Source organism: Pantherophis guttatus, chromosome 3, assembly GCF_059756535.1.
Source record: "Pantherophis guttatus breed Tessera chromosome 3, ASM5975653v1, whole genome shotgun sequence".
NCBI classification, from domain to species: Eukaryota; Metazoa; Chordata; class Lepidosauria; order Squamata; family Colubridae; genus Pantherophis; species Pantherophis guttatus.
In genome coordinates, this window is record NC_142065.1 from 127,194,762 (window position 1) to 127,338,940 (window position 144,179).

Consider the following 144,179-nt stretch of genomic DNA (forward strand, 5'->3'; position numbering starts at 1 on the left):
AGGTGCTGCAGTTTTTGTCAAATAAATATATGATCAACTACCTGTTAAGGATAATTTGGGATGCATTTAAAGCTTATGTGCAGAATAGGATTGTAGTATATTCAGCATAGAAAACAAAACAAAAAGAATCTGACTGTAGTGATTTTAAAATGAATGTGCAGAAAGCTTTGCATTTGTTTGCCAGAAATCATATTTTGAAATAATACAGTGTCTTTATTTACTTTTTAAAATTTCTATTTCCTTTAGATCTATTCTGCTTGGCACTTGATCAATTGTACCGTGTTTCCCTGAAAATAAGACCCTGTCTTATATTTTTTGAACCCTGAAATAAGCGCCTGGCCTTATTGCCATGTGCTCAAAAGCCAAATTGGGCTTATTTTCAGGGGATGTCTTATTTTGGGGGAAACAGGGTATGCTTTGTACGTGTGGAATATTTCTTAAAAAGTATCAAGCAGATATACTATGAAAAGAATAAAAACAGAAAAATCGTTGATTCTTTGGCAAAAACAACTGAGACAATACAGTACGATACCCATAATAATAGATTCCACAGGGACAATACTCAGAAGCCATTTTTGAGGAGATACCTGTGAGGTGAAGACGTGTGAAGTGAATTTATAGCTTTTTAAACAGAATAAAATCTTTCTAGTTTTCTTGAGATTATTCAAAGGATTTAGCTGCATCGTTAATTTTGAAGGAGATATTTAATACATAGCAATCCATGCAATTTGGGAAGGTACCTGGGTCAATGGATTCTCTATAGAAAGGTATCAAAAACAAAAAGTGGTGTGGGCTCCCACAGAGCTAAAGACCCTTTCTTTACTGTTATTTTATGAGATTTACACAACAGTATTTCAAAAATGGAAAAGGACCCTACAAATTGTTTTGGTTATTCTTATTAGATATGAATGCAAAGATTCTGATTGCCATTTTCGTACATAAACTGCAAAAGAGATTACCATCGATAATTAATCCTTCACAAACTGGTTTTATGAAAGGATGACAAGCTTGTGTTACTTGTTAGATCATTGATAGATATTTTAGCAGTTTACTCTGGGAATCACTAATGACTGTAGCAGTTTCAGTAGATGCGGAAAAAGCATTTGAAGTGGTACAGATTAATATTTTTTGAACAAATTATTTTAAAGGGGGAGCTCCTGCAAATTTTATTTCATGAATTAAAATATACTGTCCCAATTTTTCTGCTCAAGCAATAAATTCATGGGATTATTTTCTCTTCAATTAGGAAATAAGTGGAACCTGCCAAGGATGTATTTTCCTACATTTAATTTCAGGTTGGGGCCGTTGCTGTGTTTTATTAGGAACTTTTGTGATATTCAATTTATATACTGTAGATAGTAAAAGCTGAGCATTGTTATCATGTTGATATTCAGTTTAAATAGGGATATTTTAATAATTAAAACAGGAAAATAATGCTTGAAATGAGCTGTTTTGTTACCTGTATTAACCAGTGTATAATCACCTGTACAACATTCACTATGCACTTCTGCTAACAGAAGGACAAACTTTATAAAGTGATCACAAAAGAAATCCACAATTTGTCTCTTCAACCAGATCCAAATGATTTTTCTATCTCTTCATTTGAGTCAATCAGATGCCTGCAAAGAAAACAAATACCAATAAAGGTATTCCTTCATTTTTTTTTTGAAAAGTGGAAGTCATATTGCACCAAGTCTGGACTGCGTGGCAGATGGAATAAGATAAAGAAAGCCAATTCTGTAATTGTCTTTTGGAGGGCTCGTAAGATGTGAGGTCTAACATTGTCATATTGCAGCGAAATTTTCTTCCTGTACCTATGAACTCTGCTTTATCATTGTTTTAAAGTTTTGACCATTGAAATATAGTGCTCTTGGTTGATAGCGGTGCCACATTCAAGAAAATCCATGTGAGTAACACCATTTACTTCTCAAAAAACTGTAAGTTTTTTGTGAGTTTTCCTCCCAAAGACTGGGCTTCTATTTTTTTTCTCATAGGATATTCCATTGACTGACACTTCATTTCTGGATCATAATGATGATCACAGGCTTAAGCAGCTGTCACAAAGCTGTGAAGAAATTCCTTACCTGATTCTTGTAATTTGACAACAGTTTTTGCTAGTGTTGAATCTTGAAGCTTTCATCTCTGTCCTCAGCATGCAAGGAACCCATCTTGTACATACCTTTTGATATTGAAGAGCATCAATAATGTGACCTATATATTCCTATGAAATGCCAAGTGAAACTTGTTAGTTGCTGTTATAAGTCATCTCCATGTCATCTCATTTATCCTTGATCACAAACATCAGTTCTTTCCAGTTTACCATATTTATATTTTTTGCCGCAGTGATACACAGTACTCACATCAGCACTGACATCATCATTTACAACCTACATTTGGCAATGAATTTGAGTTGGAAGGACTCCTTGGGAAGTCACAAAATTATTCACAATGATTGAGTACTCACTGTAGGCTTCCATTTCACAAACAATAGCAGCACAGTCTCTTTTTTTTCAACAGCTTACCACCAACTGAAGGAACAAATGCTAAAGAACTCATCAGAACTTCTACACATCAGTACTGTCATCTGTAAGTGTTTTATAGCATTGGAGGCCAGTTGGTCTAACATATGTAGTTATGAAAACTTTTGAAAGGCTAATGCTGTCCCACTTGAAAACCATCACAGATCGGCTGTTAGACCCCCCGCAATTTGCATACCGAGCAAATAGATGAACAGATGATGCTGTTAATATGGCTCTGCACTACATCCTACAACATCTTGAATCTCCAAAGACTTACGCAAGGGTCCTCTTTGGAGACTTTAGTTCAGCATTCAACACCATCATTCCAGACATTCTTCTAACTAAGCTAAACCAACTAGAGGTACCTGAACACACTTGTAAGTGGATCACAAGCTTCCTAATAGACAGGAAGCAGCAGGTGAAGCTAAGCAGAATCACATCAAATACTTGTACAATTAGCACAGGGGACCCACAAGGCTGTGTGCTCTTTCCTCTTCTCTCTATATACCAATGATTGCATCTCAAATGATCCATTTGTTAAACCACTGAAGTTCACAGATGACACAACAGTAATCTGCCAATGCAAGAGAGGCTTTTAGTTCCTTAGACATGTGGTTACCCTGACATGCCTTGCTCTTGGTGTAATCTTGGTTGGTCAAGCATTAGTGTTGTTGAATTGTCTCCATTTGTATCTGACCCACCTGAGTCCAAAATCTTCATATAACACACTCATCAATAGAGGAATATTGATCATCATGCTCTGGTCAAATCAAATTTTCACATACAGGTAGTCCTGAATTTATAACTTTTCATTTAGTGACCATTCAAAGATACAATGGCACTGAAAAAAAGTGATTTATGACCATTTTTCACACTTATAACTGTTGCAGCATGGTCACGTGATCAAAATTCACAACTGGCATATATTTATCATGATTGCAGTGTCCTGGAGTCATGTGATCACCTTTTGCAAACTTCTCGGGGATGGATTTGCTGTATCTTGCTATATATTGGAGACATTCAGAAAATGAAAGAGATTAAATTCCTGGAGATTACCTTCAGAATCTTATATATGTAGTTTTCAAACTCATTGATGAGATGATCAGTGATCTTACATTAACTGCTTCCTAGAAAAAAAATGATTTGTATAATCTTAATATATTTTTAATGTTCTTTATGATGTGAATTCATAGTAAAGCATATGGGGAAGTTCCATACGAAGTGATGGAACATAGGAATCTCCCTTAGGTTGACTAATGATTGTTCTCAGCAACTGTAGAAATGAGTCATTCCCAGCTGCCTCCCAGGGCATATCTGACTAGAGCCAGATATTGCTGCGGGATGCAATGCCTGGGAAATGTCTAATATTCTAGTAATGAGCCATACAGATGAACGATGTGCTCTAGAACATGGTCCAGAAACACAGAATATGAATTACTTTACAAAGGAATCCCTAAAGAAGATATTTTTTAAAATTCTGCATTTTTGGAACTGAATCTAAAGCGTTGTGTAACCCTATTCTATATTGCTTATGTATCAAAAGCCAAGTTCTACATGAATATGCATGCATTACCCTAGATAAAATCTGACAACCAGGAAAAAATCCATTTCCTGATGAATAACAAACACAATAAATAAAAAAGTATATTCTTTGATGTAAAAAAGGAAAGGGACTCTCCCGGTGCCAATTAATAATCTGTGTATGATAAATCATCAATCAATGACTTTAAGGCATAGAAAACATTGTGAGAGAAGAGAGGAGTGGAAGAGTAGCTCTTGCTTGCCTTCCATTCAATCACAATCTGCCTGAAGAACTGCAAACCATTTTTCAGAGATAAATTCAAATTAAAAAAAAAAAAATTCCAGACTTCCCAGTCTGCAAGGCCAATCAATCACTTGTGTGCCTGATGAATCATGAAACACACTCAGTGACATGTCAGTGCACATACATACTTGATACAACTCTCATCACCCTGAGTTTGTCTTGCAGTTAAATTGACTGAAGGCAAGTTTCAGAAAATGTGTGTTTCTCTCTCTCTCTCTCTCTCTCTCTCTCCTGTTGACCTCCTCTTTCATTGCCAGCCAGTCTCAAATTTCCTTTGCCTGTCTTTTGCCTTTAAACGAGAGGTGTCTAGATGAGAGCTCAACAAGGCAGCAGAAGGCAGCAAACAGACATTTCCGATGTCAAATTGGCTGTTAAACCATCATCAAAGTTGTTAGACAAATTTAACAAGAGAATGAATTCCTGCAAGGTATGTTTTCCCTCTTCCTTTAGACTCATCTGTTCTACTTAAAACAGCATCACAATCAATGGTGAGACATTGGGATCACAAGGCCCCTGTCTCAATCTCCTTTGAACTTGCCTCTTCCTCCTGTAACAGTGTAGTCCTGATAGAACTGGAACATGGCTCTTTTTGTTTTGTTTCTCTTTTTTTTCATCAACACGCTTGTGAAAACACTTTACTATATATTCATTCATCCCATTTCAGGCAGTAAATTACACAGATTTATCCCAAATAAGAAGCTTGAGATTATGTAAAACTTTTGAGTAGCTGACAAGAGGCACTAGTAAGGAATGAGAAGAGTTTTCAAACAAGGACTATCAGAGCCTTTGAATCACAGTCTTGAATTGGTGAGCACAGAAATGGATGACAGCATATATGACAAAATCCAATTGTGTGAAGATTAACACAGGTCTCAAAACAGTGAGAACCATTACAGCACATTTAGACCAGAAAACTCTTTAACTGGCCTGGGCCCCATTGAAATATGGGAGTAGCTATGAACTTTTTTTATTTATCTCCTTTTTTATTTATCAAGATTCAAATTAAAAACCTTTGTTGGAGTCCTGACACAACTGAAGAAAGAATAAGAAATATAAGAGCATAGGCAGAAGGCAAAAGGGAAAAAAAGAACTCTGAATATAAACAGTAGCCAAAACATGTTCAGTGCAAAGGTACAATAAACAAATAACAGAAAATGTCCCACATACTGTTTTAATACACCAATTTTTTTTTTTAATTTGATTTATATGCCGCCCTTCTCCGAAGACTCAGGGTGGCTTACAATGTGCTCAGCAATGATAAAATTATCACAATATGATAAGGAACTCAGATCTGTAAAGGCAAAGAAAGTTGAAAGTAATCTAATCTGCTCATTTAGATTCAACCAGCACTGTTTTTTCTGGTTTCCCTTCAAAGTACTCCTGGATCAAACCAACCTTTTATTTAATCCAACCTTTCCATAACCTACCAAAGATTTTGCAGAAGCTTGCAAGCCCATGTCATGATGAAGCAGTATTCCACTCTCTCCTTTTTTTCAGGGTGTGGCATGGCTTATTCGTGTGCAGTTGTTCAGTTGTGGTAAAGTGATGCTGATAGATTGGGCTGAGTTTTAATTTCTCAATCTGCCATGGCTCATTCACCCAACCTTTTTTCAGGTGCTGAAAAAGTAAATTAAAACCTTATAAAAACTGTGAGAGGATTTAACTATTTCAGGCTCAGGATGAAATGTGCATGCATGAATTAAAGCAGCATGCATGGTGCTGTCCTCTAGTTTTCACCGCAACAACACCATGAGGGGGGCCTGACTGAAAGAGTGACTGATTGAAAGATTCCATGGTTGAGGATAGACAGAAGCCTGGGTACCCCCACTCATAGTCCAACACATTAACCACAATTGCCCATAATTATGCTCTCTCTAACCATCAAAAAATCTACTGTAATTCCTCTCCCCTCGCCTTCCACTCAGTTCTCTGCTCCCTGAAATTCCTTCACCTATTTTCCTTGATGAACATAGCCACTTGAGCACTTCTTTTATTTCTCTTACGTTCGTCCTCAAAATGCATTTTCTGCAGGAAAACTGGCTGACTCCATTAGCTTATTTATTGAAGTAATTGTATATTCCTCTGGTTATCCATTAGAGCTAAGCACACTTGGAAGCTCACATCATCCTTCAGATCTCATTCAAGTATACTTGTCTTCTATTAAGTAACCCAAATTTATTCAGGCTTGCCATGATTCTAAAAAAAAAAAAGTTATTGCTACTTTAAAGAAACTATTCAATAAAATGAATGCAGCTCATAAAGCAGCAGCACCAGTCACAATTGTTTTTCAGACAAATTTCAGAGTACAAAATCTTTGGTGTAGGCCATTCTTTGTAAAGTACTAAGTATGTACATGGCACCATAATATTAACATTGACTTTTTATATATATTAGACATTTCAGTTTGCACAAAAAGCAAAATGTCAGGTGAGAGATTCTAGCAGCCTAAGGATAAATGAAAAACTTTTGCATTAAGCATCATCCATAGCACATTCTTCATGATACCAAAATCAGGATTTATGCAGGGTAATGTCATCTCATAGGGGGCATGATGGCTCAGCAGTTAAACATGCTGAGCTTGTCAGCTGGAAAGCTGAGAGTCCGGGTTTGCAATGGGATGAGTTCCCATTATATACCTCAGCTCCTGCCCACCGAGCAGTTTGAAAGCATGCAAATGCAAGTAGATAAATAGGTACCATTTCACTGGGAAGGTAAAAGCATTCTATGTGCCTCAGCATATAACCATGCTGGCCATATAACCATGGAAGTATGTTCAGACAATGCTAGCACCCTCGACTAAGAAACGGAGATGAGCACCACCACCCCACTCCAGAGTCTGATATGACTGCCCAGGGGAAATCTTTACCTTTAATATCATCTCATAAATGTCACCATTATATACTTCAACATCTGTTTAGCAAATCTGACTAGAAGGAAAATCTTTTAAAAGTTAGATTTTGAAAACTTTGACCAAGAGTGTGAGAATGGCTTTGTTTAGGTTAATTCTGTAATTTTTGCAAATTAAAATCAAAATAATTTAAGAAATTATTAAGATTCCTTCTGTCAAGACTCCCGTTAAAGCAAATCATTTATAATCTTAACATGCAGACTAACAATGCCTTTCAAAAGCATGGTGTTTGATAATATATTAAAGGCATGTTAACATTGAATAAAGGTTCCATCTTTTAATCTTGTATTCAGTTCAGTTGAATCCCTTAGGATACATGAAGTAGTTCTCAAAAGAATGTCCTTGGTTTTAGGCTTTCAACACCAAAATTGCTTCACCTGGAACTTCTTCTAAACCTCATTGGGTGTACAGAAAAAGTTGGCAAGAGAAAAGAAACATTCTTCCTTAATGGGAAGCAACAATACAACAGTTCTTTGAACAACATCCAACTCCATAGCAGAGATCTTTCCAAGTAAAATTACAGCCATGCAATCCTTCTACCAAAGTGGCAAACTGGAGCTTGCTGCCAGTCAGTGCCCAGATATCAGGTCCTTCATGAGTGATATGTGAAGCAGAGGAAGAAAAGTGGAGGTTAATGACAAGAAAAGAAAACTATAATGAATATGTTAATGGAAGTAAGTTGCTTCATCCAGAGTTCCAAGGTGATTGGTGATCCATCAAGTCAAGCACAATTCAATAGCTTTAGATTGGTGTGTGTGTTTTTTCTAGGCATCTGACAGCTTCACAATTTTCCAGACCTGGACAAATAACAGAAGAAAAACATTTATCAAAGGAAGCTGCTTTTTACTAGGCAGATCATGTGTCTCTTCAACCATTGATAAGATACCTCACGACTTGCAGGTAATGTGTGGCCCTCAATAGCCATCACTGTGACCTCTTATAGGAACCGCCACCCTGTTCTTGGCAGCTTGTCAATCACTTGATTGACAGGTTGCCAGGAAGCAGAAGGGCTTGAAATATGGATGCAAAGATAACTATCCTTGCTATTTTTCGTGGTGGAAAATTGCATGTTTATCGCTTTAGTAGAGGACAAAATATATCAATATATTTCTGAAAAATTCAGAATGAGCAATTAGGAATTTCTGAGCTAGATTACATTCACTTTATGCAATTGAATTAGGATTGTTACTAGAAAATGAACCCAATATTGCATACTACACCCTGTTTTTATTGGATAGGTGCCCATATTAAAAAGTAAGCCAAATGACACTAGGTGGAGGAAAGACCTACCATGGGGAAAAAATGAACCCAAGAAGAAAATAGTCCAATGACGACTGAGCATGGTCAGTGGCTACTTGGAAAACTAAAAATGTCTGAAGTTCTTAAGGTAAGGAGGGCAAGACTTTGTTGTATCTTCCGCTTTTCTAAACTAGAATGCAAACTGATGTTTCCTTGCAGTCTTAATTATCTCAGGAAAAGAGGTGCCATTTGATTCTGCTGAAGATAATCTTTTAAGCTAACACTTGCAGTCCCTGTTTTCTGTGCTATCATGCCTATATTCTTTTTGCTTGCCTGAGATTTGCCTTGGCAGTCTAGTTCTTCTGACCTGAACTCCACCTGCATCTTTTCACCCAAGAATAACTGCATTGCTAACACAAATGACAAGGACAAAATGATTGCCTTTTTCGGTCATTACATACAGTGGTCCTGAAGAGTACTCAGCAAGAGATGCTACAATGCTGTGTTCATACTATGGATGAATCCAGCATCATGTCAGTAACAGCAGCGAAGGGCATACTGAATGATCTTTTTGCCATTACATGCGATTAATGCGGAATCTTTGTCCTTTTACAACACTGGCTAGGCGGATGCATCCAGGAAGTCTCCCAGTGAGGCATAAAGGCAATGGTCATCCTTACTGTTTTGCAGGACGGAAGGCAGAGAAAGGAAAGGTGGAGGAAAGCAGACAAAAGAAAAAAATAATCATTATATGCAATCTGTCTTTTCATATCCTCATATTTTGTAGCTCAGATGATTTTTTTTAAAAAAGTAGCCCAGTCCTTACCTGTTACAAATGAAAGAGGATTGGGAGGAAAGAGGAAGAAAGCAAAGATTTTCCACAGACTTATCATGTCTGGGCTGCAAGAATCCAGATGACCACCAAAGAGCAGTGAGATGGTATGCTCTGCTACCATCTAGTAATTGTCCAGATTGTGTAAACCAGATATGGTAAACCTAATGAACAGTTAGTAAATAGAGAACAAAATGAGCAAGCAAACAGACTTTCCCACTTTGGTGAAAGTCACATTTTGCTTAAACTGAAGGGATTATTTCAAAATTGACCTCTACACAAATTATAAACTTGAGAAAATAGCATACACAGTTGTTATGCAAATACAACACGCCGTTTTTCGAAGAGATGGTCTTTCCTTTTTCTTTTCTTTTTAGTGATCTGAAAGTGGTTACCGTAGTTGCAAATTGGGAGGAAGATTTTCTCAATTGAATGAAAGAGAAAGCTTTCTTGGAAAATGAAGGTTAGTTGGCCGCAGGCCAGTTGGAATGAACTTAAATATGCCAGGATCCCTTTGATCTTTCTGTATATATTTAAAAAAAAAAAAAGACATGAGGTAATCTCCCCTCCATACACACACAGACACACACACAGTGGGAGAGGAATAGAATATTCAGCCAAGAGTTCAATCCCTATTTCCTGATTTCTGGCTGTACAATCAAATTATTAAGAAATATATGTCATGATTATGTTGGGGGAGAGGAAAGAGAAAACTGCAATGAACACAGCTGCTGGAAGACTTGCGTGTATATGCTTGTAACATGCAGCAGCAAATAAACAAAAAAATGTATGCGTTCATTTCCAGACATTTTTAAAGGCAAATATTCCTCCACATACCTGAATTAGCATGCTGTACCACACACACACACATACACACACAAATTGGGCAAGGACTTTTGCAACAAAAGACACTCAACTGAGAAACTAATTAGCACTATCAAGAAAATCTATTTTCACTCTTTAACTTGAGTAGTTCTGCTTAAAATCATTGAAATCTATAGAGTTTCCAACCCCTCTCCCATACAATTGACCCATACAAATGCCAGTTCAAAATATTATGCTTTCAATAAAAATGACATAATTAATTGCTTAATTAATTTCATAATATTCTAAATTAAAAATCAGGTTCCAAGTTTCCATTTATGGCTTCTGATTGCTAAGAATAATATTGATGATCAAAAACAAAAGGCCACTCAACCTTCAGTCATATACTGTACCTCTCCTCACTTGTGTGAAAAAATAATAACTCTTCAGTTAAATAAACCTAGAACTAGGAAATGCAGATGGAAACTGGAAAATTAAGATGCTTCAATAAATATGATTTGTGACACCTGCAACAGCATGTAAAATCGTTAGCACAGTTTGAGAAGGAAACGTTTTATGGACTTCAAAATGGATTTGATGAACTGGCTCCTGTTCTGCCCCAGCTCCGGATTCCCAAGGATTGTGACACACACCAACGGTCCTTATCAAAGTTATAACGTACCAAGGATAAACGAAGTCCAGCAAAGGTTGGCAACTAGCCCAGAAAACAAGATACGATAAGACACTCACTATCCAAACTGCTCTTTAATAATTACATGTTGTTTCTAGCAAGAAATTACTAACTGCGTGCAACTTAAGGGAGTGGCCAATTATCCTCAAACCTTATGCTCAAGGAAAATCTCCTCCTCTGGAGTAGCCACTCCTGCCTTTTGGCAGCCCTGCATGCTCGAGCATTGAGGAGAGGCTCCTCCACTTCGCTCTCTCCACTTGAAGGAGCCTCTGGAGGTTCTGAAGGTCCTGGCCGAGTCTCTGCCTCTGGCACCACATCCTCTTCAGCCTCCTCGCTGTCCGACACGAGCGCAGCTGCGCAGGCTGCTGGCGCGACCTCACACCAGCCTCCTCGTCGTCGGGATCAGCCACGATCCACGCAGGCTGCTGGTGGGCCACAACAGCTCCCCTCTATTTTACATCTTTTGCCATATACATCTTCTCTATCCCTTTCATATTATTATATTTTTATTTATTATTAAATTTATTGACTGTCCATTTTACCTCAGGGAAACCCTGAGCAGTTTACAATAATAAAAGGAAAAACTTTTACAAAACCTATACACAAATGAACTAAATTATATAAAAAGACAAATACTCAACCCTAACTAATAAATATTTTTTAAAAAAAACATTGGAAAGGACCAAGTCAAGCTGGCTGGCTGGACTTTGATCAAGCCCAAATTCCTTCCTGCAAAGAGCTTTGGCTAAACCAGCACTGCTTAACCTTGGCGGCTCCCAGATGGATAGAGCCCAACTCCTAGGATCCCTATTTACTGCTTGCATCTCTTTTCTCAACTCATACCCTCTTCAACTCCTGAAGGTTTGCCAAATTCCCTTTTTCCAAACACAAATGCTACAGTTTGACATTGCAAGGACTAATGTTCCTGTTTGATTAAGGATCAGATATGCTAAAACCCACTGACCATCATTTTATTCTGCAATGTGGAACTGTTGAAGAATTTACTAAAAGAAAAACTCCTTTACTTACAGTTTCAGCATTCTAGATCCTGCCAGCCGGAAGTACTCGTGCAAATGAGATAGGCTAAAGTAATTTTGCATGTAATGCTCAGTACTTTTATATCATGAAACCCTTTTACTCTCTTGAAGGAGAGGCATTTTAGATGCATATGCAGAGGTGTGGTAGGAGCCCTCAACACTCTTTTGAGTTGCTGAGAGATTGGTCTACAAGAAGAGATTTTAAAAAGTCACTGGAATTGCAAAGTCAGTTCCATGCGACGTAAGCAGAGAACTTTTCAGATCTTTCTTGTGATTCCAATGGTAGTCACTGAGGACACACTGAATTGGGGCGCTTTCATACGCACTAGTTCTCCATTACCTTGTGGGCACAATTCAATATGCCAGCTAAGCATGGGTGAGTCTGTCAAGTTCCATTTCACTTAGTTTCTTAATTTTCAAATGTCAAAAAGTCTATCTCAAAATGTGCATAAAACTTTACATGTGTAGGAATGTTTGTATGAACCAAATGAAACAGAAGGATACACAGAGAAAGAGGGAGGGAAGGAGAGAGGAAAAGAGAACCTCCCATTTTCTTTAAATAAATTCATTTGCCTCTGATAAGCTTTTGGTCTGCATAGCTTTCAACCTTATACATTATACATTTTTAATGGTAAACTATATTTGTCATTAAACTATATTTAAACATTTTAGCACTTTCAGGAAGGTCAACTAATTTGGAACCAATTTGATTTCAGGTGGGAAGTGGGTCCAGAAGGCAGGAGCTACAGTGGAAAAAGCATACATCCTGAGTCCCGCCAGATACCAAACTTTAATTGACCAGTCCCAAAGTGTGCCCTTCTTGCTGGATCAAATAAGCCAGGTAAAAAACTCTACAGCGGTGAGGTCCTTCAAATGTTTTGGCCCTTCGGTTGTTATTCCTTCTCTGCTCCTAGTTTTTAATAAAGAGATGAGTCCAGGTTTTCTTAGTAATCTCATAAAATGCTGATGTACATCCTTGTTAAAGCTGTAAGTGCCATCCAAATTGTTATAGTTCAATGGTACCATATGTGAGTTGCCAAAACCAAGGCTTTCTTCATAGTATGGTCACAAAAGTCAAGACAAAAAGACTTAGCCAATGCAACCAATGCTCTATCTGGGTTTTTTTTTATGTACATTGTATGGCTTTGATTGCTCCATTACAGGACCCAACTTGATTCCTTGGCCATGCCCTGTGACTATCCTTTGGCAAAAGAAACACCAGATATAATGCCTACTATAATGCCAAATAATATCCGCTCTACCCCCTTCAAAGCACTTACATAAAGAGAATGCTGTATTAAAGATAGAGCCTTTGGATAATGGGGCCCATAGTGATGGGCACCAAAATTTGACATGAAGGAGCAGCAGAGACAGTTAACCCTGGAGGAGTTTCATGTTTAGAAATCTCATACAGGTGGCCAAACTCTGAATAGATAAAGGGAAATTAATTGCTTTGATTCTGATCTTCCAATGCATACATGCCTTTGGCAGCACCAATTTAATTAAGGCTGCACTTTAACCATTAATTGATCAAATAATCAATTCAATAAATTTGCATGTGAGTAAAAACAGTGGGAGAGAACCAGACTGAAAAAGTATTCTTCAGTCCCGTTTAAATCAGTAGGACAACTATTTTCTTTGTTCATTTGTTTTTAATCATAGTACAGGATCTCCCCATACCCAGTTTCTCAGCCCAAACCCTCTCTAATGTTTCTCAGTCACCCATAGTTTCACAAACTAACTCGGCTTTGGCATAAGAAGTCTGAATAAAACTGGTGATAAGATTCCACAAATTGCCAAGAAAGAATTTGTTGAAGTGGTTAGAAAGTAAATCCATATTCTTATGTTCTATATTCTATTTGAAGGGACTGAAGATGATTGGTTTCACTATAATAATCTTTCTATCTAGGATTTCGGAAAGCTGAATTCCAAACGATTTGCAGAGTAAACAAGGAAGCAGTGATTTCTGCAAGCCACAATTTACAATAACTTGTAGCAGCATTTTTTTTCTATATAAATTACTCTCATAAAAAAACAGACACATTCCGTTTTTAAAGAAAGAAAATGTTTAATTTCCAATGACAGCATTAAGCACATTCCAATTTCCACTTGTGTTTCAAAAAGAAGCAAATTGGAAATTAAGCTCTTAATAACTCACAACATAAACTCTAAAGACTTTGTTAAGACTTGTAAGCTGTTATGGATTTAAAAGTAAGCTCACTCCAGCCACAATGTGCACTGGCATTTCAGGTCAAGCTTGAGCTGTAAGGAGATGTGCCTAGGCAGGAACTGATAACATAGAACTACCTTACTTATTTCACAGAAGTAAACCTGGTGACACCAGGCTTCATGCAAGCGTACGAGGCATGTATATTTTTTTATTATTATTTATTGAAACCTGCCTTTGTAAAATGGCTGCTCTCCAGCTGCAGAGAGCCCTAAAAGAAGTGGAGCCTTGACACAGATTTCAGGTCAGAGTACAATATGGAAACTGCACTAATTGTCCTTGAGGGTGACCTATAGAGTGACCAGTTTCAAAGAAATGCAACCCTGTTGATTCTCTATGATCTTTCAGCAACTTTCAATACCATAAACCAAGATATCATTGGCACCATCTCCAAGTGATTGGAATGGGGGAGCAGTGTCTATCAGTTATCGTCCATCTTCCTGAAGGGCCAGTTCCAGCTGATAGTGACAGAAAAGAAGAGAGATTTCCAGAGCTCTCTGCCCTGTGGAGTTCCTTAGGCTCTCGTTTTTATCATGCATGGGGAAACTAGGGGATGTTATCTGCCAGCATAGAGCTGATATTATTCATTTGCTTATGATACCCAGCTATACATCTTTTCCACAAGCTAAAATACATAGGTGATGTAATAGAAATGCTGACACAATAGCTAGAGGTTGTCAGGATCTGGGTGGGGAGGAACAGACTTCCAAAACTGTGGCATTTAGTTTATAAACCTAACAGTTTCAGGGAAATTCCACCTTTGACTCTGAATGGGAAGTTGTGCTTCCCAGCTCAAAGGTGATCCACAATTTGGGGGGGGAGGTGCTTTTGCTTTTGCTTTTTGTAGACTCCTGCTTGAAGAGAAGGAACAGCTATGCATAGGAAAGCTTTTTACCACTTTATATGCCAATTGAGACTATTTGAACCAAGAAACCCCACTCATGCCCTAGTTAGGTCCTGTTTAGCTTACTGTAACCTGCTCTATGTGGGTTGGATGTGCGACGGATGTGTCTCAAGATATTCTGATGATCCCACCAGCTTCATACTCCTAGCTCTAATCCAAGCACAACTGCTTGCCATTTTCTGAATCAGTATGAATAATTTACAGGCAAAGATTAAACTTCTGTACATACAGAAATATTGTGTGTTCTTATTGATGTGCAACAGTAAATATCTTTTGAAGCTATTATGGATCCACAACCTGAAGAATTATTCTCTGCAGAAGTAATTATAACAACAGCAACTTTTTAGAGTAGTAAGAACAAAACCCATGTAAAACAAGGAGCATTCCATCTGATGCTGTTCAAGAAAGGGATTGTGACTAGATTGTGGCTCAGTTGAATTTCTGCCCAGTTCACTTCCTACCATTTATACAAACAGAGTTTAAGAAGGTTCTGGTCTAAATTGTTTTTCTAAGCTCTCTATGTTATTAAAATTTTTCTTTGAAGTTGAGGATAGCATTCCATCTTTCCATTTTCAATGAAGGTGCAATTTCTACAGACAAAGTGAATCTTTTTATATAGAGTCTACATACACTGTGTTTGGCTAATAGGCCTCCAAATCAGCTGGGTGGTTTTTAGGGCAGTCTCATATGCTATCAATGAACAGCATATTCTGAGCCAAAGCTTGTTGACCACATTACATGTAAATGTAGTATGGAATATTTTTATTTCTATGTATTTATTTTAGAAGATTTAGAAGCTAGTCATCTCCATAGTGTATGTGGATAGCTTACATTAAAAATAGAAAACAATGAAAAGAGAAAATTTCATATATCAAGATAAATATCCACTTCAGTAGAAAATGTAGCCAATACAATGTGTACAGTGATTAAAACAATTACAGATTTGAAAGGTTTCTGTCAATTACTATAACTAAGAGTTTATTAGTGTCTGTGGAGATTCTCAGTCATCCAAATCATGGTTGTCTCAAAGGTGCTTTTTTTTTTCAAGAGGCAACTGGACTTTCTGGTTTTTCTTTGAAGACATTTCACTTCTTCAGGTTCAGTGAAAAAGCTTCTTCAGCTTCAGTGAGCTTATTCTTTTTATTTCATATCCAAAAATTAATTTTTCTCATATTATTCTTATGATCACACAGGGAACCTGAACAAACAATAACACTTATTAATTACCCCAAAGATATTAACAATAGGTTATTATTTTTTACAAAATTACCTACTATGTCCATATAAATAAATAGGCATAAATTCCATGAATTCATTAACACAGAACTATGTAGGTTCACCTCTCAATTTCATCTTAATAAATAAGCTACTAAATTTATCATGAATATGTTTTCTCTGTGGAGTTATTAAATAACATGTAATTTTGCCTCCCAGAGTTGCCCTATCAGGGAGAAGGGTGGCATACAAATTTAATAAAATAAATAAATAATGACAGATAACTAGGTTAGCATTGTTTAGGTGGAATTAAAATAATGAATTTTTCTTGGTCTTGTCCTGTAACAAGGCTTCTCACTATGTACTTATCAGGCTTTAATAAATAAAATGTAAGTCCTTTTTTTTTTACAGAGTTCTTAATATTCTATATTCAGGTCAGAGCTGTTATTGGCTGTTGGCATTTCTGTTAGGCCAAAAAAAAAACAAAACCAACAACCAGGATCCTTAATGTTAAGGAATAATGGTGATTTGTTGGCTATCTGCCTATACTTTACTGGTTATATTTGGTTTGTTATCTGTATTGCCTAGTTGTATATTCTTTTAAACTGGTATATATATATATTCTGTGATTTAAAAAAAATCATTATTATTACCACCATTCTTTTAAAATTTCTTACAATTTGAGAAGGAAAAGACAAAGAAGTTGTTATATTAGCACTAGTAAAGCATAGAATGAGGTCCACCTTTTTTTTTTTTAAAGTGGAATAATGGGGTAACAAAACAGAGATATCATAACAGAGTTACAAATGCTCTGCAATATTAATTATATATTTTACATCCTGAAGTTAGCCACAGAAATATGCAATATATTTCTGATGATACATTGCATAGGATTACAGTGTTAGAATGCTGGTAAAAGATAAGAAAAGAAACTAAGAAATTAACAAAATGTTGATATTTATTTGCTTCTGTCTACAGTTCATAAACAGAGATGTGGTGGCTCAGTGGCTAAGATGCTGAGCTTGTCAATCGAAAGGTTGGCAGTTCAGTGGTTCGAATCCCTAGTTCCGCATAATGGGGTGAGCTCTTGTAAACCTTCCCTTTTTAGATTTATTATAATTCTGAAAATTTTCATTCAGCTGGCACTGCCTGTTGAACAAGACATCCCAAAATAGAAGTGAAAGTGAGATCACATCCAAGCACTTCTTCATTTGAACAGTGCATGGGTCCAGTCCAGGGGTGAAATCCAGCAGGTTCTGACAGGTTCTGGAGAACCGGTAGCGGAAATTTTGAGTAGTTCGGAGAACCAGCAAATACCACCTCTGGCTGGCCCCAGAGTGGGGTGGGAATGGAGATTTTACGATATCCTTCCCCCAGGAGTGGGGAAGGAATGGGGATTTTGCAGTGTCCTTCCCCTGCCACGTCCACCAAGCCACGCCATGCCCACCAAGCCACGCCCACAGAACCGGTAGTAAAAAAAATTTAGATTTCACCACTGGTCCAGCCCATTTAAAAATCAAGCTTTTCCTAGACCTGCTTCTTGAGACCATTTTTAAGAAAAGGGACAGTTAAGTTGGGAGGAACTGAAATTCGAATCTTTTGCTTAAAAATCAGTCTAGCTAGATGAGATGGATTCAGGACTTTGGCTGCAAGCTAGAATAATTATTGTAAAGTGGCCATTTAGATATCACAGATAAAGAGAGAGATTTGCATGAAAATAGTATTTTTCTAATTCATATGTAGAGATCAAACTTCAAAAATAATGAGTAGGTCTTAAAATCTATCAGTCTTTTCAATAGCAACCAAGATCTGGTGACACATGTCCCAAACAGGGCAAATTCAACCCTCTTTCCTCCTTTATGACAGTTCATAATCTGTAAATCAGATCTGAACTGGGCATACCTTCAAATAGAGCAGGCCTGAAAATGCAGAACACTCCTCTTATTGTTTAGTTTTGATTTTTAAATGACAGAATGACATTTTTTCCCACTAAAAGACAGTATTAATCAGACACCTGTTGCTTTTCCTCTTTAGTCAGCTCCATTGTATTTCTAAATGACTGAAGGCAGAAAAACTAAAAAAAAAAAAGTGCACAGGTTCCAATCCATTTATTTCACCTCACAGAAGAAGCATCATTTGCTTTTGTTGCTCCACAGCCTTCCTGATTTATCTGTTAGGGGAGGCCATACATTTGCTGAATTTCCCATCCATATTGGGAACGTTGTCTGGGCTCCAATTGATTGCTTTTCCCTGTTTTTCATATTGGCTATTGAATTTACCACGATGGGCTTTTCTAGAGGCAATTTCTTCTTTCTCCGTTTGATTGTGTCTTCCGAAACAGAAAGCACAAGTCGAAAACTTGCAGTTTGGCTGGGAATTCGATTGCTTGCTTATCCCCTTGTACCTATTTCACTGCATTTTCCATTGGCGGCCATCTGCTCTTTCCACACTCAGTTACTCCATTTTTATAGTAACTCATTTAAATGGAAGACAAGTCATATTAATAACATATATCAATCCAGAGGACTTAATCTCTTGCTCATTTTTTTTACAAGTCTGCCTTATTCAGACATAAGCTGATAAGATTACAAGTGCTAAAACAATCTGTGAAATGATGCATGGACTTTTAAGCAAATTAATAAGTGCCTGGGAGCAATGATATATATAATCACTGAAACACCTGAATCTTTCACAGTAGATAGAGCCTGCGAGCTTCTTTTTTATCTGTTTAATTATAGTGAAGGGGATAAATTGTTGGCATTGCTGGGAGAGAGAAAAAGGCAGCTTAAAATGTACAGCCTTTCTTTGAGACAATACACTTCCTACCCTCTTAAATATTAAAGTTTGATGCTTTAATATTTAATCAATGGACAGTCTACCTATTTCATATCACTGGGGTCTCAGTACAACCTTCAGCTAGTTTTAATAGACATCACAATTTACAAAAAAGTGGGGGGGGATTGTGAAGTCATCGTTCAGCTAAGAGCCATGGGGCATAATATACCATATGGGTCAAAAGCACACATCCTAAAGGAACCACTGAACTAGAAATGTGTCTTTGTTATTAATCCAAAAATTGCATTTTTGAACATATATTGCTGACAGTATGAGCCTTCCATCTCCCCCACCCTGCCTTGTGATAAATTTCACTGAAAAACAAGATTTCTCCTTTTATTTACATTCTTTCCTTCCACCCAACAGTGCAGCTGTCTAACTCAGTTCCAGTTGAAGGAACACTTATATTAGGGCATTTGCTGTAATGGTCAGACTGGTCTTGAATGTTTGTGCCAGTGCTCTGATACAGTAAACACCTCCCATAATATTCCATCTCTGGATTCAGTTTGGAGCAGGGGTGAAATGCTCCCAGTTCGGACCGGATCGCCCGATCTAGTAGCAATGGCGGCGGGTGGTTCGGAGAACCGGTAGCAAAAATCCCTGCCCCCCACCCCCATGCCCAGCTGAGCTGCACAATCATCAGAGGCTTTTTTTTTACTTTTAAAAGCATTTTTTCTACCTCTTCGGCCGAAAAAATGCTTTTAAAAGTAAAAAAAAAAAAGCCTCTGATGATCGCATGGCTCAGCTGGGATCGTCAAAGGCTTTTAAAAGAAAAAAACCCTTTTTTTCTTTTAAATGCCTCTGACGACCCCAGGTGAGTTGCCTGATCAGCAGAGGCTTTTTCAAGAAGCCTCTGCCGATCAGGCAACTCAGCTGGGATCGTCAGAGCCTTTTGAAAGCATTTTTTTACAACCTCTTCGCCGAACATTTTGCATGTAACTTCATGCAAAAGCTCCACATACTGACCATTACAGACCATGCATTTTCTGAATAGTTTTTATCCCAGAGCTATAATTGCACTCAACAATGAACTAAAGGGCCACCATCAGTGAGCTGTTGGACAGCATTACTTGGTCTGTTGTGCGGATGTTTGGGTGGTTTAGGGGTGGGGAATTTGTGGTGGGTGGGGATGTGTTTGGGGATTGTTATGTGTGTTGGATCTGGTCTTTGGGTGTTAAGTGAATTTCGTTGTATGGGTATACTGTGTATACACTTACAATGACAATAAAGTTATTATTATTATTATTATTATTATTACCAGAAAAAGAAGAAAAAAAATCATAGAGAGGGGATTGAAGACAGAACAGGTTTAAAAAAGAAACATTGACACATACTAGTAATAGTACTGTATAGACAATGATGGCTATCCTTTTTGCCATTGTGTGCCAAAAGTGGGGGGAGTGTAGGAGGGTCGTGTGTGCGTGTGCCCACACGCATAATTCTATGCCACCCACCCCCCTGCGCATGTGCCCGCTCACACCACTTTTGGCACATGATGGCACAGTGGGTCGGTAGGTCTGTTTTTCGCTCTCCCCAGGCTCCAGAGCCTTTCTAGGAGTCTGGGGAGAGCAGAAAATGCCTTTCCCAACCCCCACCCCTGGATGTCCTCCAGAGGCCAGAAACAGTCTGTTTCCTGACTTCCGGTGGGCCCAGAAGGCCCGAAAATCAGCTGGCCAGCGTGCGCATGCATGCTAGAGCTGAGCTTGCATGCCCACTGATATGGCTCCATGTGCCACCTGTGGCATGCGTGCCATAGGTTCGCCATCACGGGTATAGAGCATAATATATAGGTAATTGTAGTAAAGTAAGTAGTAATATAGTAATTATCATAGTAATAGTATAGTGATTTCAATGGAATAGCACAGGCCTGTCAAACTGTGGGCCAGATACGTCACGCACACCCACCCTGGCTCTGCAAAGACAAAAAAGTCACGATACATCACGTGACGCAATCGAGTTTGACACCCATGGAATGGAATATAAGAAACACTCAAATAATTCTTTCATATGTTTGTTTTTACAAAATAAAACATCTCCCTAATGATATAAAGAAACCACCTGCCCACGGTCCAATGCTATTGTGTCATACTTGAGTTTGGGTCAATCTAATTGGGTATAACTTGCAAAAGAACCTGTGGCAATCACTAAGGTAAAATCACCATCAAATTGCATTTGATTCCTAGGGACTTCATGGTCCTGTACACATAATTCTCCATTGATATTTGAACACTGACATTTGCCATTATTTAATGATTTGCATGTGATGTGTGACATGCAATGAAATTTTAAAAAAGAGTAAAGACACATTGAAACAAAGCTCACTTTCTGATGAGAGCCTCCATGCAATTTTCTTGGCAACAGTAAGTAAGTGGCTTCCCATTGCCATTTTCCAATGTTTTTAACACATACACACACACAGACAGAGAGAGAGAGAGAGAGAGAGAGAGAGAGAGAGAGAGAGAGAGAGAGAGAGAGAGAGAGAGAGCTTCCCAATCTAGTCTGCAGGAAACCTGCAGTTGATCCCTCATACAAACAGTAACCAATCCTGATCTTGCATAGTTTTTGAAATCATCAAAGATTCAAATACAAATGGCAAAAAATAAAAATATTTACAAATTACCAGCCCTTTAAAATAAGCCTATTAAGATATTCAGGTAGTAGGTAGTATTTTGTGATGTTAATCCCCATTCGAACTAACCCCTCTATTTTCTCCCATTCACCTCTCCTCTTTGCTTTTTAAAAAAAGAGCGGTATTATCCCATCAAGTGCTCTATGAATAGAAAATCAGAATATTCATCAAAGCAATAAATAAATGATTTTGAAAGGATATTCCAAATATAAAATATTTGGAATCATTCTTTTCATATGTTCTCTAAAGAACTTTTGCTTTGAAAGGTTCAGATAAAGGCCTCCTCGAAGCTGTTCTACAAAGCAACACAGCCACCTGACAATAAAGTGAGGTGAAGTGGTCACTCTGCTTTGCTTCGTCTGCTCCACTTGTCTCTGTTAGCTTGATCAGTAACCAGAAGAGGCTCCATTGCACAGAAGAATCCGCTGAGCAGAAGCCTCCTCCAGCTTTTGCAAGTGCTAGACAAGGCTCTGAGGAGACTAAGCGGAAATGCTCAGAGACTTGTCAAGGCAAATCATGCCGCCTCGTCACCTCGGCAGGTCACATTGGACCACAGTCCTGATGGAAAACACCTCAGCTATCAAATAAGAGACAGAGAGAGAGAGAGAGGGAGAGAGAGAGAGAGAGAGAGAGAGAGATTTTCATCCATTTACCTAAACATGAAATTTCCCTAAATATAATAAATGATTTTTTTTTATTGTTATGTGCCACATTCCAGATATTCATATGAAACAAGGCACAGGTTTTGGAAGTAAATAAAAAGCTTCTTTACAGCTCTTTATTTGGACATTGTGGCCATCCCTTACAACCTCATTACAATGCTTATTTTAAGTCTTTGAGGCAGCAAAAATGTATGCCAGTGTAGTTTTCATGGCCTTCTCTGATAAATCTTATTATATCTCAAAGCAGTTGATTCCCATGGCTCCATTTCCTTCTCACAAATCATCACCAGCCAGCAGGACATTATTCACCAATCTTGCTCTTTAAAGAATAGGCCCGGGAAGTAAGCAATTTAGTAAAATGTATATGGTAGCATCAGATGTTTTCCAGAATTAGACCTCTTGCATCTATGCATATGATCAATGCTTCTCTTAAAAATAAGGCACTGATTTTCTATGTACCTTTTGCTGCAAAATGTTGGAATTTTGCACAACATTGGAAATTTATTGAAAGTTTAACAATTGACTTTTGAATTAAAAAAGCTTTTTTCTATTGCTTTATTAAACAATATATACTGACAGAATAATGAACTTTCAGAGGCAAGAATCACATTTTTATTACTTTTGGATATATTATATTAATTATGTTAATAGCAACAGTGTAATTGTCCATTCATATATTTGGAAATTATGAATAATTTTCAGACTTTTATGATACTTCTCCTTTTTACTTACCCGTATCGGTTTTTGTATTATTCCTCATAACACTGTATGTTCTGTGCTTAATTCTTTCTTTATTATGTAAATTACTATTCAAAGAAATTTAAAAGAAACATTGCATGATGTTGGCTTCTTTCAAATAATCTTTATTTGCTTGTTGACTAGCAGAGTTTTATTCAGTAGCACTATCATAGCCAATGAGGTCACCATAATTCAAAGCATGATTATTGCTCACTGAAAGTCTTGACTCCTTTCCAAATACTGTAACCCTGAGGTGTAGGATAGGATGGGATGAGATGTTATACCTACAAAGTCCATGGCAACAAACAAGGTGGAGATTTTCTAAACACTGTAAGTGACTAAAATGTAATTCCATTGTTCAGTGTAACAATATAGGACATTTTGCTTGGATTTGGCATCCCTTTAAGAATGCAATTTGAATAAAAGCCAATATTAAATTAGATCCATCTATTTTCTTGGTTCTTTTTTCTTTTTTTTTTTTGATGGGGCTAAATCAAAGAAGAATGGGAAAAAAGGCAAGACCAACAATGGTCAAGAAATCCAATAAACCAAAAAACCTCAAGACTAGTGCCAACTGGAGAATATATTAATATGGATACAAATGCCCAGAGTATTTGAACAATTATATTTTCAATAAAAGCAACATATGGTGGATGTTAGAAGAATGTGATAATCTAGTGTAGTCTACAGTATCAAGTACTTTGGCACACACTTGACCAAATGTTTATGCATGGAATTTAGTTCAATATATTCTGTTTCAACAAAGTCCTTTCACAAACGAAGTGTAGTGTGCAAACCTATACTATCTGGGCTCCAGTGGGTCTACTGATTCTTAATCTAACCATCATTTTAAAAAATTACCAATTTTATAATTATGTGAAAAACAGTTCATTTTCAAAAGTTAAAGAGGTGAGGGAAGAATCCACATTGAAATGTTATATCTTTCTTTACTTGTATATGTTCTACATATTTAAGATGTGGTAAGTGCTAAGAAGAACTGGATTTCCATTGAATCTGGTTCCCCATAAAAGTGTTATGATCCATCTCAGTTCTCCCAACTGTTGTCTAGGAAAGAGCAGTGAAATTGACATGAAATTTCAGAATGGATGTGTGAAGACTCTTGCTTGTATGAAGCATGCCAGATATGGCAAAATAAGCAAAAAGTGTTTAAAAGTAACATTAATGCAATTTCTATTGAGGCAGATGATAGATTCGGCCCCAGGCTTCTCTTATACTAAAATTAATTTGTCGGCAGTTATCTGAGAAACAATATGAGGAATTTCAAGGTAAATGAAGAGTTTTGATAAGGGCAATATAATTTCTTTGTGATCTGGAAATTCAGGTCATTCCTAGATATCCCAAATACCAAAGATTTAATAATAATATCTCTTCTTTCTCCTGTTCTCACATACTTTGTGGAATCTTCAACTCAGTATTTTAAGGATGTTACTTCTTCTAGGACTAGAGTGAGTGAACTCTTTAATTGTAAGTTATATTGACCAAATATGGCCTGACACAGTTAAGTGGCCTTTTCATTGTGATGCCTCTAAATATATTTCCTGCTCTGGAAAAAAAATATTCTTCTGCAGTTATTACACCCTTATCCCAGCTGGTAAGCATTCGAAGTAGTGAATTGGATGCATTCCAAGAATCCTGTGTGATATACTGAAAGCCCAACCTTCATGCATCACTAGCCCACGGCTGTTACAAGCCTCACTGCCTCCCACAAAGGCCCATTTTCAGTGTGACCATGCATATGTGATTCCTTCTAAAATATGTACAGCCAGGAGATCTGCATTGTGTTTCTCTGTGAAACCTTTTCTGCTTGCTTTATGGTATTTTAAGGTCACAAGAACTGATTTGATAGCCAGCTATCAATCAATTTTAAAAATTCTTGTACAGTCATTTGATAATCCTAAAGTATATTTATATTTATGCATAAATCATTGCTTCTAGTTCTTCTCATTACTATTTCTTGCTTTACAGTCTGACCCCTGTGGCAATAAACCGTCTGCCTCTCCAGGAATCTTTTCCACAGCAATTCACCTGAGGAATAGTCCATAGTGCTACACCTGTGAGAGCTGAATCTAGCAAAACTGGAAATAAAGACTCTAACTGTAGACAAGCTCACTTTCCAAAGACTTTTCAAGGAAGTAAAATACTGTATATTTCTACAAAGAAGAAACATGAATAAATATTGAAGAGAGAGAAAAAATGCAACATTTGAATCTTACAAATGACCTTTAACGCATACAGTATCTAGATTTCTAAATTCTACAGTCCTCCTTCTTTGTCGTGATAATAGCTTCATCTGAATTTGTATTTTTTTTAAAAAAAAAACAATTAAGTCTTGTCTTTCAGATCTTCCAGTATTAAATTTATGTATCTACGTATGCTTGTGTTCTTAGTGAGGGATTTATTGCTATGCTGAGGATGAAGTTCTGATCCTAAGACATTCTAGTTCATTTAGGGCTATGGAAGAGCTGTTGAGCTTGCAGCTGTCCCCAGTTTTTGAAAGTACTCCATTCATGGATTTCTTGGGCACATCAGCTTTTACGTAGATCATTTGTCATGTTTGTACAGCTGACTGTCATTTTGTACATGTGCATACCATACTCTACATCCTTGCATCCTTGTATGCAGATATATAATTCACATTGATTGCATCTTTAATCATCTGAAAGCTATATTTCAGAAAATACAGAAGCATTTTTTTCCTTGAAATTCCCACAGCTACTTTTGCAGAATCCCTGAGCTATTTGAAACATTATTTTTAAAAAGTGGCAGAACCAATGAAGACATTGGTTCATTGTGACATGAGACCAGCCTCATTGAAATCAATGGGGTTCCCTTCCTTAAGAAGAACATCCACACTTCTCTTAGTTCTTGAAAACAAATAGATTTATTTATTCATTCATTCATTCATTCAATCAATCATGCATTCATTTCTCAAAGTTATAGTTTAACTTAACTATAGTGTTATAGTTTGATTTTCCCTGGCATTATCTTATGCTGGTTTATTACTTTACCTGATGTTAGTGTTTTGATTTTCTTTTACCTGCTTTTAAAAATTACTGGCTGCAAATCTTACACTCATTTACTTGGCAACAACCTTAGAACATGGTAGAACTTGATTTCAAATTTTTATTTATTTATTTATTTATTTATTTATTATTCTTTCTTTATTTCTTTCATTGTATTTTGATCAATTCTAGAAGGCAAATGTACCAAATACTTCTATTTTCCCAACAGCAACCACCCTTTGAGGTGTGTTGAGAGAGAGTGATCCAGCTGTTTTTCCCCGGGGGGGGTACTAGAACTCACAGTCTCCTGGTTTCCAGGCCAGTACTTCAACCACTGCTCCAACTTTGGAGTTTTAAGATCTTAGGAGATCCAGTCATAAATTTCCTGCATCCCATGATCTTCATGGGTAGCCAAATCAGAGTAGTTTGTTCCCATGTCTTATTGTATTTAAGTTTGATAATTAAGTTTGAAAGAAGGCTTATGCAACAACAACAAAACCACAGATCAATCATCCTGTCTTAGAAAAAAAAATGTCAAGGGTGGTAATTGGTAATAGAAAACTCATAGCAGTTAAAATTCACAACTAAAGACTGTCAAGAAACAAGAACAAAGGCCTATAATTATCAAGTGCCCCAGGCACCACCCAGGTGTTAGTGAGGTATGTCACCTGGGCATGCTATTCTTCAATGGAAAATTCTTCTAAATTTTTTGTTGATGTTATAGTGAAAGTTGGAGAAGAATTCATGAAACTGAGCTGCATTCATAGCCTAAATTACAAATGGAATAGCTACATTTGGATTCAGTGTTTATTCATGTTCCCAATTCTGTTCTGCCTTAAGGGCATTAATTGAAAGTATGCTGTACATACATCACAATTATGCTGTAATTTATTGTATATCTCCCAGTCATACTAAATAGGAAGAAATAAAATAGGTAAACCCAAAACATAGTATGTCTTAATTCATGTTGGCAAGGAACTTTGGATGAATCAAGTTTATTTATGAAAAAATCTGTGTAAAAACATTAGTTGGTAGTATCCACAGTATTAAACAGTGTATGGAATTGCAATTTTAATTTATGTTCTGGTTCTGGAGAGGAACAGGGCAGGTGAAGCTAAAAGTATCAAGAGTAGACCAGGAGGTAGACTTTCCATATTTCTAAGCAGATAAACCATAGCAAAAGTCATAATCAGCAGGCTTGAGTTCAGGATTGTAACACGCTGAAACCTTAGTCATTCTTTGCCTGTGCAGTTTGTTCAAAATGAATAAAGATCATCCCAAGCAAAGGGGAAATACGAGTTTAGCCTTTTGAATTTGTTCTCTGGGACTTCTTGTAACACTCAAACTGGAGCACAAATATGGGACAGTTCTGGTCAAACCGAAATATATGGTAAGCATATCAAGAGAAGTTGGGAGGCCAAAAGCAAGATGGTGAGGAAAGAGGAACAATTCAAAGGAATGACAGAAGGCCAGAGAGGGCGGAATCTGAAAAGAGAAAGAAACCTGAGACCAAAGGAAGGAAAGTTATGGAGAGGAAGAAGACCAACTGAAAGTTTCAGATCATGTAATGATTTGAAATAACTTGCTATATTTTTCAGAGCACTAGAATTTTTCTGAAATCCCAGCATTATCTGACCATAACACCATGCAAATAATTCAAGTGGTACTATTTGTATCAAAGAATGTTATCTGCATAATGCAAATGGCTTTTTTTATGGATTTGTAAAATGCTTTTATATATTTACAGCTCAGGATACCAGCAAAACAAAGCAAAGGTAGATGCCAAAAGAGGCAAAATAAAATGTCCAACTGAGTTGATAATCTAAATTTTCTAGACTCATAAGTAAAGTGAATACTAGCATAAAGAGGTGGACATGATCAGATGAAATTTTTAAAAAGATTGTTATCTAGAGTGGGTAAGCAGAATATAATTTGCCACCTTAACCATAAGAAGTATTGAGATATAAGTGTTACATGACTGATTTCAATGCTTTAAACATGCACATATACTTTATTAATTCAAACTATTATTTAACCTAATAAAGACCATTAATAAATAAAGAATAATTCCTTACTTTGGTTTGTGTAATGATAATATTGAATTTATCAGACCTGAACACCCTAATTTTGCCAAAAACCACCCTGCTTGGAACTGCCTATATTCTTAGATGTTATCATAATAATTTTTATATCCTTGTTTAGCACTTGAATAATTAAGTTTCTACCAGTCTTAGACCATGAATCTAACTGTAAACTACTCACATATGATATTCATGTGATATTCATATAATTAAATTACATTATATTACAATAAAATGGTTATTCTAATAAAGAATAGCAAAAGACATACTGTTGCACTAGCAACCATGAGGAATGAAGGAGATGCAAACATAATAAACTGATTAATCAGAACAAGCTGGTGTGATTTGTATTATGAGTTGTGAAAACTGATAGTAAAACATCTCTAAAAATGAAAACCTTGGCAAGTTTTACTGGGTTCAAAAGCAATATAGACAGAATAAATCTAACATACAAGAATACAGTTTTAAAACAGAATCTTTTCATGGCACAGTAGAAAAAGGTCAGCCCAAAGCAACTGCGGACCAAAAATAACATAATATAATAAATGAAATACAGCAAGCTCACTTTCCCTTTCTTTATATTATCCCCTACTGTTGTGGTTCTGATCATAAAGACACATACACACCTATGACTGGACATTTATTTTCCACCATGCAATTTCAACCCACTCAGTTTAACTCTCTCACTAATATCAGTGGTAACTGCTTTGATCATTAACATTTGCTGAAGTTTTTAGGATAAACCAGCAAAGCAAAAAAGGGACTGTCAACATTTCCTTTTAAAGATAGTTTTTTAAGTTATTATCTAATGTATCAACTACTTCTGTATCATCATCTTTTGCTTGAAAATACTGGGACAGATACAATTCTCTTCTAAACTAGTTTTATGGTGTTGACTTACTAATGTGTTCAGAACACTCATTGATCTGGTCTAAATTAGAAATAATATTTTAATGTTTGGAAATGTATTATAAAAAGATGAATTTAAAATTATAATTACAATTTTTGATGCACATTGTATCCTAATATTGAGGACTTGAACCTCTTGATTGGTTTGGTTTGGGCAAAGATCCCATTATAAATGCATTTCAGATTCTGTAAAATTATTGTATGTTGTTTGCCAAAAAGCCTCAGTTTTAATATTTATCCGATACAAGTAAATGCTAATCATCATCCCACATCAATTTACTTTTAAAAAGATTAGATTATAAAGCATATCGACTATCAAAGATATTGGGCAGTACATTCTATTGTAAATTGGCAATCAAATAAAGAAACATGGCCAAATTCTTTTGTCAGTGCATGTCAATTGCCAAATACCAAGTGCTGAAATATCTATGACTCTCAGATATAAATATTAATATTGATTAAATATGGAAGCAATCAGAGCAGAGTAGAGATTTTGATTCAGAAAACAGTTTTCCAGCTTGCTTAGTTAGAAGGCCTGCCCCTACTGGCTGTTCCCAATGTCCCACATGTACAGGCGGTAACATATGTTCCTGTTCTTTGACTCTTTTGAAACAAGTCCTCTCTTTGTCTAAAATTTCCTTGGGGTCATAAAATGAATTGTATCTGCTCCATCAGGCAACAGTATTCTACATCCCATAACAATGTTTTTCAGCTTAGTACATGTCAAGAACATTCTGTTAACCCTTTGGGGTGCAATGAATAAAGTACAAGAAGATCGATGCTTGTCCTACAATTCATTTTGAGAAGGACGGCAGCTTGTAAGGGGTTTTCAGTTAGATTTCAAGTCTCGCTTCTAGCCTTTCAAAACCCTGGCAGAGGCTTGGTAAAGGGGCAAGAAAGCGGGGTCTGAAAAAGAATGACTAATGGCATGGTAAATATTCCTCCATATCTACATTTTAAAAGCAGTCTGTTTCAAGAGTATTTTTATTTACTTTAAACTCAAAATATTCAGTAATCATACATGCTTTTACAATCAGATGTGATCTAAAAAATATATCTGAAAAATAGGAAGTGGGGGGAAGAGTGACAGCTAAAATACCGGGTTTCCATCACTCCTCAGACATCTGACCTCATTGAACTTCCTACTATAGATTACTGCACAGAGGAGGTCAGATAGAAGTTATCATAGATTTGGCTCTCACCCCTTATTTTTTAGGATGTGCTTTTCCCCAAGACCTGCCTGAGACACTTTTCCTGAAGCCAAGACAGAATTCACTTCATGTTCCCTGAATAAAAGCAAACCAAACTAGCAACTGAAAGCAGATCTGCATGACCAGCTTGCCCCAGCATGAATATCGACCACTGACTGTATCTCAAGAGCAGGAAAGCACAGCGTCACTCTCCACCAACCCCCAACTCATCACAAAGGCCATGTCCACCTGTCTTTTTCCTCTAAACATCAGAAGTAGTACTTTCTGTCTTCTGCAGCTAGCCCAAGTCATACTGCCTGGATTGTTTGCAGCTCATTCCTTGATTGTAGGCACACTCCAGTTAGTTATTACACACTGTTGCAGGAACACCCTGGTCACTGATTGTTCTTGTCCTTGGCACTTTTGTTATAGTTTTTGAAGCCTCTGTGTAGAACTGCTGGGCCCTTTTATTTCTTTTTATTTCCCTTTTCACCGATGAAACTGTGAAAGGATAATTTTTGCCAGTTTTTACCACTTTTTAAGTTCATCTCCAATGAAGTGATCGGCAGCTCACAAAGGCTTATGCCTTTAAATAGCATTTGTTAGTTGGAGAAGGTGCTATCGGACTTTTTCAGCACTTTTAACAAGTAAAATTGACAAGAGTTCTTCCAATTGCCTCTTCCAGCCAAGTGATGAGAAAAATGATAAACTGTATTGTTCTGGGGGACTTTTTGCCTGAAGTTGTTTGTCTAACTCTGACCTAGATTGACACTTGTATATATTTGATGACTAAATATTTCACCAATTTTCATACAGCTTTAGGCCCACATAGCAGGCAACTAGTCCTTTACAAAATGAAGGTAAGAAGTTTGAAAATAGAATTGCCAGATGACTTTCTTACAAAATTGTCCCTATTTGATTTCCATTCTATGATTGCTCCAGCATTTACAAAAGGTCAGTCTCTATCAGTATGACAGGTACATTTTTAAAAGGTGAGAAAAAAATTATATTGGTTTAAAAAAAGTATGGAATTTTTCTTTCCTAGCCCAGCTGAAAAACTTCTTCATCTGAAAGCAACTGAAACTTATGATAATGTTGTCTGTAGAAAGATTCTATAAAAGCTGTATTTCTCAAAAAGTTATCTTTTTACAGAACTGCTGTATGTATAAATAATATACGGAGACTTATTATTTGAAATGATACAAATCAAATCCAAGTCTTTATTTATGAAACAGCCAAATAAAAGCAGGCCATTAAGAGAAAAGGAAAAAGGAAAGATTATCATGTTAGATGTTAACTGTTGCCTTGCTTTTACTGCTACAACAATAAATTTAGCTACTATATTCTCAAGGTGGTTTTGCAATTTAAATATGAAAAATAAAAATATGGGTGATAAAATAATTTTTTCTCCCAAGTGCACATAGAGTAAAAGATGGGTTATGAAGATCTTGTGAAAATCTTTATTAAAGTTACAATTAAAAGGGATATGTTAAATTGTATTCATTTCCCCAGAATCATAAGAGCAAGATAGGAAAATATAGGTATACTTGTCAAATAATAGTGCAGATACAATGATGTTGTCCCTGGCTCTGTAAAATTCTTTCCTCAAGCTAGAGGAAATAAGATAAACAAACAACTTGTGAAATGCCACAAAAATGCTTCAGAACTGAGCAACTCATATCAAAAGATTTTAAATTTTCAGAAAAACCTTTTACTCAGTTACCATGTGTCAAGCCTCTCTTGATTATTAAGTCAAAACACTGTAGATTATATTTTCCAGAAAACAAAAGGATTTGTTGTAACAAAATGTTGATGCTGTTACAAAAGAATTGCAGCAACTTCTTTCTGTGCATCAAACATGATCTATTTATGCTACAATCAGTGATCAAATTCCTTGTGCCTCTTTCTTCTGTACATTCTATATGATTAGGGGGTTCTTCTCTTTGGAGGCAGAGATATAGTTTCCATCTGTTTCTTGTTTAGGTGAAGGCCTGATCTCGTATCAAGTTGCTTACTTTTTCACCATATGAGAACTTTCACACAAGGAAACTTTTCATATTCCTTTGTTTTGGTTTCTTGGTTTAGTCTGATTCCAGTTTTGGTTTTGGGTTGGTAGGGTTTGGGGATTCTTCTAGAATATATATTATTCATTCTGCAATTCCTACAAATTGCAAAACCCCACTGGCATCTGGAGAAGAAGAGTATAAGAAGGCTAATATAAGAATATAAGAAGGCTGTCCAAATTCAATTCTTTATAGATAGAATAGAGCTGATTGCTATAAACAGAAGAACAGGTAATCCATTCATTATCAAAATACATAGTAAGTACCAAGGACAGTCATATTGCTTTTTTAAAAAATCCCTGTAATTAAATAGGTTACACACTTGCTACTCTTTCAAGAATTCCAAATCAGCTGTGACAGACAACCATCTACAGATAGTCCTCGACTTACAACAGTTCGTTTAGTGAATGTTCGAAGTTATAACAGCACTGAAAAAAGTGACTTATGACCATTTTTCACACTTATGACTGTTGTAGCATCCCCGTGGTCATGTGATAAAAATTCAGATGCTTAGCAACTGACTCATATTTATGACCGGTTGCAATGTCCTTGGGTCACCTGATCACCTTTTGCAACCTTCTGATAAGCAAGGTCAATGGAAAAGCCATATTCACTTAACAACTGTATTATAACTGTGTTACTATCTTAACAACTGCAATGATTCACTTAACAACTGTGGCAAGAAAGGTTGTAAAATGGGGCGAAACTCACTTAACAAATGTTTTACATAACAATAGAAATTTTGGGCTCAATTGTGGTCGTAAGTGAAGGACTGCCTGTAGTTGTACCTAATGGGGTGTCCTATCTGCCTGGCATGGTTAGAAAGCAATCTGCCTGGGATGGTTAGCAAGGTGAGATTGTTTATTGCTAGTGAATTTCTCACTTTAAAAAAAAACCATAGAAATGTTTCAATGAATAGAAAATATATAAAATTGCCTGGTTTGGAGGAAAAACATTATTTGAAAGACAAATGAGTAATATTTCATTCTGGGAAAGTTGGAAAGAAAAATCTTCATAAACCTCCACATTGGACATTTTTCATATCAGATTAGATTCATGCTGCCATTAAATTTTGAAATCATAAATAACAAAAAAAATGAGCTTTTCAAAAGAAGAAAAGATCTTGAGAAGGTGGATATTTCTAATAGGAGAATACCTCTTTTGAAGATCTAAATTCTCTAGGAGCATTTCCCGAAGAGTGAAGTAGAAGCTTTACCATGACAGATGGATCTGGTGTGTACTTTTGTGGAATAATAAAAATAAATATGTCAGCTTGTCATTAAAAGAAATAGCTTGTCATTCTTTTTTATTAGCACTGCCTGTGACCCAGGGTTACCCATTCTGTATAAATAGGCTTGACAGATATCTTGATTTCTGCTTTCTTTTCCTGGAAAAAAATATTTGAAACTATTGTCTCATTTATTACACTGTGTATATAGAAGAGAGGAAATTAAGATTTCCTTCTGCAGTATTCTGTTGTTTTAAAAATTAGACAATGGAAATTAATCAAACCTGCTATATAAGATGGGATTTCACAGTATTTTATGAAAATATTCATCAATCTAAAACATTTACTGCTAACAAAAATTAGCAATGAATAAAACTATCCAATTGTACAATAATTTCTGCTTCTAGGAAAATAAATGAATATATCCATCAGACTAAAAAGTCACTCTGAAGGGGCTTACTTTGAATTAAGAATGGCATTTCCTGCTGAAATTGTTTGGATGAAGAAGACAATTTAAATCTAGATTCACACAGCTCATTAGTAGAAATCTACATTTGTGACTAGAAGTAATATATTTCATCATGCCCCATTCTAAACTTCATGGAATCACATATGAATTGTCTAGAAACAAATATCATCATCTGCATAGTTGCATATCTTAACTTGAACTCTCAAAACTTGAAAATGAAGGGAACACAGTAGAATTTTCTTTCCAAACTCCATGTTCCAAATAGCTTTTCTCATTGTTTTACCTTGACATTATCATTTTGATTTTATTATTTGTCTTTTATTAAAGAAACACTTCCAGATCAGATCAGAGACTTGGTTCAGGTTCAGGACATGTTTTCCCAGCTCCTCCATCTTTCTCTGTTTCTGGACAATTCATTCATATCATTCTGTAAGACTTATTAATGCAGTGTAAAACTTCATTCTATCCATAATACCATGCTCCACTCACTTCAATAAATATGGAATGCTGATTTGCTGACCAAACCAGATGATTAAATTCCTGGCAGCCCTCCAAGCTAACCAATGATGGTCCATAAGTACCGGGGGGGCAAGTAATGAAATGGGCATTTTGGCATTGTGTTTCAAACTCTGTCCCTTTGGTTTTTGTATAATCAAATCACACACTAGCATAGGACAGACATTGCTTGCCTTACAATGTCAATGTGCACTTTTTGTCACTTTAACCAATGTCCTTTTGCTACAATTGTCTATGCAATTTTTAAAAGTCTCAAAAGAATGTGGAATAGGATTCAGGATGCTCCTGTGGGAGACAGGAATGGAAAAGTTCTTTTGTAAATTAACTGTGATATCTGGCCTGAGATTTGGTGGTGCTATATTTGAGAGACTGTAACCAACCTCTAATTTTCATTCTGAGCACTGAATTTTAAAACTAAGGCATTCTTTTCAGAGAAAATTCCTGCAAAATCTCCTTAAAACAACTAAAAGTTTTTAAAAGTGGGTGTCTTATCCTTTTCTGTGGAAATTCATTTAAACAGGAAGGATATAATCAGTTTTGAGGACAGAATCAAGACACCCAATTAAGATACAGAAAATGACTTAAGATAAAGTCTGTCTGACAAATGTCTTGAAAGATGTTTATTTTTGGACCCCATCCTTCTTCCAGCCCTAGTGCTTCTGTCCCCGATGAACACACCATGTGAAAAGGCACAATGCAGCTTTCAGGAAGCGTCAGGACCATTGAGTGTGTGAGAAGAAGGTAGATTTAATGCCTGATTGACCTGAATTCCTTTCAAGTAGTTTGCTAAATTCCCACTGGTTGAGAAACTGCAAAGTTAGAAGTGCAGTAGCTGGAAACCTGAGGTTACAATAATTGTACCAAAGCCTGCTGAGATTTTCTGAACCACTTCCAGTAAAAGGAAAATGTCCCCTAGTAACAGGAGCAAAGTCCCATAAGAAGGACCAAACCTTATGTTCACTCATATATAAATAATACTTCTTTTATCACGTGAAATTATGGATCCAGGTACCTAATGGAAATATGAGAATGGGGGCGAATATTTGGAAAGGAAAGGAAAGGAAAGGAAAGGAAAGGAAAGGAAAGGAAAGGAAAGGAAAGGAAAGGAAAGGAAAGGAAAGGAAAGGAAAGGAAAGGAAAGGAAAGGAAAGGAAAGGAAAGAAGAAAGAAATGGAGGGAGGGAAGGAGAGGAAAAAGGGAAAGAAAGAAAGAAAGAAAGAAAGAAAGAAAGAAAGAAAGAAAGAAAGAAAGAAAGAAAGAAAGAGGGAAGGAAGGAAGGAAGGAAGGAAGGAAGGAAGGAAGGAAGGAAGGAATTCCTGCTTTTAAACATCTTTTATTAAAAATACTGATTCACAATGGTATCAAAACTGCTATATAAAGAGGACAGCTCCCAGTTCCACTGCAGTATCCTATTCATAAATAACCAAAATACATTATTTTGTGCTGAGACAGGGATGTCCATAGGTTATATTTATTTATTTATTATTATTTATTTATTAATTAAATTTCTATACCGCCCTTCTCCAAATAGGACTCAGGGCGGTGCACAGCCTAAGTAAAAACAGAGCATACAAAATTTAAAAAACAGTATTAAAATAATTAAATATTTTGGCCGTAAATTAAAACAACCCAATTTAAAATCAATTTAAAGTTTAGCTCAAGCCAGCCCAGCTAGTTGAAATAAATAGGTTTTCAGGGCCCGACGAAAAATCCAGAGGTCTGTTATTATACGTAACTCTGGGGGAAGGTTGTTCCAGAGGGTGGGCGCCGTCACAGAGAAGGCTCTTCCCCTGGGGGTTGCCAGCCGACATTGTCTGGCGGACGGCACCCTGAGGAGGCCCACTCTGTGCGAGCGTACTGGCCGGTGGGAGGCTATTGGTGGCAGAAGGCGGTCTCGTAAGTACCCCGGCCCTAAGCCATGGAGTGCTTTAAAGTCAAGTTAGCAGCCATGACAGTACTGCCAACTGCACTGTCATAGCAGTAGTTCGGAGAACTGGCAAATACCACCCCTGCCTGGCCCCAAAGTGGGGCGAGGGAATAGATATTTTGCCATATCCTTCCCCCAGGAGTGGGAAGGGAATGGGGATTTTGCAGTATCCTTCCCCCAGGAGTGGGGTGGGAGTGGAGATTTTGCAGTGTCCTTCCCCTGGAGTGGGGTGGGAATGGAGACTTTGCAGTATCCTTCCCCTGTCATGCCCACAAAGCCACGCCCACAAAGCCATGCCCACAGAACCGATAGTAAAAAAATTTGAATTCCACCACTGATGTAGATGTTGTTTATGTCTATGTGCTTGTTGATGGCTGAGTTGTCAGAGTGCCAGACATTCTCTAGCATTTTTGGACTTGGCTTGGTCTAGAATACTCACAGTTTCCCAGTTGTCCATGTGTTATGGAAATGAAAGAGTCTTCATCGTGTCTTCTGACTGTTAGTTGGTGCCCATGGATGTGATCTGCTAGTCTTGTGCCTGTTTGTCCTATCTAGTTAAATACATACATACATTTTATAGGCAAGAGAGCCAGTTTAGTATAATTGTTAAGGCATCATTTAGAAACTGGGAGATTGTGAGTTCTAGTCTCACTGAGATACAAAGCAGCTGGGTGACTTTGGGCCAGTCACTCTCTCTCAACCCTAGGAATCAAGCAATGGCAAATCATTTCTAAAAAGCTTGCCAGGAAACTGCAGAAAAAGGTGCAGGCAGTAGGCCAGATTCAATATTGACTCAAAGTCTTGTATGCATAAACCAAGACCTTAAGAATCTTAACAGTGACTTTACTCCAAAATAGTTCCAAGTGAAGAATCTTGTTAGTAATGGAATATGGAGTACCCTTTCTAGAGAAGTTCAATTGGACAAGATCATGAACTTCAGGTACAGCAGTCTGAGAAAAAGTAAATTCCCTATTAGGACTTATTAGAGAAAGGACTGAAAACAAACATGCCAGCATCACAATGACTTTATGTAAATCTATATTATGAATACCCTTGGAATGCTACAGTATATACCATTTCGCTTATCTCAAAAAAGAATATTGTAGAGTTGAAAGCATTGTGATTCAAACCCTGCCTCTATTCTACAAAGATCAATATTGTACCTATGTTCAAAAGGAGTGGGGCTTCAATTAAAATGCTGCACCCACCATTTTGCAGATTTTGACATACATCCCCAATGGACAGACGACAACAAAATAGTTAAAATGGTCAAATATCTAGAGCGATTCTCTTATTTAAAAAAAAAAGTATTTTTAATTTAGAAAAAAAAGTAACAGTAGATATGATAAAAATGGATGAGACTGTGTATTCTCCAGAGACAGTAGACTAGCCCCATGTTAGTTGGGAAATACCAGGAGCTGAAGTTCCCACTTCTTAGAGTTGCTGTGAAACATTGATCTAATACTTTTTAATTGAGGGAGATTTGAATCAAATAAAAGGCATTAGACAAAGACTTTTTTTGCTTTTTTTTATGCTGAGCGGAATTAGGCTATAGAGCTCACTACCAGAAGATGACTGAAAATGTGGAAAAATTAAAGACAGTTTCCTGAAGGAAAAAGGCTGTAATTGGCTGCTATTCAGGATGGCCATAGTTTGCCTCTTGTATGGAGTTTACTATACTTGTCAATGCCAGTTGACTTTTCCTCTCTGAAAACATATCTTTCGAATCACTTTTTTCATTCTTTTCCTGTGAGAAACAATGAGAAAGAAGGACTCTTTGGGTTTGTGTGCTTTTCCAAATACAGATGGATAGATTTTCATAGCATTTGAGCTTGTTGACATTTTTTTTCATTATTGATTAAGGCTGTACAGTGCTTTTGAATTGATTCAGAGCGTGTGCTATGGAATTTTTGCCAGTATCATGAGGAAATGGGTGCAATTCCTTTATTGAGTTTGAAACAGGAGATTCTTTCACCCTCCGATCCAGTACAAAGCACTCCTTCCAACTGAATCCAAAATATTGCCCTGTACTGCTTGGTAACATAGTTTAGCTCAACATTTGGATTTTCAACATAAAACAAGTCATATCATAAAATGAATTACAAAAATCATATCTCCAAGGCTAGTGCTACAATTGAGAAAGCGCTAGATATTGTCATTACACCTTAAGAAGATGGGGGCAGATGGAAAAGAAAACATCACGGTGTCTTCAGGTGGGCCGGGGAATATGGGTTTGGATTTTCTTTTAATAATCTGTTTCCAAATCTTTTTGAGCTTTTAAATATCAACTTTAACATAGTTCAGAAATTCATTAGACATCTAAATAGTTATGATAGTTGTTGTAGGACCTTGATGGGCAGCTTTGGATAGGAGTCTGGTTTCCTGAAGCTTCTTTGTCTTAAGCTTGTTTTCCAAAGACTTCTCAAAGGGATGCCCAATGTAGATGTAAAGGGATGTAGATGCCCAAACAGAAAGCTTATGGATGGAAAGATGCTGGGTGAAATCATTGTTGTGTCATCCAAATTGCATTACTGGAGCACCAAAGTGAGCTGAGAAAAGATTACCATTGCCACAATCTGTGAGAAAAAATCAACACCACAGAGCAAGCAATTGTTCAAAACTGCAAATCTGATACTTTACAGTGGGTTGAATCCAATTTATTTATTTATTTATTTATTTATTTATTTATTTATTTATTTATTTAAATTTCTATACCGCCCTACTCCCAAAGGACTCAGGGCGGTGAACAGCCAGAAGATAAAACACATAAATACAAAAATTTAAAATAGAATAAAGGCGAATTAAATAATTTGGCTGAATTTAAAATACCCCATAATTTAAAAACAAATTAAAATTTACATTTAAAAAGGGGAGGGGATTTAGGCCAGGCCAGCTTAATGAAATAAAAGAGTCTTAAGCGCGTGACGGAAGGTGCGCAGATCCGGGATCCTCCGTATCTCCGGGGGGAGCTCGTTCCAGATCGTAGGTGCCCCCAAAGAGAAGGGTCTCCCCCTAGGGGCCACCAGTCGACATTGTTTGGCCGACGGCACCCGGAGGAGCCCCTCTCTATGGGAGCGTACTGGCCAGTGGGAGGCTATTGGTGGTAGCAGGCGGTCCTGTAGATAACCAGGTCCTAAGTCATGGAGCGCTTTAAAGGTGATAACCAGAACCTTGAAGCGCACTCGGAAGACCACCGGGAGCCAGTGCAGCTCGCGCAGGAGAGGTGTTACATGGGAACTCCACGTCGCTCCCATAACCACCCGCGCAGCCACACTCTGCACCAGTTGGAGCCTCTGAGTGCACCTCAAGGGGAGCCCCATGTAGAGAGCGTTATAATAGTCCAGATTGGAATAGTCCAATTGTTACATAGTACAATTTATGGGCAATCCAGTCTACTTACCATTATTGCTTTAACTAAATTGATTTTAGTTCATCTGCCTTCCTTCTTTAGCCCATTGTTGCCTCCTTACAATCATTCTGTGATTCCTCTGCCTGATTCAAATTGGAAGAATAAGACAAATATAAAAAAAGTATAATGACGTTACTGGATAAGTATTTCTGGAACCTAGTCTGCAAATCATCCTTGGGGGAGGGGGTGCTTCATAATGTATTCTACTACCAATGTCAACCCAAAGAAGCAAAGAACTAGCAAAGAATTTGATGGTCCAAAGAGAGGTCAAATTTCTATAAAGATCAATACCTCCTATCTGTGCTGCTGGGATGCATTCAGCCAGTGGTTTCAATCCATTGTATGCTTCCTTCTGTGAACATTTTGTAATGAAAATTTTTGATGGTTCATCCCAATAGTACCAGGTCTACCTCAAATGAATTAAGGCAGTTAAGACAAGTAGAAAAAAAACTTCAAACATGTCAGCAGAGCATATTTTTTATTAATAAGACGGACCCATGGCCAACTACTGCAGTAGAAAGAATATAGCTTAATTGTCTTAAATTATCCCCAATTCTATAATATTGTCCTTTGTAGAAAATGGTGAATATATATGTTTAAATTGTTAAAGGTATCAGAGAGGAGGCTTAAAAGCTGAATGACCACAGTAAAACATGAAAATAGCCAACATTGCCTGACAATAAAGGAGCTTTAAAGATGATGGCTATTTGTGTGTGTTCAGATTCCTCCTCCAGCATTTTTTTTTTTGTAGTGTCTTGGTTTTGTTTTGTTTTGCTTTGTTCTTAGCTATTGACTATTTCTATTTCCACTTATTATAATCTGTACTAAAATTATATAAAGTATTAGTGGAATAAAAAATTAGATTGTCATGGGAGAGTGTCTTAACTTTTACAGCAAGGGTCAATTGACCTTAAAATTGTATAAAGTTTGGCAGATATTCATGCAATAGTGAAAACAGTTTGGGTGGCAAAGAAACTCACAGATGGGAGCTACTGACAGCTCACAGACAGAAGCTACTGATCAGGTGAATGGTATTGGTAATGCACTTCTAAAATTACGTATTCATAATGCAAGCATGGGCTACAATGAAAAATAAGATATATTATGTTAGAAAGCATTTATTGTCTCCTTCTGTATCTCATTTTATGCTTAAACCTGTAAATGGATTTCTTTCTAATGACATAGCTGTGTTATTATCCAAGTGTGTATTGTACTGCCGAAGATGAAAGCAGCACATTTGAAAATCCGATTACAAATTCTTTCAATCAAAAAAAAAGCCCTGTGAAAGCATTTGAACATTCCTTCAATTCAAAGAGTTCAAAATTACAGGTAAAATGTAAGTTTAATATGTTTTTTTTATTTATACATTTATTTGATCACTACACTTGAAAACAAGTTATAATCTTGACAACTATCTGTTTAACTGTTTCTTACATTTTTAATCCACTTTTCAAGACATTTTATTTGTTTCGATTAAGAAAAAGGAAGATTGGCTTTGCCCGCTGTCTTACAATATAAAAAAAGAAGTACTGAAGAGATGTTGCTAGATATTAGTTCTTAGCAAAAGCTACCAAATCTGAGCTACAAAAATGTAGATATAGTTGTCTGAGATCATTGCTGCCTTATATGTGTCCTTATGGACTTCTTTCCCTCTTGTTTAGTTAAGCCGTTTAATTTTTGCAAATTAGATGATAGTTTCCAGGGACTTCTTTTGCAGCTGTAAATGGTGGGAATGCCTGCTTTGTTCCCTCGACTCTTGAATTCTCCCCTTCCTTTGCTCTAAAAAGAAGCTAGTTTGCTATCTCCTTTCCTTCTTACCATGGGGCAAAACATCCATTGCATTCCCCTTGGAATGTGGCATTTCTCCTAACGGCTTGTAGACAGTACACTGGCCAAAGCAGGGGGGGAAGCATGAAAGTGACCACGGTAGGTGGGTGACATTACCAGTTTACAGGGAAAAGACTTCTGTCTCTCCTGATAATATGAACTAACTTTCTCCAAATCAAAAAGATACTTATCATCTCACATTTAACATTGACAAAGGAAGATAAACAGCCTAAAATGTCAAGAACATTTTACTATGGTAATCATATATATTGCTAACAATGTTCAGGGGAATCATTACTGCATTGACAACTTCCAGAATACATTCAGTTCCAGAAAACTCAAAAGATAAATATTTCTATATTGGAATTAATAGCTACTGTAGTATCAAAATATCTTACCCGCAGATGTGGCTGCCTAACACATCTGTACATGAGTTACTGATCTGGAATTTCTCCTCCTAATCTGATAGAATATCCCAAAGCTCTCTGATAGATAGAGTTTCAAATAAACCTCTCAAACATATCCCAAAGGTGCTTTTTCAAGAGGCAGCTGGATTTTCTGGTGATATGTTTGGTGAACACTTCCAATTCCTGTGTTTTGATCTTGACCCAAGTATCATCCACGTACCTATTCCAGTGAGTGGGTGGAATTCGTGTGAAGGAGTCTAGGGCTTTGGTTTCTACCTCTTCCATGTAGAGATTGGCCACAATGGGAGACACAGGTGAACCAATGGCACAGCCATATTTCTATCTGTAGAAACCTTCATTGTATTTAAAATAGATAGTGGTCAGGCAGAGGTCCAGCATGGCACATATGTGGCTAGAAAGTCCAATTGCCTCTTGAAAAAGCATTTTTGGAACAGCCATGACCTGGATGACTGAGAATCTCCATAGATACTCTCAAGCATATCATTAGTTACTATAGCCCAACTTAGACTATGGGATTTAGGCCTTGGATGACTACCCCCTTCATCAATCTTGCTGGCCAAAGCCACTATGCATTACTACGACTCTCCTCTCTCCACAAATATTTGTTTTCTTAAATTATGTTCACTCCAACAGAGGTATATTCTTTACACATTGCTTATAGCAAGGATGGGATAGTTATCACTGTGCCTTTGTAAATTATCAGAAGCCCTCAAAAACAGTGTTAATACAACATACTTACAAGAGCTTACAAGAACCTATAAATATATTTACAAGAACTTTTACTCCATTATGTAATGGTTTGTCTTAGTTTTGATTTCAATCCAGATTTTGTTAATTTTACCCTAATTTAGGCCTAGAGTGAGATACTTGTCCTTCAGATGCTTCCAAACTATAGAAAGGAAGTAAAGAATTGTTAAGAGTTTTTGTTTGGGTAAATGTGTGATGAAATCTTAGAGTAGCCCCATGGTGAGATAGGTGGCAAATAAATTTAACAAGTAAATAAAATAAGTAAATGCAAGATTTACTTACATATGGTGGAGATGTTAGAAAAATAAAAGATCTCACATTCTCACTGTCTTGACCTTCGTGGAGTGGTGAAACTTTGCAGTAAGGAAATATTTCTGCTCATGGAGAATCTGCACAAGATTTCTTCTAGAGTTGTTCAAAATCATAGTGTAAGTTCTCTTCACAATATTTGGAAAATAGGGAGCCTTTTTCTGAAGAGGGCTTCTATTTGGGGAGAATGGAATGTTCTAAGTCAGTGGTTCTCAACTTGTGATCCGTGCACCTTTGGGGGAGGGGCATGATAGTGCACCTCTGGGAGAGGTGGTCCATGAAGGCTTAAAGAAATGTTATGATTTAAATCTTGAATTAAGTCTTGGGGGTCCATGGCCATGACCCATGGCCACAAAAGGTATTCAAAGGGGATCTGTGGTGAGGAAAACATTGAAAACTACTGTTCTAAGCAACCCTGAGACCTTCCTGCTAGTAGATGGTGTCTGGGAAAAGGGCTCAATGGGAGAGGCAGAGAAGCATAGTGGGCTACCTTGGGGAGTGGAAGACATTTTACATCCTCAACAGGCTTTATTTTCCAGTACACCCTTTGACAATAGCAACACTATGAAGCGCAAAGGAAATTGCAAATGCATTTTAACTTCACTGAAAAAAAAAAAAACCCTCATTGGGAGGGGATGTTTATTTTAATCCCCAATGGGTTTAAGATCTTTCATATACTCATTCACCTGTTTTTAATACTAGAGAATGCCTGAATGTTGAAGAGCAAAAAGCAAAAACGACTGAACCATGAAAAAATATGTACAGGGACAAATATTGATTGAGGGGCCTAGATTCATTTCCATTCAGTTTTCCTTTCTGCTGTGGTTATATATAATTTCATGCTTTTGAACATTAATATTTAGAATGGCATTCCTTTTTTGTGAAGGTCTCTTTTTTCCTTTGAGAGGAAATCGAATTGATCATTTTTTAAAAAAATAGTTGTATTTAGATTTTTTAAAATAGATGTTTGTCCCAGCCACCCACATTTCTATGCAGAAAAACACTGTATGGTTTAAGATATTGTTGTTGAAGTGGTTCGGGAATAACGAGAGGCACAACCAAGCAAGTGACAACAGCTCTTTAATTTACAGTGAAACTTCAGCAAAAACTCAGAGGCTGCAGCCCTCCTTATATACAATCCTGGAGGGACTGTCAGCCAATCAGAAACGTAGGCAGGTTTGAAACTCCCGCTCAAAAGTATCAATACATAACACCCCTCCCTTCCCAGAAGGCACTGTCATTCAAAAATTTACATAAGTACACACAAAATCGCGCAGGTGCCCAGGGCGAGTTCTTGTCCTAGTTGACCTGCGCAGTTCAGTGTTTGGTGGGGCGTCGAGCTGGTCGGAGGGACTTTCTGTCTCTCCCGGCTCTGCCAATGGAACCTCCTGGATTATGTCCGGGGCGTGGTTATCCCCGGTTGGGAGTGGCGACTCGCTGGGGCGGCGCTGGAACCAGGGCTTGTCAGCTAAGTATTCTCGCGAACCTGGGCTTGAGTTAGCTGTTTTGGGAAAGTTGTTATAGTTAGGCTCGGATATGTCTAAATTTATGTTTGCTTCGCCGACTACCCTTTTTCTCAGCTGGTCTATGTGGCGCTTCCAGAGTCTGTCTACCCCAACGTCTACCGTATAAGATTTCGGGCCCATTATGCCCACTATGGTTCCTGCAACCCATAGAGGTCCGCTGGTATAGTTGCAAGCGAACACCGGGGACCCAACCTGAAACTGTCTTAGTCCGGAGGTCTCTCCCTTGAAATTTTCGTGCGAATAGTTGGGGTGAAGCCTATCTAACACGCACCGGAGCTTCCTGCCCATGAGGAGCTCTGCTGGGCTTCTCCCTGTGGCCGTGCATGGTGTGGCATGCTGGACAGCTAAGAATTGATCTATCCTGGCCTGCCAGTCCCCGTTATCTAGTCTGGATAGGGCCTCTTTGGCCGTTCTTACAAAACGTTCGGCCAATCCGTTAGAAGCCGGGTGGAACGGGGCCGATAGGGCATGGCGGATGCCCAGTCCGGCCAAGTATCCCTCGAACAGGGTTGCTGTGAACTGAGGGCCGTTGTCAGATACTAGGGTATCCGGTAGGCCATGTGTGGCAAACAGCTTGCGAAGGGCTTTAATAACAGCCTCGGCTGTGGTAGAGGGCATTAGAATGATTTCAAGCCATTTCGAAAAAGCATCTACTACAATTAAAAACGTTTGCCCATGGAAGGGGCCAGCAAAATCAATATGGATCCTCCCCCATGGCCCTTTTGGTTTCTCCCACTCTCGGATGGGCACTACCGGGGGATCGGGGCGAGACTCCTGGCAGGGTCTGCACTTCCCCACCCACTCAGAGATAACTTGGTCCATGTTGGGCCACCATACGTAACTGCGGGCTAAACTTTTCATTCTGACAATGCCCGGATGCCCTTCGTGCAACAATTCTAAGACCCTCGTTCGTAGTTTTGTTGGCACTACCACCCGATCACCCCACAACAAACAACCACCTTGCGTAAACAGTTCGTTTCGTTTGTTTACAAAACCTTGATAGTCCCCCCCGTCCACCTTCACCGGCCACCCTTTTAGCACCCACCCCATCACAGTACGAATGATCGGGTCCCTGGCTGAGGCTTTAGCCACTTCGGCAGAGGAAATAGGTCCCAAAGTTAATGTGTCCAGTAGAAGGACGGAGGCCTCAGGTGTTGGATTGGTCAGTAAGTCAGGTAGGGGACAGCGGCTGAGGGCATCCGCGTGACCCAGGGTCCGTCCAGGTCGATGTACAAGCTGGTATGAATAGGCCGAAAGAAAAATTGCCCATCTAGTCAAGCGTGGGGACAGAGCAGCGGGGGTGGGCCTGTCGCCTGCCAAAAGTCCTAGCAAGGGCCGGTGATCAGTCACAAGTTCGAATTGCCGGCCAAAGAGATATTCGTGGAACTTTTTAACCCCCGCAATTGCAGCCAGAGCTTCTCTGTCCAATTGGCTATAGTTTCGCTCTGCGCTTGACAGGGTGCGAGAGTAAAACGCAATGGGCGCCTCTAGGCTGTTCGGAAGTCTATGGCCCAGGACGGCACCAACTCCTACGGGGGAGGCATCACAAACCAATACAAGCGGTAGCGCTGCGTTGTATTGGATTAGGAAACTGTCTTCTGATAGAAGTCTCTTAACTGCCTCAAAAGTGGCTGCTTGTGGTTTCCCCCAGACCCATGGTACATTCTTCCCCAATAGTTTGTGTAGGGGATCTGCGATGGTAGCTTTGTCTTTCAGGAACATTGAGTAAAAATTGAGCAGTCCAAGGAAGGCTTGGAGCTCAGCTTTGGTCTTGGGGGCAGGTGCGCTCTTAATTGCTCTCACCTTGCTTTCGGTAGGGTGGATGCCTGTGCCGTCCACCCTGTACCCCAAAAATTCAACGGAGGGGACAGCGATCATACATTTATTTTTCTTTAACCGTAGTCCCACTTCCCTAAATCTAGACAGGACGTTCCTTACTCTGTCCCCTAACTGACGTTCGTCCTGAGCGCTGACTAGAACGTCGTCAAAATAGGGCACCACTCCGGGAAGCCCTTGTAGAAGGTGCTCCATGGTGCTTTGAAACAGGCCGGGTGTGACGCTCACCCCAAACTGGAGCCTGGTGCATTTGAATGCACTCCTATGAGTAACAATCGTTTGTGCCTCTGCCGTGGCATCATCAACTGGTAATTGTTGATAGGCCTGAGCCAGGTCTAATTTGGCAAAAAATTTTCCGGGCCCCAGGGAGTGTAGTAGATGATGCACGATCGGCACCGGATAGGCGCTCGGCTGCAAAGCCTTGTTGATCGTGCACTTGTAGTCGGCGCAGATTCTAATCGAGCCGTCAGACTTTACTGGGGTCACTATAGGGGTTTCCCACTTTGCATGGTCAACGGGAACCAACACCCCTTGTTTAATCAGTTTGTCCAGTTCTGCATCGATCTTTGGTTTCAATGCGAAGGGCACCCGTCTGGCCTTGAGTCTTATTTGGGCTACGTTGGGGTCTAAATTAAGGGAGATAGGGGTCCCCACATACTTGCCCAACGTGTCCCCGAAAACGTCCTGGAACTGGGTCAGGAGACCGTCTTTTAACGATGACTTGAGCATCTGGTGGACGCCGGTGAAGCCCATGCCAAGGGCTCGGAACCACCCCATGCCGAGAAGGCTGGGAAGCTGCTTCGTGATGATGGTCAGTGGCAGGTCTCTTTCGTAGTCTCCGTAGGTGACTCGGAACGTGCCCACGCCTTCGAGGGGGACTCGGTTCCCCTGGTAGTCTAGGATGTGCAGTCTCTGTTTGGAGAGCTGGTCCTTCTGGAACGACGGCAGGAGGGTCTTTAGGGTCGCCCAAGACATTATGGAGAGAGCTGATCCGGTGTCGATCTCCATTGAGCATGGCTTGCCGTTGATTTCGACCACCGTGCTGACTTTGTCCTCGATTTCCGCGCTGGCCTGGTCTATGTGAATGCTGCGGCCATCTCGAGGTTCAAATTCGCACCGTTTTTTCGCACCGCCTTCTCTCGTTGGTTGTTTCTGGCGCGTTGATTCTGGTTGGCTGCGACGCTCACGTGGTTGGTGTTTTCTGGGCAGAATGGCTCTACAGACTCGCGCCAAGTGCCCTTTTTTCTCGCAATGCCTGCAAATAGCCTCCCTATATTTGCAGGACATTCTGTCATGGTGCCCTCCACAGCTGGGACAGCTTCGCCGGGGGCTGCCAGTGTCCTTTCTCTGGTGCTCCGTTCGGAAGACGTCTTCATCCGACTCGGACTCCGAGCTGGATCCGGCGTCTTCTCTGTGCACCGGGGCAGACTTGGGGTTGTCTTTGCTGGTCAGCGGATGCTGCAGCGTTTCTGCGGCTTTTGTGGAGGCTTCATGAGCCCTGGCCTCGTCTAGGGCTCCAGCAAGCGTTAAATCAGGCTTGGCGAGCAGGCGCCGTTGCAGCCTAATGTCCCGGACACCACAGATGAGTTGCTCAAGCAACGCATCGTCCAAGTCTCTATAGTCGCAATGGGTTGCGGCTTTTCTCAGGCTGGCCATGTATGCGCTGACCGGTTCTCCCTCTCTCTGTACGCGCTGTCTGAGTTGGTATCGTTGCACGAACTTGGAGGGCACGGGAGCGTAGTGAGCCCGGAGCGTGGCCATCAGGGTGTCCCAGGAAACGGTCTGGACCGGCGTTGGCTCGCACAGTGACTCTGCCATCTCGAACACGTCCGGTCCGCAGTGGCTTAGGAAGAGGGCCCTCTTCCAATTAGCGGAGAGCCCTTGCATGTCGCTGGCTTCGAGCGAGCATTCGAACCTCGTCAGGTACGAGACCCATTTTTCGCGGGTCGGATCAAAAGGCTTGGGCGGAACGTAGGCAGACATGTTCGGTATGCCTCCTGTAGTTCGCCTCGTCGCCTAGCTGAAGCTCGTGGTCTCACTGGTTCGCTTTGTTGTGACCTCAATCCCACCTTCGTCGCCAATGAAGTGGTTCGGGAACAAGAGAGGCACAACCAAGCAAGTGACAACAGCTCTTTAATTTACAGTGAGACTTCAGCAAAAACTCAGAGGCTGCAGCCCTCCTTATATACAATCCTGGAGGGACTGTCAGCCAATCAGAAACGTAGGCAGGTTTGAAACTCCCGCTCAAAAGTATCAATACATAACAGTTGTCATTTTCTTTTAAGTATTTCCCCACACAATATTCTGATGAACATCTTCAAGAATAGGATGGGACCCATAGAAAACATTGTTTTCTATTGTATGATTAACTTAAGGTTAATGTTGCACTGAAGAATCATTATATTAGAAATGCAATATTTAAAATATGGAATATTCTAAATAAAGCTCTGCCCAAAAATGCCCTTACGGATCTCAGCACAATAAAATATTTATAGGAAAGTAACAGCAGGTAAAGAGAAATAGTTAACTTACTAAGAGCTGTTAAAACAGGAGCATGAAGAATATAAAATGAAACCAAAAGAGCAATGGACTGTAGATATAGTTTTTAATGGTTTTTGTGTGCAGTTGACACAAAGATTTAAAGTAGATAAGAAGACACCTGAATTGAGCAGCAGAAAACAGAACTACAGTATATACAAATGATGAACATGCAATTGCTAAACTCTACAAACTTTTACTGAAATTTGAAATTAAAGAATAAGTGAAAGACTGAGTGATAAAATGGGCTATGAACTTTGGACAGAATTTATTGATAGAACAATGGGAAAATATGTAGTTAAAAGGACTGAAATTCACATTGTTATAACCTAAAAAAGATTTTTTTATATATAATGATGTATCATTGGTATATGACTCCAGAAAAATTGTCTATCAAAGTACTTCAAATTTATGTTGGAAATGTGGACAACATGAAGGGTCATTATGCTTGATGAACTTGTAAAAAAGTCAGCAAATGTTGAGTTCAAATATAGTACATGTACTTATACAAAGAATTTTAAAATCTAAAATTCAACTGAAATCAGAACTCTTTTGTTGGGATTAATGAACAGACAACTAGAAAAAACATGGAAGATTATATTTATATATTATCACTGCTGTGAGACAACTATATACATAAAAATAAAAAGACTCTGAAATACCACATCAAGGAAATGGTTGGTAAAGATGAAAAAGTAGAAGAGATGGTGAAATTAACTTGTTTGATTACAGAAAGATCAATAATTACTTTTTTTAGTGACTGGAAATACCTTATGGACTTTTTGCTGAAAAAGGAGAAAAATAAATTTGTGATTTATGGGTTTAAGGATTCGAAAGCGTAGTTTATGGAAAGAAGGAAATTATGATATAACCTTAGTGAGAGGGAGTAAATTATATATGTATTCAAAACCAGTGTCAAATTGGAACTTATTTACCAATCTTCATTATTTTTATTTTGCTTCTTTTCTAATACTTGTATTGTTTTACGGTGTTAAAAATTACTTCAGTAAAAATTATATTTAAAAAAAGAATAGGACGGAACCGAAGAACCTGTTTCTCAAGCTAATTCTCTCTAATACTCCCATAAATGCATCTTTTTTTCTAAAGATTAATGGGGGGAAATTACAAAAATGACAATGGCAGCATAGAGCTCTAATATTTAGAGGTTCATTATTCCCAAGATTTTTCCAAGAAAACCCCCAAACCCCCAAAATGTGATTTCCTATCAGCACCTATACTTTCAGCAAATTTGAAAGATGCTTTAGCTTAGTTCATGTTAAGAAAATTCAGACTATAGAAGTACAGTATGTATCTCATTCACCCTTGTAACAAGATTTACCACCCACTTTTTCACATCTGAATTAAATTGAAAGAACATTTCACTTTAATTTCACAGCCACCACTAGCCCTTTGTTAAAAAGTATATTTAATTATGTGCAGGTAAGTGATATTTGCCTTTAGGCCAACCTGACTGTGCATTTCTCTGTTAGTTCCCCCCTCTGTCCTCCTCCTTTTCTTTCTGTCTTCCTCCCCCTTCTTCTTCTTTACTACTTGCCAACATTTTCAAATCTCATCATGACTGAGACAGAATAATAGAGTTGGAAAGGGGCCTTGGAGGTCTTCTAGTTCAAACCCCTGGTCAAACAGAAGACCCTATACCTTTTCAGACAAATTCAGTCTCTTTTTAAAAGCCTCCAGTGATGGAGCATCCACAACTTCTGAAGGCAAGCTATTCCACTAGTTCTGTCAGGAAATTATTCTTTAGTCCTAGGTTGCTTCTCTTTCCATCCATTACTTTTTGTCCTGCCTTCAGATGCTTTGGAGACTAGGTTGATTTCTCCCCCCTCCCTTCTTTGTGGCAGCCCCTCAAATATGGGAACCTTGCTATTATGTCACCTCTAGTCCTTCTTTTCACTAGACTAGACATATCCAATTCTGTAACTATTCTTCATATATTTTAGCCTCCTAATCATCTTTGTTGCTTTTCTCTGCACTCTTTCCTGAGTCTTAACATCTTTTTATATTGTTGTGATCAAAACTGGATGCAGTATTCCAAGTGTGGTCTTACCAAGGCCTTATAAAGCAGTACTAACACTTCATGTGAACTTAATTCTATCCATCTGTTAATGCAGCCTAGAATTGCATTGGCTTTTTTTGGCAGTTGCAGCACACTGCTGGCTCATATTTAAGTAATCTCTCTCACAATTATTGCTATTGAGCCAAGTTTCACCTAATCTGTACCTAAGTGTAAAACCTTACTTTTCTCTACACTGAATTTTATGTTGTTAGATAGGGCCCAATGTTCAGGTCTGTCCAGGTCCAGAGCCATCTGTATCTAGAGCCTATCTTCTGGGATGTTAGCTATTCTTGCCAGCTTGATGTCATCAGCAAATTTGATGAGTTCCCCTTCTATTCTCTCATCTAAATCATTAAGACAAAACCATCTAAATTGTTAAGACTAAAGAACTTGAGAATAAGATTTTCAAAATGTAGAACAAAATTTATAGAATAACATCCAGAGAGATGGTTTTTACCATCTCCCAAAGTTCAGTTTTGTATATTTCTATTGAAATTAATTGGTGTAGTTGGGTAAATTTTTATTCCAGTTTTCTTTTTAATTGGAACTCACCAAGAAACCTAGGATGAAAAAGAAGCAAAAGTGGAAAAAAGTGAGAGTGACATACTTGTCTCACAATTCCATTGCTGGAGATGCCTCCTCTTCCTCTTCCAAGTAAAGAAAAAGACTCATCACTCCAACATCATATCCACTGTGGCAAAATGTAATGGGAATTTAATCCCCCAAGGAATAACAACTGACTAATTGGCAGTGTTTAGATTTGTTGCTAGGATACACTGGCATTTTTAAAAAATGATCTCAAAACCCTTCGGGGTTCATTTTAGTAGAAAAACTAACCATTAATCCAGTTCAACCATCCTTCTCCTTTGAGAACTTGGAATTGTAACTTCAGAGAAATGAACAAGAGGATAGGAAAAAAATGCTACCTTCTTGGCCTTCAGTTCATTCCAAATTGTAATCCAAAAGATTCTTTGAAACAAGCTAGAAAAATCCACCTGGCATCCACGTAGATGTCTTTCTCCAACAGTCAAAGAGCCATGAAGATTTTTTGAACATCTTATTTTATTTTAATTTTTAATTTTATTTATTTTTATTTATTTATTTCGTCAAGCATGTATTTTATGACAGATACAAGTGTAAACATAATTATAAATACATGAAAAGGATATGAATAAAAGAAAACATTAGGACAGGGATGGTAGGCATGCTGGTGCACTTATGCATGCCCCTTACAGACCTCTTAGGAATGGGATGAGGTCTACAGTAGACAGCCTAAAATTAAAGTTTTGGGGATTTGGGGAAGAAATCACAGAGTCAGGGAGTGGATTCCAGGCATTGACCACTCTGTTGCTGAAGTCGTATTTTCTGATTCTTGTTTGGATCGGTTTACCATGAGTTTGTATTTATTGTGTGCTCTTGTATTATTTTGGTTGAAGCTGAAGTATTCATTGGCTGGTAGGACATTGTAGCAGATGATTTTATGTACTATGCTTAGGTCAGACTGAAGACAGCGAAGTTCTAAGTTGTCTAAGTCCAAAATTTCAAGTCTGGAGGCATAAGGTATTTTGTTGCAAGCAGAGGAGTGGAGTTCCTTCCAACTCTGTCAAACTGCTGTTTATTCTAAGAAGCTCTTAGTAAAACTCAATAATATTCTTCAATAATAAAAAGAGATTTCTTTGCAGCACAAAATACTAATCTCTGTGATTATTAATACCCCTCCTTCTAAAAGAGGAGGAAAAATGAGTAATACATCATACTACTAGTAATAAATTCAAAGAGACATCAGGAATCCATCTGATTCTGAAATAGGGCTAATCTTAAACCCTGTCCCCAGTTTAAAGGCTTGCAAAGATCTTTGTACGATGAAGGTTAAAGTTAGACCCACCTACTCCCATTCATAGACCTTTGTATTCAGGGCATAAAAATTTACATAAGACCTAGGCTATGGCAACATTGCTGGAGAGTCTATTTTCATTAATATATGAATCCTCATGCATATAAACAAAAAAAAAACACAAATACGCTCACTTATTAATAAAATCCAAAGATATGTATCTTCCTGAGATGCTGAAGGAAGTATGAGAGAACCTAAGTTTTAATTTTATGGATACTTGACTGGCAGTAACTCTGACTGAATTCAATATATTTCAGTGTATTGTAACTATTATCTGGCTAGACAAATACAAAATTCTGCTATTAATAAATAAAATCTGTCCATTATTAGAAAGAAAACCCTATTTTATTGCACTGCATTTATTCTGTATGAGAGTAATATACCAACTTCCAAATAATCTAAGAAAAATTAAATAAGCATGTCTTTAAAAACATTACCATTGATCAATCAACTTTTTTAAAATTAACTTTAGTTCAGGGATTTTTATTAACTTCAGTTCACTCACTGAACTACAACTTTCAGTGGCCCCAGCTGACATGGCCAATCATGATGTATACAAATAATTATACTTTAGTAAAATCTGGTAGCCAGTTGTGTCCTGTTAAAACAATTAAAGGTAGGAGCTTTAGTCTACGTTATTGAAATCTGAATCTAGTTTTTCAGAGTTGTTCAGACAAAAGGTAGAATCATTTCTATATTTAAATGATCATCAATCCTTAAAAAGACATACGTCAATTTGACAGCCTGCAGAGCATTGACTCTAATGGAAAAGTCAGCTAAATAATTAGATATTAGAAGTCACAAATCTGTAATATCACCAAGGTAAGAGGAAGGCCAAGTCTTCATCTAACTCACTCCTTGTGATATCACAGATATATCCAGGCATGGTTTTTTGCAACAATAAGAAAGCTGCTTCTCATCTTCTCCCGTCAAGATTTTTTTAAGTCCTCAGTTTTCTCAACATATCTTGCTTTTCCTGCTGGCCTCCCATCCAAATATTAAGCAGATCAAGCTTTACTGATTTTTGTCAAGCTCAGACAAGTTCAAGGAGATGCTGCCACTGGTCAAAGCATAGGATAAAAATAGGAAAAATAGAAAAGTATCCTAGACAATCCTTAAAGACTTCATGGATAATTTTAAAATTATAAAATTACCAGGATTCTTTTTTTTTTTTTTTTTTTGCATTCTTAAAGATTTTCTTAGTTAATGAGGGGGGGGAGAAATCCTTAAAGTAAAATTCAAAAAGAAAAAAAGGGGAAATGTGATGTTCTACTGAAATAAATGTTTTTTTGTTTTATTGCTGAAAACAGGTTTGTTTTAGTGCATGAATTTAAAATGCATAGAGGATTTGCTATACCTAGAAACTGGAATATCACTGATCTATCCAACTAAATAATAAAATTAATAGTATCTGTTTTATTTTTTTTAATCTGTGTTGCTTAACTTCTGTCCCATCTCCATTACTTAGAGGGATAGCTTTGAAAATAACTACAAAAACTTTAAAGCAGTCTATAAAACTTAAAGACTGCTTCAGAAAGTAATTCCCATCTCATGGAAGGTAGGGTAATGAATGGTACGATTGGGAATCTCATTGTATTCTTTGTATAGGTGTTGTTGACTTTGACGAAGACGATTCTGACGTCAATTCTTATATCTCAGATTTTCTTAGGTGATAGGTTTTAGAGCCACTAGTGGTAAGAAGTGTGTGTAATTTTATTGTGAATATTATTATGATGATTATATTAAAATTCATAGTCACCAAATAGTGAGGTTTCCGGGGCAGATAATAAAAATCATCAATAAGAAAATGAAAAATAATGTATTTCTATTACAAAATTAACTGCAAAAAGAAGTCAGCAGGAATGCGACAAAAAAGTGCATCTCATCCTCCCTGCCCCAAATGCATGCTGCCTCATTAAATCAAAATTACCTGAAGATTATCTAAAGATAAATTAAAAGATGGAGAAATATCATCTTCGTTGCTGATCTTGCAAAGAGGATAGATAAAGACGTGGCACATTTCAAGATGAGACAATACCTTGGGTCGAAGCACCGGAAAACTGTGTTGAATGCCAGAGAAGCCAGAAAAGAGAGGTGACAGGAGAAGCCAATGACAGGTACTGCTTCAGTATTAACACATGCAAAACAATGCACAATGGAAGGAATAAATATATTTAAATTCTCAGGTGCTTTAAGCTGTCATCGAAAGAATTTTCAGAAGCTGTATGAAGTCCAGAATGAATCTCATACATTTTGTATTGAAGGCTCAAGTTAGAACAGCTTGGGTCTGGTTAAAAGAATCTACCAATATAGTCCAAGAATCGTATTATTCTCTTGGGATAAAGTCTATCTCAATTTACCTTTTGGCCGGATATTACCATTCCCTACTCCCCACTCAACCTCTTCCCACTCTTGGCAGATGCTGGATAGATGGATCTTTGGCAGAAACCACAACATAATTATATCAGATTGCGGGTTAAATTAAACAATATTATGTAGAAGAAGGGAAAACCTAATACTTAACAGATTTCAGAAATAATCCCTATTCTTTGTGAAGTTTACTTCCATCCTTCTATCCATTATCAAAATATAACAAAGGAAATTTAGTATTGCTCTGGATTCATGAGTAGTTATGCAAAATGGACACCTCCTTCTAAATATTTATATTATATACCACTTAATTCTGGATTGATAAACTGTATTTCTGGTCAATACTCCAAACTACAAAGACTTGAAGAAGGCAACTTTTTCAGTGAAAAGGCAGTGACATCGTGGATTGAATTACAATAGCCTGTTTCTGGCATCATTCCAGTATATTATGGTCTATAGAATTTCTGTACCCATCTGCATTTTTAAAGTCCTCTCCAGTCCAGATATTACAGTATGTGTGTATTCAAATAAAGCAAGCATTTATTTTTGATATATCTGAAGCAAGCTGTAACACTAAGAAACTCATCCATGTATTAAGACAGGAGGCCTGTATTCCACTATTTCATACTGGAAGTCATGCTATTATAATGTTCAGGATTATAAAACAGGAAATAGTATCCCTCCAAGTTTTTACCCATTCACATCTGTTTATGCAATCCACAGCTAATTGACTGAGAACAGAGATAACGATTGTCACCAACTAAACAGATGGATGATCTGCTGCATGAAAATAATACCAAGCATAACAAAATCCACATGCTACATATCTTTCAAGATGAGGCACTTTAGGATCCTCATTCTTCTGCTTTATATTATTTTCAATAGGGTGTGTGGAGTTTCAGGGAGGGGTAACACCTTTGGCAAAGGAACACATTGTGTCCTTTCCAGGCAGTTTGCCCACCTTTGGCCCCTACCTGTCACTCAACTCTCACCAGTAGCTTCCCAGACAACAGCTTTGACAAGTCAGCTAAAACAGGGTAGCTGATGAGTGTTAAACCAGCATATGAAGACAGATTCTGGAAGATTGAGAAGATAAGACTATTGGAAGGCCCAACTGTCATGAAGGCAGTCTCTTTAAGCATTGTGGAACACAAAAGGCATAACAAGACACAGAAGACATCCTGGTTATCCATTGTACCTAGTCTTATCTCCAATGCAATGACTTACTACTGGACTCAAATGGGAATTGAGAAGAACGAGTGAGGTTGCTGATGTACATCTCTCCCTCAGTTAAATCCAATTTATATGCTAGTATCAACACCATCATTATCCTTAGTATATTTTTTTTTAAAAGTCCTGTGGTGATGGACAAGTGACAAAACAATAAATATGGATACACTGGGAGCTGTAGTCATGCAGCTCAGGTCATAGTTGCTTTTTCACTGGAAGAAGTAGCAGTGAAACTCTGGAACATGGGGTTGGACTAGAAGACCTCCAAGGTCCCTTCCAACTCTGTTAAACTCAGTGTCCACTCTGATGACTGAGCAGCCCTTTTTAGGAATGCAATGTTCACCTCTGTAGTATGAGGAAAAGGCCAATTTACCATGGCTAGTATGGTCCCATCTTGGCACTTGAACAAACACACACAAAAATGCAGATCATCATTGGCACTTGGACTATGCACCCACATATGGACTATCCTACAAAAGAAAAACCAGAGAGGAAAAATAGCTGTAATTGCTAGAGAGCTTACAAGTTACAATATTGATATTGCAGCCCTTCTGCAATGGTAAGACTTGCCTTACCATTGAAAGTCAACCGACTGAAATTGAAGGTGGATGCACTTTTGGGGGGGAAGCAGTCATGACAATGATGGGAATCATGATGCTGAAGTTGGGTTTGTCATTAGGAGTCACCGTTTGGAAATTGATAGTCTATCCAAGAGTGTGAACCACCAGCTATAAAACAAAAGTAAAGCCACCATAATAAGCACTTATGCCCCCACAATTACCAACCTTGACAAGATGAAAGACATGTTCTATAAAGAACTAGGTGCCTTACTATCAGCAGTGAGCAGCACTGACAAGTTGATCTTGCTCAGAGACTTTAATGCAAGAGTAGGGTACGATTCTGCAGTCCGGTTGGGAGACATGGAGTGGACAAATGTAATATTAATGGCCTACTCTTACTGAAATGAAGCATGTGACTTCCTCATCACCAATACAACTTTTCACCTCCTTACCTGTAACCTGGCTGCAACCCACCCACCCCACTCTAAGCACTTATTGATTGTGTCATTGTCAGGAGAAAAGACAGACAGAATGCCAGGTGTAGTACTGACTGTTGGACAGATCTCATGCTCATTGTCTCCAAAATGAAACTCCACATCAGTTCCAAGAGGCAACCACAAGGAAGCAAGGCCATGGAAAAAAAAATAATGTGGCCAGACTGAAGAGTCTTGGCATAGGTTCAGCATAGGCTCAAGATTTAGTAACTAAGTTTGCTTACCTGCATCTTGCTGCCAGTGCCAAGGATGACTGGGAATTCTTTAAGGATGTTGTCCATTCATCTGCACCTGAAGAGGCTAGTGCCCACTACTCACAACCAGCATGATTGGTTTAATGAGAATGATGAGGAGATACAGGTTTTACTTCTTGAAAAGCATCATCTTCATCATATCCATCAGAACAATTGCGACACATGTGTTCTTCTACCTCATGCTGGCTTCTGTTTCACCTCATTCAGGACTGCTGCAATTGAGATCCTGAAGTTAACAAGCTTCTATCGATATCAAAGTATTCAGATGACGAATTGAAAGTCAAAAAAAGTGGCTGAAAACACCAGGACAATTGCTCCAAATCAGGGAACAAAATAGAAATTAGCTTCAGTGTAATATTAAGGTGATGTACATTGTGTATTAGTGGACTCTCTAATTTGGAATTTGTTTTTAATTATAAAAGCAAGTTTAATGCTTTATTAAGAATATAATTAGGAATCATTGTGGCAGCTCAGCAAAATGTTAATGCAATGTAAAGCAGTTGTGGAAAAGGCAAATTCTGTGTTCAGGGTCATTGGGAAAACGATTGAAAATAAAATTGTCAAACTTTATGATGTCTTTGTTGTATAACCACCCTTAGAGATGTCCTGAGGCATCTCAACAGAAATTGTGTGGAGCTGAGAAAGCAGGAAAGAACAATCTAATGATCAAGAAAATGGAGCGCCTTCCATACAAATAGTAAAGGCTACCACGAGTGCCGTTTTATTTTTAGGTTTGAAAGGGAACATAGTGAAGGACTGGAGAACAACACATTAAGGCAGCCCTTGGAGAAAGAACTTTTGGTGAGGAGACCTTGGTGCTTTTTCAACTTGATTATTTTCTTGCAGACATTTCATTACCCAAACTACTTAACATCATCAATGTTGATGATGTTAACTAGTTTGGGTAACAAAATATCTCAGAGCTCAGAAAGCACCTCTCATTTCACCCCTGAGCTATAAATGATCTTCTTTATTGGAACTTTGGCCTAATGGTTAAGGTACTAGGCTAGAAACCAGGAGACTGTTATTAATACAATTAATGTTATCAAGAACAGAAAGCAGAAAACCAAGGCAGAAAATGTTTACTGTTTATTATTTGGTGGCCTTCAGTGCAGCATATATTATTCTTTTACATCCAATGAATCCCAAAGAACAGAGGAACATGAATAGGTAAAGACAACTTACTTTGAGTCAGCTGATTCAGTTAGAATCCTACATTTGCACAAGGCCACCTCAACACATCAGGAATATCTTGTGACCTGACTTTTATAAAGATTTGACTGAACTCTTCTACTGAAAACATATATCATTTCTTTTAATCAGAGGCTGATAGTTAAATGCATAAAGGTGTGGGGGGGAGAGAAATATCTCATGAGTCTCTTTCATGTTAAATCTGAAATCTCATTTGTTAGTATGGAAAGGAGATTAGCTTCTATCCACCCACCCAGTTCTCCAGTCACATGTCTTTTCCATCTGAAAGTTCATCTAGGTTCATCCTGCCAGACATTTGTTAGCTCTACACCCCCATTCGTCAATATCCATTTGAATACTTGGTGAATATTCTCTTGTTTAAATCTTTTATTTGGGGGCAGTGACCCCAAAAAGAAACTGCATCTTTTACCACAAATGTAACAGTTCGTAGTACAACTGATGGCCTTTTTCATACATATACATGCACAAAAACCTTAAGGCTATCCTATCATTCAGAACAATTCGGAAATAGATGCATGTAACATTTAACCAATAACATATCTAGAAATGATCCCGAAATGACTTGTTTCCTGATTTGTATTAGAAAATCTATCGTTTATGTCATATTCCTTGATGTCTATACCCACATCACTCCTTGAATTCAGGACTTCTAGTTTTTAACAGCAGTTGCTTGATCTAAATTTTAATTCCCCCATCAGGGAAATAACATTCAGATGTTATTTTCTAATTTGGGCCATTTGGACTAATCTATAACTTAATAGATAAATGGACCATATTATTAGTCCTCTCATATTAAACAATAGCTGTTTATGAGTGGATTATACTGTATGTCCTACAGCAGAGAAAGAATGCATTTTTTCACTATTCCATTATCTTCCTTAACTAGCAAGGAACTCCAAAGTTAAATTAACTCCTGCTCCTCCTGAGATTCCTGACACAATGTCTAATCTCATGTTGCTTTAACATTAAAAGCCGTGGCTCATGATTCAGAGTATTATACAACAACAGGGTTTCAACAATTAAAAACTACTATAGCAGGTTTAAAAATCTCTGTTGAAGGACTTGTTTCTTTGATAAGAACATGGTGAAGCTCAAACAAACAGTTACTCTGTGACATGAGAAAATAATAAATCAACTTGAAACCATGGATAAGCAGCACATTAAGGAAATGGTGCTACAAAATCATTTAGAGGAATTTAATTTGGTAAATATATGACAGATCTTTGAACTCAAAGCTAATATTCTTTATTTTTTTCCCCAATAGAAATGATTTCTGACTGGATTCATTTTTAAATTCTCCAATTTTAATTGGTCAGGTACATTATTACAATATATTGTCTAAAATTTCTGATCAAGCTCAGCTAAAATACAACTATTTTAAAGAAGATGCATTCTATATTTAAAAATGCTATTTAAATAAATACCGGTAGTTATTTAAAATATATACTTTATATACAAAATGGAACAAAATTTTGATTATTTTTAATACAAAAAGATGTTCTGCAAATTTAGGGATTATTGCTTATGCACCATGGAAAAAGAAGCAATAAAAGTTAGATCATTAAAACTGGGAAACAAGATTAATATTTTTAACAATTTGCAAGGCAACTTTCACTGAAACTATTTAATGCTTTCTCTATTAAAATGAAACTCAGTCATTTTTATCCCCTCAACACTGAGTATCTTTTTTTTTTAATTATATAAAACTAGATTACTGGAAGTAAGCAGAAAATTATCACTTTTTGCATGAAAACAATTCCAGCAACAGAATTTTATTCCTATAAAGCAGACTTTTTTTTTCATTTTTACACTCAGCTTAGGATATACTAATTAAATATTTTAATGGAATAACTCTTCTGTAGATTATTCAAGAACAAACAACTTATTTAGCTGCTTCATTATCTCCACAAGAAATAAAGAATATTATTAAATTGATGGAATTAAATAAAATACCTAGTCCTCCTTCTGTAGATATGACATTCTCTGACTTTATATATTGTCTTGCCCCATGGCATCCATCTAGCCAACATTATTTTAGAGGATTGGTGGGCTCCAAACAATGCCATCTATCAGGACCCCAGATGTGTGGCTTCTCGGTAGGAGCACTTATGGGACGAGGTTTCCCTCAAGATCTGGATGCCAATGAAACATCTGCAGTGCACCCACATATGCCAGGCAATCTTTTAATATAGCCCCAACTTCTATCATTTAAATCTGTCATATCATCAACAGGAAGATATTGGTTTTTATTAATAATTTTATTGATTTTCTTAGAGCAGAGCTATTAAATAAAACACAGAGAGAAAAACCGTATCTTATGTATACCAAACAATTTGAACTATACTATGTATTTTGAAAAAATGAATAATACAATTGAACATTAACAGGTATAGTTTAAAATAAAATTTAAAAGAACAAGAAATAATACATAAAACCTAAAAAGGAAAATGTTTCTATTTTTTATAATATAAAAACACTAGTTAGGTCTTTATGCACAGCATTAAAACTATGTTTTTTTAAAATTAATTGAACCTACACCACACAGAACTGTATTTTCCAAATTCCTTTCCATTGCTACAAAGTCACCTCAAAGGCTAAGAGCAGACACATTTCATTAAGCCAAACTTTAAAATCAGATATATAAAGGTCTTTTCAGGAGTACATAATGAGCTTTTTTTGAGAATCCAAAGATTGAAAGATGTAATTTAACAATATGTTAATATCTTTACATTTTAACTTCCTTCCAACACCTTTTCTATAATAGTGCTCTTGTCTAATTCAAAAGGAATCACTAAACAGCACAACTAAACCATAAATACTAAAGCACTTTCAGATTTAGTGCATCGGCTATAAAAGGATAATATCCAACTTTTATAAACTTTCATTAAGGAGAATAATAAATTGGGAAAAAAATCAAATTGACCCCTATTTTTCAGATCATAAGAAAAATACTTAGCATTTCTTAAGTCCATTATTTGAGCAACATAGGATACTCTATTTCCAATGTCTTGTATAATCACAGTTATTTTTGATGAAGTTATGAAAATATTAATTGATTGATTTAGCTTCCAGAAAAATCCTTTCTGGATACATTCAAAGCTACCAAGGTTTCAGAGGCCTCCAGAGCATCTAATGTGTTGGTGCAGAAATAGCACCAAGGCCGTCTGGTCTACCACTCAACCTGCTGTGAACAATTGACCCCTTCCACTATTCTTCTAAGGTTAACCCTTGCTACAGCAAAATTGCTCATCCTTCTCAGCAGAAGAGAAAGGAAACGCCTTGGGCAACAAAGAAGAGCCTTCCTTGCAGCTCTTGTTCTGCTGGAAACCTGGAAGGATGCCAGCATGGCAGCTATCGCAGAGGCAAGAAACCACCTTTCTCCTCAAGGCACAAGACTAACCATATGGCAAACAGCTCCCACACAGTCACTGTAATAGAAGCCTGGACCTTAAGGAAAACAGAATGAACAGGAAATGAAGACAGTGGCTTACACATGTAACTGGCTATTAAAAGAGGAGAATATGCCAGCTTTGAACAAGGATGGAGGGGAAAGTTGTTGCAACTCACTTGGGATCTGATTTGCTTTTATACATTCCTATAGCCAAGCAACCGTGTCTCTTAGCACAGCCTTTCTCAACATACTACCTTCCCAGCTTGTACCCTATATTTGCTACATGTTAAAGTAGGCTCTTTTTGACTCATTCTTGCCTCCTTCTCCCTTGGGGTATTTTCTTTTCTTTTTTTTAATATTTTATTTGTTTTTAAACATCTTAGACATAAAATATTTTAAGAGCAAAGGTTTGGTCCGATATTAGATAAGTACAATTGCCCATACTTCTTTAACCAATTTGATTCCAAATTTCAGCCATTTACATCTTTAAAAAGAAAAAAAAACATCAAATCACCAATTTTTTATCATACATTCTAACATCTTATTCTAAACTTGGCATTCTATTGTATCACCATAAATCTTAAGTCACAAATAAACACAGCTCCTTTTTGTATACAATCTTTCATTTAGGGTATTTTCTTTTATTGCAGGATATTGTCATTTTCTTATTTATATTATAGCTAGAGATCTTAAAAGCTAGATGCTTCTTTGGCCTTTCAGAAACTCTGAGAGGGCCTGAAACATTTGCAGCAGGTATCCTTCAGTGAGAGATGACCACAAAGACTGGAACATAACTCCCTTGACATTGGAGAGCTTCTGGGTTGGCCCCAAAGAATAAGTCAAGGCTTATTCTAGCAGTTGATACCCATCTTTGAGTAAGTAAGAGCCCTTCTCAATAGACTAAGATCTCTATCCAATGCTGCTTTCCAAAGGAGCCAATCAAAGGTCCCTGGAAACCCACCCTTTGTGGGGCATGACAGCCCCTTCACCATATAAACAAAAATATAACTTTCTCTGACAAGACCAATTCTAATCTCACCTTAGGCACAAAACCAGCTGGCTGACCTTTGGTCAATCTGTTTTGCTCAGCCCTAGGAAGGAGGCAGGGTCAAGTCACTCCCCCCCACCCCCCAAAAAAAACTTGCCAAGAAAACTGCAGAGACTAGTCCAGGCAATCACCAGGAGTCAACACTATCTTGAAGGTATTATTTTTAAAAAACCCTCAAAACATACAAATAAATGTATTTATTTACCTACTGTACTTACATAGCTTCCATGCTGCTCCAATCAGCCAGACCCTGAGCAGCTTACAACTCCAACACATAGTAACAAGGTTAAAAGAACAATATGGGAGTGCAAAGAGATGTGTTGACGTGGTTCAAAAAAAATATTTACATACATTGGTGAAATCTGAGAATAGAGCCATCAAATGTAGGTCTCTTCACACACACTTTTATGTTTCCCTGGTCGCTTCTATCATATATCAATAAAAAATTCATCATACTCATTTTTGACTGAAGGGTGTCTTTAATTAGAACTTCTTATGAAGGTTTCAACAGCTTTTTTATTATCTATAAAAAGGTGCACATACACACATATCTCTTCCAGGAAATAAGAGCAAATCTGTCTCTCCAGCTCAAAAAGGGGAAATGAAAAAGCTGTTAAAAGTATAAGTAATTTTAACTGATTCATTGATCTGAATAGTTTTTACTGTAAGTATTTCTGTAACACTTTGAAGTTCAGCTCAGTACTCAGTTACATCCCTTAGGGTTCCTTTACAGCCATTAAGAACATGTACCTTTTATCTGGTGCCTTCAATTAATTGAATTTCAGAAATATTTCAAGATTCTTTTCTTTTTTCTTAAAGAAAATCATTACACTCCTGGAGGACATTCCTCTGTGATTTATTGTTACAGTAATTAAAAACACTCAGTATTACGGTGGTCACTGCTGACACTCTTGTCTGCTCCTGGCTATATTTTTGTTTAACTTAAAAGAATGTAGTAACATGGAATAGTTGTCAAGCAAAGCAAAACTTGTCTCTTCACTTCTTGTTCCTCCAAATTCTGGCACAGTTTTTGGCTGAAGCACCATCATATTAAATGACCTTGATAACCAAACAATTAGAGCAGGTATAAAAAAACCATCTGAATAACAATGTTTTGTTATTGTAAATGGTGTTTCACCCTATCCCCTCTTTTCTCAGTGACTTAGATATATATTTCTCCCTCCCTTCTTTTTTTGGGGAGCAGTTACATCCTCTTCTTCTACAGCAATGATAGTTGTGAAAAGCCTTTTTAAAATGCTAATTAGGCTCATTAGAAGACAGTTTTGTTCAAGCAGCTAGTAACAGGAAAGTGTAAAAGCTGCATTAATTACAATATTATGGAGTAATTGTCATTGCTTTGTTAACTTCCATTTGTTATTAATCCCAGTTGTTATTAATTTAAATATGATAAGCCTAATTCCTTTTAAAGCAAATATTCTAATAGGGAGTTGACTTTTTAATGCAAGATCTTAGGGCATTAATATTCCATGTGTTTTAGGTGAAAAACCTGAGATCTACCAAAGTATCAAGTGGGAAACTGAAGAAGAGATGAGAAGCAAAATATTTTCAAAAAAAAAAACAAGCAAGTCTGGTTGCCTTTTGGAAAAAGCACCTTTGGGACAACCATGATCTGGATGATTGAAAATCTCCATAGATATCAAGTAGAGTTGATATGTCATTACAGGTAAACCTTGCTTACCCAGCCACTTGTTCAACAACTTCTCAAAGTTATAACAGTGTTGAAAAAAAGAGACTTGTGACCATTTTTTCAAGTTCTACCTATTGCTGTACCTAATCATCTGAATGCTATTCAGGAGCTTAGCAACTGACACATGTTTACAATTATCACAGCATCCATAATCATCCCTTTCAACCTATCACAGACAGCTTCCAATAAGAAAAGTCCATGGGAAAGCTGATAGGAAGTCACAAGGCCTGGTCACTTGGCATCATCAGCTTAACAACCACAGTTGGAATTGACATCATAAGTATGTACAGTACATGATGTTTCATTTCATAATCATGTTGCTTAGGAACAGAGTTGCTGGTCCCAATTGCAGTTGGTAAGGGAGAACTATATACTCATCAGAGAACTGTGACTGGCTGCAGCTACCTGTCTCTACTGAAAAAATATTCCAAGTTCCTTAACAAAATAATACTTCCTCACTTTTCTTGACCATATCACAAACCTGCCCCCGCCTTTTTTTTTTTTTTTTGTCAAGTCCTCATCTCATATCCAATCAATAGCTGAGACAGCTTAAAGTTGGTCTTAACTGCTTCAATTTTAAAGTCAGGGTTTTTTTCCCTTCTACACTGACACTGGTATGATCTGACAAGTATTGATACCCATGGCCAGAGTGAGGATCTGTCCAACTCCAATTGGCTATTTCATACTGCTTCAGCCACGCCCATCCTCTTTGGTTGCTTGTCTCTGTCCTTCCCTGGCCAATTTGGTTTGAGCTGTGGAAGAAATCAGATCTCTGACTTCTGCAGAAACATTTGCCCCGTATGCCTGAGCTGCACTCATCAGCTCTCCTCATAAGCATGTGTTTAGTGATACTTTGAAAGAGCTCTAAAGCTGTTTTCTAAACATGGGATTAGCAGTCTTTTGAATGGAGTCCTATACTGCCCAGAAAGTTGATGTAAACTGGGGAAGAGAGCCAGGTTCACCCAAGACCCCTTTCATGCCTGCCATCTATTCATCAAGCAACGTGATAAAGACATCACTCTATGCCCCTCCAAGAGTGATCCAGCCACACATGATAGATCACTGAATTTTCCCAGATAAATGATACATGGTGGGAGAAAAAAGAAAACCAAGGAAACCCACCAATTCCTTTCCTTAACTTGACCTGTAGTAATAAATAAGCTTAGCGTTATTTACTGACCACATCACTGTGGTAGAGATTGGCAATGGGGCTAATAATTTAGGGCAACATACTTTTCTGCCAGCACTTTAATGTAGTCATCTGGAAGAGCCCTTTATTAGAGCTAACTAAAAAAATAGTCTTTTGGAGTAGGGAGTCACAATCAGGAGACAGGAAGATAGATGCTGGTTTTCTTTCAGAAGCTTAAGTTAGTGAACTTGGCACTCCCTGTTCCAATTTTTCCAACAAGAGGACTGAAAATGAGTATCTAATCCAAAATCACCAGTGAACTCCAATGTGAATTTTCCCATTTCTGCCCAATATCATCATATGGGGGAAAGACTTGGGAGACAGGGCCAAGACACAGCCAAGGCAACAATAAGATAAGAGATAGCATAGGCTGCAACTGGATAGCGGATGAAGCAAATGGCTCAGTAGTCTATGGATAACTTTTAGACTGTAAAGATGATGGGGGAGAGATGTACTGTACATTCAGAATTGCAAAATTGATACTGGGGTAAACCAGATAAAACTCACACCCAGATGTACTAATTATACTTTATTATAAAGCTACTTTAACAGAATGTTGCAAGTCTGAAAGTACATCTCTCCCCTGTTAGAGCAATATTGTATGCTTTACCAGCTTCAAAGTAACCTAAAATATGTAGATGTTTATTTGAAGTAAAGTCACTAATTCAGTTCTATATACTTACCAACCACAACTGAGATTGGCAATTGTCACATGACCATACCCGACTTATGATGTCAATTCATTAGTTCCAACTGTGGTCATTAAGTGAATTACAGCTTCTTAAGCCAACATCATTTGACCACAATTTGCAACTTCCTGTATGCTTTCGTTTTAACTTTGGTTTAGGAAGCCAGCTATGAAGGTCACAAGTGGTGATAACATGACTGTGGAACACTGCAACCATTATAAATGTGCACCAGTTGCTAAGCACCCAAATTGTAATTCCGTTGGGAATGCTGAAAAGGCCACAGCCTTAAGGATTGGTTGTATGTCTTTTTTTTCAGCACCATCATAACTTCAAATAATCACTGAACAAGTGGTCAATAAACAAGGACTACCTGTAAACTTACAGAAAACAATGAAAGTTAATATTGGGGAAAATCAATGGATCTAAGTTTTAAGATATGTTAAGTGTATTTTTATGACCTAGGGATAAAGTTCATTCATTACAAGATCTTGTTTCATGTTTACGCCAAAAGGATTTTTTTTTTTAAGATATGGATAACAATTTGTGTGTGTGAGAGTGTTGGCATTATAAGAGCTTTGATAAATTATTTGGTTATGTTCCTTTTTGATTTCAAACATTTCATATGTTAATTCAACTTTGGGGGGAAATATCATTGTAAAAGATGTAAATGAAATACTGAATTGCACTCCCAAAATACAAAGTTTGACAATTCATGAAGCACTCCAGTTCTATTGAATCTAAACTTTGGCTAAGAGAATCATCCTAAAGTGGAAACAAACAATGTTTCAGTGCTCCAGATGTCAAAGGACATATTCAAGTGATGAGCTCTTTTGAGAGAGAGATATATAATCAATAAGAAGCAGGAGCATAAAACAAGGGGAGGCTTCGGACTCCCCAACTGAGATTGGTATTATCAAGCCTCTTGCCTGGTTTGGGTAAAAGATTGGATAATATTGAAGAGGAAGCGTATATTAAAAATTGAAGGTATAATTTACAGCAGGGGTGGCATTATTTTCTTTGGCCAACCAAAGCAGGACAGCATAAATACTTTACAAATCACTATGTAAGGGGATGTCTGATTAAGGTATGGAATAAGATCAAAGGAATGATGTATAGTAAGGTCCTATATTGGTTTATGACCCTTGAAGCAACTACATATCCACCTCTATACAACTTGAATAAACTTGTGATGTACAAGGAATTGTTGGATGGTGGAGGTAACCTTAGATCTAAAGCGGACCTACAAATACGGGGAATCAATTTGGACTGGTGGGCATACGCACAAATCCAAGCAAGATATCAAAAAGATAAAGCCAATGGGGGGATTTTTACTTCACCACAAGAGTTCAATAAGGCCCTCCTGGAAGGTGATAAAAATGTATCACCAAGGTATATAACCTCCTCCTGTCCCGATCTGTAGCTGAGGAAATAGTTAAAGACTTGATGATAGCCTGGGGGAGGAACTTCGGATATTCATTAGATTTGGAAAAATGGCAACAAATATGGAACAGAAATGCAAAAATGATGATGGCAGTGTTGTCCTTCAAAGAAAATATATTTAAAATGTTATATAGATGGCATATACCACCAGCAAGAATTGCAAAGATGTTCCCTGGAACTTCAGCAGAATGTTGGAAATGTGGGTCAGCTGGGGGTACATTTTACCACCAATGGTGGACATGTCTACAAGCCCAAAACTATTGGAGCAAGATAAAAGATTGGCTCAGGGAGATTACAGGAGTCAGCTTTCAATTGAGACCAGAGGTCTACTTATTAGGAATAAACCCTGGGGGCATAAGGAAGATAAACTGGTACCTTTTCATACATATTACCACTGCGGCTAGAATTGCACATGCGCAACTTTGGAAAGGGAAAGAAGTACCATCGGATCAGATAATTATTAACAAAATTTTGTGGTGTGCAGAATGTGATAGATTAACATATATTCTTAAAGATAGACAAGAATCAACTTTCAATCAAAGCTGGGATAAATGGTACCAATGGATAGAAGTAAAAATGTCATGAGATAGATGTTAGGAAAGCATGTGGCATAGATATGTAAATAGCAAACTAAATATAAATAAGGTAATATTAGATATAAGAAGGAATAAGAAGATTAACAAGTGCAAGATGCAATATGATAAACCTAATCGAATCTGTAGTATGATGATATGTAATATTTAGAAACTGTATATATATATGGGGGTTGAATCAACCTCAGTTGTATGTATGTGATTTTGTCTTGTTATAGTCTTTTTTCTGTTTTTTGTTTTTAATTTATAATAAAAATTATTTCAATTAAGAATATTAAGCAGTACATTTCTATATAGTGTACATTTAATAAAATGTTAAAGAACTTAGCTAGTTGTATATTAATGCTACTTGGATCTTTTTCCTTCTTTAACTTTTAGGTTATTTTTATCATTATTATATATCCTTTCTTTGTATCATATATCATACTGGTACTTTAAAAACTTCCAATTACTGCAATTTTAACGTTATAAAAACAAATTATTCCTTCAAACTGTGGCTCAATTAGTTGATTGTCCAATATATTGACCACTAGATGGAAGCGAAGAGTTAGATATTTGTGCATCTGCTCAGATTCTAGCCTCTCTCATAGCCAAAAGAGAACTAAGGGATGGGACAACAGACCTGAAATCAGATATAAGAGAGAGATCCCATAGGAAACCAACAGAACCAATTGGAGCCACAAGTTTATTTATTTGTAACTTGTGATTTCCAAATGCTTTCCCCATGTGCATCAACAACACGCCTTGCATTGTCCACATGCAACATCTAGAGGCAGAATAAGAGGGAAAACACCAACTCTAGAATGAAGAACTTAAAACCATCCTTGGGTTGCCTCAATTTCTGGTAGGCAAAAGATGCAGGTGGCAAGTGAACATGTCCTCTGGATGACTAAGAAACAGAAACCAGGCAACAAGGTTATGCAGACCTGCCCTTAGAATAAGCAATTATTAATAAAGGAGAATATTTGTTGCTCAGGGTTGACATGAGGGGTCCTTAGTGCTCTCTGAGCTGGCTTGTTTTTTTGCAGACATTTCATTACTCAAACTATGTAACATCATCATTGCTAGTAGGGAGCAAACTGGACTTCTTTAGTAGCACTGATGATGTTACCTAGGTTGGGTAATGAAATGTCTGCAAGAAAACAAACCACCTCAGAAAGCACCAAGGTTATGCAGATCTGCCCTCAATAAGCAATTATTTTGAAACAATTGATATAGCAAAAATCTTCAGAATCCTTGATAAAGCTAAAAGGGCTCAAGCTGGAGATATGCAAGGTCTCCAACCCCCAGGTAACCATGCACATAAACCTTAGATCCCTGAGCCCGCCAAATTGAACAGGAAGATTAGAGTGGAGAATTGTCAGTAGAGACAAATGAATACAGATAAATCTCTTGTCCTAGTAATATTGTCACTGACTCAGATAAAGGTCTGCAGCTATAGCAATTTTGCTGAAACGAATGAGTGAACAACTCCCCTGCTGCAGCTGTTACCATTCAGTTCACCAAAACTCACATATATGTAGCAGATGGGACCAGCCAGTATGGCTTGAGTCCATGTAAAGCCATCAGGCAATCAGAAAACACACAAAGAAGCTTGCAGTCCAGCATCAACTCATTGGGTGGCTAGTTTGTTTGAAGATCGCACCATACTTTATTATATACAATACATCAGGGGTGTCAAACTCGCAGTGTCATGGCGGCGTCATGTGATGTATCAGGACTTTTTTCCCCTTCGCTAAACTGGGCGGGGGTGGGACCAGCATGTGACGCATCCAGGCAGCGAGTTTGACATAGCCTTTTCTGTTCACTGTATGTTATATGAATTCATTCTCCAATGGCCTGTCCTGCTCTGGCTTCTGAGTTCTCTTGTAATATACTTTACAATGTTTAGTAGATTGAAAATTTGAGTTCAGTTGCTCCCATAAATTGCTGCCCTTTAGCTACCATGACACTCTTCATCCTAGCTGACCTACCTATTTTTCCTAAGCAGTAAATATACTTCTAAACAAAATAGTAGACTGCATCCTTGTCTCAGCTTTCTTTTCTAAGAATATATAATATATTGGGATTAGAAAAAAAAATAACTGGAAGTTAAATTTGCTTTGTATGTATCATCTCCCTGCATCCATACATTGTTAAGATTGTAAGTAATCTTTTAAAAAATAAACTGGTTGGGCAGAAAGCTTGATAGTGCCAAAGAAAGTTTCCATACCATATCAATAACCACAAAGATCACACAAGTTAAATATAATACACCCTTAATTAACATAAGACAATTCTATAGAGTCCTATTCTTCTTGATAACAGAATATGGTAGAACTAAATGAAAATGGTTAAATCAAAGCTTTCGCACTAACATTTTACATCCAAGAGAGAATGCATATTGTAATTCCATACCAGCAGAGAATCCAAATTCCTGAAGACTTGTAAATATTTCCTCCATCCTCCATTCACCCATAGTTTCTAACCTAAAACTATGTCACACTATGCTTAAGTGTGTGAAATCAAATAAAATATCTGAACTGGGCTAGCAACTTGATTTTCCCAGTCAGTGAAAACTGAATAAATAATGCAAAATAGTAAGAAATGCACAATGCAGTCTTCAAAAAGAACTGTATTAACTTACTTCACCTTGTGGAGAAAAAGTTAATCATTGTACTACAACATGTTAATTTGCTGGCATCAAGTATGAATAACTCTGAACACAGATTAACATGCCAATGCTCTGTACCAAATATCTGAATTTAGAACAATGGGGGCCACAGTAAAACATGAATGACAACACACATATGATGACATAATCCTGCAAATGCCATAATTGCTTACCTACCTCCAGACTGTCTGATGCAAATATGAAATCTGCATTTCCCATCATGCACATGTCATCCCTTTCCAAGGCCCATGAATCTTGATCAGAACTAATGTTTTCATTCTTAGCTTTTTAGGCTAACTGCTGGAATGTATTTTGGGGCACTGAAGGAGAGAGAAAATTATGGTCCTTCATTCATAATCTATTACATTATTGCATTCTTTTTTGATATAGAAGTAAAAACATAATTAATGGGCTATCAGAAGGTATAGTTTTCTAATTAAGATTAACTGAAACTGAAAGGAAGCATGTGAAATAAATAATGCTACAGGACTCACCTGAGAAAAGGAACTACAAGACTTTGTTACAAACCAGGAGGGGAGATCCTATAAACACATATTGGCAGACACCTCCCAAAGGCTCCCTGGGGCGGGGGTGTATTATAATAGGCTGCCAGCAATCAGGCTACACCTTGTAGGCTGAACCTTAGTCTGTCCAAGAAATTATTCCTTCAACTCACTTTTAGGTGGAGGGGGGAGCAGGATCTGGGTTCTTTGAATCTTTTTATCCAAAGTTCAGAAATACAGAACTTTTGAAGTACCCATGAAACACAAAGAGCAGCTGCGAAACTCTACAGTCTTTCATGTGAAGAAGAGGAATTCTTTTATTAAACCAATAAACTGAAAGGAATGTATTGCAGAAAAGGGAATACAGAAAAAAAAACTAAATGTATTCCATAGTTTGATTTCATGTAAAACCGCTTAAAATAATAAGAATCAGTTCTGTATTATTGTTCTTCTTCTATGTCACCTTATTCATATACAGTATATACATACATACATACATACATACATACATACATACATACATACATATATATATATTAAACTCTTCAGTTCTTGCACTAATGGGTTTGAATAAATGCAAGTCAATACCAGGTAAATCATTAATTTTTAAATATACGTTCTGCCATCATAGTTCAAATTAATAATGTTCCTTTCACTCTGAAAGCCCTAAAGGGCTTCCTAATATGTTTCAGTCCTTTGAACATCACATCATGGTGTGAAAAGGAAAAAAAAATGTTCCACTTTGTGGATCCTTATACATTAGAACCAGTAATGCTCTCTGGGCATCTCCAAAAATGAGCAACAAACAGTGCCCCAAGGCAGAAGTAGATTCAAAGCACTGCAACAACTAAGACCAGATCTCTCATTCATTCAGTCCTCCTGACATATTTACTGTATAAAATAGCTTGCTGGTTTTGCAAAATATACACCATTTTAATTTAAATTTAAACAAAATTAGACAAACTACTAATTTTACACTTGGGGTGGCTTTTTTAAAGATTCCAGCTTGGTATTTCCAATGTGTGTTATTTCCAGATTTCAGAATGAATTTCCTGGATTTTATTCAACACAGCCTTTGAGATTTGCAAAAGTTCATCACTGCTATTCAAGTTCAGTGAAAATTCAACTTTCAAATGGACATTTGAAAGGGAAGAAAAACCTCATCCCACGCCAAATCACAATACAGGAATAATACTGTCCTTCCTTCCTTACAAAGTTGTTGCACAGAGATCAGAATTGTGAAGCTCTTTGAACATTTGCTAAATAAATGTGTTATATTGTTGTTGTTAGTATTAGTAGTGAGTATTATAGTCTATTCCATCCATAATTTTCATGTTTATTTTTTTATATACTACACCGTGTATTTCTTATTTAAATGTTCTATCCCACTTATTAACATAATATGTAAAATAGGCATCTCAACATAGGTAAAGCAAGCTATTTGTATGTTTTGCAGAAAGAAGTTCAGTAAGGTCCAGAATGTGTCGCTCCCAGAAGGTATAAAACAGCAGTTTGAACATCTGCATACCACTCATCAGATGCACCTTCATCTTTTCAAAAAAGAAAAACCTTTCTTTTTTAATCTTCCATGTTTGAAAATACCAATAGCAAGGAAACAGCCTTTGAACTAAATGATGTTGAAGAACATAGAAGTTAGTTCCAAGGAAATATCTTTACGACTAGTATGTAACATTTTTTTAAAGGTCAATGAAACATTATGTATATCTAAGCTAAAAAGATTAGCGGGCTTCAAGGATAAGGTACACGAATGCTCTAATTTCAAATATCAGCTAGCATCCTAAAATGGCCTTCTTCAAAAAATATGGAGTTAGAACAAGGTTCCTCTTCCAAGGAAATAATGTATCTGCAGGATTCTTAGGAGGCCTTTAATTCATTCATGGTCATTTATATGATTTGGAAGCTTTTCCACTGAATCCCTTCTAATTAAGGTTTCTGGTGATCAAAATATAAAAATATGAAACCATGTTTAAATTAGTCTGTTTTGTTTTGTTTGTAAGGGCATATAGCTTCCATGTACATACTCAAGTGAGTATGTGATTAAAAACTTTTTCTGGACTATACAACATCAGGATACAGGTACAAAAAAACCCTATCACATAGTGACCTTTTGTGTGGCATCCTCTTCTGGAATGTGGATGGACAGTTCTTTTTTATTCTTGCTTTTCAAATCATTCCTAAGGCAGAAAATTCAAAGATGCAGTTTTTCTTTGCATACAGCCTGTTGCCTGTTCATTGCAGTCATAAATCGATAAAATTCTACCTAGCCCTGAAGTGATCCAGTTCAGGAAAAAAAATAATTTGATCCACTTGAATGTTTGAGGCAAGCTTTCAGTTATCTGAATACAGAAAATAGAAGAAGGGAAGAAGGGGGAGGGGGAGAGGGGAGGGGGAGAGGGGAGAGGGAAAGGGAGAGATTTAAGGAAGTTTGAATCCATTTAGCATGTTCCAGATCAAGATGTAAATGTTACATCTAAATTGAGTGAGATTCCCTCCTGCCTACTTGGACATGCTTTTAAGCTTGCCTCAAATCTCTGGGTGCTGGAAAGAAGTTTTTCCTGTATTTGGTGGGCCTTCAACTGGCTGCTTTTGAAACTGAAGGACTTTTAGTAAAAGTTGGCTTTTTTGCTATTAAACTCCCTCCTGAGACTGGAAAATGTAGATTCTACATCCAGCTAGTAAGAGTGTGTTGTAACAATAAATTTTCGCGAAGTTGTTAAGTAAGTGGGATGGATTGTTTATGGATTTCTAAAAGCTTATTCTGAATAAGAGAAGAGGTCAATCAGAACAAGGCCACCATAGGTATTGAGGGCATCTCAGAAATAAGATCTGAGAGGATTTGCTCCCAATTTAACTCAGAGAATTCTGCATGAAGAAACTGAAAAAGAGTCTAAATCGGTGATTCTGTCCAATGGTAAACTCCACAGCCACTTGTTGTTGTTGTTGTTGTTGTTGTTGTTGTTGTTGTTAGTTGTGTCCGACCCATCTCGACCCCATGGACAACTTCCTCCAAGGCTTCCTGTCCTCTACCATCCTCTGGAGTCCATTTAAGCTCATGCCTACTGCTTCAGTGAGTCCATCCAGCCACCTCATTTTCTGCCCTCCCATTCTTCTTTTGCCCTCAATCTTTCCCAGCATTAGTCTCTTCTCCACTGAGTCCTTCCTTCTCATTAGGTGGCCGAAGTATTTGAGTTTCATCTTTAGGATCTGTCCTTCTAAAGAGCAGTCAGGGTTGATCTCCTCTAGGACTGACTTGTTTGTTCGCCTTGCAGTCCAAGGGACTCCAGGAGTCTTCTCCAGCACCATAGTTCAAAGGCCTCAATTCTTTGGTGCTCAGCCTTTTGTACTTTTGTACAGCCACTTGTACTTCTATGCAAAGAGGGCTAGGCCTGTGCTGCAAGTCCTTGGGCTTTGCCTAGGAACAACTTCCACTGAACTCTGGGGGTCTCCCTTCAAAGAAAAGTTCAGAAAGCCTCTTGGAGGCTACTGATAGTGGGCCACCCTTCTGCTCCGTTTAGCCTCTGAGAGGCACGACCGACAGTTAGCACCTCTCGCCACTTAGGCTCCCGTGGCACCCGTCTGACACGGGCGCGGGTGAAAAATGGCTTTGGACCTTTGAACGGGCTGCAGCATTTAGGGGTCGAATCGTCGGGAGTCCGGAGGCCAAGGCAAGCTCACCAGTTTCGGGACAAGCTTGCTGGCGATAATGGCCGCCCATTCACCTCAAGGGTTCCTGAGGTGAAGAGCTACTGCCCCGCCGGAGCAATGAGCGCGTACGTCCCTCGTAAGCACCGTGGGGGGGGCGTGTGTTGGGTGTTTGTGTGTTTATCCCGGCTTTCTTTAGCAACGCCCGTTTCGAACCCGCACTGACAACAGCCGCCAACCAAAGTTAGGAGCGGCGGCGAGGGCGGGCAGCAGCAGCAAAGCGCGGCGGCGGCGGCAGCAGCGGCAGCAGCGGCAGCAGCAGAGCCGCCAGCGAGGGAAAGTGTTAATCAGGAGGTGCGGAGGTGGGGAGAGAGGCGCGCGCCGAGCGCAGCTATTCACTCGAACGTCACTCCGGTTACAGGGGGTTAGTGAAGTGACTGGGGCGCCTGGGGACTGGAGGCACTCAACAGCCGGGCTGACTCCAGTCAGGTATTCTATATACCCTGAGCAATGTCTCCATTAGCGCGCGGCTGCCGCTGCCGCTCCCTCCTCCAAAGCGAACCGCGGCGGCTGAGGCGGAAAGAGGCGGCCCCCCTTTGCCATGGACAAGCCCTCGCCCGCCGAGCCTAGGCGCAGCCCGGCGTGATCGCAAGTCCAAGGAAGGCGCAACCCCGACTTCTCCGGCTCTGCCTTTTCGGCCCCTCCGCCTCCCCACGCACCCCCCCCCCCACGCCACGTCCTTTAAGCCTGTCTTTCGGCAGCGAAAGCCGTCTGGAATAAGAAGGAACCGCGAGCTGGAGGTGAGAGCAACGGCCGGTGATCAATCATCCAGTGTTGGCACCGCTGTTTACTGGGGGGGGGGGGTGATGAAGGGACGCGCGGGGCGGGAGCTGGTGGGGTGGGGAGCGAAAGAAGCCGACTGGTTCGGAGAGTATAACTTTCGTGGGTATCAGGGGAAGGGGGGGGCTGCAAGAGACAGCTAACTGCGTTTGCTGATTTTTGTTATGAAAGTTTGACGGACTCAGAGAAGTCCTGGTTTCTGTTCAGCCTCTGGGATTGGGGAAAGTGTTGGTTGGCTCGTGCGCCGTGGGGGAGACTCTTCCCAGTGCAATCCTTTCCTTGCCCACCGAGGAGTGAGTGGATTCAATACAGGTTACTCCCCGTTGCGGGAACGTAGGGGTTGGGACTCGGGAGCCCATTTTGTGTTGTATTTTTCTAAAGGCGAGATACGCCTGGTTGAAATTGAATCCACGAATTCTTACTGGAGGGAAGTGGTCCTCTTTTGCTCGGCGGTGATGGTGCGACACTCTGCACATGCTCGGGAGACCCTTCGATTATGATTTCGCAACTCTGGGTTAAGTCTGCCTGGATAGCGGGACTGAGAAGGAGATCCCAGCTGGCTTTCGTCGGAAAGAAGCTCACTGGGCTGAATTGGGATGAAGTTATTCAGGGACTGCCCCGCCGAAGAGGAGAGCAGTATAGCTGATGGTTTTGCCGCAATGTAAAGCCGCAAAAGAAAGGTAATGGGGGTCCCGGTTGTTACCCAGAATGGTAACTGAACCCCACCTGGTTTTGAGCTAACTGGAATTTTGTTTTGCTTGCAGCTGCTCTATGACATTGCTGCCCATTACGCCGCCCTTATATAAGACATGCAAAAGGCGAACGCCTCAAAACTTCCGCGTGGAGCTGAAGCCTGGGCGGAAGGGAGGGGGGCGAGGAGGTCCAAGAGTCCTGGCCGGGCAGTTCTTTAAAAGCAATCGGTGCAATTGGGACGGTTTCGTCCGAGACACCACCGGCTACTTCACCTTCAGCACTATCCTAAGCGAAGGATACCTCTTCGGGGCATTTAGTCGGGCAAGCTTCAGAAGCCCCGTCAAACCCTGAAAGAAACAGAGGGGAAGGAAGACAGCTTCTCCAAGGTCTTATCTTAGTAGTCTTACTCAGCAGGACACCCGCTGGTTTCGTTTGGAGTTATCTATCACGTAAATAAATTCAGGATCACAACTCTCCTCCCCCCCCCACCTGCAACACACACACACGTCATCTGGAAGCCCGAGATGAGAAATGGATAGGAATACCCCATTTCGTAATTTAATGCCCGTGCGTGGACGAATTGTGGAGTGCAATCCGGATTGAAGCCTTTACACAGAGAACTCGAGGTAGTAATTTCTGGGCAGTTAAGACGAATGACGGCTGGAATACTCTGATGCACCTGGCCTGATAAGACAGGCGTTTCTCTTAGTATTCTGCATCTGCCAGCCAGATCGCCCCCCCCCCGCCCCTCTGACATCTTGCAGACCACCTGTCTAAACCGCTGGGCCTGTTCCCATACTGCCTCCATATTTCAACTATTCGGGGGGGGGGGGCGGCAGAAAAGACACTTAGAGACATCTGATTTTATTTCTTTAAAGGAAAAAGGAGTAAATAGAAACATGCGCGCGCAGCGAGATCCTGCAGACGTACCCGCGTTTCCCTGCCTCTTCCTAAAGGTAGAGTTGGTTGGATATTGAATCGTTTTCGCCTTTCTTTAATATGACTCATTCCTTCTGGAATTTGATTTTGTTGTTGTTGTCGCACTGCAGATAGGCGAACTCTTGTGCTGGGCGGGGGGGGGGGCGTTTATTGGTCTCTCTAGATTAGAACTCTTGTCTTGCATTTGTTGCGATTTGGTATTTAGCGAATGCTATCTGCGAAAGCGCGACACCACTCTTTCCCCAGGATAGCCGAGTAGGTAAGATATTTTTTCGGAGCTGTGTCTTACGGGACGCTATCGCTTGTCACTGTTCCTGCCTCCTCTAAAGGTTGGGGTGAAGGCGATATAAACTACGACTCAGGGTAAGAAGCCTAAAAGTTGTGAAGGTTATTTTTTTTTAATGGAAGCCGGCTGGAGAAAGTAAGGGAATGCTTAAAACGCATCAGACTACAGTGCCCATCATCCCCAGAGGCAGTGTTAGGTATAATGATGAGAAAAGAAGTCCTCACATCTGAAAGACTAGACTGGAGAAAGTGACAAATTTGGGGGAAAACGCTTTTCAAGGATTGGCATTCTTTACCCCACAGTTGGACTCGTTTCTGAATTCTTAGCTCAGACCACCGTTCTTTAACTTTTTCTGGATAAGATGAGGCTAATTTCCCAGCAGTAGACACCGAAATATGTCCCGTCCCTGCCCTCTAAAACTTCAAAAATCGGGGTCCGGCGACTTGACATCCAAGTCAATCTTGGTTCAGAAGAAGGTGCTGCGCTGTACGCAGAAGCGGGATCGATTTTTAAATCAACCCCAGCGCCAATCTGGCAGCCAGAGTTCAAGCAACCAACAGGGACAGAAGAAAGTCGTCTTCGGCCAAGTCTTCGGAGTGAACGCTCTCCTTCCGAAATCGGCGGCAAAGATTCCCCTCCCAGGCTCTGGAGCAGCGCCTAAAAATAAGGAACTCTTTCAGGGTTGGGGGGGAAGGGAGAGAGGGCCAAACTGGGATACGCGGCTATGTCCCAGGACAGGAAGGCGGTGGGACGGGACGAGTACCTAAATCGCGAGTTGAAAATCCTCGTGAAGCTCTCCCCACCTCCAAGGTCTCTTGCCCGGCCTTCTTCCCTCCTTCCCCTAAGTGCGGCGTCAAAGGCTGGGCTACTTTGGCGACCAGAGAAACTGCACCCCCACCGATCCATTCACCCACCCACCCAGGTGGCCCCTGGTGAACGGAGCGCCTGCGTGTTGTAATCCACAAACCCACCTAAGATTGGGCTTGGTTTAAGGATCCCTCCGCGTTCCGGGGGGGTTTCCTCCTCTTCGCAACTGGCCTGAGCTTCGTGGATTCGAAGCAAGGTCCACTTCAACCGACCTCTCCCGAGACTTCTTCGGAGTTAAACTGGTTGGAAGGATTGCTTCAGGCGCCTCGGGAAGTCTCCCCTGCTGTTTTCCAGGGTAGCTAAATTGGCGGTCCCGCTGACTCCAGTTTCCTTCAGTCGCTCTCATAGAAAGGAACCTGGACGATTGCGTTTCGCTTTAAGGAAAGTTACCATCCGTTTCGGACGCTCAGAGGTATTCGGTTGCTTTTGGGAAGTGGGGACTTTTGAGGACCTGGAAAAAGGGAATAAAAAGAACCCCTTCTATTGTCATCTAGATTCCCTTACTTACTGAGAAGCAAGTCTCCGGCGATCCTTAACCCAAACCAAATAATATACTGCTCGCTAGCTAGGTAGGATGATCTGATGCAACCGACCGGGGTTGAGCTGCTGCGCGGCAAGAGCCCGTCAAACCGCCAATGCCGGCTCTGCCTAAAAAAGTGAAAGTTTCCCTTGAGGAAACGAGACTTGCCTCCTCTCCCAGAGGAATGCCTTTCTGTGCCAATGCCAGTGCCAACCGGCTCTCTATGGATCAGCCCGTGCTTTGGGTTCCCGCCCCTCCCGCGCCCTCCCCCTCTTCCCTCGAGTTTCTTGTCCGACACAATCTGGAAAGTTGCCCTTGCGCCTTGCAAAGGACGCAGGCTCCGGAAGACTGCCTTCTTTTTCGGACTGCAGTGTTTGGAAAGGCCTCCACTTTTGCTACCGCGTAAGATATGAAAATGAAGTACATCAAGCCCGGCTCATTTGGGGAGGGGAAAGTAAGACCTTCCAGGGATCGAAACCTTATTCTTAAGGTCCTAAATTCCCCTCACCCCCGTTACGCATTCTGGGGAAATCTGTTCAGCTACTCATTAGATGTATTTATTCTCTCGTAAAAGCAGCTGGGGAAGAAACGGGGAGGGGTAAAAATAGAAGAAATGGAACCAAGACAGCTTCGTTTTCCTCCGTTCGAAACTCACCTTCTGTCGCTCTTTGCTTCCCCTTCCCCTCGAATGAAGTTGGACTTTGGAATAGCGCGGACAACATGGTGGCTACTTGGAAGTCAGCCTTTTCAGTGACTTCCTAAATTACGGAAATCTAATGAAATGTACTGGCTTATGGACGAAATTAAAAGTGCCGGTTCTTCTCCAGGTAAAGGTCACTGCTGACACCGGGATCCTGCAAGGATATCTTTTCCAGAGGCGAGCTTGGGATCGGGGCCGTCTTATTTTTGAAGGGGCCGTTATTGCGAAAACTCAACCTTCCTAGAGCCAAGCTTTTGCCTCGGTAAATTACAGCAATTACGCAGCAGATAGGATTATATGAGGTGTACTGCAGTCTCCAGATAGTCATCCATCACCCTCAATCGAGCTGTCAGAGCGGGCAGATTCGTCCCTGGGAGGCACCAAGTCTTCCAGCTGGGGAGAAGAAGGGAACATCGTCATTAATTAGAGTGTGACCCTGGGGCTATTCACATGTCTGAACCCAGGCAAGCTCTCTGAGCAAGTCTGCACTTCTGCCCTCCCTTCCCTCCACCCCAGCTGCCCTTCCCACTACAAATACACCAGGAGGCTTGCAAAACTCCCGAGGAGCTGGTTAGTTGCCCATTGCAAGATTTCCAAGCCCAGGGACTCCTCTTTTGAAAGAATTATTTCTTTCTCCTGCCCTTCCTCTCCCAAAGCACACACGCCATAACCTGGAGGAGAAGTGGGGTGCCCGGATCTTAGCAAGGAGGCCTAAGCAAGAGGGTGAAAAGTGGAGGGGTAAAGGAGAAGGAGTGTGCTTTGAAGACCTTCCATCCTTGCAAGAATTTCTCATTCTAACCTCCTAAACTAGAACTGGCCTCTACCAATTGGCAGAATGGAGCAGTCGACCTTGAGCTTCAAGAAAGGGCAGCGACATAACATTTACAGTTCATTTCTGTCAAAAAGAAGGGACCATATTTGTGGGATAACTGCATCTCTTTTTTTTTTTTTTTTGTAGGAATCACCTAGGTTTGGAATGAGGAAGGTACAGTAAGTGTTTGGCACCAAAGTGTCTTAAACTGGGCCTCGCCTAAGTAGGTTCAGACAAATTATCTTGGATTTAGGATCCCTGTGCCACTGTTAAATGACTTTAGGCTCAGTAAAAATGGCATTTAACCCTGCTAAGGGCCCTTAGTAGGCTTCCTGAACAGACTATTTTATATTAACAGCCCTTAAATTACATTCATCCAAGTGTAAGGAAGTGGTGATGATTTAAGGGCATCTTTGTATATCTGCTCACGTGGAAATAAATGGTCATTTAAATAAAGGATTACTTTAGGATTAATAATAAACAGGATGGGAATAAATGTTGGGGAAGGGGAGGGCAAGCAATGCCTTGCATCTGTGTACATCTATACTGCTACTCACCTCCAGCAATTACTGAGATGCCATCCCCCCCCCCCACTTTTATCTTGAACACTCTTCCAAAACTTCATGGGTTGGCCCAATATGAGTCTCAAACTATCTTTTTTTATCTGGGATGTAAGTCCAGCCAAGCATGAGTTTCTAAGCATGCATGCTCAGTAATATAAACATAATCCCCAAATGTTCATTGTGTAGGATTTCAGTCTAAGAATCCCCAAATGCTTAAAAAATCTAGGGATGCTTTTGAAGTCCTGCCTCCTGGGTTCTCCTATTGAAGTATTCAGCAATACAGAAATTCCAACTCTATTAAAATTAATTAGGCATTTGGCTGTTGACATCAGTGAAGTCTTTCTGTAGCAGTGGTGTTAGTGATTTAACCTAACAGGGAAATCCAGAGGGCTTGAGCAATTATTCTCATTAAATGTGAAAATACTGTACAACAATTAAACACTTAAATGTATTCAATATTCAGGTTAAAAAGGCCTAGCAAGAGACTTGAGAACAATTGTCAGTGTTGAATTTTGGTAAATATTTAGCATCCAAACCAACTAAATTTGGACACAAATTACATACATTAGGCATATTTTGAGCTTATAGTAGGGTGGTTTTTCTCTTTTAGTATTCTTTGTGTGGCTGTAACATCTGATCTAATGCTTTCACCTTTTCCTGCTTCTCACTCCCCAGTTCCACTTTGGCTATGTTACAGTCTTAGCCAGATCAGACAGAAGCATAGCAGGTGCCTAGGCATGTGCAGCATAAATTTAATAAAATTGGGTTCCGTTCCCACCATTATCATGGATTAAGCATCTGGTTGGTTCTAATATGAGCATTGCCAAATTGTTGATTTGGGGGGTTCCCTACCATCCTATGGCTCTGTGTTTGAAGAGTTTTCCATTCTTACTAATATAAAATTTTAAAAGCTTAAATCATCAGGCTTTGTTTGGAAGGGAAAATAATGCTACTTTTGCTTATTAGCCTATTCTGTTTTTGTTTTGTTTTGTTTTTTTGTTTTTTGAATGGTCAGTTAGAATTCTAGAGCTGTGGTGAATGTCATCTAGATTTAGATGGGACAGAACTGAACTTTGCAAAACAGAATCAAAGTTTGCTAGTCATAGATGGTGAACCTTCACTCTGTCAGACAGAGAAAAACATCCTTATTTTTTTAATTGCTTCTCAGCATCATGTCAAGCATGTGGAAGATTATAGAAAGAGATGAAGAACCCTAAAACAAGAGTAATAAAGTGATTTCCATTCTCCCACCAGATTCCAGCTGATAATTTATGCTTGTGATAAATAAATCAAAGGTTTTGAAAAGCAATATAAAGAGCAGGCACAATGGCCTAGAAAACCAGTTCTAAAAGACCCACCTGCAGGTCTTGGATATGGTGTCTTGCAATAAGAAATGAAAACTTATCAGTGGCAATAAGTATTTCATCAGAGCCTCACTTACACCTAGACCAGCACTGTGTACAGATACTGGTCAGAACAAGTCAGAGCGAGTCGCGCTGAGAGATCAATGTATCAATTCCCAAGTCTCTTTCTCCATCTTGCATCTACTAACACGCATCGCCTTTTGCCTACGAGGTCGGGATGATAACATTGTCCTACCTTGCGGGAGTCAATGTTTGTATACCAAATATCTTTGATTATTGGGCAAAAATGCCACCAGTACTTCGAGGTATTTGCTAAAAGCTGTGGATCAGTATATCAGACTTGATCAACGGTAGTAGTTCTGTCCTTCCATGACAGGACATAGAAATCCTCACCACCTGATGTCTTTCAGATAACCCCCCTCCACCCAGCCACCCACCCTAAAAGTGCCTTTTTAAACAATTCTCACTCTCCTAAAACAGCGAGGAGAGAGAAAAGCCTGAATGGGAGCGGCGAGAGCTGTGGCTAATGGGCTCATAGGATCTGAGGCGAGGGCGCGCCGGGGAGAGTAGGGGGTCTCCCCTCGGTGCGCTTGGCTGTCAGCGTCGGAGCTGCTTTCAACTGTTGATTTAAAAGCGTTGCTGGCGCGCGTCCCTTGTCGGCCTCGTTTGTAAGTGGGACTGATGACTACAGGGCGGGGAGGGAGAAGCGGCAGGCAGCTGCTCATTAATTAATTTCTAATTAAAAGTGCTTACCACCCTTCAGTGATCCCGCGCACGCGTGCCGGGAAACTGGGGTGGAGGTATGGGGTGGGGGCGAGAGTCCGAGCGTAACGTAGATTCCTCCTGCTCCGAAGTCGTATTTTTTTTCGGGGCGGCTCCGGGAGCTTCGCCCTCGTGTGGCTCTCTCGGGGTGCCACAGACTTCGGTCCCGTTGAATTTGGGCCTCGTTGCAGTGATCCACGGGCGAGACGGTCGCCCCTCCAAGAAAGCTAACTCTGAGCTGTTCTGCGCTGCCTTGGGCGCCGCTTCAATCGCAGTTACCCCAAAGGGAACCCACAACCCAAACAAAACAGACGACCCAGAGGGCAGGTCCTGTGGGGTCTTTCCTGGCGTCAGATGTTACTGGACTTGACCTGCGAATGGAGAGCCGGGTCGTTTTCCGCCACCGCCGCTCCCCGCCTTCTGCTGCCTGTGGATGGGCAAAATATGTAGTGCAGGTAAGTGAGGCAGGCATGGCGTTTATATCAGGCGCCACTTGCTCGGCTCCTTAGGCAACACTTCCTTAAAACTGCTATTTGGATTTGTGTGCGGGCGGGAGGGGAGGGGAAAATACATCCATGCCACTTAAAAAAAAATTGCAAAATCAGTAGAAAATTTTCAATGTATTTTTTTGTACTTGGTACTCTAAGGCCCCTGGAAGCCCGAGTTATTCACTCATCTGGACCAGAAGCTACAGTAAGGCTGCCTGCCACGCTCACAAACTCAACACTTCTTCTGCTGCTGCTTCCTGAACCTTGAGAGCACTCCAGTTGCCATGTCCTACCCCCAGTTTGGATACCCTTATTCATCTGCACCTCAGGTAAGACCATACCAAATATTGCACCGGAATTCACCTCCCTCTCCAAAATTTCCCACTAAAGATAAGTGTGGAAAAGTTGGTTTTTCTTTCTAGAAGGCAATACTGAAACCGCAGTTTAACAGCCCAATCCTATTTGTCTACTCACAATTAAGTCCCACTCAATCTTCAGTGAAGTCGAATCCTAATTAAGCCAATAGGTAAGCTGTTTGAGTCTCACAGTACTCAGCACCAACAGGAAAACAAATCAGTTGGGCTTCCGGCTGAATTCCATTCAGTTCTTCTTCCAGATGGGCAGAAAGGAAGGCTTGGTCAATCCATATGACTGAGCACCTGGGAAAGAAAGGGTTGGATGGATTAAGCAGATCCACAAAAACCCACCAGGCAAGCAATTCCGCTTAAGATCCACCAAAATCAGTCTCCAATAGAATGGCTTTCTGGATCTTTAAATTAAGCAATCTATTGCTCAAGGCAGGCAGGTGGATTGAATATTCCCTGAATCCTGGAATGGCTGTTATAACAATTATTAAATATTGTTCACTGAACACCTGGGAGCATATTTCCCAGAAGAACTCTGGAGCTTTTATTTAAGGGGAAAATGTTATGAGGAAAGCCCAAGAGTAATATTCTGCCAGTGCCAGTACAAACAGTTTTCTCCTTGGAAAGAATGAATTAATCCTGTAAAGTATTTTCTCTTTTCGACTAGCTTTCCCACTTCAAATGCTTTTTACACTACTACATGGTCCATACACTGGTGAAGCAACTGATATATAAAATATAAAATACTTCTCCGAGCCAGATCAATTATTCTTTCACTGCTTTTTTCTAGGGATTGTAGAGAGCAGCTATATACTCAATACACACTTTTCTTCACAGCCAGATTAGATTTTGCCCTTAAGAACAACCATCTGAGAATTAACCCACTGAGCTGAGTAGGACATATTGCTGTATATGAACAGATATGCATAGGGTTGCTGTGGTCTATGAGAGTTCAAACTATTGCTGGGGTTGGATTCTGCAGATGAGCACTTTCCTATTTCTTTCATTTCAGTGGAATAACACTCTTCTTACCTTAGGTGAGATGATGTTAACTCTAAAACCTCAGGATTGGACATGTATGGTATATATGCCTATCCTGAGGGCAGGAAAGGGAGAAGAAAGGTTTATTCCAGGTGTATTAACTTTGAGAAACTGCAAATAATTTGCCTTGAAATCAGTGGCAATGTTTGCTCCTGAACTAAGTTCTGTGATTTGGCATCAAAATGTACCTTACATAAACTGATCGCTGGGTCTGCTAACCAGCTTTATTGACACTCAGGTCTCTCTCCTTTTCACCATCCTGTTCTTTCTTCTTCTAGTTCCTGATGACCACCAACTCCTTGTCAACCTGCTGTGAGACCAGTGGTAGGTCCTTGGCAGACTCAGGAGCAGCCCCCTCCACTCAGACCCCTGTCTACTGTCCAGTATATGAGAGCAGGCTGCTGGCCACAGCCAGGCACGAACTCAATTCAGCAGCTGCTCTGGGAGTCTATGGGAATCCTTACACAAACACTCAAGGCTATGGCAATTATGTCACTTATGGGACAGAGGCATCAGCTTTCTATTCCTTGGTAAGTCTCTGTCGCTGCTATGCCCTGAATTTTCTCAAGGAAAGTAACAAAGCGATCTACTATTCTTAACAGACTTAGTAAACCACTTCAGGAAACCTAGATTGGCCACCAGTCTGGCTTGCCTAGATCTTAAGATCAGCTTCTAGGGCTGGAAGCTCGATCTTAGAAAGTAAACCTCCAGCTCAATAATGAACTGAGTTAGGATAAAAAAAAGTAGGAATTTGGGGTAACAATACAATTTAGCCACTCTAGAACCAGTGGTTCAGATATTTTTCCACGCCCTGGGGAACTCTACATGCCTTGGAGAAAACTGATGTCCATCACACTTGGAGGGCACCTGATGGGGGAAGGTTAACAGGGTTGGGCAATCTTCCCCAATCCAATTACATGCAGGTATGGATGAAAACCCACATAGTCAGCTACAGACATTCTAATATAATCAATGGCTGGTAACCAATAATGAATGCATGTAAAAACATACTATCCTCATTACACTCCACACTGCACTGCACTACACACATTTATACAACAATTTCTATCCTGCAGTCCTGATGCATATTCATCATAATCTTCTATATCACATACTGAACTCCATCCACTGAGCTGGCAAAATATCTGGTCTGCTGAAAATTAATTTTAATTTTAGAAGAAAGCGGAGTCTGATCTGCCACAGCTGTTTGAAGTTTCATTTGTTTAACTTTTAGCTTCAGCCTGCTTCAGAACTGCAATTTAGAATTTCAGGTTCCAAAGGAGGGGAATAAATCTGGGAATTCATGGCTTGGTAGAGAGGTAGCATTTTCTGAAAAAACTGGAAATTGTGTTAATCTCTTAATTCATGAAAGGAAATTGCAAGTCAGTGTGGATAATACTGCGCTCAGTTAAGAGCAGCAGGGTGCATGTCTGTGAGAGAGATCCTTCTCCATACCCGAACAAATACACTTAGAAAGAGCCAACATTCTAGGTGTATTTTTAAGGTAGTCTACAATGATGTTTTCAATTTCAAGATCATTTGCCTATACTTAATGACTTACCGCATTGATAGCGATCTGTTTTGAACCCCTGAATGAAGAATGCATACAATTAATCCTTAAGCACAAGGGTGTGGGTTTGATTTGGAAAAATACCCATTACATACCTGTTTTTGAATAAACAGGCATGAGTTTGGGCTGGTAATCGGTGTGGAATTTTCTAGCTAGGGGGAAAATACTCTTATTTTTGATTGCACGGAGTATCTTGCTGTCTTGTTCCCATCTATGTCTCCTTGTGAGGAAGAAGATATTGCTCCCTGCTTTGCTTTGCTTTGCTTTCCCATTACTGGCAGGGAAAGGGGTGAGCTGATCGGAGCCATCCTTGGTTTTCCTGTTCTAGAATAGCTTTGATTCGAAGGATGGGAGTGGATCTGCGCATGCGGGCATTACCCAGGCGGCTGCTTACTATCCCTACGATCACACGCTCAGTCAGTATCAATATGACAGGTAAGAAACAAACAGCTATTAATTGCGAGGCAAGACAAAGGAGGGGCTGAGGCAGGACACTGGCTGTTTGCTCCCCCATAGGGTTTAAAGATAACTCTTAACTGTATGTGTTTGTGGGGGTGGATATCACTAGTTATAAATGCGGAGCAGTTATGCTGAATCTCTGATCGCTTGCATGTTGACCTGGATGAGTAATCCTGAATAGCAGCAGGCTACGGTGCATGCAAAATATATTAAGCTAAAATACAGATTATTATTCTGATTTGATCCTATGAGGAAACATTTCACTGACTTCTGCTGAAAAATGTTTTCAGGTCTTCTTGTATTCTAGCCTAGAGCTGAGAGCTCAATTGTGCAGATGGATTACTCATCCCCTGATGGTTCTAACCTCCACTGGATTAGGTGTTAGGAATGCATTTTCCACCCTGTGAAACCAACGTTTTCAGCTATGGGAATGTTTGCCCTAGCGGTGATGGAAAGTAATGGCTGAAAACTGTATTAGGAAGTCATTTGATCACATTCCCCCACCCACCCACCCACCCACACACACACACACACACTATGGACACTTAGAAAATCCATTATCTTAATTTCACACTATCCCCATCTACAGATATAGGGGTCATAGTGGACCTTCCTTAAAGGGTTTGATAAGAGTTTGAAATGCTGTACTAGGAAGTCGGGGACCCCCAATGACAATCGAAAGGGTCAGTATCCCATCACTCAGTATAAGATATAGAAATAATTATCTATGCACTGATGTTGCCAAGTAATGTTTGTTGCATATGTGAACTAGTGATCCTATTTACTTAAATAATCTCAGTCCTGTGTATACCAGATGGAAAGACCTAGAGGATTCAATTCAGTTTACCCACTTATCCACTTCCATTGGGTACAGGAATATCATCTGTAAAAAGTCCCACTGCATTTATTTACCACTGTAGTTGTTCCCAGGCTTCCCAGGGAACTGAGGTTTATTTCTGAACATGCATGCATTGGTTTTTGCTACAAGCAGTCCAAGAAGGAAGCCACAGAAAGCAAATCTTTAATGATACTACTTGCAGAATTCCAGGGGTTTACTCCTGTACCTGCCCAGTCTTCATTTCCATACATACTTTTTTATTGTCTTGTAGTCACAAACCCATAACTTTCTTCTAATCTTCTTTATCATTCTGGGATTACAGCTCTTATTTTTAAATTCCTATTTATATTTTTTTGAGATGAATACCACACTGATCACACAAAGATCAGTCTCTCACTGATCAAGAACCAGATCCACCTTGGGTTACTAGATAATGAGTTGACTGTGTTGACTCTATGCCCATGGAAGATTTAAGGATCTGCATAGGCGCTATGAAATAACAGCTTCTGCAGGGTTTCTCTGAGTCCAGCACAAAATAATATTTTGAAGTTCAAGCCTGGAAGTTTTAGTGCACTTGAGCTTTCCACAGATTAGACAGCGAACCTCTGAACATGATAGTCACCCAATGAGAATAGAAGTAAGCTTTGATTATGGAAGAAAGCCTGAAGTGAAAAGACTGGATTTTTCCCCCCCTAGTGATTGAATCACTCTCTAGTTGTTCTCCCCTTCAGTATTTTGCAGTCTTTAACATCTATGAAAAAACAAATATTTTAAAGAGATTGTAAGGTCAGTGGTAGTATTAGCTTTACATCTAGATATTTCCCTCATTTCGGTCACCTTGGCTGCTTCACATATGCATAAATCACATCTTTACACACGAGCATTTCGCACTTCACAACTGGCATCTGAATGTGTGAACTTGCTCTAAGAATCAATCGTTAACTCATCCTTATGTATACTTCTCTTTCTTTCAGAGGCAGATTTCCAAATATTTCCCATGAATTCAGATAGCTTAAAGTTGACACCCCCCCACCCTTTTAACATCATGTTAAACAAACCTTTTTTTTTATCTTTGATCTCGTTATTGCTTGTTTTCTAAAAGAACAAGCGCCAAGAATCCCCGCTTCCACTGTTTCAACCTTTTAAGCCCAGTGGGTGCAGGTGACCTTTTCTTAGATGATGTATATTAAATATTCAGGCATAGTTCCAATGTCTCTGTCTGTGTGTGTGTACGAGAGAGAGTATTTTGCCACTAATAAAAGGAAATATTTTTATTACCATCGCATGCAGAGGTTACTCGGAGGTCTTTATTGGAGAGAAATAGCACCCCAAAAGGGCTATTTTTCTGACACACACCTTTTACATTAACTGTATACTAATTCCTCCCAAAGGCCACATTTCTTTGGCAAACCGTCTGCTGTAGTCTGATCCATCCTTCCCTGAGGAATCTCTACTGAATACAGTGATACTTTCAAATTGCCCTGCCCTTCATTCCCAGCAAACTGCAGAGTCCAGCCACATGCTTCTACATAGTCCAATTGTTTATTGGATAAATGTTGAGTACTTACAGGTCTTATTCCCCCAAATGAATGATTCGTGAGCTAGAAGAATCTGGATTCCATGGGTAGCAGTGGGACATTCTCCCCAGAATAAAGGTAGGTCTATTAAGCACCCGTCCTCTTTTTCTCACACTTTGTAACCACAGATATAGCACCATGGATGGAGGAACACGGAGGAAAAACGCCACTCGGGAAACAACCAGCACACTGAAGGCCTGGCTGCAGGAACACCGCAAGAACCCTTACCCAACTAAAGGCGAGAAGATTATGCTGGCCATCATCACCAAAATGACCCTGACACAGGTTTCCACCTGGTTTGCCAATGCCCGGAGGAGGCTCAAGAAAGAGAACAAAATGACATGGCCCCCAAGGAACAAGTGTGCTGATGAAAAAAGACCCTACGAGGAGGACGAGGAGGATGAGGAGGGAGAAGGTCAAGGGGAGAACCTAAAGAATGAGAAAGTTGAGGGTATCTCCTAACCATTCTTTAGAATATTGCAAACTTATACTTTTTCTTCCTATATTAACTTTGCCCACCCAGAACTTCCAGACCCACTGGACTAGAATGGCATGTTGACCTAGGATGATGGCAACTATAGTCCTATACATTTGGAGGCATCCGTTTGGGGAATGCTTCCCTGCATCTTCTGCTCACCATAGCAAATTGGAATATGCAGTCATCATCTGTTCCTGGGATTGTGCACATAACTATTGGGGAACACTTGGACAGGGTATCCCAGTTCTCAGTTTATAGAAAAATTATCTGTGAGGGGACACTCTAGATTATATTTGATAACAGAAGGATAAATTTCCCTCTTAGCAGGCAATAGCCTTGCAGTTGCACTGCGCAAACCAATATCCTTAACAACTCAATGGCTGCATTCACATGACATGCCTTAAACCTAATTTCCAAATTAATCCATGTTCCCACAGCCCCACAAATTAACTTGATGTGCTGAAGCACTACACCCAACACCTCAAAAAAAAATCTAAGATTAACACTAAACAAATCTAAACAATCTTTTGCGATTTAAGGTGTAAATCCATCCACTACCTCATAAGCAAATACACTTTCTTAGAGCAGCAAATAGTACTCTTGAATCCAAGATTTTTAAGAAGGCATGATTTATAGCCAGCTCTGTATATCATTCTTTGGGAGATGTGCAATGATGGGAATGTACTTATCTGGAGATGAAAGTTGCTGCATTCAGCTGTGTGCCAAGCTTAATCTGGCAGGGGCAGAGATGGGTATCAAATGATTGTTTCAACTGTTACTTCTCCAAGCCTCAGAGCTGACTTGGAGATGTAAAATTACATGCAAGAGGAAAAGAGTGGTAGATATATTTAGTTTTGAAGTATTTCTTTTACTCCAACTAGAGCGAACACCTCAACACTCGCATCCATTTCAAATATTGCCTAAAGCTTTGTGACTTTAGCAAGCGACTGCTAGCTTAAGTTCCCTAATAACCAGTTCAAAATAGTGAATGACCATATTCACCAGTTAGACTCTGAGGAAAACCCAGACGTAACTTGAGACCAGGGATTCTTGGGAATTATTTGTGCCAGGCTCGCTAAGGAAGAGGCATTGCATTCGCAAATACTAGATAACACGTGAACGAATTAAGCAGCGTTTCCCCTCTTCTATCTTTCCCAGAGCCCACCGGGAAGGAAGACAAAGAGCTGGGCCTAAGCGACCTGGACGACTACGACCCACTGGAGTCGGAAAGCTCGGAGGGCGAGCTGAAGACTCAAGCCTTCGGCCACGTGGAGAGCAGCGCGTGCGCCAACGAGCCAAGCAAGGACCCCACTCTGGCGACGGGCGCGGCCTCGCTGGAAAGCCCCCTCGACAGGGCCAAGAGCTGCCTCACGGAGCCTGGGTCGGGGCCCGAAGGCTGCGAGGCGACGGAGCTGCTGAACGCCAGGCAGAGAAACTGCGAGGCCAAGCCGTGTTACCAGCCGCAGCCGCCGCTCCTCGAAGGCGGCGGAAAGCCGAGGATCTGGTCGCTGGCGCACACGGCTACCTCGCTCAACCAGGCGGAGTACCCCTCGTGCATGCTGAAGCGCCAGCAGGGGGCGTCGACCGGCGTCGGGCCCGCGCAGGCGGCGAGCGTCCTGGAGAGGCCCCCGAAGGATTCCCCCGTGGCCAACCTCAGGAACTGGGTGGACGGCGTGTTCCACGACCCCCTCTTCAGGCACAGTACTCTGAACCAGGCCTTGAACAGCACCACAGTGTCTTGGGCGACCACCAAAGGCTCCATCTTGGAGACGGGGGCCTTGGGGCGCTCGCTGGGGGGCGGAGCCGCCGTGCTCAAGGGGCAGCTGGCCAGCCTGGCTGGGCCTCAGGACTCCGGCAAAGACTTCCTGGCTTTTCCCAAAGCGGGCAGCAAAATGTTCTGCTCTTAACGACCGAGCCCCGTCCCGTCCAGTCCGCCACCCTGGATCAGGGTGGTGTGGGTTGTGGGGGAAGGCAAGGCGAGAAAAGACTCGGATCTGGCGAGCCGCTGAGGCGGGGTGGGCCTGGTTGACCTGGCGGGGAACTCGAAAGACTTGGGAGAGAGCTTGAGATTTGGGCAGGAAACGTTTTACAAGGAGCGGAGCAGAACGGGCATTTTTAAAAGCTGCAGCTGGAGATTTCAGGCGAGAGGAAAGAGACTCCATTCATCCTCTGCTTTTGGGGGAGTTTTGATCACTTTCAGCAATCGAAGTCTTCATCCCAGATCTTGCGCACGCGCCACTCGCGCCGCCTTTCGAATTTCCCGGGGCAAGTTCACAAGGCGCGAGATTCGAATTCAGCTTCTTCGAGGGGGGAGGGGCGTTTGTCTCGCTCTTTCCTTTTAATTTGTGGCATGCCGATCTTAGTTACCAAAAAGACTTTCTCGGACTTTCTCCCGCCCCCTCCTCTTTTCATTGTTAGCATCCACAAAAAAAAAAAATCGCACTTCTTTCACCGAGTTTAAACCCCATTGCGCTCACGCACACGAGCACAGAATTTTTGAACTTGACAAATAGGCTATGTCGAAAAGGTATGTTCACCCCAAATAAATTGTCTGTCTCTCAGAGTTATCCTATGATTTGTGATCTCGTTGCCTTGCTTGTGAACACCCCCCCCCAAGTGGGTTTTTGGAAAGGGGATAGAAGTGAGTTCACCGGATCTTTTCGCCTGGTTCTGACGAATGTGTATTTCACTTCATGAAAATGAATATCACTTTCAAGTTAAATAGATATCGAATTTTTTGGAAGTCAGATAGTGTAAATATGAATATTTTCATTCAGACTGGAGTCCCTCCTTCGTAGAGCCACTTTATATGGCCTCCAGCGATAAAGGTCAAAGGACAAGCCAAAGGGAGTTGTGGCACAACTTTTAAATCAACAGAGAATCTGTTGCAGCACGAATGTTCTTATTAAATGACTTTTAAGATCTATCAAGGGTTCGGCTTATTGGGCTGAAGCAGCGACGGTAAAGCAGCGGGTGGTAGTGACTGCTTAAAGAAAATTGTTTGAATTATTTCTCACCTGTGTCCCAAGCAAAATTATTTGCATCTTTTCTCTAAAACTCCTTTGAAAAATTCAAAAGATGATTCGTGAAAAGGAGCTAATACAACCTATTGCTTTGGGAGGAGGGTGCTTATGGAGTTTGACGATGGGGGAAGGGCAGGGTAATGAGAAGAAAGGGAAGGCCAAGTGCTGGTTTTAGGGAATTTTTAAAAATTAAGAAGAACGTTTATACTTTAAGCTCTTCTGTTGAAATAATTATAGTTGCACCTGCTGACAAAATGGGACACACCTTTTTCTATATCTCTATAACGAGAGTTATAAGTGAGCAAGGAAAGATTTGGATATGGTCTGGAATTTGGAGGAAGAAAGGGGTTATCCATTAGGAGAAATCATATTTTTAAAGGAACTCAGTAATGGTTCGGCTTCTCGAGCCAATTAGGAGAAGGACAATATCGTGACCAGCTGAGGCTTGCTTTCCTTCTCTGTTCGGAGATCTTAGACAAGTTTGGTTAAAAGGAGGCTGGAAGAAGAAATTGTTTCTGAGAAAATTTCCACAGAATCGAGTTGCATAAAGAAATTTTAGTTCGGTTCCACACATAGAGTTGATTATATAGACTTCAGCCTGATGAGCTGCTCATTTATTCGGGTTGGGAAGGAGATGAACTAGGATTCGCCCTAAAAGGAAAAAGGCTAGCAGGCAGGGGGATTTGGGGAAATGGAATTGCTGGGAATGTAAGGTCGCCAAGGAAGTCCTGATACTGTACTGCAGACGCCGCCGGCACCTCTCTTCCTCCTCCCCCTCCCCACCACCATCCCCGCTCCGTTAATGTGAGCGAAGCAATTGATTCACATGGAAGATTTGATGTTTTAAAGCACCGTTTTAACTTGAAGCTTCTCCCCTGGTATGGAGAGCGAATCGTTGGATTCTCTATGAATATTTCAGCACTTCAGGATGGATGCTTTACCGTTTTGACATTAAATAGAAGCGCAGCCAAGAGGAAGGAGGAGTGCTCCCCCCATGGCGCGGGACTTTCTCGAGAAACGTCGGGCAATTTGCCACTTAGCCTGCAGAAGACAGCGCCGTCAAGATCCCCTCTCACGGCCGCCTGGGGATGGAGACGGGGAGTAGTCTGCGGGTTGCAGGGAGAGCAGGGATTGCCTGAAGTCCGCCCTCAGATTGAAACGTTTTTAAAAGACACCCTTCATCATTCCGACCGCCAAGATAAATTAAAAGGCGCGTGAACTTTGTAAATTTCACAGAAGTAATTTTGAAAGGAATATGAAAAGCCATAGAACTAAAAGTTGTCCGGTTAAATACGCGGGAGGGGGGGGCGTTAAATCTCAGGGCGGCTTCTTTAGAGCGAGTGGATTTCCGGGAGAGTGGTCTTGGGTGGGACCACGCAAGAGGCCTTTGCCTGGAAAAGGCCCTCTGCCTCCCCCGCTCTTGCTGTTATTCTGAACCACATACGCGCAGGATTAAATTGCTAACACACAAACACAAGGTGCTGTTAAGAGAGCTCTGAGGGATGCTTCTGTGTGTAATACCTGCATTTGTCATACATAAGCCAACACGAACTCCTGAAATAGACTGAGTCGAGACATTGTAATTTAAAAACGCCACACACTAACAATGTTCATCAGATTTATTCTGAACTGAGTTTGTGATTGTGCATAAAGTTTCTGCGCCCGCACTTCTTCAGGGCTCCACTTCAACCTTCCAACCTCTAATCCTTGGCCTGACTCATATTTTCTCAAGAACGTTATTTTGGTGGACTGCAATGCGGAGCGCTGGAAAGCAGAACTGTAGTAACCATCACCTGCTATTCGGAAGGAAAGAGAGCGAAGAGTGGATCCCGAACTCCAGCGACTCTCTTTTGTCGAACAGCAACTTTAGGCCTGCCAGGCGCTCAGTTTCAATGACCGCCGTCGTACAGGAGCTGCGAGGCAGCCGAGAGGCGCTCTGGAGCCGGGTGCCGAAGGAAACAGCCGCCGCTCAACCCTTCTTTCGGTCTCCTCACCAGCGGCTCTAATTGGACTCCGAACTTCCCCCTCCCTTCTCCTCCTCCCCCCTGTCATTATATTGACTTTCGCTCTCTTGGATGATATTATCGGAACCTCTCTGCTGATGGGGGCTGTCAAAAGGCGGAGACGGGAGGCTCCCGGCCTGGGGAAAAGAAGGAGGAGGGGGAGAAAGAGGAGAAGGGGGGACCCGTTGCATCAGCCAAGATAATTTGAAGTGAAAATTTCATTTTGACAGGAAAAGAGGGAGGGGGGAACCCACCCTCTTCAATTTCTAAAAGGCTCTGCATCCAGAGATCTCGGTGGCAGGGAGCGAGGGTGGAAGTGGGGGAGGGGAGAGGGAAGGAATAGGGTGGAGGGAACGAAAGGCGGGCAGACCTTGCAGAAAGCCACGTCTTAGAGCTGAAAAGGGCAAAAGAACTCGAATTAGTTGTAATAGATAAAAAGGGCAAAAATAAAGAGTCAAGGGTACTTGACAGTGAGAGCGAAAAGTGGAGTCCCCGGGGAGACGGGCGTGCAGCCAGAGGCTGGACCAAGAAGAATGTTAATGCCGTCTGGACAAGCGGGTGGCTGCCGAGAAAGGCGCTGGCGGAGAGACAAAGCAAATCCTCTTGGCAGCTCGAAGAAGGGCGGGGGGCCGCGGGAGAGGGAGGGAGGGAGGAGGAGTGACTGCACTGGAGGAAAGTCCACCCTCCGGCGAGGGCAACTGGAAATAAGCCCCCCAATACATGGGGAGGGGGGAGATAGTGTCTTCAAAGAAAGCTGTCGCTCCGTCATCTCTCTGCGGACCCTCGTGACTCTGTAAATAAATACACCCTAGGAGAATCGCTTGCTTCTGTCCAAAGATTTGTCTTTCGCGCGTTGCGGTTCCTCCCTATTAAATCTCCACATTTTCTTAAGCCAATCAAATATTTACTTTGACACCGCTGAGCCAAGAAAAGGAGTTGCCAAACGTCAAAAAGACACAAGCCAGCCCACCCCCACCCCCACCCCGGAAGCCAACGAATTCCTCAGAAAATGTCAGGCCCCTGTTGCGTCCCTCTCCCAAACCTCTACCTGCCCCTCGGGGTTTTCCGCGGGAAATTGAGATCCACGGAAGAAAACCCCATTCCTTCGCCGGCTTTCCTTCGGTTGAAGTGGAAGCCAAACGCACGAGAGAGAGAAAAAATCTCTTAACATCCCTGTCTCTTCAGGCGACAAGGGAAGGCGCGAGTTAAGGCTCTTGCCTGGAAGCAAACGCAACTTCAAAGTACCGTTAAAGGAGCCTCCTTTGGCAAGCGGAGTTTAAGCGCGCTTGGAATAGCCTAAGTGCGCCTAAATTTGGGAGGGTCGTGCCCACTATCGGAAACACCGTAGTTCCTATGCGTTCCTTTAAAAGAAATAATAATAAAAACCGGGGTTTGCGTGCTGGGATCTAGGCTGAGAGTCGCACCGCAGAGTAGCCAAAAGCGGGAAGGTTTCTAGAAATTAGAAAATAATATCAACAGCAGCCGGAGAGATAGCTGCGAACCTGGGAACGACTCCCCAGCAGCGACACTTCGGAGCGGCGAAACAAGTCGCTCTCCGGGGCCTCAGTTCCCTGGGGGAAAATCTCCCTCCATCGAAACAGGCTTTTCTCAAACTAGCGCGGCGGAACTTCATCTGGGCGGTTTGGGCGCCTCGGTGCTCATATCAAGGGGGCCCAGATCTGCCGGTTCCCAAGGAAAAAAAAACCTGAACGGTCGCAGGGAAATTAATCACCAGCATGGCTGGATCGATACTTCCACCTCTCACAGGTGCAGCCGCAGTTTTAAAAAAAGAAAGTTCTCCGATCTACCTGGAGGCGACAGTGGCGGTGGAAATTGAGGGCGGCGTGTTAAAAGTGTGTGTGTGTGTGTTTGTGTGTACTCTCTCTAGATATGTGTGTGTGTGTGAAAGAAATTATCGAGCATGTAAGGGGCCGCCTTTATAAGTCATTTGGCCGTGGCAAATTCCAACCCACCGCGGAGGAGATGGGAAATTAACAGCGCCTTTTTACATAGGACCCACATAAAACTGTAATCAGCGGCGCGTTACTTTTCATTAAGAGATGTTGACAGCGCGGCGGCGGCGGCAGCTTCAATCTCGACAAGGGAACAGGAGCAAGGGAAGGGTGGGGTGGGGGATCTATAAAGAGAGTGGGGGGGGGAGTGGCGGGGGCTCTCCCGGCCGGAGTCATAAGATAATTCCTTAAGCTCCATTAACAACTCTTAGCCGCAGGAAATGGGCTCCCTGAAAACATCTTCAAATCTAAAAGCTTTATCGACCTCGCAAACCTCGGCTGATGGGCCTATTTCTTTATTTTCTTTCCTTTTAAAAAAAAGAAAGAGAGAGTGCTAAAAAAAAAAAAATAAACCCCTCGGAAGAAGCTAGTAAGCCAGCCAGCCGGGCAGGCAGTAGACTTTGACATAACACTTCTTATGAAGGTGAGAGAAGAGGCAAGACGGGAGAGCAAGACCTTAAATGATATTTAAAAGACAGCCAATTAAGATTTCAAATGATCGTCTCCTGAGATTATGCATACAATTTATGTCACTTGCTTTTCCTTCTTCTCCCAAGCCAGCATGCACAATGGCAGGCCAGTAACGTGGCTTGCTCTTCCATACATCTGTTCAGCAGGGTGGTTCAGAAGCGGACAAAAATAGGACTTCCCCTGGGCTAAAGGAACGGTTCTTGAAAGTTTGCTTCTTAGTGGGAAGCTTAAAGAGAGCATCAAGGTGTTTTCTGGAAATATGATATTGAGATTTTCCTTCTCTATGTCACCCTCCCCCCCCTTCCTTTCTCAAAAGTGCTGTAGTCTGACTCCCTTAATTAATTGACCCTCCCAATACACCATGTATAATAACCTCTCTTCTGTCTGGGCCACCAGGGAATAGGCAGAGCGTTAGAAAATCAGAGACCTTATCCAGGGAAGCTAAATGTTTAATTCAGAATAATATCAGTTCTGAGGAAAATCTGTGGTCTAATAATTTGTTAAAGAAGCTCAACATATTTCAATGGGATATTATGAATGGACTAGGACTGAGGCTGTTCAGTGGGACAAAGGCCAAGATACCAGAGCTATGGCTTCTGTGGCTTGACTAGTTTAAATTCAATTTTTAGAACAAAACTTCCAGAAAGCTGAACCATCAAATTTGGTTTGGTTGTAACTTGTTGCTTAAAAGAATTGTTTTGCTGCATCAAACTGTAGGAAGTTAGCACCGTCTCCTAGGAAAATGAAATATTCTGGGAAATATTAAAAAGGCAGGATATTATACCTCCCTGGGTGAGAAATGGAGAAATGTGTTTTTTAGGCAGAAAGTAGACTCACTCTTAATAGCCCCCACACCAGTTCTATGGGCGTGGCTTGGTGGGTGTGGCAGGGGAAGGATACTGCAAAATCTCCATTCCCACCCCACTCCAGGGGAAGGATACTGCAAAATCCCCATTCCCACCTCACTCTGGGGCCAGCCAGAAGTGGTATTTGCCGGTTCTCCAAACTGCTCAAAATTTCTGCTACCGGTTCTCCAGAACCTGTCAGAATCTGCTGGATTTCACCCCTGCCCCACACTCTCAATAGCCCACAGCAGATGTCAGCACTTAAGAGATAAAGAGATAGCTAGGTCTATTCATAAATGCCCTCACCCAAGATCCAACAAAGGTAGGATTAGCCCTCAGCCATAATAGGAATTGCCCAAAACCCTCTTCATTACATCATCACCCAGCAAGATTCAACCAGGCCTGGGACTCAAAAGACAACCTACAAAGTTACCTCTGCATGGCCCCATGGGAGTCTGACAACCAATCAGAATACAAGCTCAAATTCAAAGCCCAAGAGAGGGTACAAATCTCGCTCTCTCTCTCCCTCCCTCCCTCCCTCCCTCCCTCTCTCTCTCTCTCCTCACCCCCCATGTGCTTTTTTGCCCAGGCCCTCAAAACCATGTGGTCCTGTCCACCATTAAACCATCTTTTCAAGCAGCCTCCATGTTTCCAGTGTCTTTCTCCCCACTTGGAACTGAACCCAGAAACAAAAAGCTTGTTTCATTTTCATCTAATGTTCTAAAGCAGAAAACAGTCCTTTCTCTCCATCTGCCAGGAGGACTCAGGCTCACAGATAGTGGGGAGATCAATTCACCCTCCAAGAATTCATGCTCCTTCCGCCGCCCCGCCCCCTCCCCCCTGCAATTCTGCCATGGCCATTAAAAAAAAGTTGCTGATAATCACGCTATTTTATGTTAATGAGCTCCAAAACTTAGCTTAGAGAGGAACTACAGATCGTCCTCAACTTACAACAGTTCATTTAGTGACCGTTTGAAGTTACAACGGTGCTGAAAAAAGGGACCTATGGCTGTTTTTTCACACATACAATATTGCAGCATCCATGTAGTCACATGATCAACATCCAGATGCCTGGTAACTGGTTCATATTTATGATAGTTGTTAAGTGTTCTGGGGTCATGTGAACCCCTTTTGTGACCTTCTCACCAGCAAAGACTAGAGGGAAAGCAGATTCACTTAACAACCATGGTACTAAATTAACAGCTGCAGTGATTGATTTAACAACTGTGACAAGAAAGGTTGTAAGACGGGGAAAAAATACCTTAACAAATGTTTCACGTAGCAACAGGAATTTGGGGCTCAATTGTGCATCTCTCTCTCTCTCTCTCTCCCTCCCCTCCTCCCCCCTCCCTCCCATAACAGCTCTTTAAGATATTTAAATATTTGGGCTAGGTCAGCAGCACAAAATCACATCTAGTCACCTTCTGGCTTTCTAAAGTCTCTGAGGAGAGTTCCCTGCCATTCTACAATGTCCCTACTTTAAGGGAAAGTGAGAAGGAGCTGCCATTTCACGATGCCTGCATCCCCCAGAAGCAGTGGTGAAATCCGATTTTTTTTACTACCTGTTCTGTGGGCGTGGCTTGGTGGGCATGGTGTGGTGTGGTGTGACTTGGTGGGTGTGGCTTGGTGGGTGTGGCAGGGGAAGGATACTGCAAAATCTCCATTCCCTCCCCTCTCCTGGGGGGAAGGATATTGCAAAGTCTCCATTCCCACCCCACTCTGGGGCCAGCCAGAGGTGGTATTTGCCGGTTCTCTGAACTACTCAAAATTTCCACTACCGGTTCTCCGGAACCTGTCAGAACCTGCTGGAGTTCACCTCTGCCCAGAAGTAGTACCTTCTGAAGCTGCTGCTCTTTTTTCTCTTCCCCATGGGATCTCCACCTCAGCTTCCCTCCCAATAGGTGGAAAGGTAGATCTGAGTGAAATGATTGTGTGCATGAATGGAGTGGATAGTATGTGTGCAAGACCAAATTAGCAGCTGTTTTCTACCTTGTGTTAAATCACTTAAACTGCCTCAAGCTTGGAAATAAAGCCCCAAGTGAATGTTTTGGAGTTTACCTTGCAGTGTACAACTCCTGTGTGCCTTACATTTGCAATAAAAGGAACCTTAGACTAGTTCTCACTGGTATCACTAAAAACAACACAACACTATGTTAGATTTCATTTCTTATCTTTCACAGCCAATCCAACTGCTTTGCTAGAGAAGAAAGTTGTAGTCCAACATTATGGGCTCCAAGCCAGTAAAGGCTACACTATACAATTCCACTGTGTGTGTTTGTGTGCATGAGTGTGTGCGCACACAATAATAACTTAGCTTTGGGCTATCTCAGATAGCAAAGGTTTCAGTAAAACGATATCTGCACTGTACTATATTGTATCATTTCAAACTCAAAGGAGCTATAAAGAATCAAGCAGATTCATTTTTTTCATACTGTACGCAGAGCAAGACAGGAGTAATACAGAAAAAGAAACAGATGAAATTGAAGGTTAGGCTAAAGCCATTTCTTCCTTTTATGCAGATTCCAGGGCAGACATTGTCCACAACTTTCCACTAAATCGTAATTTTTAATATAGCTTGAAGGGAGGAAATGTTATACCTTGAGCACAACCAACAGTTCAGTGAATGCTATTTAGATTTAATGCAATTTAAATTAAATAAAAACAAATCCAATGTTATTGTAATCACAAAATATTGTTTGTCCAGAGCATTCCCTTCAGGGGCCAGAGTTAATCCCAGGCAATATTTAAACTGTCCTATTCAGCATAAAAAATAGAGTTAGCACCACATCTGCTTGTGTGAATCCTGCTTTATAGTATATATTATTTAAAGCAGACTTTCTGTTGTTCTGGTGCCTCAAGCAATCTTTTATTCACAGAGGAAGTTGCATTGATTCTGCTGCATAATTTGGTACTTTAAAAAATTCCTCCATCCTAATTCCCGTTGGATTTAACATGGGTAGATCTAAACAATGCAAACCATCAGAACAGTCTTTAAATGTGTTGCACATAGATTAGCATCCAACTGAGAATCCTGGGTGTTGGAATCCCCCACTCTCCTCCGTGATATCACTTTATTTAATTTCCTTAAACTGCAAAATAATTATTGATTTCACTTCAGGGGTCAATAGGTCTCCAGCTGAAATCAATTGGTGTTTTGCCAATTAATTTCTCTGAAGCAAAACCATGGAGTGTGTCCTTTCCATTTGTTTTCTCTTTGAAACATTGATGTAAGCCATGCAGACTTCAAACATAAAACCATACTACTGTTGTAAAACTCCTAGGTATATCAAATGGGTTTTCAGGTTTGAATAAATATAAACTTTGTAAAATTACATTTTCCATAAGTATTTGGTGCAAAGTGTTTATCTAAGAAATCTGCTACTACACTACTGTATGTAGAAAATATGAGTTTCTTTTAGAATTATTTTTGGAGGCAGATTGTTAGGCAGAATAATATAGATGAACAATTGCAAGTTAATAAAGTTAATAAATAAATGCTAGGTAAAGTTGCAATGTGTTAAAACACCTTTTCTAGAAATGAAAGCAAATAATCGATAAGAATTATTGATAAGATTTGCATCATCCCCTTCCATCCCAGATTTCAGGTGATTTTTTTTTCTCCTTGTTCTTGGCAAGCTTGCAACATGTGCCAGGTCTAAGAGGCAATCCAAGTAGCTGAATGTAATCAGAAATTTGAAATTGGATTTGAAAGTAAATTCCAAAATATTTCTATTATATGGATCTATTATTTATTTCTTTGTCAATATTTAACCCCATAGAAGACTTAATGAAAAGAATACTGAAAACATGTTAGAGGTGTACTGATCCAGGAGAGATATGGTTCATATTTTCTGAAATTGTCCCTAAGTAAGATTATTTCAGAAACAAGGAAACTGAAATGTGACTAACTATTATCACTGGACCTAGAACATATTTAACTGTGTTAAAATGTAGAGATACAGAGTATTGTCTAACAATGTCTATGTCTAATGATGTGTGTGTCTAGTTTGATGAAAAGAAGGACTGGAGTGACATAACAGTTTTCCAATATCTAAGGGACTGCGATAAAAAAGAGGGGCCAACCTATTCTCCAGAGCACCTGAGGGCAGGACAAGAAGCAATGGATGGAAACTAATTAAGGAGAGAAGCAAGCTAGAACTAAGGATAAATTTTTTGACAGTGAGAACAATTAACCAATGGAACATGTTGCCTTCAGAAGTTATAAATGCTCCCGCAGTGGAGGTTTTAAAAATGGACAGTCATTTGTCTGAAAAGTTTCCTGCCTGAGCAGAAGGTTGGACTAGAAGACCTCCAAAGTTCCTTCCAATTCCAACTCTGTTATTTTTTTATTCTGATATGCAGAAAAATATTCTAGTCCTTTAATGGGACAGTTTAATCCCTGGTTCTCTAGGCACTATACAAATTTACTGGATACCAAAACTCTTTTTATCTACAGCAGCCCCAAAACATTATTTAACAGAAAATGAAGATAGCAAACAGCATAGTGAATTTATTGATCCAATAATTATCCAATAATTATTTCTGATAATCAGCAAATGTTAACACAGCTTTCATACAATGCCAATCTGAACTTTGAAACATGATTATTTGCAAAATACATAATGATTAAGATATCATCTTATAATATATTAAACAATAGAAAATAATATATATAGCTCAGGGATTAACTGGACTCCTTGTTCAGAGAGTGTTTTCTCAGTTTAGTTGTTTGCTTGCAGACATTTCATTACCCAGCAGACATATCTTTACCTGTAAGTAATATCATCAGTGCTGGTGAGTGTGATATTTGCTCCCGGTTTATATACAGCAGCTTGCCCTGACAGTATTGGTGGGGGTGTGGTTTTCTGCTTGATAGTTCTTTAATTAGGGTATTATGATTGATTGTTTGTCTGGTGTTAATCCCTGCTTATCTGGGTGTTGATTGCTGGAGAGGATGTGTTCTGATCTTTTAATTTCCTTCTTAGCTTTTTATTGTCTCCTCTGAATAGTGTGCAAAAGTGGTTTATCTCTATGTGTCTATTGATGGTGATCAGCATCACAGTGCACATCTTACTTTATTTATTATCTTTGAACAAAAGGAAATGGTGTTCAAGACAGCTAACAATAAATAAAGAAAAATTAGTGTTCCTTCTCAAATTGGTTTCTAGAAGAGAAACGAAAACATTTTTAACCCCTTTCTAGCCATAGTCTGTTGGAAAGAAAAATAAGCCCATCAGTGCCATCATTTCACAAAATCCCCTTTGTACATTTATATATTGCAAATGATATTTGCCTGGTTTAAAGAGGCCTATTATCTATATATTAATGTAATCTACAGAAGCATTGATGAAACCCTATGTTTGTTACCTGAAAGGATAGAAGAACTACTTTCTGATGATTTCCAGTGATTTTAACGTATTTTAAAATCATAGGTTTTAAATCAGCCTTCTCTGATTTCTCAGCCTTGTCTGACCTCTAACTTCTGGATGTCCCAGCTAACTGAGGACCCAGCTTGTGGGGGCAATAAGCTGACTTTTTAAAAATATAAAAAAAGTATGAAGGCTATTGCTTAACGCATTGTAAGCCACCCTGAGTCTCCGGAGAAGGGCGGCATATAAATCATATTAAAAAAACAAAAAAACAAAACATGCTTGTAGCTGTGGCAGGGGGAAATTATGACAATTGTAACCCAATACATCTGGATGTTTCCAAGCTGGGCAAGCTTGTTTTCATCCAATATGTTCTTCAGAAGCTATAACAGGGCTTGTAAACTGTTGCTCCAATGGAATCTGTCAAAATTTGGAATGTCCTGGGCATTTCATTTCCTAAGATTGGTACTTTATGTCTGCTGCTATAGGAGCATCCATAATACAGGCTGGTCATTCCCACCCTAAAGTCATTCATTTTAGACACTTTGGCACTTTATCTCTTATTCTTGGTCAATTAATATAAACTAATATTATTGCCAAAGCAACACAAGAATCTCATTTTGATCCAACAACAACAATAACAACAGCAAAAGCAGCTAGTAGCTACCATCAATCAAAGCTGACACCAGCCAGAGTATAGAAAAACTCAAAGAAGTAGTGCAAGATCAGAAGATGCCCCCCAGCAGAAAAACTGTCATGAATGAGATATAAATATTTATTAAAAGTAGAATTTAAAAAATCATCATTGCTATTTTCAGTTTATGATACAGATTTGAAAAAACAGTCATGAGCAAGATATATTAAAAAATCACTTTCAATGAATGGAACCTGTTCCTGAAGGTAATGCTCTGTATTTCAAACTATGCAAAAAGAGCTTCCTGCTCTTTCTTGCTAATTAAGCCCCAAGTTAATGTATAACAAAGTTTCACATAGAATTCTTTCTGTCAATGCTATTACTGCCAAATTATCATCACTGAAACGAACAGGGTACATGTGTAACCCAACCGTAATGATATTCAAAAATGTTTATTTTTAATAAGAGGACTTTGTGGTAAAGGTTGACTCAGCCTTCCATTCTTCCGAGGTAGGTAAAATGAGGACCCAGATTGTGGGGGCAATAAGCTGACTTTGTATAAAAAAGAACAGCGCTTAGGGGGGGCCGAAAGCCCTACTAAGCAGGTATATACAAAAGTATGAAGGCTATTGCTTAACGCATTGTAAGCCGCCCTGAGTCTCCGGAGAAGGACGGCATATAAATCGAACCAATAAAAGAAAGAAAGAAAGAAAGAAAGAAAGAAAGAAAGAAAGAAAGAAAGAAAGAAAGAAAGAAAGAAAGAAAGAATCCAACAATATACACAGGCAATATATTTTACTGGAGTTGTTGTTAGTCGAGTAACAAAATCAAACCTGTTTAACAAAATTTCATCTATAAAATGATGCACAGTGCAATTAAAGTTTCTGTATTTAAATATGATTGACTGAAGTGTGAATTAGATTTTCCTTTGTTGGGTATGGAGATGGGATAAGAATCCAATTTAAATGGCATATAATTATCAGTATTGTTCAATTTTTTTTCCAGTTGCATTGGCATAATATTAGCTCTCCACACTGCTACCCAGTCTCAGACCTCTTTAGTATGTCGTGATAGCTTCAAATACATTTCAGTGTGTTCCCTAATCACTTCACAAAGGAATGGTTTAGAAAGGGCAGGATATAGCTAAATGTCAAATTATATTTCAGGAGCAATTTTATTTTTTCATTGAGCTGTATTAAAGATAACTAACATAGTTTGGGGTTTTTTTGCCTGAGCTTTATGAAAAGGTTGGTTTGGATTTATTCTGTCCCTTTCTAATGTACTTGCATTCTTGATTTTAGTTGTGTGTGGGTTGATACTCTGCAGTAACCTTGTACAAAAAATTAATAATATAATTGATAGTTTTGCAAATATGACATAGGGCAAAGATTGAGACTGGTTGCTCAATCTCAATTTAAGGTCAAAATGGAGTTTGCGTGGCTTATGTCTCTAGAGCAGTGCCTCCTGGGGAATTCTGGGAATCAAAGTTGGCACATCTTAAAGTTGCCAATGTTAAAAAAAACGCTGCTATTCTAAAGATTTAATCTAGAGACGGTACTTTTGGAAAAATAGTAAGAATGTGGATCTGATTCCAGGCCATGCTCAAATTTTCTGGCTAGTTACCATGCACTACCACAGGCTCCTGTTGGATGGCAGCTTTTACTTGTAACCAGTTGTGGGATTCAAAATTTTTTAGTACTGGTTCTGTGGGCGTGGCTTGGTAGGTGTGGCATGGCTTGGTGGGCATGGTAGGGGAAGGTTACTGTAAAATCTCGATTCCCACCCCACTCCAGGGGAAGGATATTGTAAAATGTCCATTCTCTCCCCACTCCAGGGGAAGGTTCCTGCAAAATCCCCATTTCCTCCTGATCAGCTGGGACTCGGGAAGCAGAGAATAGATGGGGGCGGGACCAGTCAGAGATGGTATTTACCGGTTCTCTGAACTACTCAAAAATTTTGCTACCGGTTCTCCAGAACTGGTCAGAACCTGCTGAATACCACCTCTGCTTGTAACTACCATGTCTTAAGACAGCCTTCCTCAACTAGTGCTTTTCAAATACATTAAATTACAACATCTGCAATATCCAAGGGTCTGAGAGAGCTGATTGAGAAGGATGGTTTTTGTAATCCAGTACATCTTGGTATGTACCAGGACGGGCAAAAGTACTTCATGTTTTTCAAAGTATTGTACATAAGCTTCTATTAATAATGCCTAGTCTATAATTAGAACAATGACTCATGTCTAACTGGTGTTAAAAAAAAACCTCTTGGTCTTAAAAACCTTTGCCTTTAGCACAAATTACAGACAGTGAAATTGCATCTTATCTGCCCTGCCAGCTCTCTTCTGCACCTAAGCCATTACAAAGGCACTTGTATTTCTTTCAGAGAAGTATATCCTTGTCTCTTTCTTGCCACAATCCAAACTGAAGAGATAAGCAGAAGCAAATATTACATATGCAAGGGGGGAAAATGTAGAAGTTCAAAATTGAGGCTTTTTCCACTTGCACCTAATCGTGACACAATTGTGCCCCGGTCACACCTTTTTCTTCCCTGATCCCATGAAGTTGCCTTGTTTTTTTTTCCAGCCCTCTTGTCCAAGGATGTGTAATATCTGTTAGGCTCTGTCACCAATTGCTCGTATCAGGTGACTGACAACTAATTAGGAAGAGAGGCAATAGAAGCCATAAAGGAGTCAGCACTGAGGATATCAAATCTGATGCAGGTATAATATTCTGCCCATTTGCAGATGGACAGAAGACATTCAGACTAAGCAAAGGGGAAGATTCTAGAATAGTCCAAAGCCCATATTTCAGTAGAGAGAAATTCCCTGAGGATGGGCTCCAGCATGAGTCTGAAAACTAGGAAGAGTAAATCTCTGATCCCAGTGACCTACCCAGTTTGGATTCTGCAACATTATCCTGGGACACATATATGTGCCTTCATTCGGGAAGATTCTAGTACAATTAGGACCAAACTATTTAAACTCAGGAACATCTGACATTCTTTCCACACGAAGAGCCCCCACGAGGCCAGCAGCAGCATGGGCAGCTGCTTGGTGGCCAGCACAGTGCCCACTGCAGCTGAGAAGTGTCCCAGCAGCTGGGCAAGCAGGCAGGGTGGGTGGAGGCTGGGGTATACCAAGAGCTTGGGCAAGTAGACAGTGGGCAAGCAGACAGTGGGACAGAGAGGGCGGAGCCAGAGTAGCTGTGCTCCCACTCTTGTTGGCCCACACCCCTGCACTTAAAAAAAAATAAGACCTCCCGAAAATAAGCCCAAGTTCTTATTTCCAAGCCCAAAAGAAAATAAGACCAGGTCTTATTTTCAGGGAAACAAGGTAGCTCCTTGTCGGTACTTTCTATTAAAACTCTTTAATTTAAACACTATCATTTCCATCCTTAATTTCTAATTTTTAACTTAATATTTCACAATTATTTCTTAATATCAATTATTTTCTTGGTTGGACCAATTTATCATATCTTATTTGGGGAGAGCATTCCTATGGGTTTTAACCAGTGGTGGGATTCAGTCAGTTCGCACCACTTCAGGAGAACCAGTTGTTATCTTTCGGAACAGTTTGGTGAACTGGTTTTTAGAAGAAATCATTAGGGCAGAGAACCGGTTGTTAAATTATTTGAATCCCACCACGGTTTTACCCAGGGATGGTATTAGTTTAGTTTAGTTTAGTTTATTTGATTTGTATACCGCCCTACTCCCGAAGGACTCAGGGCGGTGAACAGCCAACAATAAAATACATAAATACACAAAATTTAAAAACCCGATAAAATCAAATTAAATTATTTGGCCCAGACAAATTAAAATACCCCAATAATTTAAAAACAGATTAAAATTTACATATTTAAAAAGGGAAGAGATTAGGCCAAGCCCGCTTGATGGAATAAAAAGGTCTTCACAGCACGGCGGAAGGAGCGCAGATCCGGGATCCTCCGTATCTCCGGGGGGAGCTCATTCCAGATGGTAGGTGCCCCCACAGAGAAGGCTCTCCCCCTAGGGGCCGCCAGTCGACACTGTTTGGCTGACGGCACCCGGAGGAGTCCCTCTCTATGAGAGCGTACTGGCCGGTGGGAGGCTATTGGTGGTAGTAGGCGGTCCCATAAATAACCAGGCCCTAAGCCATGGAGCGCTTTAAAGGTGGTAACCAAAACCTTGAAGCGCACCCGGAAGACCACCGGGAGCCAGTGCAGCTCGCGCAGGAGAGGTGTCACATGGGAGCGCCATGTCGCTCCCATTACCACCCGCGCGGTCGTACTCTGCGCCAGTTGGAGCCTCCGGGTGCTCCTCAAGGGGAGCCCCATGTAGAGAGCATTACAATAGTCCAGGCGGGAGGTGACGAGGGCATGAGTATTCACTTACCTTCACTACCAGTTCGCAAATGGGAATGTGCACACGTGCTTTACTCGCATTTGCCAACTCCGCGCATGCACAGGACCTTCTGCGCATGAGCAGAGCATCAAAAATGGGACGTGATGATGTCCATATTCAGGCAGGTGGGCGGAGCCTCATGCAGCCGCCGCTACCGGTTCACTTGAGCCAGATAAAACTGGCTGAATAGCACCACTGGATTTACCATCCAATCATATAACTCTCCCTGGGAAGAATGACAAACTTTAAGGAGAGCTTAACTTAAGCATGAGGCTGTTCATTTTTATTACTCTTTGGGATGCTATAATAGAGTCTTAGAGTTACTTATCGTGAACCATCCAGCCTTTCTTCCCTAAGCAAAAGGACATAAAAGGCATAAATACATGGCAGGTTAGCCACCTGTCTTCTTATAAGCATGAAAGCAACTTCTAAAATTCTGACTGGCAGTACGTTTTTAACATTGACCACACCTTTGATTCTATTGGTGTCAAGAGGGCCAGCAACCCTTGGATTGTTCCCCTGCAAGCAAAAACCCCAGCCAAGGCCCCTTTCAGCCTTTCAGCTGCAGAGTGAAAAGCAAAGGAGGCTTTGTCAGAGCCCTTCCCAGCCCATTCATCTGGAAGCCAGCAGCTATCATTTTTTGTGGAAGGGGTTAATCGTCCAATGCTCAGTTCTATCAGTGGTGCTCAGAAATGTCTGACTTTGCCAGATCTTGCCCTCCTTTATTTTATTTTTTTCCCCTCCTTCCAACATTTTATGCATGTATTTCAGTGCTAGAAGGGGGAAAAAAGCTGCTGATAAGGAAGTATCTGGGAGACTCACCAAGTTATCTGCTCTGACCTTTGGAGAGCAAAAAGGGAAGTGTTGTCACTCTGAGGAGATGTAGAGGTCATGCTAAGCACGAGGCCAGCCAGGAACTTTTTTTAGAGTGTGTCAGAACCAGGGCAAAGTGAAGACAGACTAGCCTTAATCCTTTAACCTAACCTGTCAAGAAAGCATCAAGCTAGCCTGCCAACTGTGCAACCACCTCATAACTCAAAAAGGTATGCATGAGTGCATTTATGCATTTACGATTGGTAAAGGTATTTTACGATTTGATATTCAAGGCATCACAAAACCTTTGAGCACAGATCTCAGAGTCTCAACAAACAAAGGAAAATTGGGATGCCTCAATAACAACCAGTTATCAGCAATACAGATACATCAGCAGCCCAAATAAAATAGATTATTTAATGTTACACACATGTAATATTTTAGTCAATAAAACAAATAGGAATTTATTTCATGCTATTAAAAAAATCAAAACATACACATTTGGTATTATTAATTTTCCATACACAATGATGATCACCTAAAATCTTAAATATTCAACACACACATAGAAAGATTAGAAATAATGCAACTAATGATAATATGTATTTATTTCAATGAGTGGGAAGTATGTCCCTGTATATCACAATTGTATACTAATTTAGTTATCTAACACTAATATTTTTTTTTTATATGGTACATATTGGTTGGACCCTGTTTTAACTTACAAACTACCTTTACAGCTGATTTCACAATATCAATACTTTGCTCATTCTGTTGAATGAATCATATTCAATAATTGGCTTGAAGACTTGAGTGTTTCCATTTGTACCCAGTTAGAAATTCTCTTATACATATCTGGATTACAAATAATAATAAGAATGCAGCTTGAATAAAGAAGGTGGAGAAGGAAAAAAGAAGTCAAAATGAAAAAAACTTGTAGCAACAGCACAAATGGTAGAGAAAAGATCATGGAACATGATGAATGGTCAGTGCCATGACAACTCATGTGAAGATGAGTTGCATGGTTTTTAGTTGAAACATCTGACTGGTCTATACCCACTCATTCCTAAGCAGTTTAATGAAATATTGCAAGGATGTGAAATTCAAGATTGGTTAACATCTGGCAAACTCTACCTGATAATGAAAGATCCAACAAAAGTGGCAGTACCAGGCAAATATAGGCCAGTTACCTGCTTAGCAATAATGTTCAAATTATTACCTGCTGTGGTAGCTGATGCAGCCCAACAACATCTAGTTGAAAACAAGCTCTTTCCACCGGAGCAGAAAGGAAACCACACAAAACAAAAGAGGAACAAAAGATCGACTCCTAATTGATAACTAAGAATGACTTTAATCTGACTCAGGTAAGGATTGGGGATGTGATGAAGGGAACATCATGAGGACATGACCTGCCCATCTGTGAAAGTGGAGTTATAGGAACATCGTGAAAGGCTACAGGAGATGGTAGGAAACAATTCAGCCTCTGGTAAATAGCTACTGTATAGCATGATAAGTGATACCTCACATGATCCATTTTTGTGAAGGTATCCATAATTTCTTCTCAAAACTTCCAGATACATCCATTAGCCTCCAAAGTGTTGGGTACCCCGATACAATTAATGTTTTACTGATCTTTAGTATTGGAGCTATATTTCTGAGACATGTAATTGGTAACATTTAATCCATGTGTCTTTCTACTTATATTCAATTAAAGAATGATTTAAACAATGAAATGCATCCTAATTAATTACTCAAATGCATTAGTTCAACCAAGAAGCCTTTTTTCCCTTTTGACCTGCAGCAACAGGGAAGGAAAAATCCTCACATCTCCTTTTTGTCTGCCTCTTGTTTCCTTTATTAATAGCCCAATGAAAGAAACAAAGAAAATGCATGAATAAAGAAATGGAAAGTGGGTAGAACTAGATGGGGCAGCTGAATTACAAACTACAAAGGTTCACAGCTAGAGTTAATAAATACTCAAATTTCAGCAAACATCTATCTAAGATTTTTAATACTGCTTTTCAAGAGAAAATGTCTTTATAAAACTGTTTATAGCTTAGAAGAAGGCACAATAATTCTCTTAAGTAGCACCACCAAATTACAGCATTTTTTCCCAAAGAAAAAAGTAATTATCAGTCATTTTTCCATAATTCCAATTGCAACTGTCTCACCTAGAGAGATTGTGGAAGCATTTTTTTAAAATCAATTTTTAAAAATCCACCTATTTCCCAAGTCTTTTCCAGTTCTGTGACTTAGGGCAATTTCACACAGCCACTATTGTCATGCCTCATAAATTCCCCAAGTTCTGTAAGCCAGCTCCACCGAGGGCTGCAATTATCCTCACTACATCCACAGAGAACTCCAGATAGGATAATCAATGCTCCCTCCAGCTGTCCAATGGGGACTGCAAAAACTGGAATCCAACTCGCTATCATCCTATGTCCCTTCCTTTTCCTTGCTGAATTTGTTTTCCGGGGTGAGGGGGGAGAGGAAGTCGCTTTGGGAGAAGTGCAAAATTGTCCCTCTTCTCTATTTAAGAAACCCAACACAAAGAATCTATGGCACAAAAACAGCAAGAAAAGAGGGAATCAAGGAGACTAAGGTTAGAATTTCTACCAGTAGGAAAATAGCATGCCCCAGCTCAATGGATCTCTAGCATTTCCAGATTTAAAAAAATAAACATTTTGCCATTGCTCCTGATCTACTGCTTTTTAATCTACAGGAAGAAAATAGTTTCAGTTCATTATATTAGTAACACCAGTAGGAACTGGTGCCCGAATCTCATTTAGAAGTGCCCTAAGCTTCCAGTTCTTAATGGAATATATAAATGAAATGTTGATATGCTTGGGAGGGAGAGATGTAAGACTAGATTTAGAGCAAACTTCTTTCCCCATCATCTTTGGGACCTCTTGAAAGAGTTTTTATGAAATAGCCTAGGGACAGAATCAGGGATGAAATCCAGCAGGTTCTGACAGGTTCTGGAGAACCAGTAGCGGAAATTTTGAGTAGTTCGGAGAACCAGCAAATACCACCTCTGGCTGGCCCCAGAGTGGGATGGGAATGGAGATTTTGCAATATCCTTCCCCTGCCATGCCCACCAAGCCACGCCCACAGAACCAGTAGGGAAAATTTTTGAATTTCACCCCTGGACAGAATTGAGAATATGACATTAGTAGTTAACTCCTCAGTAGATGTTTTCTTGCACATGAGGATTGTGCAGAAGTTCTTAACAAGCCGCTGAAATTGTCTTTGTAAGATTTCATAAAGTATAGTCCAAAGCATATGATCCAGCTTTATGTCCTAGTTTATGAATTTAGGTTCATAGTAAATGCTAAAGGAAAACAATTTCCACTGGAAATATCTTAGAGGACAGAGATCCAAGAAAACATTATGAAAGTAGCTTACACTTAGCAACGCTATAAAGATCATAGGGTCAACATTAATGTTTAAATACAATGAACTTAAATTATGGTTTGCTATTATGGGAATAAAGGTGCAGAAACCTCAGCTTGTACTTATATTGCCTCTAGTGGGGCAAGGCAAAAATTCCAGAATTAAGGTTCAGATTAAAGATTTTTCAACTATATTGTTTTTTTTTAGCTGTCTCTTATTTAGATGATTTGGTCTATTGTCTAGAATAATCCCTAAGGGTTATCACTTTGATGATGTAGGGGAATATCAGCAGATAATGAACCCCATTTATGCTCTTCTCAATTTCTCCATTTTTATCCCCATTTACCTGATAGATGGATAGGAGGAATAATAATCCTTTTCTTTGCCCTCCTGGAGATCACTGAGTGGTCCATCTCCTGCTTATGAAGGAGCCTCACAAGGACTCGTAATCTACCTACTGTGTTTCCCCGAAAATAAGACCCTGTCTTATATTTTTTGAACCCCGAAATAAGTGCTTGGCCTTATTTTCAGGGGAAGTCTTATTATTTTGGGGCACGTGGAGCAAGACGGGGGTCCCCTTGCCATTTTACCTGCTTTCCACCTCTGTCTCCCTAACCCGAGGAAATGGCGGGGACCGGCTGCGCATGTGCTTAAATATTTTCAGGGAGGGCTTATTTTAGCCCTCCTCGAATAAGCCTTCCTCGAATAAGCCCTCCTCAAATAAACCCTCCTCGAATAATATGCCCAATCGGGATTTTCCCGATTGGGCATATTATTCGAGGAGGGCTTATTTTTGGGGAAACAGGGTAGTTGATGTTAAAATGAATTTAATCCAATTTAGAATCATTTTAGAAAGTCATCATTCAGAGTTTATTGTGTGAGCAAAGAATATTCAACATAAGCAAATAGGAAAAATAGTAATACCTTACTTAGAGATATTCAGAATTGGAAAGGTACAACAGATGAAAAAATGTGTATGTGTGTGTGTTTGTATATATGTATCACCTATTGGGTTAATTAATTATACATTGAAAATTCAGTATTCTGAATTTTTTTATAATCCCCGAAGCATAACAATTTGTTCATAACTATTATGATTTGAAGCACAGAGCAAAGATGGACAACAGTTCAACAAGGAAATAAAAGCTGATTTCTTGTTTTAACATTAGAGCTGGTGAAGAAGATCATGTGTTAATTAAATAAAAGACTAAATGGGACAAACCTTTGAAACAACAGACATAACATTTAAGAATAAAACCAACACGACAGGGTAAAGGTCAGAGAAGATCAAGTTAAAAGCTAATAGTTGTGCTTTTCCCATTTTATTATTGATCAATATAATGTTTTTTTTTCCTTTCCAGTGTAAATGCAACAGCAGAGTTATTGCTGACCTTTTCCTCACCCTTCCATTGTGTATAAAATCACAGCAAAAACAACAACTTTATAAACCACACAGTTTTTCTAACGGAAAGAAGGAACATGTCCAAAAAATAATGTAAGATGTTTATATCTTTGGGAAATAGGTCTTTTTGACAAACCCGCTTCCCTTTTAATTATAGATGTGAAAGCACCTTTGGTTCAAAGAGGCTTCTACTTAGAATCACAAATTGTGATTCGTGGAAAATGCAGCTATCTCTGCCGTTGGCATTTAAATGAGTAATTTGACAGCTCAATCCTGAACTAGAAAATGAATACAAAATGAAATATCCCCTTCATAATGGGAATAGATTTCTTTATAGGCATGAAGACATTCTGTTTATGGTACGGCTGCTTCCGTACTTTTCTGTTGGTCTTGATCAGCTTGATTTGTCCGTTTTACTCAAAAGTTTAATGGAAGAAAATTGTGCATTTCAGAGTGAACACTAGAAGCTTGGCTTTTTTCAGTCAACATTTTCAGTCAATAGTAATAGCAATACTGACTAGAGATTGTGGATTTTGCAGTTTGGAGTACCTAAGGGTTGCTACATTGGGGGAAAAACATTTAGCTTCTTCTAGATAATAAAATTTAATATGTAAGAGCCAGTCTGGTTTCGAATTAAGGCACCAGGCTAGATACTAGGAGACTATGAGTTCTAGCCAGTGGTGGGATTCAAATAATGTAACAACCGGTTCTTTGCCCTAATGACCGGCTAGTGGGCACGGGCGTGGGGTGTGACAGGCAGCACTCGGCCTCCTGCACCCCCGGAAGCAAAAATGTGCCACGGGGGGCGGGGGGCACTGCTGTTTTGGGCCTAGTAGGCCTCCCTGCAGCCTCCTGGGAGCAAAAACAGGCTCTGGGGAGGCGCCACACACCCCAATGCCTTGGTTTGGGCTAGCCCCACTTTAGATACAAAGCCAACAAAGTGACCTTGTGCCACTCAGTCTTAGAAAGAGGCAATCACAAACCGCTTCCAAAATCTTTCTAAGAAAGCTGAAGGGATGAGTCCAAGTGGTCAGCAGAAATCAAAAACTGATTTGAAGATATGTGCACACAGAGAGAGAGAGAGAAGGAGACAAAACCGTGAATACCTTCTGTCACTTGGACTTCGACTCTGTATGTCCATAGGTTTATGATAGTGTCCATTTAAGGTACAAAAGTCCTGAGACCTGACAGTGTTTATTAACATTACAGCTAATTGGCATGGATAACTTGGTGGCACTCTTTCAAAGCAATACATTCTAAATCATAGAGATGCTGCCACTCTCATGCTGATAATCCAAGTAACTATGCTAGAAGTCCACCAACAAAGGAGATGAAGGGGAGGGATAAAATCTTGTTTAGTTGGCAGTGAGGGAGGAGAGAAGTTAGAACACACACACACCCATCTTCCCGGACCTGGCCAACATAATTAGCACAGTCGCAGTACTACGGCATGCAGGATGCATGTTAAATGAGCATGACCAAATTTGTGTGATTTTTTTTTTCTTCCAGCAGGTACCAGAGGCAATATAGAGAAGCAACATGGCTGGTTTTAGCACTTAGTGCTTCCTCCTAACCCCAGGGAAAAAGGAAGGCTCACGTTAGATTTCTATATTTTCTATATTCCAAAGAGACTCAGTGCTGAGGAACACAAAGTGTAGGAAGATAGAAATCAATGCCCTTCCCTTTCATTATATTCTATTATATTGATTTGATGAAATATGGCGTAACTTGCATATCTTTTACTCTGCATTACCATCTGAAGCAACGTAATGAATTTTTGACACAGATCTTAGAACCACAAAAACTTGATTAATTTTTCAAAGAGAATAGCTGGCTTTGCATTTAAAGAGTTGAAGTGCCAGCTACATATCATCATCATGAAGTGTGGTTTCCTTCCTACTTCCCCCACCTAATTTCTCATCAAAAGTGCGCTTTCAAAAATTTGTTCTGTTGTTGAGGCAATGAAAGGGGAATCTGAAAAACCTTCCTCTGCAAGAGAAATAGAGGGCTATCAACAGTGGTAGGATTCAAATAATTTAACAACCGGTTCTCTGCCCTAATGATTTCTTCCAACAACCAATTCACCAAACTGCTCAGAAAGTTAACAACCGGTTCTCCCGAACTGGTGCGAACTGGCTGAATCCCACCACTGGCTATCAACAAGAAATATTATGCCTCTGCCTGTGTATATTAGAAAATATAACATTCAAACATACCCTCAAGATTACCTTTTGCAGAAGCCAGAAACTAAGGCTTACAGACAGCCAAAGTCTCCTTTATTCAGTTTAGGTCAGGGGTCAGCAACCTTGAACATTCAAAAAGCCACAAAGGTCCTAACTGGAAGCCCCCACATTAAATTCTGGAGCCAACCAGAAGTCCAGTTCCCCCACCATAGAATCTCCTCCTAGTGCGGCATCTTTTTTCCTCTGCCGACCAGAAGTCCAGATACCCCACCATAGAGTCTCTTCCTAGCATGGCATCCTTTTTCCTCTACTTGTCCTAACCGAAAGCCCTATCAATTGTGGAGCCGACCAGCAACAGGGAGCTGCAGCAGAGGGATGAAAAAGCTACATGCGGTTCTAGAGCCGCAGGTTGCTGACCCTTGGTCTAGCTGCTTAGCTGTATTGGGCTTCAATTCCTATATTTCCTAGCCACAACTCACAAAATCAAAACAATGGTGAGTTGGAAAAGTCTTTGGAGATCATCTTGTCTATTTTCTTGGCTGGTGCTGGAATGGAATACAGGTAGCCTTTGTTTAGCAATTGCTTCCTGCAGTAACTGCAGTTATAAGGGTGATGAAAAAGTAAGGAAAGCTGAAGTAAGATTGAGTATCTCTGCTGCGGTAACCTCAAAAGATGGCTGTTCAGCCTCTGTTTAAATATCTTGAGCAAACTAGAGAGCAGCATCTCCTGTGTGACCTGCTGAACAGCTGTTACTGTTAGGATTTTTTTTTTCTTGATAGGCAATCAAAACTAATTTTGTTATATTTTACTCCCATTATTTTTCATCCTTTCATCTGGAATGATTCTGAACAATTCTGTTTCCTACATGACAGCCCTTCAGCTTCTTGAAGACAGCTATCATATCTCAAGAGTTGCTGTTGCAAATTAGGTAGCCATGTAACGTAAATCAGATAGATAGATGATAGATGGATGGATGGATGGATAGAAAGATAGATAGATAGATAGATAGATAGATAGATAGATAGATAGATAGATAGATAGATAGATCTGCCCTTATTTATTCTCTCTCCAGATGTGCCTCCAACCACTCTTCATAAGTTTTTCCTTCTAGGTTCCTTATTATCAAATGGATCACCATTTTTTCAATGTCCTTTCTAAACGTAGTACTCAAAATGTACTATTTTGAGGATGTAATATTTTAAGCATGGCCTGGCAGAATAGACATGAGCAATGTACTAGAAACTATGGAGTTAAAACTTCAGTTCATTTTGGGTGGGGGGTACCAGACAGGGAAGGTTGATCACACTAAATGTGCCATGATGAGATCTTTCCCAGCCTTGTTAGTGGAATATTTACTAAAGTTTTGACTTCAGAATCACTTGCAGTATAAGGCAAGTGTTCTGTTACTTCACTGAAAAGCTATGCAATACCTGGAACATCTGGATTGGTTTGAAATTTCATAGAACAAGCGATCTTTCCTTTCTACTATTTTTCTTCGTGTTTTCAGTGTTCTTCATGTTAGCGTAGCAGCCATTCTTCCCTTTGGTTCCTCCATCTAAGCATGCCAGCTAACACATCAAATAAGGTTACCAGAAGTTGGATGGTAGGACAAAGCCTGTCCTGTCCACTGGGAATCCAGAACACAGCTTCAGACCCAAAGAAGTGATAACTGCCCATTGTGAAGCAGCAATTACTCCAAGCAATGGGTGTACTGTTCAGCAAGGTACAGGCAGTCCTCGACTTACGACCAAAATGGAGCCCCAAATTTCTGGTATTGTGAGACTGTTGTTAAGTGAGTTCTGTCCCCATTTTACAACTTTTCTTGCCATAGTTCTCAAGTGAATCACTGCAGTTGTTCAGTTAGTAACATGGTTGTTAAGTGAATCTGGCTTCCCTATTGACTTTGCTTGTCAGAAGATTGCAAAAGATGTTTACATGACCTCAGGACATTTTAATCGTCATAAATATGAGCCAGTTGCCAAGCGTCCAAATTTTGATCACATGACATGGGGATGCTGCAATGTGTCAGGGTTCCAAGTAACATACCCACAGCAAACAAAACTCTGCGGCAGGCAGATTCCTCAAAGAATAGTTTTATTGGATATGTCATATTGTCACGAGCTGGTGAAAACTGACTCTAAACATTCCCGCAGTTTTCACCTAAATTAAAAGTAGAAGTTTTTCACTTTCTCAAAACAATCAGTCACACGGTCCAATCAGGATACAATCCAGTTGCTAGGTGACTCCAGTCCCGTCCTTCCAAGCACCTGCTGGAATGTCCTTGGTGCCCAAGAGAAAGTATTTTGTTTTGGCTATAAACCCCAGTTATCTCTACTCCCCCTTCCCTATCTCTTAGCTCCAGCTATGGCAGCACTAAAGCCTCAAAATGGTCTCAGTCAGGTCAGCTTCAAGGTTGACACAATGGTTGTGAGTATGAAAAATAATCATAAATCACTTTTTTTCACTGCACAGTAAATTTGAAGAATCACGAAATGAATGATTGTAAGCCTATATCACAATTGCATGCCCCCAAATAATGTTTGATCACCAAGGGGGTTATTTTGTGTCAAAACCAGGATCTGGGATTTTCAAATAACAGATAACTGGAGTAGTTCCTTAATTCTTTAAGATAGCATGATTATAGATAGTAAACTTGAAGACAGTTTTCAGCTTGCTTTTTTATATAGTGTAATGGTACATGTAGTATAGTACATGTAGTGTAATACCTAGTGGACTGATAAAATAATAATATATATTTGACATTAGAATTAAAATAGAATAGAATAGAATTTTTATTGGCCAAGTGTGATTGGACACACAAGAAATTTGTCTTGGTGCATATGCTCTCAGTGTACATAAAATAAAAGATACATTCATCAAGAATCATAAGGTACAACACTTAATGATAGTCATAGGTTACAAATAAGCAATCAGGAAACAACATCAATATAAATCGTAAGGATACCAGCAACAAGGTTACAGTCATACAGTCATAAGTGGGAGGAGATGGGTGATGGGAACAATGAGAAGATTAATAGTAGCACAGACTTAGTAAATAGTTTGACAATATTGAGGGAATTATTTGTTTAGCAGAGTGATGGCGTTTGGGAAAAAACTGTTCTTGTGTCTAGTTGTTCTGTTGTGCAGTGCTCTATACATCATTTTGAGGGTAGGAGTTGAAACAGTTTATGTCCAGGATGTGAGAGATCTGTAAATATTTTCACAGCCCTCTTTTTGACTCGTGCAGTATACAGATCCTCAATGGAAGGCAGGTTGGTAAAAATTGTTTTTTCTGCAGTTCTAAAGAAACAGGGCCTTGGAAAATGATTCTAAAATTAGAGTTCTTGATAGAGATAGACTAGTAACTCAAATTATAGATTCCACATCCATGGTATCCAACATATGTGAATGTGTAGATAGAAGATAGGAGAGAAAGAGACAAACCTTTTCAGTAATTTTCTCTTCCAGTAAGTAAACTGTGGCAAAATAAACACCAAAGTCTGCAGTCTAGTAAACACATGTCAACGCTCCCCATGCTCATTAGGTTTCCTGTCAACCCGTAGTCAGCAGCAGTGAATGAGCAATGCTTTGTATGGGATAAGAGAGAAAAAAACATACATTCTAGGAGAAATAGAGAAACTATTTCTGTTTTCTCAGATTTTTTTTCTCCTGTTGCAGTCCCTCCTCTCACCTCATTGAGGTCATTTAAGCAATGATATTGCAGGAATTGGCATTAGATAAAAGGAAAGGGTTTCACTACAGCATATCTCACCTACATAGCACATTACTGAAGAAATGAATTGGGTCTTCCTGACACACAGGGGGTGCAATGGTGAAGGAAGCTTTTCTATGCTTGCAGTCTGAAAAAACACAGCTCCAAAAAAGGCTTCACTACTTGAGTTCTGGTGCTTGTATAAATAATCCCTTAAATGAATAGCTTCATCTTAAGTTTTCCTACAGTTTTCCTGCATGGGTGCTCTAGGCCATGCTAATAGCTACACCAGCACATCATCAAACAACAGGATGTTCCAGACACATTGCAAGCATGTATGTCAGTGTAAATTTTTAGGAATAAGGTGTAGAACCTTGATTTGCCAATGTAAGATGAAAAGAGAAAGACACAATATTCTATGTGTGGATAATTGTTTATAAGGAAGAAAACGAGTCTGGAAACAATGTACCTATCAATCAGTGTCTGTGGTGAACCGATTTGTTAAAGTTAATAGAGCAATCTATAATGTAAGACAAATTAGTGTTATTACTCTGGTTTTTATGGTCCAATGCAAGTAATAATATGCAGTAAAGCAATAGGAATAATTAGATATTATGATAAAGTGTATTTTTAATATGAAAAAATATATATGTTCAGTTTATTTGTTGTTCTTGATTTTCTAATATCTTTAATTCCCTCCGTAACTGCCTCAGGGCAAATAATAACATCCTACAAAAGTAAGATGAAAGACTTAAAAAAAAGCCTTTGTAATAAACATACCATCTCTCTGTCCTCCATGATGTAAAATAAAAAGCAGAACCATTTTAATAGTAATAGCAATAGCACTTAGATTTATATACCACTTCACAGAGATTTATAGCCCTCTCTAAGCAATTTATAGTCAGCATATTGTCCCCAACAATCTGGATCCTCATTTTACTGACCTCGGAAGGATGGAAGGGTCAGTCAACCTTGAGCTGGTGAGAATAGAACTGGTGAACTGCTGGCAGTCAGCAGTCAGCAGAATTAGCCTGCAATACTGCATTCTAACCACTGCACCACCACAGCTCTTCAAGTGAAGTTAAAGTCTATTTTGTGTCATAAATCATACAAAGCAATTTGTATTAGTCTGAGCTTGTTGATCGAAAAGTTGGCAGTCCAGTGGTTTGAATCCCTAGTGCCGCGTAACGGGGTGAGCTCCTGTTATTTGTCCCAGCTTCTGCCAATCTAGCAGTTTGAAAGCACATAAAAATGCAAGTAGAAAAATAGGGACCACCTTTGGTGGGAAGGTAATAGCGTTCCGTGCGCCTTTGGCATTTAGTCATGCTGGCCACATGACCATGGAGGCGTCTTCGGACAGTGCTGGCTCTTCGGCTTTGAAACGGAGATGAGCACCGCCCCCTAGAGTCGGAACAACTAGCACATATGTGCGAGGGGAACCTTTACCTTTAGATTTTAACTAATTCCACCCAATTAAGTGAGGGTTTGATATATTACCTACATAAGGCATGTAAAGAGGGCATACAGTATCAGCAGAGAGAAAGTGCAGGTGGTTCACCATGCAACAAGAAGTCTTCATGCTAGTGTACATTCTTAAAATGTTCCTTGTAGGAGTTTGTGTTTTCAGGGTACAACGTCTCAAATTCTTTCCCATACATGAAAACTCCTTTAAAAGCTGGATATGTGTTGGCACATGGCCTTTCCTGACTAGCAACTACCCATCCCTGAGTTGGCACAGAAAAACTCTGCTTACAATTTGCTGCCAATTGCCCATCCCTCATCTCCCTCTGCTGCCTCCCTTCTGAGTCACTGCTGATGGGTGTCCTGATTGGTGAGTGTGTCGCTCATTCTAGACAAGGTGATTCATTTTCCCCTCCCCTTTGCCATTTACTCCCCACCCCCTTCAGCAGGCAGGGAAAATATCCATCAATCAGAGCCCTACAGCAGGAACTGGGAAGTCTGATATTAGGGCATTGGATTTCTCTAGGCTGGTTTGTTTACACCTCTTTTCCTATGCTACAATTTGGATATCTCCCAGATTAAAATAAATGTGAAATTTTAAAAAACACCAACACAGGCATAGCCACAGAGAGGAGGAAGGCAGGTCCTGCCCTGTTATAATTGTAAAACCCACTGGTTCCTGTAGAATGAAAGAACTAACACTAACCGGGTACTGGATTGGCACCTCCCTTACTTCTGAGAGGGGCAGAGAAAAGCAGATACTGACAAATATAGGCAAATGTTGGGATAAGTACCCAAATCCCTGTTCATTGTCCCTCGTTCTTGTCAGGATGCTGAAAAACTGAGCAGTTGAAATTGAAAGATCTCTTTCCTGTCCTGTCTTCTCCAGATAGAATAGCGGAGGTCTGTTCCTTTTGAAATATTGTTAAAACAAATAACATACCCTTTCTTCTTCCCCAGATAAAACGTGGTACCTCTGTTTTTTTCTCCTCTACCTTGTTGGGAGCTCAGAGAGGGGTTGGTGTTAAATATAGAGCAAGGGGAAGGTGACAGGTATGAAAAGAATGCAAGAGACGAAGTGCTAATGGAGAGAACAAACCCTTGGAGAGGAAAGTTGCTCATTATCAGAAGGGAAGGGACATGCCTATACCTCTCCACATTCTCAAAATATACCTCTAGTCAACAGAAGTGGTTTATGCAGAAGGCCAAAAAAAAAATGGCATATGAATAAAACATGGCACCTGACACACACACACCCAAAGTAATCGAAACAGTACAAAAGATTGACAGGCAAAATTCCTGCAATGGAAGACCACTAATGCACTCCTCGGTGACAGCCCAGTTGTACTTGGCAGATTGTCTTCCAGTGTAAACCAGCTTTCTGTGCAGATGACTGGGATCAGGGCTATCCTGCAATCCAAGCCAAAAGACCATGATAGGCGGTTCCAGGCATGCCAATGGCCTGCCCCTAACAGCCCAAAGTGGTTAATAGGAGTTTTGTCCCTGAATATATCACCCACCACATTATCAATGACACCTTCTAAAATGTGACCATGGCAAAATCGCTTCTGGAGAAGAGGGAAAACTCTACCCTAAAACCGGAACAGCTAATGATGGCTTTAAGCAGCTTCAGCTGTGGACTGGGGATAAGATGAATATGTTTATATTGATTATGGCACATAACAATGGTTATCACAGCATGTTCATGCCACAGTTAGTGTGTGTGCGTGTGTGCAATTCAGAGTAAATTTCATTAGCAGAACATTTAGCAAATAAGTCACAGCAGTATGATGGAAGATCCTGTCTCTTCTCTAACAGGATGTGGACCATTTTAAGCAGTGCCACTAGGTGACATTCTGCCCATGTAATAATGGTAGAGAAGTGTTTCTGCCTTAGTTCCCTGATTGCCACTGTAAAGCTAAACCTGAGCATATATCTAGTTGGCACTTCTGCCATTTCAATTTCCTGGAGTACCTTGAAGAACCAAGGATCATCCTGATATGGATCAATACAGAGAAGATGAATAAGGGCAGTTATACAAAGCACACTCATCATATCTAAATTTCAGAAATCAATCAGATGCACAGTAGAACTTTCCTCCGAAGCACTTAAAATTCCCAAGCATTCACAGAAAACCTACCAGATTCATGAAACCTCCGAGACAGTTGAGCCTAATTAATCCCTCACCCTTGCAGAGATCAATTGTACTAGAGATGCCAGAGAGCCAGCTGATGACCCAAAAGTAATGGCAAAGGACTGATCATGACTAATGACTGATCACAACATATTCCACATTCAGATGACAAACTAATTATTCTAAAGATCCAACATATAGCAATAGCCATAGCACTTAGACTTATATACCGCTTTACAGTGCTTTACATTCCTCTCTAAGTGATTTACAGAGTCAGCATGTTGTCCCCAACAATCTGGGTCCTCATTTTACCAACCTCGGAGCGATAGAAGGCTGAGTCAACCTTGAGCCGGTGAGACTCAAACTGCTGGCAGCCGACAGTCAACAGAAGCAGCCTGTTTCTATAAGCAGCCTCTTATAGCCATTTGTATATTATTACTATTGATCCAGTGATCAACTGGGACAAGCTCATGGTTGTCATTGTGACTATGAACAACTAAGCAAATCCTTTTCCTACCTAAGGACATCAAGACTGAAGCCCCTCAGCATCAATAGTTAGGGAAAACCAATAATCCTGTGAATTGTATTTAAAAGTTCAGAAAGGCATTCTGCTGGTCAGCATTCATAACATCTCCTTCTAACTTAAACAGTTTGAAGCATTTACAATTTTACATCCAATCACCTGCTCTCCTCTAAGGTGTAATGCAGCATCACCTCCATCATCTCTTCCTGGACTTAGTATTTTGGTTGCTAAAACACCTAAATTTCATTTTCAAATATACTTCAGTTTTCACTGATTTATTGTATTTGATCAGAAGGACTAGAGAAATCCCATGGAAATGGGGTAAATTTAGCCAATCAGGCTGTCAGCCTAACCAATCTTATAATTTTACTATCTGGGCCATGAAATGAAGAGAGAACTCTATTGAAGATGCACTGGGCTTTTAGAGAAATATCAAGATCAAACCTAACAAATAATGAATAAATAAATATCAAAGGTGGGTAAAAAGAAGAGACAAAAATTAGGGCTACAATTCCAAGCTGCAATCATCAGGGTGACCTCCAGAGGACAGCAAAGATTTAGATCTTGCTCTATCTCTTTGCTGTGATGGCCAACTTGATTTCTGCAGGTTCAGATCTACAGTTTCACTTTTGTTGATTATGCAATAGTTAAATATTAAAATTAATCATCATAATCAGTCCACCAGAAAATTATCTTGCATACATCCCACTGAAATAAACAGGAGCTATTAAATGGTGCTTGCACAAAACTTTTCATGGTATTTTATTCAGTGAATTGCCTGGTATTTTGTTAATGTCTGTCATCTTCTTTTGGAAGCCACCAGATTTTTTAAAAATAATAAAATTGAAGAATCCCTGCCATTAATTCCTTTGCTATCCTAAAGACCTTGCATAGTACCCTCTATTTTAGAAACAATTTGTGAAATTTACTTTTAAAAAAATATCCCTTAATTAATTGGATTCAAATGTTTTGTGCTTTGTGCTTCTTTCATATACATAAACTGATGCTTATTTCAGTGTGCATCTTACCTCCAGTGAAAAATTAAAAGAAAAGCTACTGCAACAGTGTTCTCTTTGAAATTAGCATTTTACAGTGTTGCAAATATATCATTCCTTTACTTCTGAAAGCCATGGTGGAATTTCATGTTAATTACCTGAACTACAAGGTTTCAAGCACATCAGATTTCCTTTCAAGGTATTAGCCTATTCCTTAACCAATTACCCACATTCTCCTTTACTTATTTCAAATGTGACCTTTCGTTTGAATTTGATTGCAAGTTTCCTGCTGAGAGTGTATAACTATCTCTGTGTCTAAGTATGGCTATTGTCTTCACATGTGATGACTGCGGTTAATTTTAATACACTTTGATGGCTGGAGAACAAATAAGTGTCGGTGACAAAGTGCAGAGACATTTGAAGGAGGATAAGCTACCACTTTAATGAGTGGGGATCAGCAACCTAAGAGGCCTGCTAGTGACAACCCAAAAAACCTGCAACCCAGACAAAGAGGAATGTTTGACTATCTGCAGGTAATGAGGAACTCGTTACTGTAGCTTACCCTGAAGAAGCAAACAACAAAAAAAAAAGAATACCGGGGAAGCCAAAAATAGCTGTAATTATTTTGAACAAGTCTTGCTTCCCCAGCTTTGCCATAAAATAAACGAGTTGACATAGACCTGGAAATATTAGGGAACTTAGTTGGAACTAGGTGTTGGATGTGAGTCGCCATATTTGCAGAGTCTCTAACTAGAGGCTGAGGGAGTTGGGCAGGTTCAAAATAAAATAAAGAGTATTACTGAATTCCTGTTGCACACTGGTTATACTTTGTCAATAAAAAGAATTGCCACCACAAACTGCTGCCCAGATTCTCCACTCTGGGTCCATAGTACCTTGTCTTCATGACAGCCAAAACTAGGCCAGTTAATGCCTGTTCTGTTATATGGCTGGAGGATCACTCTAATTGGTTATCTAAGTATGGGGCATGATCACATGATCTCATAGACCTAAGATGCACTTCTCTGCAGCAGGATATCTCATTTTACTTCCTGAAAAGTGGTTCTGAAGTGCAGTGGATTTTTTTTTTCCTCCATGTTTTGTTGTTGTGGAGAACCCTGTCAGCTTATGTAAAGGAAACTGACTGTTTTCAGGAACTAAATTCTTAGCTGGAGACAAGATAAAGCTATGAGCTCAAGGTGGAACACTGGTTTTTCTAAGCTCTGCAATGGAAGAAAAAGTCTCTACAGAGGCAGGAGTTAACCATCAACAGATTCAGAACTTAATCTTGAGAACTGAGAAAAGACTTTTAAAAAAAACACCAATACTTTTTTATCAAGTTTAATAGAAAATAGGAATGAAGCAGCAATATGTGGCATATATATTGTTCCTTTATGCTATTTTTCTCAGGAGGGATGTCCAACTGGCGGCCCACAGGCTGGATATGACACGCACAGGCCACACCCTCTCGCAGCTCCGCAAATGGGAAAAATGTCACAAAACATCACGTGACAGCAACGTGATGCCGCGAGTTTGACACCTGTGCTCTTCAGCAAACTTCTAACAGAACAGGGGGAGTTCACCTGAAAAACCCATTTTACAAACCACCAAATATAATCCTTGATTTTGCAGTCAAAGATATGAAAAAGATGACCCATGTTGGAATTGGTGATTTTGATAGCAATAACGTAAAAAAGGGATATGTGTTCAGATATGAGAATGGTGATTTAGGCAAAACCTGGGAAAAATAAACCCAATAAAATAACTATAATCATCCAAGATCTTTTAACAACAACCAGTGTAACTGAGGCTACAATCTGGATTTGATCTTCGCCAATTACATTAAAATATTACCGCATTAAACAAGGTAGTCTTAGGCCAGATGTGAATTCATAGAATCAGTGTGAATGACATTGTTTCTGAAAAAGCCAGTGAAAATGTTGAACTTGAACCAGCTAGGCCCAGGTTTAGGGAATAAGATAAAGAGGGATGTTAATTTGTCAATTGTACTGCTTCAGTTGCACAGTGACTTTAGACCCTTTATATAATAACAATATAATTGAATTTATTTGAATTTATTTGTACAAGAGAATGTCACCCAATGCATATAATTCAGGGAACTACAGTACTAAGATTGAAAAAATATTTATTCCTGCCTTTATTATTTTTATAAACAACTCAAAGAAACAAGTATATCCAACACACTTTCCTTCCCTCAACAACCACCCTATGAGCTAAATTGAGAGAGAATGACTGGCCCAAAGTCACCCAGCTGTCTTTCACGGCTAAGGCAGGATTAGAACTCAGTGTCTTGATTTCTAGCCTGATGCTTTAACCACTAGACCAAACTGACACCCATATTTCTGAAATCAAATCATTTCAAGCCAAAATTCGACAGTAAATATAAGCAATGGGGCAATCTACATGGCAATTATTCCACAGTATCAAAATCATAAAAGTAATTCACTGAACGCTCATTTACATAATGCTCGTTATGTAACGCTCGTTACATAATATTATCTTCACTGCCTTCCAAAATACTGGCAGAAAACATACAAGATAAAATGCCAGTGGTAGGATTACCAAGCATGAGCAAGATCTATCTCTGGGCCCACATCTCCCCCTTATCAAAGAAAAGTAGGATATAGATATTTATTTATTGGTTTGATTTATATGCCGCCCTTCTCCGGTGACTCAGGGCGGCTTATAATGTGTTAAGCAATAGCCTTCATACTTTTGTATATACCTGTTTAGTAGGGCTTTGTATAAAAAAGAACGGTGTTCTTTTTTATACAAAGTCAGCTTATTGCCCTCACAATCCGGGTCCTCATTTTACCTACCTCGGAAGGATGGAAGGCTGAGTCAACCTTGAGCCTGGTGAGATTTGAACTCGCAGTAATTGCAGGCAGCTGGCCGCTAAGTGCTACTTAACAGCACTTTAGTCCGCTGCACCACCAAGGCTCCTTGGTGGACATAATGATCATTTATTTATTACATTTACATGCTGCTATACACCCAGCGAACTTGGGCAGTTTCTAAATGTAAATCAATTTTATTATTTATTTATTCAATTTCTGTAGCTGCCTATCTACAACAATCACTCTTGAATCATAGTGAGCCAATTATTCCTACCTAATCAAGTGGATTTTCATCTGAAAAGATACGTATGGGCCAAATTATAGAGTTTCAACCAATATACTGAAAATAGAGAAATGCCAGGTCACATGTATAGTGTTTCTTCATTTCTCTGCTGCATAGCAACTGTTAACCACCTTATGTTATGTAAAATATATAATATGGCACAGACTATCACACTAATAAGAATGGTGCAGACCCTCATTGAACATTGCTACTTACACATTCAGTTTGGAGCCAAATACAGTTAAGGGTGTATTCAAAACTTTCTCACAGCAACATAAGCACTGAGTATCAAGCTGATTTCTGCTACAGAGGAACTATCATGCAGAGAATGACATAGGCATTAATGGGGGATGGAAGCAGCTCATTTTTAGAGCAGGAAAAGCATGAATCTTTTGGAAGCCCACCCAGATCAGTGGACTGGGTGTTTAACATGTCAAATGAGGGCATTCCAGCAAGAACCAGGTGCCTACAGGGAAAAGCAGCCTATACAACATCTCTTATCTTGCTTTTGCTGGGGCAGACTGTTGCCTTCACTGTGACCAACTCACAAAGTTGAATTGTACACAATGGTGAAAAGACATATAATTTCATGAATAAATGAGAAGAAGGAGCAGTGGAGATGTTGTTTCTTCACCTAGAATTACCACAAAGATGGCTAAGCTCTGCCAAACCTAGCCAAGCTACTTATGTATGCTAATAGGCTTCTTGGGAAAAAAGGATTGTAATGAGAACCTACATGTCCATTTTATTTGATCACTGAATTTATATTCTGCCTTACTGCCAAAAACAGCAGATGATAATACAGTCATATTAATATTAATAACAACAGCAACAGAAGGAAATCACCAACAATACAATCAAGCACATGAATAAAAGACACAACTACCATTCTGCAAATTAAAGCTCACTCCTGCAGGTAGAAGAAATATTAATGCCAACATTCAGTTGAAATCTGTTTTTTAATCTATCCAGTCTCGGGAAAAAATCCATTTTGTTCATGTCTATATTTAAAATACTTTGAGCAGGTTTTATTCAAATGCCTTTGTTGTCTGTAGAGAATGTAATCATCACTGAAGGGCTGAAAATAAGCTTTCATGCAGTTTTCAGCCTAGGAAGCTAAATTTCTCAGAGAGGAAAATGTGTGATTAATAAAACAGCCATACATGAAAACAAAAAGTGACTAAATTTCCTAGTAAATAAGTTTGGCTGTCCCTGTTCCAGTGCCAGGAGACTGGAAAGACTACATCATCTGTCATATTGCATGACAATTTTAGAATCTCATCAACTCCATAAAAATTAAATTGTTGAAAAAGTGCCTCTGACTCCCTTTATGATTTTTACAGGGGTCGGGAAGGGGATGAAAAGGAGGAGGGAGAATGCCAAAGGAACCCAATTAGTTTATACCCTACCTTCTTTATATATATACTGGCACAAAAAATGAAATTGTAAATCTAACCATGTCTAATAAATTAGCACTATAAGATTTGAGATTAGCCTCTCAGAAATCAAACTCAGTTTAGCATGATTAAAGAGGCCCTATCTAATACATACCCAGTAGCTATCTGTCATCACCTGAATCCATCATCTGTGGAATGTTGTTTGTCACATTAACATTCTGAACGTAACTGCTCAACGTACGTCCATTGCACTTATAGTCATGGACATCTAAGTGCTCTAGATGACACTTATTGAGCTATTATTCAGTAGCTTGCATGGGCAAAAGGCACATCCTCCAAGAAGAAATCTTTACTCAGGTAGTTCTACAATGTAAAGCTTGAGAGAGGTTCAATCACTTGCAGTCCAGGGACTTCCTTGAACTAGCAGTGGCTTTCTTGATAGAAGTAAATTCTCACCTATCTACTCCAATATCCTAAATTGGACAGTGTGCTTGCTGATTTTTTTTTTTTACTTGTACATTACTAACCAATATCTCTTCAAGAAAGTACTATTCAATCCTTTCTTTTATCCACCTTCTTCATACATAGGTTTGTTGGTAGATGGGTAAAAATACCAGTATCCACTAGGCACTGCTGCCCAAAAATAAGGAATGTGGCCATCAGCAAGAAAGCTGTTGGAGAGAAGACATAAAGCATAGCTTTTCATATGTGCTGCCTTATATAGAGCTTGGCAACTCCCTTGTGTTATTCTATTATTTGTTTCCTTTCTCACCTTCAGAAAAATCTCTCGGCATCTTCATATTTTCAACATAGTTTAATTTACATTATCAGATATGTTGGGTTTCCCATAATCCACAACCAGCATGATCATTGCTGATGCTGCTTCTACACAGAATGGCTGGGAAAGACAAAAGCATAGAGGAACACAACCCCAAACCCCCTTTTCCATCTGTGGTAAATTCAGATCTCATTCAGCTACTTTCACAAAACTATTTGCACCCCTAGACAATTTTACCTAGGACCCCCAAATGAGTACTGTCTATGTACTCTTATATAAATCAGTTTGTTTGCACTTCTTCTCAACAGGCATTTAGTATAAATAAATGTGAGGATAGAAAGGTTATTTCTCTCTCCTCAGTACATTTTGAACTGCATAATGCTTCATAATGATACTTTAAAAAGCAATTGTAAGTCTGTTGAAATCTTGCACAGAGTTTTGTGGAGTTTTGGGGTTAATCATCATAAATGTAGCAGTCAATTCTCAATGTTGTGTTCATATATTCATGAAAAAATGCTAAGGAGGTAGAGCAAGACTGTGGACGCAAAGAAGTCTATCATCACTGCATCAGGCAACTCTGAAGCATTTACAGTTTAAAAGGGCTCTTAGATAACACTTTCAATTTTTTGAAATTGGAGGAAATAACAACCATCTTCCTACCCATACTGAGGAATAGTCTTTCTTTTTAAGACAGCAGTCATAAGTGGGTACAGCACTTTGAAAAAACTAAGCAGAACTAGCTGGATAGGGAGCTTGGTTGGGAAATCACTGGCTATCCCAGAGCTATTATCTAGACACGGTGTTTAAAAAAATCCTGAAAGAACAAAATGGCAAAGTAGTTCCAAATAACTGGGGTGGGTGGGGGGGATGACATGGAGACATCCACATAAACATTCGCCTGCAAACTCTACACAGCCAAAACCCAAGCCCAGGAGTTTATGCTCCTCAGCTTCAGTTGTTGGGCAGCCCCATCCTTAGCATCCCTGAGGCTGTTTATATTATCAGGCAAACAGATTAGAAGCCCTTGGCCCTTCAGCTTGCAGCAGCAGCTCCTAAAGAGACCTTCCGTTGATTAGAAATAACTCTGTCCAGAAGCTACTATTTTAGAACTAGTTCTCCAACCCTTCCCCCTTTGGAACACTTATCATGGACTTCTGGACCACCCCCGCATTACTAATTTTTTTTGGAGAGCAAATAGCACATGCAGCAAAGAAGCCAACAAATAAATTGGCCTAATAAAGGAATTGTGTCTGTAGATTTTAGATTTATGTTTCTTTCTGATAATATACCTTTTAATGCTGATGTTATTCCTGCGGGCTAGGTAGATAGATGATTGTATCAGTATGAAATTTCTAAACACTTAAGCATCATGTTTACATATAATGCTGAGCAGTGGTGAAATCCAAATTTTTTTACTACCGGTTCTGTGGGTGTGGCTTGGTAGGCGTAGTGTGACTTGGTGGACGTGCCTTGGTGGGCATGGCAGGGGAAAGAAACTGCAAAATCTCCATTCCCATGCCACTCCAGGTGAAGGATACTGCAAAATCTCCATTTCTACCCCACTCCAAGGGAAAATCCCCATTCCCACCCCAGTCTAGGGCCAGCCAGAGGTGGTATTTGCCAGTTCTCCGAACTACTCAAAACTTCCACTACCGGTTCTCCAGAACCTGTCAGAACCTGCTGGATTTCACCCCTGATGCTGAGCCATAACACAATTTCACTTTGGCTTAGTACTATATGAAGCCAACTAATTTTTATTTAGAAAACCAGGGTTATAAAAATCTATGGCTCATTGCAATGTGTGAATCCAATCTGGTGAACCTGCCGCCCTAGGTCACCCTGAATTCTCTAGGATACTTCCTGGAATTAGTAATAAACAAAGTTAACTATATATATTGGCTAATTCGAGTTAAGAATTTTAAGATGATAACTTTTTAGTAATAAATGAAATATACAAAACAGCTGGTGGCACTTGTAATTGGTACAGCACAATTATACTGTGTTAATTTTGAGATTGGCAGGTAACTTGGCAGCTTTCTCTGGTAACACCAATTATCTCTTAATCTAAGAGCTTTTGGGACCCCGCTAGCTTAAAAAAAATACAGTGGGAAAGCTGAGCTACAGGATCAAGTGAACTAAGATCATAAAAATTTTAGCTGTACGTTGCTGAGTACTGGGAGCTCTAAAAAAACTAGAGCTCTGATTGTCCCTTTGCCGAATAAAGCTCCATTTCATTGCAAGTGGATAGCTCAGTGGCTGTTTTTAGAACTATGATGCCCTCTAGGAGAGAAATAGTTATAGAATGTCTATGGTAGGACTAGCCATTTCATACTTGTTCAGTTGAGCTCTATAAATCTTGCAGAAGGGGAGGGGGAAAACATCCAGGAGAGAAGAGTAGCCAGAGGCAAGTTTCTTCTTAAGAAATTCCCCAATGGCCAGGGCTATTAAAAAAATGTTGGTGTTTTAAGACTGTACAATTCTGACAATAAAACCAATTCAGATTGCAACCAGCACCAAATTAATTGAGGGGCAGACAACCTTTCTCTTATGACCCTTAGAAAAAAACGAATGGGCCACAATTTAGAATGGGTAAAGTAAAAAATGGCCAGTTTGCAGTTATTATATGAATGATATCTCTTTACACCACCTTATCCCAGTCTTGGTGAACCTTTTTGGCATCGAGTGCCAAAACAGGAGCATGCGCAGGTGTGGGGGAGCGCCAGAAACCGGAAGAGCAGCTCCCCAGCGTGCATGCGCGTGCCGGGAAGCTGAGCTTCCAGTTTCCAGCACACACATACACGCCAGCCACCTGGTCTTCCATTTTCTGGCATGCATGTGCACACGAAGACCAGCTCGCCAGTGCACTGGGGAGCTCTTCTTCCAGTTTTGGAGGCCCCCGCACACACGAAAACCTGTGCGCTGGAACCAGGAAGAGCAACAGGCGACGGCTGGCATGCCTGGAGAGATGGCTCTGCATGCCACTTCTGGCACACATGCCATACGTTCGCCATCACGGCCTTATCCTCTTGCCAACCCAAATACAAAGCCTGATAAGAAACAATCGCTTCAAGGGCTTTTGCTTTAGTGAGCAAAAGTGGATGAGCTACTTTCTGAATCCAAAAAACAAAATGAAGACCTAATTTCATGAGACCCAGGGCCGGATTTTCCTATAGGCTAACTAGGCTTCAGCCTAGGGCCTCAAGATCAAGAGGGGCCTCAAGATCAAGAAGGGCCTACATTCAAATTGTTAGCAAAATTAAAATTACACTTTCATTATAGGTGAAAGGGCCTCCTAAGTGGAATAGCCTAGGGCCTCTTTTCATCTAAATCCGGCCCTGATGAGACCCATTTTAAAATATATTTCTGCTGCAGGTTGCCCACCCTGACCTAATGATTGCATTATAAAGTGACCTCAGAAACTATGTTTCCAATGATTTCAGGCCAACATGGAGAGAAATGAAGTGCAGAGAATCATTCATGGGCTGTGTTTATATTACTTGTCCATTGATGATGGTGGACTACAAACCATGATTTTTTTTCACACAACACCTTAAGACATGCATTTATGATGCATTGGTTTAGCAACTGTTCTAAGTTACAATGGCTTTGGAAAAAAGTGATGAATGTATCATGCATTTACGATGATCACAGTATCCTACAAACATTTGATCGCAATTTGGGAGATCACAAGTCATGATCTTGTGATGTCTTACGTAATGACAACCAGAGCTGTGGGAATTGCTGCCACTAAATGGAGTGGTCAATGTTTCGCTTAATGACTGTTTTGCTCCATTGTGTGTTTTGAGGTGCTGCTAATCCTGCTGTGTCCCATATTCCAATAACCATATACAAAACATTGACACTGTTTGCTGTTTTCCAAACAAATGAATCTATTTTTTCCACTGGTGCTGCAATTGAAGTGTTCTTCCCCAGTGAATCATCAGTACAGTGCTCAGTAGCAGCATGAATCTTGCCCCCTAAGGTACATATTTTGTGCATGAAGTTGTGTGTCAGCTATTCCAAATAATACTTCTAAGCTACTTGAACTGAACTAAATTTGCCAGATGAACATCCATTTACCAATTTAGAGGCTTTTTAAAGTTCCTCTTAATCCCTCCCTCCCCCCTTTTTTTAGCATCCCAATGTTTCCATTATAAGGTTACAACATTCTTACATTAGAGAAAAAATATTCAAAATGCAGCACCTAAACTCAAGCTCCCACAATGCTTTATTGATACAGGGCAAAGAGGAGTTACATAAGTACGCTAAAATCTATTTTATTCAAGAGTGTTTTTTCTCTTGTTATACACAGCAAGTAACTAAACTGATCAACAAATAAAAGAATAACAGAGTTGGAAGGGACATTAGAGGTCTTCTAATCCAAAATCCTGCTCAAGCAGGAAACCTTATATCATTTCAGACAAATAGTTGTCCAATTTCTTCTTAAAATTCTCCAGTGCTGAAGCACCCACAACTAGATGCAAGTCATTCTGCTGATGAATTATTCTATTCAGAAATATCTCCTTAATTCTAGGTTGGTTCTCTCCTTGATTAGTTTCCATCCATTGTTTCTTGTTCTGACCTCAGGTAGTCTGGAGAATAGGCTGACCCCCTCTTCTTTATGGTAGCTCCTTAGATATTGGAACATTGCTATCATATCACCCCTAGTCCTTCTTTTCATTAAACTAGACATACCCAACTCCTGCAACTGTTCCTGTTTTAGCCTCAAGTCCCCTAATCATCTTTGTTACTCTTCTCAGTACTCTTTCTAGAACCTGAACATCTTTTTTATATCGTGGTGACCAAAACTGGATACAATATTCCAAGTATGGTCTTACCAAGGCATTATAAAGTAGTATTAACACTTCACATGATCTTGATTCTGTCCCTCTCTTAATGCAGCCTAGGATTTTATTGGTTTTTTCAGCAGCTGCAGTACATTGCTGGCTCATATTTAAGTAATTGTCCCCTAAGACTTCAAGATCCCTCTCACAGCTAATACTACTGGGACAGGTACCACCTTTTTATACTTGTTTTTCTTGCCTAATATAGAATTTTACTTTTTTCACCACTGAATTTAATTTTGTTAAATAGGACCTGTCAAGATCCTTCTGTATCTTGAGCCTATCTTTTGGTATGTTGGTTATTGCTACCAGCTTCATATTATCTGCAAAATTGATAAGTTCCCCTTTTATTCCCTCATCTAAATTATTGATGAAAACATTGAAGAATACTGGGCCTAAGACAGAACCTTGGGATATCTCACTGCATACTTCCCTCTATATCCATGATGGCAAACCTATGGCACGCGTGGCATAGGTGGCATAGGTGGCACGCAGAGCCCTTTCTGTGGGCACTTGCGCTGTTGTCAGCTGCTCTTCTGGTTTCCGGCGGGTGCATGTGCACCGGAGCGCCAGAAACCTGAAGAATGGCTGGCCGGCGCACACATATGCACCGGCCAACTGGTCTTTGGGTTTCCGGCACTCCAGCAAGTGTGCACGCATGCACACACACGCACATTCCGGTTTGGGCATTCAGCGCCGAAAAGATTCGTCATCATTGCTCTATACAGATGCAGTTAAGGACTACATGCTGAGTGTAGATGGTCAGCCAGTTATGAATCCATCTAGTGGTGATGCTGTCTAACCCATATTTTTCTATTTTGTCAAGTAGGTTGTGGTCTACTTTATTAAATGCCTTACTGAAGTCCAAATAATTTAAATCCACAGCATTTTGTTGGTCCAGTAATTTTGTCACTTTCTCAAAGAATGCAATAAGATTTGTCTAATAGGATGTTTTTGACAAACCCATATTGGCCTCTGCTTATGACTTTGTTTGCCTCTAGGTGTTTGCAGATTTTTTTAACTTTTCCAGAATCTTCCCAAGTATCGATGTCAGGCTGATAGGTCTGAGGTTGTCTGGATCCATTTTTTCCCTTTTTTGAAGATGGGTACTACATCAGCCCTTTTCCCGTTATCTGGTAATTCCCTGGTGCTCCAGAATCTTTGAAAGATATAGTTCAGTGTTTATGAGATCACATCTGCCAATTCCTTCAGAATCTTGGGGTATAATCCACCTGGTCCTGGTGGTTTTAATTCGACTAGAGTTGGTAGGTGTTTTCTTACCATATTATTTTGAATTACATTCCTAATCTGCATTTTACAAAATTTTTTATAGATTGGACTGTTTTTTCCCCCTTTTGTATAGACAGAAGCAAAAAATGAGTTAAGCAGTTCTGCTTTCTCCCTGCTGCTCATCACCTTCTTGCCATTTTGTCCCATTAATGAACCAATTGTTTCCTTGACTTTTTTCTTGTTTTTCACCTGTTGAAAGAAGCTGTTTTGTTGTTATTTTTGCCCTTTGTTGCAAGCCTTAGTTCATTTTGAGCCTTAGCTTTCCTGACTTCCTCTTTGCAGTTTCGGGCTATATGCTGATATTCTGCCTTGATTATGTGCCCCCCTTTCCACTTTTTATACTTGTTCTTTTTGCCTGTCAGTTTATCAGAGAGTTCTTTGTGCAGCCATGATGGTTTCTTTTGAGATTTTATTTTTCTTCTTCATTGGAATTGTGCTAAATCACAATTCCCCCTTTTTAAAAAATCTGCATAAAGCCACTGGGGTAGGTCACCCTTTAGCACTGAGTCTAATATTACTCAATATCAGATATTCAATTGTGTATCTGTGCACCCAAATGAACAATTAAGGTTCCGTTTGTTGTCTGGAGACTATATGAGTCTGGATGGGGAAGAACTGGCTTCAACCCAGCCACACCAAGTCTGAATGGTTGTGGGTTTTGGACCTCACAGCCTGCAACCCGGAAGATTTCATCTTTGACTATGGGCAGATTTGCACTCCTATTAAGTTTCAGTATTCTACTTTGGGGGTCCTTCTGGATTCACAGCTCCTGTTTGATGAGCAGAACATTCATTTCACAAGATGCATTATAGTTCTGACCACTTTTTGTATGAGTAGCATGCAGTTTTTCTTTTATATTTTTAATATCCAGAGCTACATTAAATTTGGTGGCTCAGAAATATTCTAAATAAATAAATTGCAAGTACAATTCCTAGATTGGAGATAATGTAATTTAGCAGCTGGTTCCTTTAGGACCTCCTTGCAAGATTTGGATAAAAATCTTATTTCTGTTGTATTATCAGAAACAATAATCAAGAACAGGTAAAGGTGTGAAAGTATTATGAGCCTCCAACATCGAGCAATTTAAAATAACATGTTCTAACATTTCTCTATTATGCATACTACAAAAATCTGTAAACTGTATTCCAAGAAACTCTGTACCTCAGTGGAAGATCAGTAATGACAAACTTTTATGAGAAATAGCTGCATAGCTTGGAAGGATAACCCCACAAACTAAATGCACGTCCTAGAATGCCCTCAAAGACATTTTATTTCCATTACAGATGGAACAGAAATTAAATTGAAAGTTCTTTTAACATAAATAATTTGTGTTATCCAATATCTATTTACCAGACCAAGTCAAATCTTATTTCTCTAAATAAAACAAGCAAATTTGGAAGACATAGAAATTTGGAATACATTGTCTTAATAACTGCTTTCAATGCAACATTAAATCAGAATTTAACTTCTATGAACAAGCTGTATGATCATAAGACCCCCATGGTCCGTTTCTTGGGGTGATTTCTAACAAGTTACAAAATTTCACTTCTATTTCAAATAAACAGCTTTGGTTACCTACAAACTTTTGTTGTTCAGTCACCTCTAACTTTTCATGACCTTATGGATATTATCTTGGCAGGGTTGTTTGGTAAGTAACAATTTTATTTCTTGTAAGCTTGTTTGACAATTTACTTACTTATTTATCTATTTATTTATTCAATATTTCCTAAATTCCCTCAGAAAAGGGCTCTGGGCAGTGTACAATACATTCAATATATGAACAAGGTATAAAATTAACATTAAAATGTTAAATACTTTCAAGGTTAAAAAAGTTCAATTGTAAGATTATGACATAAATTTGAAAAAAAAATACAGGATGATGTATTAACTAATGGGGGAAGCTCTCATGGGGCCAGCTAGCCCTACGGTTGCATCATCCTCTGTGCCCCCCATGTGAGACAGCAGAGCCAAGTTTAGACCCCTTTGTGGAAAGTAAAGAAAGTAGGGGCTCACCTCAACTCTGGTGCTCCACAATAGAAGGCTCTCTTCATAAACCCCACCAGTAGAAATTCTTTGACTGAGGGGTCTGCAGCATACTTCCCTACTTGATCAAGTGGAACGAGCTGATGTGGGCAAAGCCGGTTCCATAAGTATCCTGGCCTGCATGTAGGGCTTTATAGGTAATAACCAACACTTTGAATTGGACCTGCAAACAAAACTGGCATTCAGTGGTGTTTGCAGATCAAGGATGTTATATGTGCCTTTCTTTGGCTGGCATGGCCACAGAAGCTTCTGGATATTTTTCAAGAGTAGCCCCATGTAGAGTGTGCTGCAATAGTCCAGTCGGAAAAGGAACTGTTGAGGAAGGGGCATAACTGCGCACAATGCAGAGTTGGGCAAAGGCCCACCTGGCCATAGCTGCCACCTGCTCTTCGAGCAGGAGCCAGGAGTCCAAGAGGACCCTCAAGTTACATATCGGTCTGTTTTGGTTAGTGCAACCCTATTCAAGACCAGATGATGAGCTTCTGGATACAGAGGGACCCACCCATAGTCACTCCATCTTACAAGGGTTCAATTCTGATCCTTCAATTCTTATGCTTGCACAATGAAGAGCACTTAGACACTTGTTTTCTCCAACCCCAATTTCATTTGATTTTTCCAACTACAGGGGTCCTTTCCAATAATCCTCACCTATGGATTATGTGACATGAACAGTTCAGTTTTATCTTAATTGTTTGTACTTCCAGGAAGCAATCTGTTTTTCCCCCCTTGTCTAGTACTAAATGACTCCTTATGGTATTTTCTTAAGGAAGTCTCAACACTTTTCTTCAGCAGTATAATTCAAAAGTATCCATTTTTCTTTATTCAGCCTTTTTGATGATCCAGCTTTCACAGCAAAATATTTCAACAAGGAAAACTATATAACCTTGATCATATGTACCCCATTTCAGTGTGATGTAGTTAACCTAAGCTATTATTTGTTGAAACACAGAAACTTAATAAACTCATTATGAGGTTATCTGTGGCATACCTAAATAAACCAACACTTACTTAACAACAGAAGATTCAGTCACGATACTGAATTGCAATTTATTTATTTATTGAATTTATATTGCCGCCTATTCGCCCATGGCGAATTACTACAAAATTACAACAAAATTCACCCTAAAGCTTTTGAACTCTCAACTGGGAGAAATGAAAAAAAGAAAGTATAATGCTCAAGATATAATTATAGCTTAGTTAAAAATCTGAACTAAGTCATTGGATATAGGGACATAATCTGTAGGCTTTTTTAAAAAATTTTTGTTTTATTGTGTTTCCACATATTAAACAATTCTTATTCACTTCTTGTGTATGACTGTGATCATTTACATATCATCACACTACAATTCACCTATACTCTGTACATTTTTACTAAATCTACCATTCTATTTTGTCTGTTTTTCCCCATTTTTCTATTTTCGATCCAATTGTACCATTTTTTCCAATTACGTAAAAATCCGAGTCTATCAATCCTTTCAATTCAAGCGTCAATTTGTCCATTTTGGCGCAATCCAATACTTTTTTAATTATTAAGTCTTCAGAGGATGTATTTGTGCTTCTCCACATTGTGCAAAAGCCAATCTTGCTGCAGTTGTCATGTGTAAGATATATATACACATAAATCAGGGGGATTTATGAGGTTCTGGGGGTTGGAGAGGCTGGAGTGCGGCCAAAAAAAAACTGGTCATCTGGTCGCCTCGATTGATCTCTCCTCCCCCCCCCATGTCTTTGACTTGGTCTTCGGCTCCCCGCCTCCAGACTGTATCCAGCTGTATGTTATCCCTCCCTTTTGAATATCTTCTCTCCCGCGGGTTCAATATCATCATGCCTCTATGGTTTGGCTCCTTTTTCATCTTGTGCCCCAAGCTGGAGGGTGTTTGGGCAATTGTCATGCGGGAGCTGAGGGAGTTGTTGCCTTTCACCAATGGAGGAATAGACCATCTAACTTTCCTAAGCCCTTTCCATCTGGGCTAGCCACCGTGAGAGGGTGGCTTGGATCCTTACCTCCAATTTTGATGAACTGACACGGGACTCCTCCCACTGCAGTGAGAGGGCAGTGGAGTCCAGCCCACAGGCTTTGAGGTCCATCTTGCTCCAATACCTTAGACTATTCATCAAACTCCTGACCAGACTTTCTACCTCTCATCTATGTATGGCTTATACCTCAGCAGACCTGCTTGCGCTGTGAGATGCCCCCCTCTCGCAGCGATGGCCTTCCATGTTATCAAAGGCCTACCTTAAGGACGGGTTTTGGAGTCCTGAGAGGTGGCATGTTTCAAAGCGGGGATTAAGGGGTTTTTTAATTAGGGTTTTTAATAATTTTTTAAGGGGAACCGGGAGGACGACCAAAGGGGATGGGGGGGGTAATCCACCAAGGTCAGAGCCGAGCCCGGCACGGGGTAACGGTTTGGAGGACACTGGACGAGGGAATGGGGAGGGGGCGGAGGGCTATCCCAATGAGGGAAATACCATCAGCACGGTGGTTGGGAGGGGCAGATATGGTGGGAGCAGGGGGCCACATCATGTGTTGGGGACGCGCACTTGCTGTTTGAGAGCAATTGCGCGCCCCGGCCCCCAAAGCTCCCCTCGGATACTAGGTGGCTTAGATACTCGGGACCTGGGCCTGCGGCTGATGCTGTGCAATGCTAGGTCTGTGGTAAATAAGGCTCCCCTCATTCACGATCTTATTCAGGAGGGGGGAGCGGACCTGGCTGGTATTACGGAGACCTGGTTGGGACCGGAGGGAGGAGTCCCTCTGGTCGAGATGTGCCCACCAGGTTTCAGAGCATTCCATCAGCCGAGAGCCCAGGGGAGGGGCGGGGGGGTGGCAGTTATTATTAAAGAAGGTCTTGGTCCGAGGGAGACCACTGTGCCTCAGACTGCCGGATGTGAGTCCCTCTTCGTGAGATGGGGTCATGGGGTTCAGATGGGCTTGCTGCTTGCGTACCTGGCTCCCTGCCGCGTGGCAGAAGCCCTGCCTGAGCTACTCGACGTGATAGCCACGGTGGCAGTTGATACACCCAGGCTTATGGTCATGGGTGATTTCAACTTGCCATCCGTTGGTGAAACGTCTGGGATGGCTCGGGAGTTCATGGCTTCCATGACGGCCATGGACCTGACCCAGTTAGTTCATGGCCCCACTCACGGGGGGGACACACTCTAGACTTGATTTTTGTCTCTGGCCAGTGGTTGAGTAATCTTGTTATAGGGGATATAGACATGGAACCCTTGCCATGGTCAGATCACTCACTCCTTCGTCTGGACCTTCGTACCGCTACACCCCGCCGCAGGGAGGTGGACCCAATTAGATGGGTCCGCCCCAGGTGCCTGATGGATCCTGATAGGTTCCAGACGGAGCTTGGGCCAATTCCTGATGATCTGGCACACGACTCGGCCGAGGACCTGGTAGCTGCCTGGGATCGGGCGGCTGGTGGGGCCTTGGATCGAGTCGTGCCTTTGCGGCCTCTGACCCGCTGTCGATCCCTCGCGGCTCCTTGGTTCACCGAGGAGCTGAGGGAGATGAAACGCCGGAAAAGACGCCTAGAGAGCGGTTGGAGGGCCAGTCGCGCTGAATCTGACCGAACACTGGTAAGGTCGCATATTAAGACCTACCTAGTGGCGATAAAGACGGCAAAGTTTAATTACTTTTCCGCCTCTATTGCGTCATCAGGGAATCGTCCGGCAGCCCTGTTCAGGGTAACCCGCTCCCTGCTCCATCTGGGAGCGCGGGAGGATCCCTTGGAAGGCAGGGCGGAGGATTTCGGACAATACCTGTATGACAAAATCGCACAGATCCGGGGGGACTTGGACTCTGACTGGGTAGATCAGGGCAGGGTGACGAGGAATAGTCTTGAGAATGTTATCTGGGAGGAGTTTGATGCTGTGACTCCCGATGATGTGGACAGGATTTTGGGGAGACTTAGTGCGGCCACATGTTTACTGGACCCGTGTCCCTCCTGGTTGGTACTGGCCTCCCGGGAGGTTACACGAGGCTGGCTCCAGGGTGTTATCAATGCTTCATTGAGTGAGGGTCACTTCCCCGCGGCCTTGAAAGAGGCGGTGGTGAGGCCTCTCCTCAAGAAGCTGTCCCTGGATCCAGCAATATTGGCTAACTAT

At 39.9% G+C, this 144,179-nt stretch overlaps 1 protein-coding gene and 2 long non-coding RNA genes across 13 annotated transcripts; 1 reads left to right on the forward strand and 2 right to left on the reverse strand.

Annotated features, from left to right (window-relative positions):
* Positions 1-30,044: 30,044 nt before the first annotated feature.
* LOC148114825 (uncharacterized) lies at positions 30,045-72,439 on the reverse strand. 5 transcript variants are annotated; one of them, XR_015733239.1, is made up of 10 exons: positions 72,388-72,439; positions 72,071-72,213; positions 57,941-58,182; positions 57,238-57,390; positions 57,036-57,132; positions 39,872-39,963; positions 38,820-39,020; positions 36,911-37,022; positions 33,488-33,571; positions 30,045-32,456 (listed from the first exon to the last, which is right to left on the reverse strand). It is a non-coding gene; the product is annotated as an uncharacterized LOC148114825 (long non-coding RNA). The 5 variants fall into 5 exon arrangements; XR_015733235.1 differs by lacking the exons at positions 72,071-72,213; positions 72,388-72,439 and adding an exon at positions 63,840-64,230; XR_015733237.1 differs by lacking the exons at positions 57,238-57,390; positions 72,071-72,213; positions 72,388-72,439 and adding an exon at positions 63,840-64,230.
* A 3,441-nt stretch (positions 72,440-75,880) lies between these two features.
* On the forward strand, positions 75,881-93,795 carry IRX4 (iroquois homeobox 4). Of its 7 annotated transcripts, none has more exons than XM_034411812.3 (7): positions 75,881-76,859; positions 84,680-84,859; positions 85,052-85,221; positions 86,577-86,828; positions 88,197-88,303; positions 90,871-91,193; positions 92,379-93,795. In XM_034411812.3, the coding sequence occupies exons 3-7, from the start codon at positions 85,177-85,179 to the stop codon at positions 93,125-93,127; spliced, it is 1,476 nt and encodes a 491-aa protein (XP_034267703.2). In that variant the 5' UTR covers positions 75,881-76,859; positions 84,680-84,859; positions 85,052-85,176; the 3' UTR covers positions 93,128-93,795. The 7 variants fall into 7 exon arrangements, with proteins under 7 accessions (XP_034267703.2, XP_034267702.2, XP_034267701.2 ...); XM_034411810.3 differs by having other exon boundaries at positions 76,285-76,859; positions 84,596-84,859; XM_087890226.1 differs by lacking the exons at positions 75,881-76,859; positions 84,680-84,859 and adding exons at positions 76,981-77,579; positions 77,664-78,548.
* Positions 78,441-81,299, reverse strand: LOC117662404 (uncharacterized). The gene is made up of 3 exons (XR_004590379.2): positions 80,860-81,299; positions 79,789-80,135; positions 78,441-79,474 (listed from the first exon to the last, which is right to left on the reverse strand). It is a non-coding gene; the product is annotated as an uncharacterized LOC117662404 (long non-coding RNA).
* Positions 93,796-144,179: the final 50,384 nt, after the last annotated feature.

Coding starts and splice junctions, on each gene's coding strand:
- IRX4 (XM_034411812.3), top strand. CDS start 85,177: ATGTCCTACCCCCAGTTTGGATACCCTTATTCATCTGCACCTCAG. Junction 88,304..90,870: donor AGTCAGTATCAATATGACAG/GTAAGAAACAAA, acceptor TTGTAACCACAG/ATATAGCACCATGGATGGAG. Junction 91,194..92,378: donor AAAGAATGAGAAAGTTGAGG/GTATCTCCTAAC, acceptor TATCTTTCCCAG/AGCCCACCGGGAAGGAAGAC.